Raw genomic sequence first — 127,500 nt, forward strand, 5'->3', positions numbered from 1 at the left:
AAAAATCTAGTAAACATAGCAGAAGATTTGACATTTGCATAAATTATTATTAAATCCAGTCAGTCTTTTTATTTGAACATGAATGTTTACAGAAAGAGATATGTGATTAGGTATATAGTCAAAGACAAAACATCCCATTTTATTGTCTGCAACAAATGAAATTTACAAAAGTGAATTTATATATATGGAAAGCATATAAAATGCAAATAAAGTGTTTAATGTAATGTTACTAATTCTGATGTGAACTTTAAATAGCATATTTTTGCTTCATGTACACTCACTGGCCACTTTATTAGGTACACCTTACTATTACCGGGTTGGACCCTCTTTTAATAACTGCTTTAATCCTTCATGGCATAGATTCAGCAAGGTACTGGAAATATTCCTCGGAGATTTTGGTCCATATTGACATGATAGCATGACACAGTTGCTGCAGATTTGTCAGCTGCACATCCATGATGCGAATCTCCCGTCCCATCACATCACAAATGTGCTCTATTGGATTGAAATCAGGTGACTGTGGAGGCCATTTGAGTACAGTGAACTCATTGTCATGTTCAAGAAACCAGTTTGAGATGATTTGTGCTTCATGACATAGCACGTTATCCTGCTGGAAGTAGCCATCAGAAAATGGGTACACTGGGGTCACAAAGGGATGGACATGGTCATTTATACATGCATATGACATTTTTTATTTTTATCTAGCAGCTTTGCAATATTTAACAAAACATTCAGTGACAAAGAAAACATCTATTAAACCTAGCAGAAGAATTGATTGACAATGCAGAAGTTATTATTATTAAATCCAGTCAATCTTTTAATTTGTACATTTATGTTTTCAGAAAGAGCCCAAATTCTTATGAAGGGCCAAAAACCAAACTTGATTGATATATAACTTGATTATATTTACCGAAGGCAAATATAGCTGCCATGAGTGAATTCCTAATTTATTTAATAATATTTAAAAATAACTAGAAAACATTGCTTTATATAAACTTATATATATATATATATATATATATATATATATATATATATATATATATATATATATATATATATATATATATATATATATATATATATATTTACATTTTATAATGAACTTATTACACTAGTTTTTGCATTGATTTGTCAAGTGACACTATTTACATTTGAAAAACTCAAGATTCAATTACAACATTTAATTGAAACATTTAATTTCAGTTCGCTTTTTTTGTAGCTCGGCAAAAAAACAAACAAACAAACAAGCAAAAGGTTTACATCAAATTAGGAAAGACGATGTTAAAGTAATTCACCCCAACCCTCTCCCTCATTCTCACTCTCTTCTCAGATGGGATGATCAAAGGTTACAATGGGCCAACTTTGGCCCGCAGGCCCTACTTTGGGGATCACTGGACTATGTGATTAGCCATATACAGTATTCAACATTTTAAGTGGTTCAAAATTTTTCATCAAAGTTGTCTTACAATTATTGGAAGCACGCCCTGAGAAACCTTTTTGATTCTCTTCAAATTTTGACGACTGTATGGTCAAAGACAAAACATCCCTTTATGGGGTCTGCATCAAATGAAATGTACAAAAGTTTATTAATTTGTTTTTTACTTTATTTAAATTTATTTTTATTATTAACAAAGCATACAGGCTGAAAAAACAACATAATGAAATATTTTTATTTAATAAATTCAACTACCCCCACCCCCTTCCCCTGCGATCTCTTTTAACTGGGGTATCCAATCAATAGAAGTTAACAGAAAAACAAAAAACAAAGATCATTATCAAGGATCAATTATACAAAGTAAGGCATTATTGTTTTGTGCAATAAACATGGAGATTTTGTCAGCAGCTGAAGTGCAGATATTTAATGTGCACATTTGTACCAAGTTCACAGAAAAGTTAATTTATATAGGTACACTGCAAGCATATAAAAGGCAAATAAAGTGTTTAATGTAATGTTGCAAATTTTTATGTGATCTAAATTTAAATCAGCATTACACTGGTCTTTTTGCTCCATGTATCTGTGATCAGGGTTTGATCCTCCTGTTGTTCTTCTGTGCTCCAGCAGATGGCGGTCTGTGTACAGATTTATTTTTGTCAGCTGGAATTTTAATATCAGTATTTTGATATGAAATAGCGGCTCATGTGATTCCTCGCTCGGTCCGTGAGCTTAAAAGACATGATAATAAAAACCCAAATCCTAAAACAACACAGTCCGTGTTCAGAATTCAACATTACGAGGACTCAATTAATTCCAGAATAAATGCCTCCAATTTAAATAATCCCCGTCTGTGAATGGCATTTTGCGTTCTCGTATTTCGGTTCCTTGGATTCAGATTAGTTTTTTCTATTTATTAAATATAATTATTATTATTTTACATTTCTGGAGGGCTAAATGTAAACTAAACGTGTAGTTATTTGCCTGCAAAGCAATACATTTAGACATGTCTGCCTAAAATTAACACAATGCCTTTCTTTTATTATTTTTCCTTTGTTTTTTCCTCTTTATTTTCTTAAGTAATCAATTTATTTGCTGGCAAAAATCTTTTAATTTATTCCTATTTCTTTTCTTTTCGATATTATTTTTATTATTTTGAGCATGCATGTCTTTTTAGATTTGACAGGAACACACACAGGAACATAACAATATTTAACAACAAACAAAAATGTGCTTTTAAATATGCTTCACGAAAACAATATTACCAATATTAAAACTGTGCATGTGACATTTGTGTGCATGTGTAACAATAAATTATGCATGATTTTATGCTTAACGTTGACGTGTTATTCTGTATAAAATCTGTGTGTGCGTGCGTGCGTGCGTGCGTGCGTCCGTGTGTGTGTGTGTGTGCGTGTGTGTGTGTGTGTGTGTGTGTGTACGTGTGATGGGCAGATAAACACACTGGGCTGCACTGGGCTTTTGTCCCGAGGTCATGCACTTGACCTTCCGTCTGAACCGGAGAACAGCTGCTGCATCACGGGCTCTTCAGCGTCTGCGCGAGAAATCACGGCCATTTACACAAATCACTGACCACAGCCTCTCGCATGGCTAAAGTTCACACACCGTACACTTCATTACAAACTCGTTCAGATTAAATCGAATGGCAGAGACACACTTTAATATACATTTGACTCATTAGATGTTTTAAGGCTCCGTTTAATAATCAAATATTGCCAGATTTATTTGAATTTAGATTTTCTTTATTTCGTTGTGACGAAATTATTTTTGTATTGATTATTACATAACTAATTATTCGAATTAGAAATATAATTAGCCTACTGTATTAGTACTATTGCGAGGACGCGGTGGACTCATTTTAGACGATGAAAGTGTGAATTAATAAATGATTTCTCAGTTTAACTTGATTCGTTTGCACAGAAACGAATAATTAAAATGCATTTATTTAATCTAAATGGACATTGGCAGATTGTATTTCATTGTAGAGAATATGATGGCAAAAATAGTTTAAAATCAAGCTACTAAAATATTGTTTAGCCTTTTTTTCTAAAACTGGATTTCCGACATGATCTCACATTTTTGGCTACTTGCTGTCAATTTCTTCATTTATTTGACAAATATTAAACTCAAAAGCAATCCAATGACACCTCTGAGGTTTAAGTTTGTTACCTTTTCTAGTTTTGATTGTATGTTTTGTGACTAAGATGTTGTTTTATGTTTCCTATACTGTCCTATGTATGTCTACAGTACGAGCCAATGTTTCTTTTTGTTTTGTGTATATAATCTATATATATATATATATATATATATATATATATATATATATATATATATATATATATATATATATATATATATATATACATATAATGATAATTTATTATGATAATATATAATAGCTTAAATATAATAATAACTTTGATAAGATATAATAGATTATATATATATAAAATGACAACTTAAAATTAAGTAATGAAAAAGACAATGTTTAGCAGAAATCTTGTGCAAAATGTAAGTGTTCGGTTCTAATAATTTCTTATATATTTACATTTTGATTACATTATTGTAATTAATTTTTTAGGTTAAATTATCTTAATTATTTGTAAAAGAGAATGAAGTTTCAAGTGTTTTAACAACGAATAGGTTTGGTAAACACAATAGGCTATTTACATTAAGGCGTATTTTTTTCTGCTATATTTGTAGCTGTTATAATATTAATATGATAACGCAACTTTTATAGTTATAACCAATAATAAATGTTGATAATATAATTAATATTCGAAGCAAGAACAGCATCACGTGTGAAATATTTACTCAGGCATTTGCCTATTTGAATGCTAAAATGTTAATTGCTGAATCAAAGGCCCGATATCAAATTATAATATGGTATGAATCGTAATTATTCGCTCTATTTTAATTCAGAAGGGTCTATATTATATTTCAGCTCGTGGCACAGAGGTTAAACAGCACGAACGTTTTTAAAGGATGAAATTTTCCAGGTAGTAAAAGATAAATCCCAGAGCCTGACATTCAGGCTTTACCTCATTCAGCGGTGTTTCCCGTTAATTAGAAATTAAAAAGCCAAGCAATTTTCTGAATGCTGATTTTCTAATTTATAATGAATGTGTACTATAATTCGATTTTATATTTAAACAAACCAACAAAATGAACGCATTGTAGATGTATCTGTCGTCATTTTTTTAACACTGACAGGTAAACCAAACAAAAATCCGACATTTTGAATTAAAATATCGCGATAGGTGTATGACATGATTATCTATCTATCTATCTATCTATCTATCTATCTATCTATCTATCTATCTATCTATCTATCTATCTATCTATCTATCTATCTATCTATCTATCTATCTATCTATCTATCTATCTATCTATCTATCTATCTATCTATCTATCTATCTATCTATCTATCTATCATGTCTGAAGATTATATTAAAGCTCCGCGATTGACCTTCCTGATCTTCTCAGATCAATACAACGCGATTTTAGGCCGGTGATTTCCAGTCAAGTTCATGTTCATTGTATCTTAGCGTCTCATATACATTTTACAGGCAAAAACATAACAAATTACCCACAAAATAGACACAAAATATAGTATACTGTCATTAAAATGTAGAATTTGACAGACACGTTATAGCCTACCATGTATATTTCAATCTACATTTTCAAATTAATACAGGCCAGTAAATCCACTAAAGCAAGACATATAAAGCCTTGACAAAAAATATGAATTAATATAAAAATGATGCCTAATCAGTAGTCTACAACACAAAACATATTAAGAAACAACAACACAGAGTCAAAGTATATTTATAGCTGTGCACGGTAAGCAACAAATACACATGTTAATAGAACAGAAGTATATAATTGTGATGTGAACTCACCTACAGAAAGGCAGTGGAGAAAGCAGGGCTTGTGTTGGTGTTGTGTGCTGATTTTGGTGAGGTTTGAGCAGCAGACGCTGTGTATGAGACGGGTGTGTGTGTGTGTGTGTGGAGCTGCTGGAGGTGAAGGTCACAGGTCAGCAGACAGACAGCAGTCACAGGCTTTAAACCGCACAGCACATTGGATGTCATATGGAGGGCAGAAATTGGGTGGGTTAAATAAGGATTTACAATTCCATGAATAGCATCAAGATGCCCCAATCTCGATTTGACATTTTGCACAGAAGTCGTGAAGAGATTTTCATTCTATTACTTTAAGATGTATTTTATGTTTAATTGTGTCCATCTGGCAGCATTTCTGTCTGTCTTTTTCTAATATTTCTTAGTTTTTTCTACCTGCACTTATTTGCAAAGATCAATTAAAGTGTTTTGATTTTTGCCCATGCTTTTAATAATGCGGCCTACTAATGCTACTAGTCGAGAGCAAATAATGGGTGGTTTCAAAATCTGTGACGGATATTCATCCCTTACAAGACTGTTAAGCCTTTCAGTGCAGTATACTGGACTCAAGTACACTGAAAAATAAATGATTCATTGGATTTAACTAATGTTTAACTATTAGTGTATTGGCTAATAGCATATTGTCTTTTTCACGCTATAAATACTATTAACGTTAGTGAACACAAACAGTCAAAATATGCACTGGAGAAAAAATTATTCATTGGATTTACTCCATTTTTTTAAGGTAAGTGGTTGCAAACAATGTAAATGGGCTGAATATAAACAAACAAATATAATTTAGTAATGTTCAACTTAATTAATTTGTTTGTTTAAATTCACCTCAAATACATTTTTTGCAAACACCTTAAAAAATGCAGTAAATTCACAGAATAATTTTCTTGTGTACAGAGTCCTAAGGCAGACACAGGACTGTGATGCTTGTGTCCACGTAGACAAATGATGATGGCAGATTTAGTTTTTTCTACCTGCACGTATTTGCGAAGATCAATTAAAGTGTTTTGATTTTTGCCCTTGCTTTTAATAATGCGGCCTACTAATGCTACTTGTCAAGAGCAAAGGCTGATAACAGATGGTTTCAATATTTGTGATGGATATTCATTCCTTACAAGACTGTTAAGCCTTTCAGTGCACTTTACTGGACTCAAGTACACTGAAAAATAAATGATTAATTGGATTTACTCAAATTTTGTCAAGGTAAGTGGTTGCAAACAATGTAAATGGGCTGAATATAAACAAACAAATTTAATGTAGTAATGTTCAACTTAATTAATTTGTTTAAATTCACCTTATGTAAATTCTTTGCAACCACTTACCTTAAAAAATGCAGTAAATTCACTGAATAATTTTCTTTCAGAGTGCAGCGAGTCTACAAAAAACACCACAATACCAATAATTTACTTTTTTTGTTTGTTTTTTAGTTTTTTACAATAACTAAAGGGTAAACAAGAACATTCAAAAAACCCCAGTCCCCCATCCCACCCCCAAGGAAGAGAATAAAAAAATAAAAAAAAACGCACACAACAACATTAGCACCTACATGAATTATCAAAGCAGCTAAATAAATATACATAAAATATAAATGACACGCGTACACACAAATAAAAAGGGCAGAAAAAAGGGCAAAAAACCCCAATTATAAATCATCGAAGAGATGTGTTGTAGTCTTGACTAAATTAATTAGAGGATCCCAGTTTTATCAAATGTTTCAGTGGAACCTCTTAATGTAAACTTGATTTTTTCAATATATAGAAAAGACATCAAATCTTCTAACCATGAGACAGTGTGTGCAGCATCTTAAGACAAACAGAGGACTGTGACGCTTGAGTCCACGTAGACAAATGATGGCAGATTTAGTTTTTTCTACCTGCAATTATTTGCAAACATTAATTTAAGTGTTTTATTTTTTGCCCATGCTTTTCGTGATCTTCTTTATCATGATCTTTGGAATGCTTTTTAAAGATTATAGAAAATAAATATATCAATGTATTTTAATGCATGCAAGTGAAACATTGATTTTCAATGCATGCATGTAAAAAAAAGTCTAAAACCTGCCAAAAATCATCAGTTGATTAACAAAAAAACCCTGATAATTTCAATAGATAGATTTGTATGATGTAGAATTTTCAGTAAGAAATTGCTAGTAAATTTTATGTGCAGTCACAAGTAACTGCAAGTCATTTATTAAAGTAAAATGTGAAATAAATAAATTAAAAACTGAAAACATATGCACACACATGGCTCTACCAAATGTAACCTTTTTTTAATGAATAATATTTGGGTTAAATAAAAATTCATATCCATAACCAATTCGCAAACAGTAAATAAAAAAAAAGAAATCTTCATTTGCATTTACATACTTGTGAAAATTCCCAGTTTCTCTGCATTTATTTGTTTGAATAAAGCATAATTTTATTATTCAAATTGTAGTTATTGCTATTTGTTTAACTTCAGAAGAGATAAGAAATTAGTTTTTGGTGCAATAACGTTCATTTTAGATTACAACAAATTTAAATCACAAAAACATTCTGGTCAATTGTCATTTATAAAAAAATCCTTTATGTATTATATAGGTATAACACACACAATCATAAACTATATAACTATATTGGCATGCTTGATTATCAATCAAAGGATTCTAATATGAATCATTTCCTCATGCATATGACAGTTTTGAACATTTTTTTTCTTTTTGGTTATCTTTTCATATTCAGTCAGACCCCAGTCATCCTCTCCCAAAACTCAAATAGAGGAGCATGGTTGCCATATCAACCGGCCACCTGACGTGTTACTGTGGCAACAGCAGTATTAGACAGAAAGCTCTTATTAGCGTCCCGTCTGAGGGTGAAGGTGGAGGGTGGAGGGACATCTAGATTAAAAAAGATGAAAACAAGGAATAATGCGGCCTACTAGTCACGAGCAAAGGCTGATAACGGATGGTTTCCAAATATGTGGTGGATATTCATCCCTTACAAGACTGTTAACCCTTTCACTGCAGTATACCGGACTCAGGAAAAAAAATATTAATTAGATTTACATTTTTTTTTTTAAGGTAAGTGGTTGTAAACAGTTTATATGGGCTGAATTTCATTCATTTTCTTTTCGGTTTAGTCCCTTTAATAATCAGGGGTCGCCACAGCGGAATGAACCGCCAACTTATCCAGCATATGTTTTACACAGTGGATGCTCTTCCAGCTGCAACCCATCACTATGAAACACCCATACACTCTTGCATTCACACACATACACTATACAGCCAATTTAGTTTATTCAGTTCACCTATAGCACATGTCTTTGAACTGTGGGGGAAACCAGAGCACCCGGAGGAAACCCACACCAACACGGGGAGAACATGCAAACTCCACACAGAAATGCCAACTGATCCAGCGACCTTCTTGCTGTGCCACTGATGCCCTGGGCTGAATTTAAACAAACAAATTAAATTTAGTAATGTTCAACTTAATATGTTTAAATTCAGCCCATATAAATCGTTTGCAGCCACTTGATTTATCTGAAATATTTAGCTGGACATGTTCACTGTTCCAAAATATTAAAAATAAAATATTGTGTTCAATGTGGGAACTGTTTTTTTTTTTTTGTTTGTTTTTTACCCAGACATTTAAAATGTAATTGAATATATTAATCACAAAACCGTAATACTGTAGTATTTATTTTTTTATCCAAGGTTATCACACCGTCAGAAACTTATACCGCCCTATGCCTAGACGTGGAGAGGGTGATGCTTATTTCCATTTAGGCGAATGATGATGACAGGTGTGGCTCAAACAAAGACCTGTGTATTGGCTAATAGCATATTGTCTTTCTCACACTAACAAATACTTATAATTATTAATATTAGTGAACGCAAACAGTCACAATATGCACAGGAGAACAGTATTATGCACTGAAAAAAAAGGATTAATTGGATTTACTAAAATATTTTAGGGTAAGTGTTTGCAAACGCTGAGTTTAAACAAACAAATTAAATTTATTAATGTTCAACTTAAGTTGTTTAAATTCAGCCCAAATAAATTGTTTGCAACCCCTTGCCTTAGATAAATGCGTAAATCCAACGATTTTTCTTTCAGTGTACAGTGTCTTAAGACAGACAGAGGACTGTGACGTGGATAGGGTGATGCTTATATCCATATAGACAAATAATGATGGCAGATGACAGATGTGGCTCAAACAAAGACCTGTGTATTGGCTAATAGCCTATTGTCTTTCTCACACTAACAAATGCTTATAATTATTAATATTAGTGAACACAAACAGTCAAAATTATGCACAGGAGAACAGTATTATTACATTGTTTAACAGTACATTGTATAAGCGCTACAAATAAAGGTGAATATTATGCACTGAAAAAAAAGATTCATTGGATTTACTACATTTTTTAAGATAAGTGGTTGCAAACAATTTATATGAGCTGAATTTAAACAAATTAAGTTGAACATAACTACATTTAATTTGTTTATATTCAGCCCATAAAAATTGTTTGCAACCACTTGCCTTAAAAAAACTGAGTAAATCCAATGATTCATTTGTTTTAGGCTGTTAGTTGTATTGCTCAGACATTGAGATGAATGATCATCCTCTCTGATCGTCAGTGCAAATGATTTAATTATTAAAATCTGATTTAACTTTGCTAAAATATATTGACAATAATGATAACTCATCCTAAAACAGTATTTTGACAGCCATTATTGTGTGCATTGTCAATGCCTTTTTTAATACGATGACTCAATTATTTTTGACTGACAGACCGCCACAGATGTCGTTTTTGCATATGAATTTATGTATCGTTCTCTGTGATTGGTCAGTATTTAAAAAAAAAGGTTGTAGATTCATTCATTCATTCATTTACCATTGGCTTATTCCTCTAATTCATCAGGGGTTGCCACAGCGGAATGAACCACCAACTTATCCAGCATATGTTTTACACAGCAGATGACCTTCCAGCTGCAACCCAGTACTGGGAATGGTTATAGATTGTAATATGATTAAAAAAAAAGACTAGATTTAGAAAGAAAATGAATAAAATATATAATAATACATATGAAAAAAGTCTGTACAGAGAAAAATGCTATTTAGTTTTTAGAAAAGCAAACTAATTGTTAATGGGAAGTAGAAAAAAACACAATAATTTTATTAATTAATTAAATTAATTAAGGTAATAAATGCATTAATATCTACACTGTAAAAAATCCAGGCTTCCACATAATTGAGTCATGTTGACCCAACACAAATCGATTAAGTTAACTTAACACTTTTAACAAATTTATGTGGATTGAACATAAAGAAATTAAGTTGTCCCAATGAAATCTCAAGAATTGTGTTGTTTCAGCTAATTTTAATTAAGTAATTTGAACAAGCAAAAAAAAATTTGAGTGTAGGATGGGTAGAAAGTATAATCCTATATGTCTATGAATATATAAAATAATAAATGAATAATCTATCTGTCTGTATGTCTATCTCTCTTTCTGTTCACATTAAAAAATGCAGGGTTCCACACAATCAATTTGTATTGAGACAACAGGAAGAAATTAAGTTACTTATTAGTTTTTGTACAAATTTAAGTGGATTGAACATAAAACAATTAAGTTGTCCCGAAAAAAACCTTAAGAATTTAGTTGTTTCAGCTCATGTTAAGCTAGTAGTTTGAACAAACAGCAAACGTCATTTTTGAGTGTATCTATCTGGGATTGGTCTGCTTATGAAACAAATTACAACACTGATAAAACAATGCATTAGAAAATAAAATAAGCTGTAAGCAGAATGATACTCAAAAATATAATTTTAATAAACCCATAAAGGCAAGATATTTTTTGAAAGTTTTAAAAATAGCTCTTGTTGTCTATCTGATATAACCAATCAGACATTTTTATAAATATACATGCAGTTTCTGTCATTCATTAAATATGCATTGTGAAATCAAATGTAAATAGACTAATGCACATAAATAATGCTGCTAAAAAGGCAAGTAAAGAATTAACATCCAGCGCCCTGTGTGTGTGTGTGTGTGTGTTTAGCATGTTGGGGTAATTAACCCACATTAGATTAATCTATGAGGGTGGCATTTGTATCACAATGAAAACAGTGACCCCCAGCACTGCCGAGGGGCACACAGACATATAGAGGTCTGGCAGCGAGCCAGAAACACACACGCGCGCGCATAAACAAACACACACACACACGTTGACACAAGCACACCAGATCCATGCGCTCATGCATTCTGATCCATCCATTACTGAAGCGCAGTCAGAGCAGTGTGATTTCACCTCAAAATGTATGATTTTATTCATACAGTGCTCAGCATATATGCGTACTCCCCTCACAAATCTAGCTTTTAAATTCTTATGTTTAATAGGAAGTTATACAGTATTAAATATGTGCATATACATTAAATTAGTCAGTACTGAAGCCAAATCTGGAGCTTATCTAAATAACTTATCTAAATAACTAAATAACTTACGATAACGGTCAAAAAACTATAGTACACGCAAATTTATATGTTATAGAAAAATATTAAATACACATTTTAAAAAGAGGAAAAATCTAAATAAGCAAAAAAATTGAACAATTTTGTTGAAATTTTGTATGTAATTTATTTAGCAATATTTTGCTTGAATTTAATTGTATTATCTTTCAATTTCTAAATATGTTTGGTGGCTAAAATATTATTTTAATAAATATATCTTTAATTTGGTTTGTTTAAATGCACCAAAATACATTGCCTATATTCACTGAGAAATGGATAAAAATATTCATTTTCGAAATGGGGTGTACTCAATTATGCTGAGCACTGTATTTATGAGCTGGTGTATAGTGTGCATCTTATATATGCAAATATTTATCACCATTCATTCATTCATTCATTCTTTCATTCAATTTCCTTCGGCTTAGTCCCTTTATTCATCAGGAGTCGCCACAGTGGAATGAATCGCCAACTTATCCAGCATATGTTTTACACAGCAGATGCTCTTCCAGCCGCAACCCAGTACTGGGAAACACCCATACACTCTCACTCACACACTCGTACAATAAGGCCAATTTAGTTTATTCAATTCACCTATAGCGCATGTCTTTGGTCTGTGGGGGAAACCGGAGCACCCGGAGGAAACCCACGCCAACATGGAACATGCAAACTCAAAACAGAAATGCCAACTGACCCAGCTGGGACTTGAACCAGCAACCCTCTTGCTGTGAGGTGACAGTGCTAACCACAGAGACACCGTGCTGCCCACTATTTATCACCACATTTACATTAAATGAAATTGTATTACAGTACTGTAAAAATGCTGGGTTCCACACAATCGATTTGTGTTGGGGCAACATGAAGAATTTAAGTTAGCTTTTTACAAATTTAAGTGTATTGAACATAAAAGTCCCCCCACCCCCCACAAAAAAAAACAAGAATTGTGTTGTTTCAGCTCATTTTAAATAAGTTGTTTAAACAAACAGTAAACATAATTTATTAACTATTTATTTAAATATGAACTAATTTATGGCACAACAAAAAAAGCAATGGATAAAAAATGTTTCAAAATTAATTTTCATTTCTTTTTTTTTTTTAGATATTAGTCAAAGATTTTGACATATTTCCATTATTCAGAAAGCACTGCAAAAATCTAAATGTAAAAAAAATAAATAAATAATTGGTGCAATAACATTTTAATAAAATGAATGAAAAATGCTAATTGTGTATAAACAAATCTCTCTATATAAACCTTCAGAATATAGAAATACGTAAAACCTTCACGTCTGGTGTATGTTAGAGATGCTGAAGGGAAATCTGTGGCTCGTGCAGGAGGAAAAAAGGCAGACTTTAAAAATACATTGTAATTGTAAGTATTGTAATTGAAATATACAAACACAAATTGATAAAGTGCACTAAAAGAAACTCTTAAAAGTTTATTTCCTTTACACTGAAACAAACACTTTGACCACATCTTTTTTTCCCAGCAGTGTCTGAAATAATCAAAAACCCTTTAACTCCCCCACCAAGAACATTTTTTAGATAGCATTTTTTAACTCCTTATGTCGCTAGTTAACACACTCAATGCATTTTTTCCCCAAAACATCCCATAATTTCTAAAAACGATAAATAACAATAAAACTAAAATCACGTGTAGTAGTGCAACATAATTATGTTTGTTTGTTTGTTTTTTTTTGTTTGTTTTTTTTTGTAAACAAACAATGCTGTGTGTGTGAACCCTTATTTAAAACAGTCATTCTTTACATTACTTTAACAGTCATTATATAAAACAGTCAAAATATGGTCAACCATTTGGTAGAGCAGGCAGTTAAAGGGATAAAGATGCACCACTCGATGTTGTAGTGATTCCCAGGGTATCGTTCTGTTATACAGAATCTGGCAAATCTGGGGTAAAGATCCCCAGTTTCCCACTTGAATTATCCTAATAATTTCCTTGCAAAAGATTCAAATGCACAGAAGGATTTAGCAGCTGTTGAAACTTTGCCCTGGATCAATAGCGACTGGATTTAGGGCTCTCGTGCTCTGTTATCCTCCTCTGAAGATCCTCCACACAGGTATCACATAAATAGGATTTCCCAGCAGACTGTGTATTATTCCAATTCCTCCTTTTCTCCAGCTGAGAAATGTGTGTTTATGCAAAGTGACTCTCTCCACGTTGCTGAAAAATGCCTCCAAGAAATGCTGGATTGTTTTGCAAATAAACAAATATGTGTGTATACGTACGTGTGTATACATATATATATATATATATATATATATATATATATATATATATATATATATATATATATATATATATATATATATATATATATATATACATATATATACATATACATATATATACATATACATATATATATACATACATACATACATACATACATACATACATACATACATACATACATACATACATACATACATACATACATACATATATATATATATATATATATATATATATATATATATATATATATATATATATATATATATATATATATATATATATATATATATATACATACATGCATGCATGCATGCATACATACATACATACATATACTGCTGTGAATTGTGAGTTTACACACTACACTATTCAACCACCCACGTTTATGGAAACCACCTTTGGCTTAACCATATAAATTTACACATCTCACAGACTAGCCGGTATGAATAATTTAGCAGAATTTTTGATTTACCTGTTCCATATAAAAGATTTACGCTAAGATGATTATTATACGACAGATCTCAGCATGTTGAACTCTAGTCTAGGAGATCAATGATAAATAATAATTACATATGCTTAAATTATGCTTCTTTTGCAGGTACATTTATATAATAATAAATAAGCTGAACATACATTGTTTTAATATGCATTAAAATATTGCATTATTTAAGAATCTGTGATATGTAATATTTTAACAATGCTTCGTTTGTCATATACAGAAGGACTATATAATAATAAACGGGCTAAATGTGCATTATTTGAATTTGCATTGTCATTCTAACATATCTCTAACAGATTTTTTTAGTATATATTAATAATGCTTTATTTTGCAAGTACATTTAAATCATAATAAATAAGCTGAACATACATTCTTTTAATATGCATTAAAATATTGCATTATTTAACAATCTGTGGTATGCAATATTTTAATAAAGCTTCCTTTGACATGTACAGTAGAACGATAAACAGACTAAATGTGCATTATTTGTATTTGCATTGTCATTCTAACAGATCTCTTGCATAGTTTTGTATATATTTTAATAATGCTTTTTTGCAAGTACATTTCTATAATAATAAATAAGCTGAACATACATTGTTTGAATATTCATTAAAATATTGCATTATTATTATATATTAACAATCTGTGTATTAAATATCTTGATAATGCTGCTTCGGCATATAGGACTATATCAGTATAATGATAAACAGACTAATTGAGCATAAATCTAATTTGCATTGTGATTCTAACACATCTCTTACATATTTTTCATCATTCATTCATTCATGTAGTTTTTTTTATTTATAATAATAATAAACAGGCTAAATGGGCATTATCTGATTTTCTATGGCATTCTAACATATCTCTTACATATTTTTCATCATTCATTCATTCATTTTCCTTTCGGCTTGGTCCCTTTATTAATCAGGAGTCACCACAGCGGAATGAACCACCACATATTTGTTTGCATATATTTTAATAATGCTTATTTTTGCTATATATATATATATATATATATATATATATATATATATATATATATATATATATATATATATATATATATATATATATATATATATATATATATATATATATATATATATTATTATTATTATTATTATTATTATTATTATTATTATTATTATTTATTTATTTTTTTTAATAATGGCATCCGCTGTGTAAAACATATGCTGAATAAGTTGGCGGTTCATTCTGCTGTAGCGACCCCTTATTAATAATAGGACTAAGCCGAATGAATGAATTATTTAAATAATGATTCTATTTTGCAGGACACGTTTATTTGGCTTAAATCGTCTGTATATATTGTTATATCATCTGTATATTGTACATTTCTAACGTTATAAGTCAATTAAACACTGTAAGAATAGGAAAATCACATAAATTGATCATACATTGTTCTGTTCATATGATTAATTATGATTCATTAATATGTTTGTTGTTTATTTTTAGGTTTATGTTTGAATTTTGGTCTCTAACAAGCTAATAATGTAATTACTTTGATATTTATGTATTTATAGAAGACCTATTTTAATACTTTTATTAATTGGGCTTTGTTTAAAACTCTTAGATCACAACGCTGGTTTCGTGATTGACATTAAACGCATTGTTTTATGAAAGATAATAGATGATACGTATTCAATATTTTAATAATACTCCCTTTCGGTATATACAGTAGGACTATATCAATATAATGATAAACAGGCTAAATGTGCATAAATTTAATTTGCATTGTCATTCTAACATAGCTCACTTGCTTATTTTTGCAAGGACGTTCATATAATACTAAATAAGCTGAACTTACATTGTTTTAATATGCATTTAAATATTATTTAACAATTTGTGATAATATTTTAATAATGCTTTCTTCGACATATACAGTAGGACTATATAATAATAAACAGGCTATATGTGCATTATCTGAATTTGCATTGGCATTCTAACATATCTTACATATTTTTCATCATTCATTCATTCAGTTTCTTTTCAGCTTGATTCCTTTATTAATCAGGGGTCGCCACAGCGCAATGAACCACCACATATTTGTTTGCATATATTTTAATAATGCTTATTTTTGCAAGTAGGACTATATAATGATAAACAGACTAAATGTGCATTATTTGAGTTTGCATTAAATTTGCATCGTCATTCTAAAATCTTTAACATATTTATATATATATATATTTATTTATATATATATATATATATATATATATATATATATATATATATATATATATATATATATATATATATATATATATATTACTATTATTATTTATTTTATTATTATTATTATTTTATTATTATTATTATTTTAATAATGGCATCCACTGTGCAAAACATGTGCAGGATAAGTTGGCGGTTCATTCCTTTGTGGCGACCCCTGATTAATGAAGGGACAAAGCCGAAAAGTGAATGAATGAATATTTAAATAATGCTTCTATCTTGCAGGACACGTTTATTTGGCTTAAATCGTCTGTATATATTGTTATATCATCTGTATATTGTACATTTCTAACGTTATAAGTCAATAAAACACTGTAAGAATAGGAGAATCACATAGATTGATCATACACTATTCTGTTCATATGATTAATTATGATTCATTATTATGTTTGTTGTTTATTTTTAGACTAAATGTTTGAATGTTGGTCTCTAACAAGCCATTAATGCTATTACTTTGATATTTATGCGTTTATAGAAGACTTTTTATTAATCAGGCTTTGTTTTAAACTCTTTAGATTACAACGCTGGTTTTGCGATTGACATTAAATGCGTTGCTTTATTAAGAGAAGAATAATTCAACTCAAGTCAGGTCATGTTTATTTATATAGCGCTTTTTGCAATGTAGATTGTGTCAAATCAGGTTAAAATAGAAGTTCTAGTAAAGTCCAGATTTCAGAGCTGAAATTCTCTTGAAATAAACAGATGAAAAATAAAAATAAGACATGATACGTTTTATATGTGCGCCTAAAAAATGAAAGCAGCCATAAGGAGGCGCTGCAGAAACACCTGTCTCTGTCATCACTTCACACACCGCTCATCTGGCCATGCGTCCAGCACGTTTGATTTAGATAAAGTGCTTGTAAAAAGTTACGTTTGGAATGCATGACAATATTTTTAAAAGGGCAACCATTTTAATTATATTTAGTATCGGCGAGCACAATGCAAAAACATTTGGTTGTTTTTTTATGTCGAGTTGTTAAGACAACGTTTCTTTTTGGTATTTTTGCTTAATATACAAAATGCATTAGCTTATTTAAATAAGAAGCATGCGTATTTGTTTTACATTATGTATCTACGTTTGCATGTTGATATTATTAATTTTAAAGAAATCAAATTGCGAATAATCAAACAAAAAATGCACAAACCTAGAATCTGTGAGTGTGTTTCTGCAGATGGGTGCATAAATCAGAAGTTGTATTCAGCTGTTGGTCCATCTGTGGCTGATGAATTCTGCTCTTTTGTTCCTAAAGGCTTTTCAAAGAAACGCCATTATATATGGGCTTGAAAATGACCATGATTCTGCAGCCCTGTTGACGCACGCGTTTAAATAATCTCTTTTTTTAAGACTCATAAATTGCAGATATTTTGTGATGCACAAACACACAGCCTATGTTGCATACAGATGTTTTTTGTCATGCAAATATAATGTTCACGCATTTGTGGCTATTTAAATGACCATAACAAACTTAGCATTTGTCGAAGTGTGTGACCGATATCCTTTTGGGGATCTTTATGAAAAACAATGCTAATAAAAATATTCATTATCTTAATAAAATTGTTTACATATGTATATAAATATGCATGTATGTATTTTCCTGATTGCACAAGTTTTAAGAAGATTTTGCACGTTTCATAAAATCCCACACACTATTTTTCGTGCACATGCATCGAGGTTGGATCAATTCTTCGGTTTTATGACAAAACGGAAACGTTGACCATAACAGCTCAACAACCATTCAAGCACGCGCTTGCACGGACACACACACATTTGCACACACACATTCACGAAGAACACAAAAGAATTATCATGACAAAAGGCACAAGTAGAGTGAAAAACACTTCAACACTCGCTCCTTTTCATGTAGAAGTTTTAATGGAAACAATTTTCTTCCAGCTCGTGCACAGATGAAACATATGCCATGTGCTACTGGTAAAATATTGATGCGATTATTATAGAGATGTCGTTGTGTGTTTGCTTTTCTCCTTTAACTCTGCCTTAAAGAAGTAAAAAAATTTATATATATATAAAAAAATTATATATACATATAAATATAATTTAATATTTTATGTTATGTTGCATTTAAAACGCTTGGTCGGTTATTTACTTTTTTAAATGTCGTCAACAATTTATATTGTCATTATTATTATTATTACTATTATTATTATTATTATTATTATGATTAATTGTAATAGTAATATTTGCTTTCATTTCATAAATCTCGAATTAGCTACACTTTAAAACAGGATTAGATGTTTTTAATATTTAATTTTTTAACGCAATGGTTTGATAGAGATACGTAAAATAAACAATAGCCTATATATTCATTATAGCGTTTTAACATAAAAATATGATATTTCATAAATGTAGGCCTGTTTATTTATCTATTTTATTATTTATTAACAATTTATTTATCTTTCTCCGAACAGCGAGGAGTGGTGGAAAAGCCTAAACCGCTCGGTTGTGATGCTCAAAAATGTCATATTATTTATTATTTTGAATATCGCATCCAGCTGCAACATTATCCAATATTCAACCAATAAATGGATGTATTTTAAGCATAAATGCACTTATTAACTAGCGTTTCAAACTTTCCATCAGCCTCTATTGATTGACAACATTTGTAAATATGATTTTTAGAGCCTGCGTTGACTAGATTATAACAAAACAATGCGATCCTCATTGGTGCGTGCTCAACATTGGAGTAGCTTTTAAATATTTCCATAAATATGATACACACACATACATACAAACAATCAACTGCCTTCTAATTTCATGCCAACTTTGTTGCCCCCCTCCCCCTCCTGTTTATTGTTTGTTGTTTATGTGCAAATGTAAAATTGTCCTATAGTCTAATTCCATCACTTCCCCCCTTCTCTCCTCCCTGAATCTCCCTCCTCTCTCTCTCTCCCATCCTGGAATCTTATTGATCCAGGAGGAGCTAATTATCTCTTCCCCTCGTGACTGTGTAATCAGCACATGCGCAGTGTGTTAATTCCAGCCATTTTTTGCACGAAAGTAATTAGCAGGAATAAAGACCGGACTGATTTTTTTTCACTCTCTCCTCCTTCCTCGAACCGAAGCCAGGGCGCGTCTGTCGTCTGCAGTACAACCAAAAAACAACCCCTTTTAAATGCTTTAAGAAACACTGAAATACCTCGTTTAACTTCAGCGGCATGATGTGTGAACGCATGCATCTGCGCGAATGGGATCTATAAACGTGTTTACTGGAATACAAAGCGACGCGTCCAAATGTAAGTTTGTATCCGATGACTGTTCTTCTCCTTTTAAAGCTCATTGTCTCCTCACGGTTTAAGTACGCGGCGTATTTACGTAGGTGTAAACAATGTGAAGTACATAACGCGTGCTTATGTGGCAATCGTCGCTTGTTTTTGTTGTGTTCCTTACTATTAAATCCTGTCGTGACATGTTTATGACACATTCGCGAATGTGTAGCGCATCCTATTCACTTTCTTTGGTGTCTTTCTCGAGTTCGGGTTGAAGTTAGAAAAGCTCTTCTGTTCTCCTACCTGTTTTTTTTCTCCAAGAGTTGTCGGTCCTTGATAGTTGCGTAAGGATAAGAGAGAAAACCGTAAAGAAACGTCCTTTGTGCGCGTGCTTTTGCTTTGACGAGTGTTCATGTTGCTGTTGTTCATGTCAACACTAGTGCATCAGGCTCATTTTCAGCGAATGCATCTGTTTTTACTCGCAGATCCGTCCGTACAAACGATACGTTATAAAGTATCCAAATCCTCAGCGCGTCCTCCGCGTCGCGGCACGCGCGCGCGCATTGGCTTAGTTTATTTATAAAGCTAAGCTTTCTTCTGTGTGCAACTTCTGCGTTTGCTTCTTAAGTGAACCGTGGATGGCATAAGAAGAAGAATTAGGGTGGCCCTGATGTCCTGGGCATGCTTGGTCAAGCTTGGACTTATTCCTGTGTGTGTGTGTGTGTGTGTGTGTGTGTGTGTGTGTGTGTGTATGAGCGTGGGTGTGCTGTTACCTAGAAGTGACTATAAATGTTTAATCTCCTTCTAAAATGCAACCATATTATACTTTAATTTAATATCGTGTATTAAGTGAGTATTTACAAACTAATATTGTTGATAAACCAAAATGTGTTGGTAAATTATTTTAAAATACAGCTGTATTGCTTAATATGTAGCCATTTTACTTGCTATTATATATAAAATACAATGCAACGTCCTCCTTTTGATGGATAAAGGTGTTATTTGAGTGTGTGCGTGTATGTAGATGTGCTTGTGTGTGACCGACTGACCGTGTGTTTGGGTATTGTTTTTCGGTCCTTTTGTGAATCTGTCACGCTGTGACAAATAGTTTCTTTTTTTATACTTTGTACAATAGTTTTCCACTCAATAGTTTGTTTTTGACCAGCTGGCCTCACAAAAGAAAGGACGGATTTCATACTTGATTAAAAAAAATAACTTAATCTATTTATTTAGCCCACTTACTGTTAAAATATGTAGGTTTCTACATAAAATGCACACAACACCACAGTTCTAGAAATAAATTCAATGTTTAACCTTAAATGTAGCAGTGCTTACACTAGAGTAGCCAGTTCTGCTGTGAAAAAATAAACACGGTGTACTTGAGGAGCAGATACACATGAAGCAAACACTCTTTTGCGAATCCACACACACACACACACATGAGCACACAGGAGACGATGGTGTGGGGTGAAAGAGGATCGGCTCACAGGTCAGAGTTCACGGAGTTAGAGAACAGGGTGAAAGGAAGAAGATGGGATGAAAGGGCACAGCGAGAGAGGAGAAAAGTGGACTCTGCGGGCTAGCGGTGTCAAACAGATAGTGCTGAGCCAATGAGAGAGTCTGAGGGGAATTGTTCGCCACTGGGTTTCGTTGAGGCATCCATTTCTTTCAGTGCAATACATACATTTGTACATGCGCTTTAAGTAAATGTGGAAAATGTTGCTTTTTTGTCAGCCATACTATGAGAATATTAAACAAATGTAGAGATTGTATGTCTATATAGGTCATTTTGTTTATTGCATGTGTTATTTTATTATTATAGTCCCAAAACCTTGCAGGACAGAATTGTGCAGATGTTGTTTGATTTAGAAGTAGTGTGATAAATGTTATCAGATTATTATTATTAGACAAATAGCTCAGTTTATAGTGTGTGTGCAGATCTGTTTGTTTTAATTTTAGGGTTAGCATATTCTCTAAGCCTTTAGGACTTAGTAAGGACGGTGTAGACATTGTTGTGTAGTGTAATTAAGTCTTAAGTGTGAAGTAGTGTAATTAATGTTGCTTTTTGTCATTCATATACAAAGAAAATATTAGATACATTTACAAATAGCTTATTTTTGGGTGTGTATGTTGGTATTTTAATTTATTTTAGTGTTAATGTAGTCTCAGAGATTGCAAGGAAGGGTGAAATTATAGTAATTGTTGATGTTGTTGATATAATTAGTTGCATAATAATACAATATTAATTAATTGCTTAATAAAAATAGATTTTTGTTACTGATATGCAATGAAAGAATGAGAAAAATACACAACAGTCTCATTCGTGGTGTGTGTTTGCTTGTTTTTGTAAATGTATTGAGGTAAAGGTTGTGTAGACGTAGTTGTGTTTGTAAATAAGGTGTTGCAACATCTGAATAATGAATTGTGTGCGTTGGTTTGTGAGTCTGTGTGCACACACTGCCTTCAGGGTTTGACTTTTTCTGTTTATCATAATAATAGCTGGGGTTGTGGAGAAGTGAGGCACATCGGCAGATCAGTCACTAAGGCCTCTTGAACACACACACATGGACACACACACACACACTCAGCCAGAGAACAATGCATGGGGGCCCAGCCTGTCAGTTCAAATTCTGCTCTCCATCCACGCCTTAAACAGACTGTGTGTGTGTGTTTGTGTGTGTGTGTGTGCACGCAGAACGAGCGTGATCTGTGATTCTGCCTCACCTCCGCGTTACTGTCAACTCTCACCAGAATTCACTGCAAATATTGAACTATATTACACCGGCTGCTGTAGCCCGGGCAGAATGTGAGGTGTGTGTGTGTGTGCTGTTTGCCGTGGCCGTTGAATATATAGAATGAAGCTGTAGTTTATAAAAGGTGCATAAACCGCAGTCATGCAAAGGTCAGTGGGATTGTTGAACACCTTGGCTTGGAAATGGAGTGGGAATGGAGACGGACAGCGCCTGTAGTGAGCAGCTGTGATTTCGCCGAGTGTTTTGAAATATTGTGAAATGTATTTCTGTAGGGGTCGGTGTTTGATTAGCATTTTTCTTACATTCATGGAAGAAGGATGGTATTTAATGAAAGAGACGAGGAAAACAGCTCTGCATGACAATTTTGGTACCTTTACACACTTTCTTAAATGGTAAAAGCTTGAGTGTTGTTACTGTAGTATTGTGTTTTCTGTAGTAATTTTATTTAATAGGCACAATATACAGTGCCTATATATGAGTACACCCCATTTTGAAAATGAATATTTTTATCAATTTCTCAGTGAATATGGGTGATATATTTTGGTGCATTTAAACAAAACGGATTTATTAAACCGATATATTTATTAAAATATTATTTTAGTCAGAGAACATCTTTAGAAATGGAAAGATAATATATTAAAATTCATTTAAAATACTGCAAAAAAATTACAAGCTACAACATTTCAAGTAAATTGTATATATGTTTTGTTATTCTTGATTTTTACTATATTTGAACATTTTATTTAATATTTTTCCCTCTCATATACATTTGGGCTACTAATTTTTTAGCTATTATTGTAAGTTGTTTTGTTAGATAAGCTCCAGATTTGGCTTCATTACTTACTAATCTAATGTATATGCACAAATATAATATTGTAAAGCATCCTATATAAAATATTAATCTAAATGAGATATTTGTGAGAGGTGTACTCGTATATGCTGAGCACTGTATACAGTACATAGTATATTTAGTTCACCCCTTACAGTCTAAAAGTGAGTACACCAAATTAATATGTTGGGGAAAATAGTAAATCAATTTTTAATAAACAGAAAAAATTAAGAGAAACAAAAAAATATATATAAGATTTAGTTGAAATTTTTTTTTGTTTTCCTATCATTTTAATGGGTATATGTCATGGGATGGATGCTGACAACAGAGTGCGGATTCAAATGCAGGTTTTATTTTAAGAATGGTCAGGCAGGCAATGGTCAACACAGGGGCAAACAGATGTATACAGGCAGATCCAGAGTCGTGGTCATAAACAGGCGGATGGTCAAAGGCAGGCAGCAGACAGAAATAAACAATAAAACAAAGCGAGGGTCAAACACGGCAAGACAAGGCAAAGGAAACATGTTGTAATGTTCACAGTACAGTTTATAAGACTCAGCACTGAAGTGTGTGCGGTTTATAAAGTGTATGTAATCAGTTCATGAGCGGCTCATGTGAGTGTGTAATCAACAGAATCCGGAACAGGTGCGTGTGAGCTGTGCATGACTGGATCTGTAGTCCATATAATGCCGGATATGTAGTCCTTTAGTGATCTGCGTGTTTACCAGTGATCTGCCAGGATTAGATCACTGGTGATTGTGACAGTATAAATGTTAAAAGTGTTATACATACATACATACATACATACATACATACATACATACATACATACATACATACATACATACATACATACATACATGTATTTGTATTGTGTATATACACACACACATGTATGTATATATATATATAACTTTATATATTTATATATATATATATAACTACTATATATATAATATATATATAACACAAATACATACATATACACACACACACACACATACACACACACATATATATATATATATATATATATATATATATATATATATATATATATATATATATATTAGATTTTTTCTTAGCAAACATACAATTCAGCCGTCAATTCGACTCCAGATAGATAAACTAATGTTATTTATCAACTACCCCTTTCATTCATTCATTCATTTTTTTCGGCTTCGTCTCTTTATTCATCAGGGGTCACTGCAGTGGACTGAAATGGCAACTTATGCAACAAATGTTATTCACACCTATACCTCGTGTCTTTGAACTGTGGGGAAAACTAGAGCACTCGGAGGAAACCCACGCGAACACGGGGAGAACATGCAAATTCCACACAGAAATACCAACTGGCCCAGCTGGGACTCGAACCAGCGACCGTCTTGCAGTGAGGCGACAGTGCTAACCACTGAGCCACCATGTCACCTTAACTACCCCTTTTTCAGTTCATAATTATCCTCCAGCAGAATATAATCTCTTGTCAGTTTTGTAAGGTTGAATAAATCATTTATTAATACCAATAATTTAAAACAACCTAGCAGTACCACTGCTTTCCCAGTTAATCAATAAAATTTTTTTGTTTTGCATGTAGGATTATAGATTTTGGATTATGATCTAGCTGTTAAAAGGTGTTAATCTTGCACAAATGTTTTCTTAGGGTTTTTATTTCACACGTACTTGGGTAATGAATGCATAATGTGTACATATATAACTTTATATATATATTTATATATATATATATATTTATTTATATATATATATATATATATATATACATACACACAAATACATACATATACACACACACACACACATACACACACACACACACACACACACACACACACACACACACACACACACACACACATATATATATATATATATATATATATATATATATATATATATATATATATATATATATATATATATATATATATATATATATATTAGATTTTTTCTTAGCAAACATACAATTCAGCCGTCAATTCGACTCCAGATAGATAAACTAATGTTATTTATCAACTACCCCTTTCATTCATTCATTCATTTTTTTCGGCTTCGTCTCTTTATTCATCAGGGGTCACTGCAGTGGACTGAAAGGGCAACTTATGCAACAAATGTTATTCACACCTATACCTCGTGTCTTTGAACTGAGGGGAAAACTGGAGCACTCGGAGGAAACCCACGCAAACACGGGGAGAACATGCAAATTCCACACAGAAATGCCAACTGGCCCAGCTGGGACTCGAACCAGTGACCTTCTTGCAGTGAGGCAACAGTGCCAACCACTGAGCCACCATGTCACCTCAACTACCCCTTTTTCAGTTCATAATTATCCTCCAGCAGAATATAATCTCTTGTCAGTTTTGTAAGTTTGAATAAATCAGTTATTAATACCAATAATTTAAAACAACCTTGCAGTACCACTGCTTTCCCAGTTAATCAATTAAATTTTTGGTTTTGCATGTAGAATTATAGATTTTGGATTATGATCTAGCTGTTAAAAGGTGTTAATCTTGCACAAATGTTTTCTTTGGGTTTTTATTTCACACGTACTTGGGTAATGAATGCATAATGTGTACATGAATAACCCTTACAGAAATATGCTTCAGCACTGTATGTGTGTAACAAGTGCTGCAATTCGACTGTGGCAGAGCAGTGTGTGCAAGCGTTTCCCATGCCTTGTCAGAGGCATAAGATCAAGTCAAATGAATAAGAACTCTTTCAGTGTTGCATTGATTTCATAATCCCGCCGGATCTTGCTGCAGTTTAGATCAATACGTTTACATCACACTCAGACTTTCGCACTAGAAACTGAAGCATGTGTGACTTACTGTAAGCACGCTGACAGAATGCATCACAGTTAGGGCTTCACGATACTGGGAAAATATGCGATATTGTTGCGGAGTATTGCGAAATTTCTATAACATTTCCCTAGAAAAATGCAGTTTTTATTAGCTTTGTTTTTAAATCATTTATTTATTTGATGATATTAAAATAAACATGTCTAATTAATTAATTCAGTCTAAAAACTGTCAAGCTGCAGATGTTTAGCCTTTATAACACTATGAATGAGTGAAAACCGCAGCAGGTGTTCTGACTCTGATTGGCTGTTGTCATTTTTTTCTCTGCTCTTGACTCCAGCCGTCAGTATTTATTTTCGGGCCTTTGGTTTGAGCCAGCCAATAGCAGAACAGCAACTACCGGGGAGGTGGAGATTGAGATTGTAAGGCCCCATCTGATTGGGCAAATGTTGATAAACAACCAATGCATAAAATAAATGTCATTTAAAATGTAATTGCATGTACTATTATCGCAATAATATATAATATATCGCAATATATTGTGCATCCCTAGTTGCGATAATGATAATTCTTAGCATCTAACTAACGTGCACAATGCTATTTTATTAGCATTTGTTAGTATATTATATATCTTACAATCATGCTAAAATAAACAGGTAACAGATATTCTCTAACTTGCAAACTAATATTTTTATTAGCATTTATTAGCATATTATTTATTTATCATACAATCATGCTAAAATAAACCGGTAATAAATATTTTTCTGAGCTAATTAAATCTAAAAAACAATGTCAAGGTATAAATATTTACACTTTAAAACACCACGGATGACTGAAAATCAAAGCAGGTATTCAGATTCTTATGCTGTCATTAGTATTTATTTTCAGCTGTAGCTTCACCTACTGTAGAGGTACGGATAAAGATAGTAAGACCTCATCTGATTGGTCAGATTTGGATAAACAACCCATGCATGTAGCCTAGCACTTAAAATGAGTTTAATTTATTGCACTTCTCTGTGATTATGGATATTGCATATACTAATATCGCGATAACGATAATATACTGATATATTGTGCAGCCCTAATTGAGATAATGATAATTCTTACCATCTAACTAACGTGCAAAATGCTAATTTATTAGCATTTATTAGCATATTATTTATTTATCTTACAGTCATGCTAAAATAAACAGGTAATAGATATTTACCAACTTACACAATACTATTTTATTAGCATATTATTTATGCTGTTGTTATTATTATTAACACATTATTTATTTATTAGCATGTTAATTGGAGGTTTAAAGCCCCCTTTATATAAACAACCAATGCATAAAATAAATAACATTTAAATATAATTGCATATACTATTATTGCAATTCTGGTAATTTCACAATATCGTGCATCCCTAGTTGCGATAACGATATTTCTTACGATCTAACTAACTGGCAAAATGATATTTTACTAGCATTTATTGCCATATTATTTATTTATCTTACAATCATAAATAAACCGTTAATAGATATTCACTAGCTTGCAAAATGCTATTTTAATAGCCTTTATTAGCATATTATTTATGCTATTATTATTAACATATGATTTATTTATTAGCATATTATTTGGAGGTTGTAAAGCCCCATCTGAATGGTCAAATTTAAATAAACAACCAATGCATAAAATAAATGTCATTAAAAATGTAATTGCATATACTATTATTGCAATACTGGTAATTTCACAATATCGTGCATCCCTAGCTGCGATAACGATATTTCTTACGATCTAACTAACTGGCAAAATGCTATTTTACTAGCATTTATTGGCATATTATTTATTTATCTTGCAATCATGCTAAAATAAACAAGTAATATATGTTCACTAGCTTGCAAAATGCTATTTTAATAGCCTTTATTAGCATATTATTTATGCTATTATTGTTATTATTAACATATTATTTATTTATTAGCATATTATTTGGATGTTGTAAGGCCCCATCTGAATGGTCAAATTTAAATAAACAACCAATGCATAAAATAAATGTCATTTAAAATGTAATTGCGTATACTACTATCGAAATACCGGTATAGTGGTAATTTCACAATATCGTGCATCCCTAGTTGCGATAGCAATATTTCTTACAATCTAACGAACTTGCAAAATGCTATTTTATTAGCATTTATTAGCATATTATTTATTTATCTCACAATCATGCTAAAATAAACAGCTAATAGATATTTTTCTAAGCTAATTAAATAAAAAAAAAACAATGTCAACGTACAAACATTTACACTTTAAAACACCATGGATGACTGAAAATCAAAGCAGGTATTCAGATTCTTATTGACTGTTGTCATTTTCTCCTGTCATTAGTATTTATTTTTAGCTGTAGCTTCACCTACAAGAGAGCTGCGGATAAAGATAGTAAGACCTCATCTGATTGGTCAGATTGGGATAAACAACCTATGCATGTAGCCTAGCACTTAACATGAGTTTAATTTATTGCACTTCTCTGCGATATGGATATTGCATACATTATTATCGCGATATTTTTCCGATATAATGTGCAGCCATAATCACAGTGCATGTGTGAAACATATTTTCCTGCCTGCTGGAAACTGATCAAAGTGTGTGCGCATGTATGTGATATAAAGCTAATTTCAAAGAGGCAGCTGTCAAAACACTACCGTATCCCTGTCATAACATCAGCATTACCTTTTAACCTTTGACCCCTTCATTTTAGCTCTGTCACTTCCTTTTTGCATGTCATACAGGAAACTCATCAGCATTTCACTTCCTGCGAATGTATTTTGTTCTAACTGACTAAACTAAAGCAAACCTCGCTTTTCTAAATGATATAAGTCATGCATTTCCCCCCGGCGCTCTCTTTCGTCCACTCTTTCTTTTGCTCCGTCTTTTGAAGTTTGGCTCCTGAATGGACCAGTGTCTCTAATGGAAATGGGGCATTAAATCAAAGATCAAAGACAAGCACACAGCAGAGAGGACAGCTGTCTAAATACAGTGGGAGAAAATGTGTATGTGTTTGCGTGCCTGTGAAGAGGGAATGGGAGAGGCTGCGGGGTTACCAGGTTTAACTTTGGTTTGATACTGTCGTTATTCTGTTCAGCCCTTGCAACAGTTTTCATTTTTGTGTGCTCGTGCATTCATGCATGTAGCAAGAGCTTAAAAGGAGAAAAATCAGGCAAACGTTGGATCTGCACAGGTGTTTTTAAGGATAACTCGACTACTCTGAAGTTTGTGTCATGTTGTGGGCTTGTTGTGGAGGGTCACATCTGTGCAATAATATATTTGATACCGATGTTAGATGTTAGATAGGCGTTAAAACAGGAAGCCGAGTCCCTGAATCAGCGATCTGTGCTGTGAATGTGAAATCACGCCTTCCAACAAAACAGTGGGGCTTCCCACATAATTTAGCATTTTTTTGCCAGGTTAAGCACTTTCTTTGAGTGGTCAGAAAATGTTGATTAGTCTAAGTAGATCAGGGGTCTCAAACTGGATTTACCTGGGGGCCGCTGGAGGCAGAGTCTGGGTGGGGCTGGGCCGCATCAGGTTTTCCACAAGAAATGAATTATATTATTAATTATTAATTTGTTTATTTTTTTATCTTATTTTGTTAAAAATACAAATAAAGAGATTTGAGAAGATTGGAATTTTTTTAACACAAAATAAGATGAAAAAATAAACAAATAAAAAAATCAATAAAAAAAATCAATCAATTCGTAATTAATAATAATAATAGTAGTAATAATAATAATAATAATAATAATAATAGTACTAATAATAATAATAGTAATAATAATAATTAGATTTATTGTTATCCACCATGCTGTTGTTACAGGAAAAAGAAGCAACACTGTGTTGTTGTCATTTGTTTTGACTACTTTTACATCAAATAGAAATATATGTAATGTTTATTGTGTGAGGCGATGCAAATACAATGCAGGTAGAGCGATGCAAATGACCCACAAATAACGGTGCGACCCTGTAATTGTTAGAATTCTTATAATTGGTTACCAGGGACTCTTATTGCCGATGGACAGGTGTTGATGTGTGACTGCGGACGTCTAGTTGCTTGCTTTTCTTTTATCCCGCTGCGTACGCATCACTTTGATTCCCTTTCTGCTCACTGCTTGCAAAACAATAACCATCAACCAATTAGAGTGATTGGAAACGCAAGAAAGATGATTGGTTGAAAATATAGTTCAGGACCAATAGTTAAACCTGAATTTTACTTTAACTAGCTCTTGCACAAAATTCACACAGCATTCGCTGCGCTCATTCTCTCTCTCTCTCTCTCTCTCTCTCTCTCTCTCTCTCTCTCTCAATTCAATTCAATTCAATAGTTGCTTTATTGGCTTGACAAATGTTACAAATGTATTGCCAAAGCAGTTCTAAAGTTTACATAAAAAGTAAAATAAAAGTATACATATATAATAAAAACCACAGTAAACACCGTAAATAGTAGTCTCTCTCTCTCTCTCTCTCTCTCTCTCTCTCTCTCTCTCTCTCTCTCTCTCTCTCTCTCTCTCTCTCTCTCTCTGTTTGGCACACAAGCAGGTATTCACTGCGCTCAAGTTAATGCTGAATCAATTAAAATAAATACTGGAAAGAAAAACACAAATATCTGACATTTCCAATAACAAGATCAAGCTCAATTTAAGCACTGATTCATATATATTTATAGTGTTCCGCTGGGCAGCAACTTAAAAAACTTTTTTTTGAAGTGTTGTGAAATGAAGCGCGCTGGGACGAATGTCCTTGTGTGCCCAATAGAAACGAGGCAGCCAGCAGGCAAGGAGGAAAACACTCCAACGCTGCTGTTACTTTCCCTCATTGGCAAATGTTTCTCTGCCTTTGTCAAGCCTAACCAATGTCCCGCCCCCGAGAGCCATATACCTCACCGTGATTGGTCGGTTCGTTCAGCTCCACACACAAAACTGTAATGTGCAATACATTATCAAATTCGTGGGCCGCACTAACATTCAACTTTCAAACTAAGGCGGGGGCCACAAACTATTGTTCGTGACTTTGAGACCACTGAAGTAGATTGCACTTAAAGCTAAAGCTGGTAAGGATATAATTGAGCAATTTATGTAATAGGAATTGTTTACAACACATTTGTTAGTTTTTATGTTAGAAAATAATTAATAAGATGTTCCAGTAAAAGTAAACAGTTTTCCTTGTGTATATATAGTTTTTATTTATTTAGTTAAATAAATATAATATTTATTTAGGGCTGCACGATTAATCGGAAAAAGATTGCAATCTCGATTCGACCCCTGACACGATCTAAATCCAGTATCTCTACGATTCAGTCAATTATATTTTCAAGTTCAGGAAAAGCGTAAAGGGAGTCGTACAAGTCTTCACATCGTTTTATATACGTTGCTCAGCAACATAAACACCACCAAGTAGTGTTAAAAGTGCCACATACTGTATTTATAAGGTATAATTCAACCAAAAATGTATTTTCTGTCTTAATGTAATGATGTATTCGCAGCCGCAAGATCACATGTGAGCTGACGCACTGTTTGTTTACTACCAAGAGGATGCGCGCACATGAATGATGTTTACTTTAGTGAACAGAACCTGCATAGGCCGTGAATATCAGGTAATAAAGTTGTAAATAATGTTCAGTTTGTTGCAGAGTGATCGTTTGGGAGCCCCCCCGGAAGTATGATTTGCGTGTAGGTTTTTTTCTTTCTCAAAGTGACAGTAGCCATGACGTGAGCACACTCGGCTTTGAAAATGAAACCAAAACCGCACATGTTTACATGTTCATATCGCATCGAGTTATGATTACGATAAGCATTTGTTGTGCATGAAAATAAATGTTTACAGTGTCAGTATAACTACTCTACCCTATAAAATGTTCAATATAATGCAAGAGGGAATCTGATAATGACAAATCTTTAATTTTACCGGTGAAAAAAATTATCTAATAATGTTGTCAATGACAGATTGCAGGCATATGTCTCAAACATTATAATTCAACTTCAGAATTATGAATAGTTGCATTCTGATGTTATCACTTTATTGGCATTAACGACCAGGATAAAGTTAAAGTCTCTTCAAGTCCACCATTCCAAGTCTATACAAAATTAATCATTTTAACCAACAGTAGACCTACATATAGACCTAATATTAAGATTTTTTCTACCATATGTTTGAGAAATAACAATAATAATAGTCTACTCATATTAACCTTTATTTTACATCTACAAAATTTAAGCAGAAAAATGGGATTGTCATTTTAGCTATAATTGTGCAGCCCTATAATGTTGCCAGCATTACTGTATGGGTTAATATTAGGGTTTGTGCTATTTTGTGTAATTTTCATTCAACATCTTGATCTTAATCCACACACACACTTGCATAGAGTAATTGGTTTAAGATGTGTCTTGATTCCAGCTGTGTGCCCCCTATCAGGTATCCCAGAGAGATGGGTAATTAACCTAGCAGCTAATGATATACTTCACTAATTACACCACACACACATGCACACACGAAGCAAATAAGACTGGATATTCATCGATCTGTACAGGAAGTCTAGTTTGTGTCAGCATGGCGGTCCGTTTATGAATATGTATCTCCGGCACTCTATAAGCAGTTGTGTTCATTTAAATAAGTGGACTCCTATGTAGAAGAGCTGTTCATCATTGTTGAAACGTTGCATTTGGCCATTTAAGCCTGTTGTTTTCTGTCAGGTTTGAGCTTAAATCAGTGAACACATCCTTTAGCCTTGTGTGCTAGCATCCTGCTCTTGCTTCCAGTAAGATGCTTAGCATTCATGCTATTGATTTTCCCATTAGCACTTTAGCCCCCTCCAGTAGAGAGGATCAGAGAGAGCTCAATATAACAGCTTGAATCTGAGTTCAAGAATCTGCACTCTTCAACCTAGAAACAGAGCAATTAGCCCCCCAACTGCAATCCACACACCATATACTCCCTTTAGACTCTTTCTGCGCATATACATATTGTTTTTAGAATATTTGGATGGCTTAACTGTAGATAAACCTAGTAATAACTGTAAGTACATTTTAATTATTTAACTATAGCCCACGGTGTAACCACAAGGCAAGCTTAAGTGGCAACATCATTTATTTGCATTTGTAAAATGTGTACTGTAGGTACAATAAAAATGCCTATCCAGATGTTAACCTGCTTCTACTTGGCATTAATGCAAATTGCAATTATTATAGACAGCTAATATAAGGTGAACCCTGTTGTGAAAGGCTGCTTTAATGTAATTCAATTTAATTCACTTCAGCTGCTTTACTGATCAAGGCCTGTGGGGGCCGAGTCTCTGGAGAAACCTGGGACTAGAGTCAATAGGGAACTTATTCCGGAGGCTCTGTCGTGGGGCAATCCCCCGTAGACACGGCCCTATGTTCTGCTCAGTTGCCTAAAGGGAAATATAATGCAGATGGAGGGGGATGGGGGAGGCCGAGACAGACAGAGACATTTAATTGAGCAGATCTTGGTGATTCCTGGAATTGTCTCTCATGTAATATTCAGCTCTCAGTGATACAGCTTGGCAAAGAGCTATTGATCACAGTCTAGACCTCTCTCTGCGATGCTTGAACGTTGTTTCTCTATGAATAGAGTCAAATCTTGTCAGGTTGCTTAATTTTAAAATGTTGCTGTTAATATGTATGTATGTATGGTGCAAAGTTATTTAGAAATTTGTTAAGTTTGTTGTAAAGTTCAAGTGGTTTGGATTGACAATTTCACCCATTTTCTCTCTTTTTCATTCTTTTTCTAGGCCAGGGTGGGATGAATGTGCTCAGTAGCTCAGAGGATGGAGTGTTGTGACTCTGTCTCCAACAATGGAGCCTCTGGCCCCCACACACAACAGCCTCCTGGGCTCTGCAGACCACTGGCCCCCAGTGCACTCCTACTGGCCAGAGATCAAGCCATTCATCGGAGCACAGCAACGCTGTCCAAGCAGGGTGGACAAGCAGGGGTGGCTGAGGTGGAGGGATTTGCAGGGAGGTACGAAGAAAAATTAAGGAAAAAACAGGTCAATGAATGTTCAACCAGAGAAATGTTAAAAGATGCAGTGGAGAGGGAGAAGACTGATGAAGAGGAAGAAGGTGAGGATGTGGAGAGGCCTATTGGAGAGATATTGTACCAGCCTGATGGGTCCGCCTATGTGATGGAGAGTAAACTTACAAGTGGTGCACCCTCCTCCTCAGTAGGTGCCCCTTCCTCCATTGTAAGAACCTGTTTCATTTCCTTGTCTCAAAGCCCTACTCCACAGAGTTTTCGTGTCTTCCAATTGCATAACCTTGGTGACAGTGATAGTCTAGCTCTGATGACCCGCCAATCCAAAGATAGTGCTCCTGACGTGGCTGGATCATCAGAGACAGGGGTGATGTGGTCTGGTCTAACCAAACCCATCCTGATGTGCTTTTTGTGTCGGCTGTCTTTTGGCCGTTCACACTCATTTAGGGCTCATGCTTCTGTGCAACACAAAATCACCTTCAGTGATGAAGAACAACATCTGCTCTCGTTTAAGCACGCCTCTGCCATTTTACAGCCTGCCGGCCCAGGCAACCTCCCACTCCTCTGTTTCCTAGAACCAAAAAGGAATTGCGAGTCTGTGGTACCACTTAACCTGGCATCTTCAACCTCTGTGAACAGCACGGAGGACACAGCAAGACGGAAAGAGAACACAGAGCCTCTGACCTTTAAGCCAGGACTCCCTCTCCTGCCCTCTCCACCCAGAACCTCCCCTGCTACCTCAGTACCAAGCCCTGCCAAAGACCCTTCAACCCTGGGAAGAGAGGGCACTCAAAGAGGCAAGGAGGACGAGATAAGGAAGGATGGAGAAAGTAGTGAGGAAGGCGAGAGGAGATTGTGTTTAGAGGTAGGCAGCACTGTAGATTGTAACAGTGCTCACAGTATTAGCAGCAGTAGCGGACAAGAGCACATTACTAAAGCTGCTCTGTCAAACCAAAGCATTTCAAAACCTCCAAACTCTGTAACAATAGCAACCAGCTTTATGAACAACACCAAAACCCTTACAGACTCTGAGTCAGAGTGTGGAACAAGCTTTAACTGCCACGACCCTGCACCTGCTTCCCTTGTTGTGGTAAACCCGTCCACTGTCACTACTACAGAACAACTTGCCAACCAAGAGAGTGCCACAGCAACCAAACCAAATGACCAGTTAGAGAATGGTAGCGCCATAGCAATTGAACCAACTGCTAGTTTGTCTGAAGATGACAGACGTGCTGTCACTCATTCTGACCTGCCCAATAATCATAGCCATTCCATGTCCCCTACACTCAGTCCTACCTTACCCCAGCCTAGTCAGCCTATTCTTGAAGAAGGACACTTGGACACAGCATCCAGAGGAAGGTTGGTGGTGGCTAGTGATGGAGGCTTCGTTGCAGCTGGAGAAGATGCCCAAGGATCGTCTTACTCTTTTAGTATTCAGGCCTCTTTGGCACACACCAGAAACTCCTGCAAGACATTGAAGTGTCCAAAATGCAACTGGCACTACAAGTACCAGCAAACTCTTGAGGCCCATATGAAGGAGAAGCACCCGGAGTCAGAGACTGAGCAGTGCCCATACTGCAGCAGTGGGCAGAGTCACCCACGCCTAGCAAGGGGTGAGACTTATTCCTGTGGATACAAGCCGTTCCGCTGCCAGGTCTGCCAATATTCCACCACTACTAAGGGCAACTTGAGCATCCACATGCAGTCTGACAAACACCTCAACAACATGCAGAGCCTGCAGTCACAGCCACAGTCCCATGCCCACAGCCCAGCACCCCAGCCCAGTCCTTTAACTCATTCCCTTCCTACTCTCACTCACCCGACTCGAGCCAACTCCCCATCTCCATCTAAGCTCCGGGGACGTGCTTCGTGGCGGTGTGAAGTCTGCGACTATGAAACCAATGTGGCACGCAACCTCCGAATCCACATGACCAGTGAAAAGCACACACACAATGTGCTTCTACTGCAGCAGAACCTGGCACACATGCAACGTCAACGAAAGCACAATGCCTCCGAGCTTTTCCGCCACTGCCAACCTCAATCCCAAATCTCCGACACCATCACTTCTCTGTCTTGCCATGAAACATCTTCACAGAAAATCTTTGAATGCATACTATGTGGCCGCTTTTCCTGTGACACCCTGGAGGAACTTAGTCAACACCTGACCATGCAGCGGTCATTACCCAGTTCCTATTGGAGGAGTACAACCGGAGACACCCATCACTGTCGGCTTTGTCATTACGCCACGCCATTGCGAGCTAATTTCCAACTGCACTGCCAGACAGACAAACATGTTCAGCGTTACCAGCTAGCTGCACATCTTCGAGAGGCCAGCAGTCAACATGGAAACATCGAGGAGGAAGAAGAAGAGTGGCGCCTCCGGTGTGTTGCTGCTGGAAGCCAGGTGCAGCTCAGGTGCAATGCTTGTGACTACAAGGCCAGCAGTTTGGAGAAGCTGAAGTTACACACCATGAACACCAGACATGAGACCAGCCTGAGACTATACAAGGTAAATCTTACAAAACCATAAACTCAATGTACACAAAGTCTGGCGCCTAGTCTTCCTGTCAGTAAAATCCACAAAAGCCCAAGATGCCCTGACTGACGCCATTATTCCCAAGGCCTGTAAGGCCTCTTTGGTAATTGAGATGGATTGTATGTTATTTTTTCCCTTCTGCTAATGTGGTCCATTAACTCAGCACATCTCTAATCAGTTTAGAGTTCTGTAAAACAAGTGGACTGTTTTTTCTCACTGCGGTTGTGAGTGTGTGTTTTTTGTCTCTGGGTGTGTTTTGTCAGATTAATTTACTTTAAATCTGTCAGCTCAGCTTTCACCAGACCACAGACAGATGGAGAGATTTAGTGTTTATTTAAGCAAACCATGATAAGTAACATCTACACAGTTGTTTTTACAGGGTTGTATTGATCCTGCATTGATCTATATTGTGCTGTCCACATTAGAGGAAGCCACATATTGATCATTTATGACTATATGGTCAATATAGGGCTTCCGCTAAACTACTTAAGTATGTTATTTACTGGTGTTGAAATGTAAGCTGGATGAGTGTTTTATTCATTTATTTAACTTTCCACATGTATTTAAGATTCATGTATCTCCACTTTCTCCCAGTATTTGCAGCAGCTGGATGGACTGGAGTCTGAAGATGTCTGGCTGCACTGCGTGCTGTGTGATTTCTCCACTCAGAGCAGCCTTTCTTTAGTGCAGCACTCCCATTCATTGAGCCACCAGCGAGGGGAGGGGCTCCTCAGACTACAGCGAATCCAGAAGGGTCTGCAGGATGAGGAGGAGCTTGGTGCCATCTTTACAATCCGAAAAAGCCCTGCTCAAGAAAATGGTATGAGGCACACATACATGGTCTGTTCATAAATTGCAGATGACTTTCTATGTGTAAAACGGAGGTTTTGCAATGCACCAAATTTGTGTTTTCAAAGCAGTTAAAAGTCCGATTTCAGGAATAAGAGGATGCTCACGAGCAGAAAACCAGCGTTTGATGCCAGATTAACCTTAGAGAGAACGTCAGGGAGGATTCCTTAAAACCCAAATCAAAAGACTAACTGTCCCTTGTGTGTTGTGCTCATGACGCTGAAGGCTCTATAACACACAACAGAACAACAGAGGGGGAGGGGCTGACAGACATCCCGAAAAACCGAGAGAAAAGAGAAGGGAAGAGGGCAGATATTTACACTGGGGTAATTGAGAAAAACCAGGTGGTGGAGGCAATTAGCATTGAGTTCTAACGCAGAATAAGCTCAGCTAATGAGTTGAACAATAGCCGACCTTGGCACCCAGCCTGTTTTTATGTGCATGTGCATCTACATATGCATTTGTGAGGAAGAATGAAGAAGAAAGAAAAAAGGAAAGAGACTGAGAGTGTGCTTTCTGTACAGAATGGTAGGGATTGATTTTGTTAATTGACTTGCCAATAATCACATTTGTAACATCTTCACCAGCCAGAAAGGGGCTAAACTGGAGGGTTAGCCAGTCAATGCAGCCAATAAAGGCGTAACCCACTAATGAGGCATGAGTTAATTAACATGCTCAAATTAACATTTTAAAGCAAAGGCTTCTGAAAGAGATTCCTAAAGACTGACAGGTGTTTGTTAATGTTTAGTGTTATTTTTAGTGTTGAGAAATGTTATATATTAAAGGGATAGTTCACCCAAAACCCATTTACTCGCCCAAAATACAATACAATACAATATATTTATTTATAAAGCACATTTAAAATTGGGTGACACGGTGGCACAGTGGGTAGCATGATCGCCTTACAGCAAGAAGGTCGCTGGTTCAAGCCTCGGCTGGGTCAGTTGACATTTCTATGTGGAGTTTGCATGTTCTCTCCGTGTTCTCTCCGTGCGCTGTAGGTGAATTGGGTAGGCTAAATTGTCCGTAGTGTATGTGTGTGAATGAGTGTGTATGGATGTTTTCCGGTGATGGGTTGTTTCCCTGGATAAGTTGGCGGTTCATTCCGCTGTGGCGACCCCAGATTAATAAAGGGACTAAGCCGAAAAATAAAATAAATGAATGACATTTTACCCGCGCTGCAGTTGTTCAAGTTTAGTTCAGTCACAGCAGGCTGTCATGTACTGTTTGTGTTCACTGAATCACACATGCACAATATTATGAGTTCACCCTCGAATCCGATCTCCGTGTACTGTTCTATTAACTAAATAACTCAGTATATATTGGTATATTTTAAGTCAGAGGTGGGCATCAGGCATGTTAAAAAGTAAGTCTTTGTGGACAGGTGCTTAACGTTACTGGAGACGCGGATCATTTCAAACGATTCAGTTTGATTTGGTGAACTAGTTCAACCGGTTCACTTAGAAGATCCGTTTAAAAAGAATGATTCGTTCCCGATCACTAATACAGAAATAAAACCCATTATTGGACACAAATGTGTTAAATTGATAATTTTAAGTGTCCGCTCGGGTCGTATTTAATGCTGTCACCGTGCTGCTATCATGTCCAGCTGTTGGTTTTGTTGCGGGAGCTTGATCTGGCGAATGGCAGCAGGATTACCAGGGTATCTGCGGGGTCTCCAAAAAGTATTAAAAATTTTAAAATAAAAAGTGTTTAAAAAGTCTTAAACGCTATTTTACAAGGTATTACATTTGGTATCAGTATGTTAAAGTTTACCTGAATTTAATCTTTGAATATTTGGAATGAAATAAAAAATCCTGCTAGATTTCACATCATGCTGCTTTGTTTACTGCAGTAACCAGCGAAACACTGTTATTCCTGCTGTTGTAAAGGCACCACCTGCTAGATTACCGTTTTAATTCAGTATATACACACAGTTTTAGTTTAGGATTCGTTTCTTGCAATCAGTATTTAGTAAATATACTGCAAGTTAAAATGTCAGCAATGTTACTGGTAGAAACCTGAAGTGGCGATGAGGTCTTAAAATGTATGCAAAGAGTCTTAAAAAAAGGTCTGCTTCCTGTACATACCCTGATTACAGACTCCGATGTGCCGTACAGGTCAAACACCAGGCGTAAAACTGGCAGCGCGAAGTAAATAGATTTACTTCTGAAAGGCTTATGTATTAAATATATATACTAAGACGTAAACAAAGGGTGTTTTTTGCTATAATTTTAGCTTGTTTCAGTTAGTTTTGTATACACAATAAAGTTTCAGTTCAATTTTTTTTTTAAACTCTCGTTTTAATTTTATTTCAGTAAATGAAAATGTCTTTTCAATTCGTTTTCATTAACTATAATAACCTTAGTTGTAAGCCATTTACATATGTTTGTTTTAAAGTAAAATAGATCTGAGTGTCGTCTGCATATAGATGGAAGTAAACTTTATATTTATTGAAAATGGAAGCCAGGGGCAGTATATACAGGGTGAACAAAACAAGATATTTTGAAAAATGCTGGTAGCTGTGACTCATTGATTTCAAAAGAATTTTGAATTCTTTTTTTCATGCTATGATTGTCAATGGGTGCCAGCTATTAGCATTTTTAGAAATATCTTCTGTGTTCAATGGAAGAAAGTCAAATAGGTGTTTAACAAGTGAAGGGTGAGTGGCAGAATATTCATGAATTATCCCTTTAATGTTTTTTTTTTTTTTTGTAACTTTAATTATCATTTATTAATTTAAATGAATAAAAATAAGGTAGCAAAATCGCCTCACAGCAAGAAGTTTGCTGGTTCGAGCCCCGGCTGGGTCAGTTTGTATTTCTGTGTGTATATTCTCCCCTTGTTCGCATAGGTTTCCTCCGAGTGCTACACTTTGCCCCACAAGTCCAAAGACATAGTCCGTAGTGTGAACGAGTGTATGGGTGTTTCCCAGTGTTGGGTTGCAGCTGGAAGAGGATCCGCTGCATAAAACAAATGCTGGATAAGTTGGCGGTTCATTCCACTGTGGTGACCCCAGATTAATAAAGGGACAAAGCCGAAAATAAAATGAATGAATGAATAAAAATAAAAATAGCTGCACTTCCAATTCATGTTACATTACCTAAATGGAGATGAGATGAGCAGAAGTGGTGAACAAGTAGCTCTAAAAACAGGTTGGAATCCAGCATGTCATGTCCAATCAATGCTAAAGTCAGCGAGTGAGAGTGAGTAGCTATTTTAGTGTGAATTCGAACCTGTAGGAACATCGGATCAGCGCTGCTTCTGACCTGCTGGAGCGCCGCAGCTGAATGGCTGGTTATTGATCTCTTTAGGAACACCAGGGCATTGCCTAATTTATAATCAATATTGGATCAATGCTGCTGAGCATTTGTATATTGATCCCCGGGACGAGGAGGAAGTGCTGATGAAGTGTGTGTTGAGTGTGCGCCTGGAGTGTGTTAGCATGTGTGGGTGCATCTGATCACTTCATTACTGGCCGAAATGACCTCACCACGCTGAACCACGGCCATCTGTTTTGCTCAAGACGTGCATTGAGAGCGAAGTGCAGACTGAAGCGTCATGCCCATTCAGAGTGAATGCACGTGGTTTATTCCATTTTTAAACAGGATTTTGAATGAGCTTTTGATAATTAGGATTATTGTAGATAGAAGAGTCCTATATGAGTCTTAAATTTGACTTATTACATAAAAAATGAACGGTGCATTAGGTAAATCATTCCCCATTGTCAAAGTTTGAACATGCATCACATTATGGTTTCATTGCCTTTGATAATTGATGTTATTGTAGGTAAAAAGTGTCTAAAGTGGTTAATTTTAGCTTATTTTGCTTTTATTAATTTTTTTAGATCTACTAATTTAGAGTAGGTCATATAAACAGTGCTTTAAATATTTGCGTAAAGTAAATCTGCCGTTTTGTCACAATTTGAACATGTTTTTTCCCTTTGATTATATACATTATTGTATCTAAAATGGTGAAATTTGCTTTAAAAATTAAACAGTACATTAACATTTGCATTAAATCATTCACCATTGTCACAGTTTGAACATGCATCACTTCTTGATTTCATTGCCTTTGATAATTTAGGTTATTGTAGGTAAAAGTATCTAAAATGGTTGCATTTAGCTTATTTTGCATTTTAAAAAATGTAGAGCTGAAAACAGTGAGAAGTACAGTTAAACAGTAAATATTTGCATAAAGTAAATCTGCCATTTTGTCACAATTTGAACATGTAACATTCTTTTTGATAATATACATGATTGTATGTAAAAGTGTCTAAAATGGTGAAATTTGGCTTGTTTTGCTTTAAAAATGAAACATTGCATTAAGTAAATCATTCCCCATTGTCACAGTTTGAGCATGCATCACATTATGATTTCATAGCCTTTATTAATTTAGGTTATTGTTGGTAAAAGCGTCTAAAATGGTTAGTTTTAGCCTTTTTTGCATTTCATTTTTTTAGATCTACTCATTTAGAGTACACTGAAAAAAGTGTTGCATGCAAAACTGTTGCAAACAATTTATTTGTGTTGAATTTAAACAAACAAATTAAATTGAGCAACGTTCTACTTAATTTGTTTGTTTAAATTCAGCCCAAATAAATTATTTACAACCACTTAACGTAAAAAAAAAATGAGTAAATCCAAGGAATCATCTTTGAATAAATTTTTTCAGTGTAGTGCAATTGAAGTGCATTAAAATTTTACGTAAAGTAAATCGTCTGCCATTTTGTCATAATTTGAACATGTAACATGCTTTTTACCTTTGATAATATACATTATTGTATGTAAAAATGTCTAAAATGGTGAAATTTGGCTTGTTTTGCTTTAAAAATGAAAGTACATTAATATTTGCATTAAAACATTCGCCATCGTCACAGTTTGAAAATACATCACATTATGATTTTATTGCTATTATTGCATGTAAACGTGTCTAAAATATTTACATTTGACTAATTTTGCTTTAAATATTCTAACAATTGAAAACGGTGAGAAATAAAATGAAACCATACATTAACATTTACATGAAGTAAATCATCTGCCATTGTCACAGTTTGAGCATGCAACACATGACTTTCTTTCCTTTGATAAACGTGTCTAAAACGGTTAAATTTAGCGTTTATTTTGCTTTCAAAAAATGTATAATTGAAAAAAGTTAATGTATTGATAATGCATTAAATATTTGCATAAAATAAATCTGCCATTTTGTCATAATTGGAACATGTAACATTTTGCCTTTGATAAAATACATTATTGTATGTAAAAGTGTCAAAAATTGTGAAATTTGGCTTACTTTGCTTTAAACAGTGTATTAACTTTGTATAAGGTAAATCATCTGCCATTGTCACAGTTTAAACATGCATCACATTGTTTTTATTGCCATTATTGTATGTAAAGTGTCTATAATGTTTACATTTGACTTCTTTTGCTTTAAAGATTCTTAGAATTGAATACAGTGAGTAATAAAATTAAACCATACATTAACATTTACATAAAGTAAATGTGCCAGTCCCAATTTGAGAATGGAATGCATTATGATTTTTTTTCATTGATAATTTGTATTATTGTAGGTAAATGTGTCTAAAATAGTTAAATGTAGCTTTATTTTGCTTTCAAAAAATGTATAATTATAATTGCATAAAGTAAATCTGCCATTTTGTCATAATTTGAACATGTAACATGCTTTTTGCCTTTGATAATATACATTATATCATGTAAAAGTGTCAAAAATGGTGAAATTTGACTTATTTAGCTTTAAAGATTAAACAGTACATTAACTTTGTGTAAGGTAAATCATCTGCCATTGTCACAGTTTGAACATGCATCACATTAAGATTTTATTGCCTTTGATAATTTGGATTTTTGTGTGTAAAAGTGTCTAAGATTGTTACGTTTGGCTTATTTTGCTTAAAGTAGTCAAATTAAACCATACAGTAACATTTGCATCAAGTAAATCACCAGCCAATGTTACAATTTGAGCATGCGTTATGAGCACATAACATTGAGCATAACCCGTTATGATTTTTTTCCTTTGATAATTTGAATTATTGTAGGTAAACGTGTCTAAAATAGTTCAATTTAGCATTTTTTAAAATACATTTTAGCTTTTATTTTGCTTTTTAAAAAAATATATAATCGAAAACAGTTAGTAGTACATTTAAACAGTGCATTAATAGTTGCATGAAGTAAATCATCTACCATTTTTTTCACAATTCATACATACAACACATTATTTTTGCTATTGATAATTAAAATAATTGTGTGTAAAGTGTCTAAAATTGTCCAAAAATTAGCTTTAAAAATGATTATAGTTAAAAAAGTTAGCAGTGAAACTCAACAGTGCATAAAGTAGATTATCTGCCATTTTGTAACAGTTTGAACGTGCTTTTTCCCAATTAATTATAGTTTTTAATTGCTGTTGGGCAGTTTATTTGTATTCCTCCAAGCTGTGAATTTTTTTTTTTCCCCCGTGAGAGCTGCTCAACAATAGACTCAGGTTTTCGGTCAGGTTTAGTGCGGTGTGTGTGACTTTGAGAGAATGACTGAGCGAGAGGGCTCAATGGGGCGGTCGTAACTAGAGCGGATTTGACAGTTTCAGGTTATGTGTTCTGTGTTTATGGGTGTGTTGGTTTGATAGGAAATCAATAGCGTGTCTGTCAGGATAATTGGTGTTCAGATGGCCTTTCTCGCTCTCTCTCTCACCCTCTGTCATAATCACCTTCTCAAAGAACCACCAGAAGATACCTCGGCCTGCCTTTGATTGGTCTGTTATGACAAGCCTCATGCATTTCTTTTTTTTGTTTCCACTTGCCCCCCTCTAATACCCCAACCACCCCCCTTCCCAAAACCCACCCAAATCAACTCTGTTCTTCTTTCCCTTCCCCCAACGTAGCAGAACAATTACTCTGCTAAGAAAGCAGAAAGGCAGAAAGCAAGAGAGAAGAGGATGAGGAGAGGGAGGGTGTTGAATGGGGGGGGATATCTGGTTTAGTGTGTCCCGAGGCTGTGTGTTTTGTACCTACGGAGCTCAGCCGAAGCTTACAGACGCTGCAAAAGAACAACAGTGCATCATTGCGCTTTTTTGAATCAGTGCACGCTCTCTCTTTTTGATTTCAGAGTGTCTTCGCTCATCAGAAAGATTAAAAAACACATGTCAAAATATTGTCAGCCCACATGTTTTGGATTTGCACAGTCAGGGAGTGAGTGCACTTAAAAAATGTCTCTTTTAGCCAAAAAAACAAGTACAACATGCTCAAAGCGAGCACAATACGCAGAGCTATTGTATAAAGATAATTTTTAAAGGCTGTCATGGCGGCATTATTCCCCAATTTGTGCTTTGAAATGGACTCTTTGTGCGCGACCCTCCTGACCTCTGCTGCATTATCTTCCTCCTGTGACTTTTCAAATCCCCACAGGTCAAATGAAGCTCTGCTGACGCCGCTTGCTGATTTTCTTCCCTCATACCTCTCTTTGTATGTTTAACTATAGAGGATCAATATATATTTCACTTCTGCGTGAATGTGTACATTACGAGCTACTGTTTTGTGTGGGTTTGTCTTTGTGTTTGGTATTTGAGCAGGTTAGATGGGTCTAGTGTAGGAGCTAGTGTAGACTGACCCCTATAGGTTTGAATGTGATCCTGCATTCAGGATTGTTTTGCAAACGTACATCTATCTATCTATTCTGCGGTCAAATAACTGGAGTGCTGATTGAAATATCAATACGTATGGGAAACAAGTCACATTCAGTGTCATACATGAAAATTGAAATTGTTGTTGTTGTTTTTTTCTCTTCAAGGAGATATGAATGGGATGGACTCTCCGACTGAGGTTTCGGCTAACCAAGAAGATGGAAGCAAACATGGAGAATTAATGGGGAAAAAATCAGGTCTTGTATTAAATCTGTTTTACATTTAGTTTTATTACTAAATTAACCTTTTAACTGCCTCATCAAGATTTTCTTTTATTTAACATTAACATTTGCATAAAGTAATTCATTTGCTATTGTCAAAATTTGAGCATGCAACGCATTATGATTTTTTTTTTCTATGATAATTTTAAATATTGTATGTAAACATGTCTAAAATTGTTCAATTTAGCATTTTTAAATCAATTTTAGTTTTATTTTGCTTTCAAATGTATAATTGAAAACAGTGCAACAATGCATTAATATTTGCATTAAAGTAAATCATACACTGGACTCTCCCACTGAGGTTTCAGCTAACCAAGAAGATAGAAACAAACATGGAGAATCAATGAGGAAAAATCAGGTCTTGTATTAAATCTATTTTACAAAAAACTGTTGCTATATTAACATTTTAACTGCGCCACCAAGGAAAAAAATCATTGGACTGCATTTCTTAACTGCTAATGTCACTAGTACACACACTCAATGCATTTTTTTTTCTGCACATACCATCATTTCTAAAATACCAACCTCTACCAAATGGTAGATATGTCAGTTTATGGTAAAAGTACCAGAAATAATACATATACTATAAATATGAAAACATGAAATGAACATGAATATGAAAACAATTTATTTTTTAAAATAATGAAAATAAAACATTTTTAATTCTAAATCATGTTTATTTTTTGAAGTAGGCCATAAAATATTTCAGATTCTCATTTTTTCTCAACATGTTTTCCTGTTTGTTTGTTTTACTATAAAACTAAAATTAGGTGTATTAGTGCAATGATTTTGTAGGTGTAGTAGTGCAATGATAATGCAATGGTTATGTTTTTTTGTTTTGTTTTTTGTAAGCCAACAATGCTTACATTATTTAAAACAGTCAAAATATGGTCAACCATATGGTAGAGCAGGCAGTTAAAGGGTTAAGAAAACGAAGGTATTATCATATCATTACTTATATTAATCTAATTGCATTGTCGTTTTCCATGCTGTCCAATTGGGAACCATTTTGGGCTGCACGATATATCGTTTCAGCATTGATATCACAATGTGTGCATTTGCAATAGTCACATCGCAAGGATATGCAATGTCCAGTCTTAATTATAGCTGAGCTGGAGCTACAGAATTGTATTTAATCACTGTATTTATATGGAATTTATGCAAAAAAACATGTCTGTCTTAGAATTTGTGTCTTGTTTTTTAGTCCAAATATCTACATTACATTATCACTCACACCACAGGCAGATCATTTCCTTAAAACAAACAAAAGAGCTCTTAATTTCCACTTATTTCTTCTGACGGTGAAAACTAAACAGTATTTTTACTTGATCTGAGAATTTATTTAGATATTTGGACTAGAAACAAAGTAAGAAAAGCATATTTTGCATTGTGATTATTCAGTTTCTGTACCCAAATCCTGTTAGACTCCCCAGAAAACCGTCAAATAGAGCTATTCAAACACTCTTCTATTGAAACTACTTCTGTATTCATATCTCTATTTATCGCAGAAAAATAAAATATTGCAACATCAAATTTTTCTAATAATCTTTTTTTTTTCATATTTTGCTTGTAGAAGGAATTATTGAAACGGAGGTGGAGCAAAATGATTCATCTTCAAGTCCTAAACGTCCCTCATCAGGATCTGAGGAATCAGATGAAGCTTCTCCCTGCAAACAGCCACGACTGCAAGAAGAGGTCTGTTATCAATGTATTTTTTACACACACGCACACACACACGCACACACACACACACACACAAACGCGCACACACACAATTGCAATGTTAGGGCTAACTCATAAAGTAAACAATAGCAATAGCAAAATTTTGCAATACTATTGTGTACCTGAGATAAACAACATTGTCCTGTAATAATATTATTGTGTATATCTGGCAGAAAAAACACAATGGATTGTTGATAGAATCTTTAACAAATGTGAAAGTTGTATGATGATGATGTCAAATATGCAATGGTATTAAATTATTACCATTCATGCACTCTTAAAAATAAAGGTTCTTTATTTGTATTGATGTTTCCACAAAGAAACTTTAACACCCACTGCACAGAAAGGTTCTCTACAGTGAAAAAACTTCCAAAAGAGGCTTTCACAGCATGCCTTCAGAAAAAGCATTTTGGGATCCTCAAAGACAATCAGACGATTCAGTGAAAAGCTCTAAAAGAACCATATTTTTCTTAATATGAAGAACATTTGTAAAGGTCTAAAGATCCCTTTTCAATGTAGAGAACCTGTCTGTGCAGTGGGTGTTAGTTTCTTCATGATCATCAATACCAATACATTCATTCAATCATTTTCTTTTTGGCTTAGTCCCTTTATTAATCTGGGGTCGCCACAGCAGAATGAACCGCCAATTCATTCAGCATGTTTTACGTAGCGGATGCCCTTCCAGCTGCAACCCATCACTGGGAAACACCCATACACTTCCATTCACACACATATACTATGGACAATTAAGCTTAATGCAATTCACCTACACTGCATGTCTTTGTACTTGGGGGAAACCGGAGCACTCGGAGGAAAACTACACGAACATGGGGAGAACATGCAAACTCCACACAGAAATGCCAACTGACACAGCCGAGGCTTGAATCAGTGACCTTCTTACTGTGAAGCTAGAGCGCTACCCACTGCACCCCCGTGCTGCTGTCAATACCAATAAAGAACCTTTATTTTTAAGAGTGCATGGATGGTAATAATTTAATACCATTGCATATCTGATATCATCATCATTCCACTTACACAATAAGAATCAAAACAAAGCCTGAAAATGCATAACTACAGTGTTCACCCCTATAGGATGCTTGTCAATAATTTATTTGTGCACATACATTAGATTAGTCAGGACCAAAGCCAAAACTGGAACTAATCTAACAAAAAACTTAAGATCACAGTCCAACAATTAGTACACCTAAATTAATATGTTGGGGAAAGATATAAAATAAAATGTTAATAAATAGGAAAAATCAAGAGAAACTATCAGAATATCAAATTTAGTCAACAAAATGTGGATGCAGCCTTTATGATTCAAGCAGACACAATGTCAGACACAATGCACTCAAATGGAGCGAGTGACGTCACTGTGAGGGATAGGGTTGGGGGTGGGGTTAGGTGAGCCCATTGAAAAGCAATGGATGCAGCTCGGATTGCACTGCACCGAGTCTGCAGCCAGACCCCTCTCAATTTAGTTAAAATTTTGTAGTGTCATTTTATTTAAAAAAAATTTAATCTATCGATTTCCAAAGATGTTACTCTTATTTTAATGGATATAACATATCCATTATCCATATAATAACATGTCCAATCACATATCCATTTAATAATTTTGTTCAACCATCTAAACTCTGGGACTTTCTTTTTATTTTAAAGGTCCGTACTGGCCCAATACCCCCATAAATGGTTCCCTTCTCTCATCAGTTGGAATAGAATAACTTTTGTATAGATTATGATAGAGACATTTTTCTTTTTTCTTATGATTACTGACCTCTGCAGGAACCACCTAAATTAATTGCAGCAACCTAGACCACTTTTGAGTTTACAAAAAAAAAGCACCTCTTCTTTGGAGGGGTTTATTATAACACAGACCAAATATAAAATTATTTTAATCACTTTCAACAGTGTTTTATGAAAATTCAAAGGGTTTTCTTCTTCATACCAAACTTTTGCATTTACACTTCTTCATTTGGATTTGGGAAGCTTATTAATTTGGGTAGGCAAAATCCAGGCGGAAACCCAATAGCACTTGACTTAATATATTGTCTATATTCACTGAGAAATGAATACAAATATTCATTTTCAAAAGGGGTTTTTTCATTTATGCTGAGCATTGTATTTCTGTCTGTTTCTTCTCATTCAGATGCGGCAGTGCCCGTTCTGCAGGTTTCGTCATAATGATATTGAACGTCTAAGGAGTCATGTGATGAACCAGCATGCTGTTCAGCCTTCTCTGCGCTGCCCACTGTGCCAGGACACACTGCACAGTATTGCCCTCTTGCGTACCCACCTCACACACCTGCACAGTGTCACTGCAGACTGCACTCAGAAGCTCATCAACACGGTGAGCAGAGAAAAGACAGAGGATGTGTGTATGGCGCAGATGTAGCGTTCGTGTTGATGTAGTTTAGTGCTTTTAAATAATAACATACAGTTGAAGTCTGTTGTTTTCTTTTTCAAAGAAAAAAAATTCCCGAATGATGCTTAACAGAGCAAGGAATTTTTCACAGTATTCCCTCTAATTTCTTTCTTCTGCAGAAAGTCTTATTTGTTTCATTTCGTCAACAATAAAAACAGTTTTTAATTTTTTAAACCATTTTAGGGTCAATATTATTACCCCTCCTAAGCTATATATTTTTTGGATTGTCTACAGAACAAACCATTAGTACACATTTATTTGCACAGTTAACCTAACTAACCTAGTTAAATGTCACTTTAAGCTGAATACTAGTATCTTGAAAAATATCTAGTCAAATATAATTTACTATCATCATGGCAAAAATAAAATAAATCAGTTTTTAGAAATGAGTTATTAAAACTATTATGTTTAGAAATGTGTTGAAAAAAAATCTTCTCTCTGTTAAACAAAATTTTAGGGAAAAAATATACAGGGGGCTAATAATACGTCACGACTTAACTGCAAGTTCATTCCAGCCTAAATTCACACTGCAAAGTTACTTGATGTAGAAAAAGACCTGAAAATCAGCTTTAAAATAAGATTTAAAATTTACTTGAAGGGATAGTTCACCCAAAACTGAAAGTTTGATCATCTTTTACTCAGCCTTTACTTGTTCAAAATGGAGATATATATATATATATATTACTGGTCAGATGTTTGGGGTCAGTTTTGTTTTTAGTTATTAATTTTATTTATTAATTTAAAGAAAATGATTCCGTTAATCAAGGTGGCGTTTATTAAATGTAAAAAAAAAGTTAAATTATTCAATACTTATTTATTAAATATTTATTTATTTCTTATTGTATGTAGTTTCAAATGAAATTATTACTCCAGTCATTATTGCTTTTATTACTATTACAATTATTAGTATTAATAATAATAATAATAATAATTAATATTAGAGTGATTTCTGAAGGATCATGCGACTCTGAAGACACCGAAGCTGTAATGAAGCTGAAAATTCATCTTTAAAATCACTGGAATAAATGATTTAAATTAAATTATGAACTAGTTTTGAACAGTTATTTTATAGTGCAATAACATTTCACAATTTTACAATTTGTGCTGTATTTTTGATTAAATAAGGACAAAGACAAGGATACCAGTAGACACAAATATAGCAGCAAAAGTCATATAAATAATAACATAAAAAATAAATAAAATACAAAACTTATGATAAACGGATAAAGTTCTGCTGTGATTGAGTAAAGTCACACTTATGAAAATGCATCTGAGGTGGTCAGCGAGTCAGAGGTTCATTAAAGGCATGCACATTTTTTAGACTTCCCCTTTGTTTCTTAAGTAGTAGTTGTATGCACAGTTCAAATGTTGAAGGCCTTCGTTCATTCCAGTTGAGCAAAATGCATTTTTTGCTATATAGGAAATGATGCCAAGTCTCTTTGTAGAAGTACTGTAGGATCAAGTGTCTTGTTCAGTTGTGTACCAAAGAGGTATAGTGTTGGTGTGTTGTTCAATGGAGTTTGCAAAGCTATAAAGTCCTGTACTGCTGTCCAGAAAAATCTTAGCTTTTTGCATTCCCTTCCAAAACAACATGCATGATTGATCCTGAATTGGTTTTATATTTGTTACACCTGGATGATACATTGGGGTACATTTTGCTCAAACGAAGTGGGGTCAGATACAGTTGAAGTCAGAATTATTAGCCCCCCAGTTTATTTTTTTCCCCAATTTCTCTTTAGCGGAGAGAAGATTTTTTTCAACACATTTCTAAACATAATAGTTTTAATAACTCATTTCTAATAACTGATTTCTTTTATCTTTGCCATGATGACAGTAAATAATACTTTACTTGATATTTTTCAATTAATAACTCATCTCTAATAACTGATTTACAGTATTTTATCTTTGCCATGATGACCGTAAATAATACTTTACTTGATATTTTTCAAGACACTTCTATGCAGCTTAAAGTTACATTTAAAGGCTTAACAAGGCTAATTAGGTTAACTAGGCAGGATAGGGTAATTAGGCAAGTTATTGTATAACGATGGTTTGTTTTGTAGACAATCAAAAAAATTAGCTTAAGGGGGCTAATAATTTTGACCTTAAAATGGTTCATAAAAAATTAAAAACTGCTTTTATTCTAGCTGAAATAAAACAAAAAAGACTTTCTCCAGAAGAAAAAATATTATCAGACATACTGTGAAAATGTCCTTGCTCTGTTAAACATCATTTTGGGAAATATTTAAAAAAGAAAAACAATCATAGGGGTCTAATAATTCTAACTTCAACTGTATGTTGTTTTAAGGATTTTCATAATTGCAAGTAAAATATTTTGCTAGAAAGTATTGCACTGTGCTCATTTAAATTCTGCCATTTCTGCGTAGCAACATCTTAATTTCTGCAATTACTTTTGCCATTTTGACTGTCAGTCTTGCTTTTATTCTAGATATAATTAAAAAGATCAATCCATGGGTATATATATGTGTGGTGTAAAATTGTATTTATGCAATGTGCATGTGTGGAGGGGTGTTTAGACCCTCGGTGACTCCAGCACGAGCGAGCGGAGACAAGTAACGACATTGAGTGGGGGGAGGGGAGAGGTAGCTGCCTCAGATCCAATGAATATTAAAATGAGCTTTTTTATCTGCAGAATATAAATTGATACTAATGCACCCAGAGCTTGTCTGAACCCCAAGCAGACATGCCTCAGTGTTTCTGAAAGGTTGGACATTTTTTGCCAATTCAGTCAGCTAGTGCTTTTTCTTGCGTAAAAGGCTTTTCTTTCCATTCATGTGTTCTCTCCTCTGCTATCTTTCTCGGTCTTCCTTGCCCTCTGTTCTCTCATCTCTCTTGATTTCTCTCCTCGGCACTTTGCGTCGCTCGTCTCCCCCCTTTTTCTCCCCCAGCCGAACTGAAATACAGTAATGAAAATAATTGTGCTTCATTAGTTCTGAGCCAGTGCTAGGTGATTTTCGTTATGAACCGTGCCTGGTAATTATGTTCTAAATTAAATGTGACCTTGAAGAGGACTTGTGTGCCTGCCTCGTGTCCCTTTAATACAGCACTTTCCTGAAATGATGTTCTTTGTGATGGAAATAGCAGCCATTTTGTTTGGTTGCTCTCCCTCCCTCTCCCCCCTTTAAAGTTGCATTGATTTACACATTTTAAACTTGAGTGGGTACAGAAGGAGAGAAGATAAATAAAGTGGCTTTTTTACATCCAAAGTTGGCTAATTGTGTTGTCATGGACCAAAGAGGGCTTCCATTCAAACTTAACCTTTGAACTGCTTTAAGTGTTGGCTCATGACTGCGATTCCATTTTGCCATCTGAAGTTAAGGGTCTATTCTCTCGCACAATGCGTCGTTAATGCATGCATGTAGCAGGAGCACAGCATAATGACCAATCATTTTCAGAGATACAATCAAATGACTTAATAATGAGATTTGGTGGATTAATTAATCCAGAAAATGGATTTATCAAACCTATTATGATTTCTTTTCTCCCTTGTGATCAGGTGATTGCTTCAGACGTGCTGCCGGAGAAGATGTTTCTGCCAGTGCTTAACTCGGATACCCAGCCAATAAATGCTAATGAAGCAAAAAGACTGGATGATGGTTAGTATGAATATCATGCTTTTTATATTTATTTTGAGCCTAAGTTGAGTAATTGTCATAGTTTTAAATAAGGAGACATCTCTCTCAATTAGTTTGAAGGTGATTTATGAATATTTGTGCTAGATTTAATTACCAAATTAATTATTTAATTAATAGCTTCATTATATATTCACAACAACCATGTGGAACCATTGGCGTCTTAGTCTGTATGTAAATATGTGGAATTATTCATTTTGTTTTGTCTTTTTATTGTTTGTGTGTGTTTTTGGACTGTGTGTGTAATTAAAACACTGCTTTTTTTGTTGATTCTTTAGAAATTACAGCTGATGCTGAACCTGAAAGAGGGACCACACCTCACTTGGATGCAGCGAACATTATAAGCAACCATCAGAAGATGCAGAATCCACAAAGGAGAACAATGCAGCTTTTCCATGTTGGCATAAAGGCTGTAACAAAGTCTTTACATCCTCAAGTGCACTCCAGACACACTTCAACCAGATCCACAGCCAGAAATCTCAAACCGCAATATCTGATCGCCACATTTACAAGTACCGCTGCAATCAGTGCAGTCTGGCATTCAAAACCCCCGAGAAGTTACAGCTCCATTCTCAGTACCACGCTATAAGAGCGGCGACCATGTGCTGCCTCTGTCAACGCAGTTTTCGTACAATGCAGGCCCTTCGCAAACATCTAGAGACAAGCCACCTGGAGCTAAGTGAAGCCCAGATACAACAGCTTTATGGTGGTTTAATGATGAATGGTGACACCTTGATCTCTGGAGATCAAACTTTTGGTGAAGAGGAGGGATCTTCAGAAGAAGGCGGGTTGAAAGATGAAGAAGAATGTGATTTAGAGGAAAAAATGAGTCCTAAAGACAATGATTCAATTGTGGTTAAAGATAACGTTGAATGTGACTCCAAACAGCCTGTTTTGCCACCTAGAAAAGGCCCAAATATAACCATGGAGAAATTTCTGGACCCATCCAGGCCTTTCAAATGCACCGTTTGCAAGGAATCTTTCACACAGAAGAATATTCTCTTGGTTCACTATAACTCAGTATCACACTTGCATAAACTTAAACGGTCTCTGCAGGACACGCCAACTGGCTTGCAAGAGCCTGTAACCAATACAGACAACAAACCGTTTAAATGTAGCATTTGCAACGTAGCATATAGTCAAAGTTCAACCTTAGAGATTCACATGCGCTCTGTCTTGCACCAGACAAAAGCCCGGGCATCCAAGGTTGATTCATCCACTTCTAGCTCTGAATCTGTTGGCCCTCCCCCAGGCAAAGCATTGTCCAGCACCCCTGCGTCCATGAAGCCTGCTACTCCCATGAACAATGCTGGTCTAAGCCACCAACAAAACACAGATCTCAATGGCACACCTGCAAACCCAGACACAAGCCATCCTTCGACATCTGATGTGAGAAAGAAGTTAGTAACCATGATTGATTCAGCTAGCAAGCAGCAACAGGTGTCATTACAACAACAACAACAACAATTACAACAGCAACAGCAGCAGTTAGCCCAGGCTCAAGCCCATCTCCAGCAAGAGCTCCAAAAGAAAGCTGCTCTTCTTCAGTCTCATTTATTCAATCCTGCACTCCTACACCCTTTTCCTATGGCAACAGAAGCCCTTCTTCCAGTCCAACAGCAGCAGCAATTGCTTCTTCCTTTTCTTATTCCAGGAGGAGAGTTCCGCATGAATCCAGAGGTAAGCCTTAAAGGCTCAGGGCTAAACTTAAGCACATTAATGCCTACTGTTAATCAGGATATGTCTGAGGCTTCCAAAAACGATGGCGCAAAATATACTTCTAAACAGAAACAAAATGAAGATCTTGCAATTCATCCTGACATTACTGAACAGAAACTGAGAAGTGATTCCCAGTGTGAGAATGACAAGGATGGACAAAACAGTAATGAAGGATCAACAGAAATTGATAATGTGGGCACAAATGAAAAGTCCCATCCCAAAACTGATGAAAATGAAGACCTAAATAAAAACAAGTCAACCAATTCTGATGAGTTTCTTCCACCCAGAATATCTCATGATGCACCTGGCAATGCTTCGAAGGCTTTGCTTGAAAATTTTGGTTTTGAATTAGTCATGCAGTTCAATGAAAATAGGCAGCGATATCAGAAGAATCTTACTGAGCCAATACCAAATGGTGGGGATGTGCCCGACACCAAAGAAGTGGATCATTCAGAAGACGTGGAGAAGCTAGAGTGTAAATCTTGCAGGAAGCTTTTCTCAAATGCACTGATATTAAAGAGTCATAAAGAGCAGATCCATCATTCAATATTCCCTATTAAGTCATTGGAGAAATTTGCCAAAGACTACAGGGAGCAATATGACAAACTCTTTCCACTGGGACCCACAACTCCAGAGGATTCTCCCGTCACGTCTCCTTCCCCTTCCCCTCCTGTGATTCCTAACCCTTTAGTACAGCAGCCACAGCAACCAGTGCAACCAATTATTGCTCCCTCTACACTCAGTGCTACTCCAACTACTGTCTCCATTCCTCAAGTTAAAGCACCATTAGCTCAAATTTCCATACCCATGGAACTGCCCCTCTTCCCCCCACTGCTAATGCCTCCCATACCTTTGCAAGCTTTAACTCCTCCGGTACCTGTGCATTTGCCCCAAGTGGATGCTGGTTTAACTCCTGATCTGACACAGCTTTATCAACAACAGTTAACTCCAGCCATGTTACAGCAACAAAGTAAGAGACCTCGAACCAGAATCACAGATGACCAACTGAGAGTCCTCCGTCAATATTTTGATATCAACAACTCTCCAAATGAGGACCAAATTCATGAGATGGCCAACAAATCTGGTTTGCCACATAAGGTCATTAAGCACTGGTTTCGGAACACTCTATTCAAAGAACGCCAGCGCAACAAGGATTCTCCGTATAACTTTAGTAATCCTCCCATCACAACACTGGAGGATGTGAAGGTGGATTCTAGACCACCCTCTCCTGAACTACCAAGACAAGAGTTTTATGGTGGTAAAAGATCCTCAAGAACCAGGTTTAATGACTACCAGTTAAGAGTGCTGCAGGATTTTTTTGATGCCAATGCATACCCCAAAGATGATGAGTTTGAGCAACTGTCCAACCTCCTTAATCTTTCTACTCGTGTGATTGTGGTATGGTTTCAAAATGCTCGGCAAAAAGCTCGAAAAAACTATGAGAACCAAGGAGAGGGAGGGAAGGAAAGTGAACGCAGAGACCTTTCCAATGATCGCTACTTTCGTACTTCCAACAACAATTTCCAGTGCAAGAAATGTAACATTGTCTTTCAACGCATTTTTGATCTCATAAATCACCAGAAAAAGCAGTGTTACAAAGATGATGACGAGGAGTTGCAAAATAGCCTGAATGAAACTGCAGGGGAATATCAGACTGAGTGTTATAGTCCAATATCTGGACCCTCTTGTTTAACACAAGTGGCTTCTTGCTTGAGCCCCTCCAGCTCATCTGTGTCTAGTACTAACGTGAAGGCCACTGATTCTGAGCATAAGAACACAAGTCTCACCGGAGAGCTTAAACAAACAAATGAACCATCTTCTGAACCTAATCAGGCTGTTAGTATCAATTGTGAGTTTGAGGACATAGAAAACCGAATGCAGCAGCCAAAGCCTTTCTGTGAGGAGAACCAAAGTATAAGCACAGAGATTCAATCTCGCTCATCTCCTAAACAACAAAAGATTTCCTGCACAGCATCTGAAACAAACCCAGCTCCATCACAGAGCTCACAAAAGATTTTTAGCCCTTTAGAGACTCCTGTATCTGAGCAACAACAACAGAAACTATCCCAGGATATAAGCCCTTACAACTGTATTCAGTGTAAACTGAGCTTTCCCTCTTTTGAACACTGGCAGGAGCACCAGCAAATGCACTTCCTTACCCAAAGTTACTTTCCCACCCCACCATTCCTAGATCGTGCTGTAGACATGCCTCTTATGCTGTTTGATCCAGCTAACCCCCTACTTGCAAGGCATCTACTTTCAGGATCACTTTCCCAGATGGTAGCCAATCCTCCTGCTGTAACCTCTATCACTGATTCAACCATAAACTCTCTGAAAAGGAAACTTGAAGAGAAAGCGGGATCTAGTTCAATGGAAAATGATTGGGAAAATAATGGGGACGAACCCCAGCGAGACAAACGTATGAGGACCACCATAACACCAGAGCAGTTAGAGGTATTATATCAGAAATATCTGTTGGACTCTAATCCTACACGCAAGATGCTTGACCACATCTCCAATGAGGTTGGTCTGAAGAAAAGAGTGGTTCAAGTCTGGTTCCAGAACACCCGAGCTCGTGAGAGGAAAGGACAGTTTCGGGCATTGGGACCATCTCAAATCCATCGTCGCTGCCCATTCTGTCGAGCTCTCTTTAAAGCACAGACAGCTCTTGCAGCTCACATACGCTCACGTCACTGGCATGAAGCAAGGAATGCAGGCTACAGTATGGCAGTATCTAGTATGGGTCATGAGCAGGAAGGTTCTCCAGTCAAATCCGATCTCTTTGATTTTGCCACTTATTCTCAGTATTTGAACTCTAATGATGATGCAGATTCTCTAGCATGCAAGAGCATTGACCTGTCTTCACATCAGCAGCGCTTGAGTCCAAAACCTACCAAGGGTGAATGTATGGAGGAATTTGAGATGCCTTCCATGTCAGTTTATCAGACTTTTGAACAGAGCAAGCTCAATAGCCGTGAAGCTAACACAAATTCAACCCATGACCATACAAATGATGAAGGAAATGACTCTCTTGAAGCTCAACATGGCAGTATTGACCACATGTCTCCCAGCACCGAAAGAGAGGCTTCTTCGGAAAGTGATGAAAAAATGTCTTCTGGACTGGTTAGCCCTGCAATGAGTTATAATGCTAAAGATTTTGATAATGAGTTATTCTTGGATTACAGTGAAAATTCCAGCCTAGCTGATCCAGCTTCACCATGCCCTGGTAGCTCCAACAGTCAGAGCTTTGATTATGACAGACATAACCAAAAGCGCTACCGTACTCAAATGAGCAATCTGCAGGTAAAAGTGCTTAAAGCCTGCTTCAGTGACTATAAAACCCCAACAATGCTTGAGTGTGAAGCCTTGGGCAATGACATCGGACTTGCCAAAAGGGTGGTTCAGGTGTGGTTTCAGAATGCTCGTGCAAAGGAGAAAAAGGCCAAGCTTAGTCTCGCAAAGCAATTTGGTACAGACAGTACTTCAATTGACAGACCTAAGAAAGAGTGTACTTTGTGCTCTGTTAAATACAGCAGCTCCTTGTCTATTCGTGACCATGTCTTCTCCCAGCAACATCTTGCTAAAGTTAAAGAAGCCCTGGGTGGCCAGATGGAGAGGGACAGGGAATATTTGAGTTCAGTATCTACCCGTCAGCTGATGGCTCAGCAAGAGTTGGAGCAACTGAAAAAGACAAGTGATGTTTTGGGACATGTCCAACCACAAGCTATACTGGGCCTTAACCAAACTGCCCTTCATTGTCTGAGCCAGTCTTCAGTGTACTCAGGTCTGCAGGCCCAGTGCATTGCAAACATACCAAGTGGTAGCAGCACAATGACTGAGGGTGTTTCTTCCATAAAAACAGGTATGTGGCTACTCTTTGTTTTTAAATGAGTTTACTTAATATTCTAATCTTTAATAATCCATGCGTTTTACATATTTATGCATATTTTTTGTTATTATAGAAGGTGCCAGTGACCCTCCTGTAAAAGAATGACCCACAAGCCAACCACAGCCACCTCTTCTGCCATATCAGCTTTGGATGACAAAGATGTAGTGAGCACAACCAACCCTGTCTTGACCCCAAAGACCACGGAACAAGAACTCCAGTTACCCAAAGAAAATGACACAGAGAGTAACAGGATTCCCACAAACAAGACTGATAGTACTCCATTGGGAAATGCTACCCATGCAAGTAAAGAGAAGTCAGACTCTTCCAGGCCAACAGTATCTACTCCTAATGCTGGAAGGGAATATGCCATGGACCCAGCTCAGCTACAAGCTCTTCATGCAGCAATGAAAACTGAACAAGCTTCTTTACTAACTAGTCCCCTCCTGCCTTGTCTGATGCCTGGCTTCCCTCCACTTTTCTCCCCCCATATTCCTACGCCTATGCCTGGAGGCCTCCTGCAGCCCATGTTTGGCATGGATAGCATGTTCCCATATGGTCCAGTCTTGCCACAGGCTCTTATGGGTCTGTCCCCAAGCACCATTCTCCAGCAATATCAACAAAATCTGCAGGGTGCACTGATGCAACAAAGACTGCAGCTGCAGCAGAAACAGATAGTGCAGCTACCAGAGAAACCAAACCTAGCCAAATCTCTGCTCGACCCCATGCAGAGGACACAGTTTCATCCAAACGTGACAAAAAGCAAGGTACATCCAATGGCACAGACTCCCTCTTCATGAACTCGGTCATCTCCAAGCAGGAGGATTTGGATAATAACATTCTTCTAAGCCACTGTATCGTCTCCAAAACAGAGTGTAGAACAGAAGGCAAGGATGCTCATCTTTATGACTGTCTCGCCTGTGAGGTGTCTCTCACTGGGAATGCAGAGCTCATCAAACATCTTGAGTTCCCTCAGCATCGACAAAGAGTGGCAGAGAGACTGAATGCCAAAGAGCATGCTTCTCCTCGATTACCTCACATCAGTCCCTCATCTACCTCTCAGTCAAACCCATCCAGTAAACAGAGATCCTCTTTAACCGCCCAGTCTTCTTTAGCAACTCCCCCTGAAACCTCCATGCCTATCCCGACCAGTTCTGACCAAACCGTTAGACATCTCCAAAGCTCGCCCCTGACTTCAGCTTTACCTGAGGCTTCCCAAAGCTCCCCTGCTCATGTTGTTTCGCCTTCAAATGTTACCTCAAGCCTGACGAGCCTCGCAAAGACTTGTCATATGAAACCAATAGACTCTGTGGATGGGCATTGTGATGGCAACGAGTCAGAGAAGGGACAAGACTTGACATAATTTATTGGAGCAAGAGGTTTAATGCTTTCCGTAAAAGTTGTTTTTATGGATTGAACAGCCGCAGAATTGACTCCATGAAATAAAAAATGAGAGACTTGAGGAAAGTAATACGAAACGTCTCCACTGTAGATTACACTGGGGAAAGGATATGACCCAGAGCTAGTTTGGCAGACTGTTTTAAAAGGACTGAATCCTGTAGGATCTACTTTGCATTACCAGTGCTTGTAACCAAAAACAAGTGTCAGTAGAATGTTTTTTCCATTTCAATATGCTGGTTTCTAACTAAAACTTGAGTATATGTAAACTGTTTGAAAACTAAAGGGTGCACAGCTAAAGACTGGTGAAGAACCTAAGATGGTTTCATGATTATCTAACTAACCAAAAGTCTGTTGATAACGTGTATGTTTTAACAGACACTCATAAAACACCCACACTATTTTTTGCCCTGTCAAGTGTTAAGATATTATATTATTGGCTTAATGAAGTGATGTAATGTATTTTGATGTTGTCTTCTCTCAGGTCAACAGCTCTCAATTTTGTTCTGTTACAAGACATACCAATAGAAAATATATGAAGCCCAAAAGAAACGTGTAATGAATGAAAACCAAGCCAATTCTGATTTGAAATTGCAATTAAGCTAGTAGATGTTCCTTTTTTTCTCGTGGACATGAATTTGTCCAGACACAAAGCGTATTGCAGACCGTTGTAAATTGTGGAAAACTATTATTTAGCTTCTTTCTTTTCGAAAACGACAAAAAAACCGTCTGTGTTAATGATAGATACATGTATGAACATTTTGGTGTTGCGTAGATTGTTGAATTCAAATGACTTAATTGTATGGTAGGTTTAAAACAAATTACTTGTATATTTAACTTTTGTATTGTCCCAGTCAAAGACACTTGAGGCTGTTCAGCCATGCTCATGTTAAAACATAGCATTGAACTTCGAATGCTGTTGAAAATTGTCACTGTACAACCAACTTCCTCTCCTGCACTGAGCCAAGTTGAAAGACCCTATCTGTGTATGAATTAGATTGATGCACATCCATGAGATATTTTCTATTTTTGTTGTCTTTTAAACAGAACATTTCGATTGTGCACTTATTTTGATTTGCGCCTTCAATACTTAAGGCGATTTTTGATTTCTCCTTCACTTTGCGGCATTTAATTTCGTAACGTTTCTGCACTTGCCATGACTAACAATAACAATGACGATATTATGAAACAATAATAACTTACAGTATTGCTTTAATGGAAAATCCAAAGATAACGTAGTCTTACCATTGGTGCATACAAAGGATGGAAAAAAAAACTTTATACTTTAGAAAATATTACTGTTTTTAAATGGAATGGAAATCTTTTTAGATGATGGAGCCAGCTATGAGAATACTGTTTTAGCTAACTTATTAGAACATTTGTGACCTCATATATGAAACAACCAGAGAACCAAAAATAAAAACAAAACACACAAAAAAAAAGCTTACTCTGAGGATATGGGACAGCACTTCCGTGCAGCCATTGTAGTTTGTATTATAGAGGCGGAGTTCACACAGTTTGCTTCTCTGTGTCTGGCCTTTCTTTCTTTTTTTGTCTGGTTATTATCCCTTGATTTCGTTACTTCTCGTTTGTTTGTTCTACTAAATGTACTGGGTCTAATTGTTGAGGAAATAGAGTGTGCTGCTAATGTAGGTTTGTACTAAGATGCATGCTTGATTTTGCTTTTTGCTGAAGCTTTAATGACGACTGTCAGTAGCCACAAACCCCATCCCCGTTCCACTGCAGTTCTGTCCACACATGACTGTGAAGACTGTGACTCTCCATGAACTACATCACGTTCTCCTCTTAGCCAACCAATGTTGAAAACCAATGATGTTATATTTATACAAAGTTTGCATTCCAAATATCACATTTGTCATTTCAATTGATTTCTTTAGTTTTTTTTTTGTTCTTGTATTCTGCTTCTAAGGGGACTGTAAGGTATGCTCTCACTCCTGAGTCTGGACCTGCTGTGAGAGACTGTTTACTCTGCGTGTTCCTGGAAATGTTATTACTGTAGCGATCGCCAAATAATCTATGTTCATGATGCACTTGTGTTTATTCATGTGACTCACTGGGCTAATGTCTCCTGTCCTCTTATATACAAGCATTCAAAGTGAATAAAATCTGTTTCCTTTTAATAATTCGCCATGTCTCTGTGGTCTTCAGAGTGAGGCTATCTGTCCTTTACGCATTTTTTTTTGACTCGCTTGTCTGACAGATTGAAGGTTGCAAGTAACATATTTTCGCCGAAAATACACACCAAATTTGTAGTGATCGAAGTTCTGTGATTTGATCAAGTGCGTTTCTGCTATGTCCTTAATCTGATTGTATGCACCCTACTCTGCTGAGGCAGTGTAAAGGAGACGGGCAATCAGCCAAAGCACTAGAAATCAATGGAGGTTAAACGAGACAAAATCAATGCAGCTAAAGTTCAAACTGAGATTCAAGTTCATGTGTATTAGCTAGAGACGGCATTAATATCATTGTTGGCTTGTCCTCAATATATTTATAGGGGCTGGGTAATGCGTTATTTACTGTCAGTTTTAGGATCTGATATTCTCGGCATTGACATTAAAATGTCTATATGTGTATGTAATATTTCACATATTGGGTAAGGGATATTTCCGAGATCATAAACAGAAACCTGATCATTATCATTATAAATGTCAACACAGGGCTGGGATCATCAACCTTAGGTTAATTTGGCTATATTGACCACTGGGTGACCGTATGTTTACTCTATGAAATTAATGTTAAAAAAAATTGGTATGAATGAAATTGTTCTATTAGTTTTTTACAGAAACTACGAAAGTTTGGTGTCCTGTTCCGAAACGTTTGACTCGCAATTTGCTGACCAATCAGGATCAAGGTGTTCAGTAGTCTATGGGTGAGTAAAAGCAGTCTTTGGATAAGTTTACATGACAATGATGCACAAAAAATGGGCACAAAATAGGTGACAACGTTGTCTTAACTATTTACGGATCTGCGAAAACAACTATAAACTCGTTATGTCTGTTTGGCAAGGTCACTTTATGGGATAAAAACATTGAGGTTAATTTATAGTCACTCTTGTTTGACAAACCCAATTTGCTTACTCGAGTAGTGCTATCTCTCTTCTTTCTTCTTGTTTTGTTTAATGCTGAGTTACATTCCTAACGCATTTCACCGTCTAATTGGTAGCTTCATTTTTAATATAGTCGTTTAATATAAAATCTCTGTTAAGTTTTGTTATATAGATGTGAAGAAGAATTGACCTTACATTGTTTGCTTGATGTTACTTAGAAATGAGAATGAAACTTAAAATTTTTTAAACTAAAATAGCCTTGCAAGATAATTTAACCTGGTTATTTTAAAATGTTTTATTCAAGGTTGGACGTGTTGTGCTTTCAGAGATGCTCTTCTGCAGACCTCGGTTGTAACGAGTGGTTATTTGAGTTACTGTTGCCTTTCTATCAGCTGGAATAAGTCTGGCCATCATCTTACCTCTGACATCAACAAGGCATTTGCGCCCACAGAACTGCCACTCACTGGATATTTTCTCTTTTTCTGACCACACTCTGTAAACCCTAGAGATGGTTGTGTGTGAAAATCCCAGTAGATCAGCAGTTTCTGAAATACTCAGATCAGCCCATCAGGCACCAACAACCATGCCATGTTCAAAGTCACTTAAATCTCCTTTCTTCACCATTCTGATGCTCGGTTTCAACTGCAGCAGATCATCTTGACCATGTCTACATGCCTAAATTCATTGAGTTGCTCCTATGTGATTGGCTGATTAGAAATCTGCGTTAACGACCAGTTGGACAGGTGTACTTAATAAAGTGGCCGGTGTGTGTGTGTATATCTGCAGCCTAATTTGGTCAAGATCTGTCTAGCGCTAGCCTACTTTCCCTGAAATTAACTGCACACCTTGAATGCTCATTGGCCACCCAACTGAAAAAGCTGGTCAGGCTGGAAAATGACCAGCTAAAACCAGCTTGACCAGCCTAGCCAGGCTGGGAGCCCAGCCAAAACCAGCTATGTCCAGCTTAATCCAGGCGGGTCAAGATGGTTTTAGCTGGTCATTTTCCAGCCTGACCAGCTAAGACCAGGCTGGAAAAGGCTAGAGACCAGGCTGGAAACGGCCAAAACCCCTCTAAAACCAGGCTGGTCAACCAGCTAAAACCAGCCAACCAGCCTAGGCTGGTTTAAGCTGGATTTTTCAGCAGGGCAATCAGAATCATTCATCAGCTTCTGTCATTTTCCATAAGCATTCTTGTGTGTGTGTGTGTGTGTGTGTGTGTGTGTGTGTGTGTGGTGTGTGTGTGTGTGTGTGTGTGTGTGTGTGTGTAGGCCTATGTCATGTTAATGAAAGTCTATACCCGTCAATTTGTGCCAAGTAAATTTAACTTAGGCTAAAGACAAACACACCGCAACTCTCCCGTCACAACCAGCAAACCTTTCCACAGTGCACGGACCCATGTTGATTCGTTGATTATAACCGGGCCTTAGTTATATAGTCGCATCACGTTATTCAGTCGCAGTCAGGAGAGTCCGAGCGCCTCTGTGATTGTATGTCATGCTGGAGATGAGGACTAAATTACATCACGTCCTGAATGATTTCGGTACATCTCATTAAAAGAGATACAGGAGGGGGATGGGCACAACTATAAGCCGTATATCTAGAAAACCATGTTTCAAATGGTTCATTTTAGACCATTATGTCCACCCTTTTTTGTTAATTAGGATTTGTTGAATATTTAAAGCTATAAAAAGGAACCAGTTTCCTCCAGAGGTATTTCAAACCTCTTACTCAAAGAACTTGCACAGCCATATAGCACTTACCCACACCGTGCATCATAATCCTGTCTGAGCTGAGGTAAATCACGGCATAAACGAATCAATACGCACTAATTGTTTTTTATTGTACAATTAGTCCGTGGCTTTGCGGAAAACAGAAACCATTTCCCACTAATGAGTCATGCATCTGCGTATCCCTTCATCAGGGCGGCGCGCTCCCGACGATTCTGTAGAATGACGCCGGGTCGCACGTCATTGGCTGCTGAGGAAGGTTAATTGACTTTGCGTTTAACATGCTAAATTATTCCAGTTTGCCTGCATGGCATTAGGGGCCGCAAGACCCCCCTCCCCACCCCTTCTCAGCCGAGGTCAGCCCGGACCAGTCATTAATTAAACTTGTGACATTTAGCCAGATGAGTTTCCTCTGAGTGAGGATGATATTATTAATATTAACGGCCCTGTGTGAATAGAAGCTGTAACCGACCGTGTTTTTTATGGCATCAGAGAGATTAAATCTTTCTCGAGCAGCAGATTTTAAAATGAAAAAAGCAGGATGGGATATGGAGATCCTGGCTCGTGCATGTTGGTGTCAAAGCTAAATGTGATGCGTCAGGCGTTTTGTGCTTGCTTTTTGCTTTAAAGTGTTTTTTTTTTATGCTTTGGGAAACTACTTTCCTGTCTTGTGTGTTTTTAACTCATTTAATCCCAAATTCCATTATTTACTGTAGCTCGGTGTCACTGTGAGTATGTGTATAGCTGTATAAGTGCCTTACTAACCCACCATCACCATTTTTGTGAATATTTATACACATTCTATGACCTTACTTTAAAAACAGAACAATTCTCAATTGAATATATTTTATATTAAACTACACACCTCAAAGATAATAGCCCAAATGTAGGCTACCACAATCTTTATCATAGCTTTGTGTTAACATCCTTTGCTAACCTTTTGTTTTGATGACGCCATCATCTTCTCATGACCCTATCAGAAAATTTAAATCGAGATATGCAAACAAAGTCTTTAGCACACCTTACAATTTTTATGAGGAAACCATCATCTTCTCATATAAACTTGACACCTTAAAGATAATAGTCTATAGACCAAAAGTCTACATACCTTTAGCATACTTTGCTAACCTTTTGTTTTGATGAAGCCATTATCTTCTCATGGCACTATCAGAAAACATTCATGCTAAAACTAGACCTCTCAAAAATAATATGGACCAAAAGTCTTTAGCATACCTTGCTAACCCTTTGTTTTGATGAAGCCATCATCTTCTCATGACCCTATCAGAAAATTTAAATCTATGCACAAAAAGTCTTTAGCACACCTTACAATTTTTTATGATTAACCATCATCTTAAACCAAGTCTACATACCTTTAGCATACTTTGCTAACCTTTTGTTTTGATGAAGCCATCATCTTCTCATGGTGCTATCAGAAAATGTTTATATTTTAACACCTTACAGAGAATATGCACCAAAAGTCTTTATCATACATTTAGCATACTTTGCTAACTTTTTGTTATGATGAAGCCATCATCTTTCATGGTACAATCAGAAAATATTCACATGTTAAAACTAGACACCTTAAAGATGATATCCGCTAAAAGTCTTCATCATACCTTTAGGATACTTTGTTAACCTTTTGTTTTGATAAAGAAATCACCTTTTTTTTATTTCCCTGGTTATGCAGGTTCCAATGTCCCGAATTTTGGTTGCCAATCTTAAGCCAATTGTAATCCAGTGTATTGGTTAAATTTAGAATTTCTCCAACCAGCGGAGAGCCCGGGGGACTAGAGTGAGTGCTTTGACTTGCCTCCCCCCCCCCCCCCCCCCCCCCCCCCCCCCCCACCCCTCGGTCCTGAAGAAATCATCTTCTTATGCTGCTATCAGAAAATGTATTTATATTTTAAATCAAGACACCTTAAAGATAATATGGACCAAAAATCTTTAGCATACTTTGCTAACCTTTTGTTTTGATGAAGACATCCTCTTCTCATAGTGCAGAAAAACGTATTCATATTTTAAAACTACACCTGAAAGATAATATGTTCCAAAAATCTTTATCATAGCTTTATGTTAGCATACTTTGCTAACCTTTTGTTTTGATGAAGCCATCATCTTCTTATGGCATTATCAAAAAATATTCCTATGTTAAAACTAGACAACTTAAAGATACTATGCTCCAAAATCTTTATCATACCTTTAGCATGCTTTGCTAACCTTTTGTTTTGATGAAGCCATCATCTTCTCATCAGAAATTAGATTGCTCTGGTCATGTGACACTGCACATATTAATTGAGACTCCAAATGCACTAAAACACCAGTTAGTAACATTTTTTAACTTCTTTACGGTCACTGTTGAGAATGGTGGGATTAAGCGGGTTAAATTCCATAATGCAGCATACAATGTGTCTGCGTGCTTAATAGCGAATCATTTCAGTAATTGCATGGACTTAATAAATGGAAAATGCAATAGCATCATTGGTTTTGCATGTCAACATATTAACATGGAGATCATTTATAAAAAAATTGCATTAAACGCCAAGCCCACCCGTTGCTATTTCGAAACAAAGTGGATTGTGGTATCTTCAGCGAGCCCCTTCCCCCATCTCATTGGTTTTAATACGGGCAGCGCAGGGCCGTTATGAGCATTTCAGCTCCTCTTGTGTTCTGATAGATGGGCCCTGCTGATACATGATCTATGATGTATGCGGAGAAAGGCCAGCTCATCTTTATTCATGAGCTCGGAGCTGTGATTTCCTCTTAAAGAGACAGCGCGCCGCATTGGCTCCAGTTGCAGCTGCATTGTAGCTAAAGTGCTACCAGTGTTGTTGTTGTGATTTTAAAATATCACCAAAGCTCTTTCAGTGAGCAGACGATAATGAAATTTCATCCAAACAGATATTGTTTGCTTCAGATTTCATGAATGTTTTTCACAGAAGATTAGCCTGTAGCGGCATTATCATTATTTTTCAGTTGAGTCATTAAGAGATTCACGGACTGTGTGTCATGTTGTCCCTCTCCACTGAAGCAGGTCCAGGCTGCTATAATGATCTCCCAGAATCAGAGAAAGCACCGGCCAGCTCTCGCTCTTTTCCACTCATTAAAAACACTATACGCCGTTTCTTAAGACAATTTGCTTCCTTAGCATGCGAGCGCTGAGAGATTGGAGCAGCGGATACATGCCATCTTCTATCTGTATTCATTTAAGAACCCCATTAGATGCAAAAACCGCAGGACGTCACCTGTTATCTTTCTATTTCTGGAAATAGGCTATATGTTTCTGTTTTCTCTGGCGCGCATTAGAGTATGCTTCCCGCAGTAGACATTTAGAGGGGGACCTGCTAGCTATCTGTCTCTGAAATGACTTTTTAATGGCCGACTAGATTTGCTCATCTATCACAGGTCCGCGGCGCTCTTGATTCTCCGATAAACTCAAATAGATTCGGTTACTAATGTTCATGCAGACGCCATCGCACTGTTCCATATGCAGTCCTTTACATGCTGTGGCAGAGAAATTCATCTGAGTGGTTTTTCTCTTACTGAATCGTTCGCTCATGGAGTCGGGTTGCGGGGATAGGTAACAATAAATCGCTGTAAAAACCAGGGCAGGCTCATGGGGAAAGTGGCGAGTAGCAGGTTTTATTAAAAAAATATGCTTTGGTGACGTTCTGTCAAAGCTTCAGCAGTATTATTACTAAAATGATTCAAAAATATTTGTATTTATGGATATACAGTTCAGATTTGGCTGTTGTAGAGTTATCTTCATGCCCATTTATAAAATACATTATTACTAATCCACTATATCAATAGCACTGGTTATTGATAGGCCTACTGGTTTTTGAATTGGATCTTGTTGTCCAATTCATTATTTTTCCATTCAAAGTGTTTGTTAAAGCTTATGAGCAATGAAATAAACCAACCAGACACAAGGTAAAGCACGAAAACTGTAATCTGACGTAAGAATATGAAAATAGGACAAAAATATAAGACAAGAGGGAAAGAAATACAATCCCTTAAAGCACTGAGCTTGACACCATCAATTGAAAAACAACAGAGAATCATAACATTTCATTTAAAGTTGCTGATGTTTCCAAAACCAATGTAGTTTAGGAAAGAAATTATTACTAGTGTTTGTTGAGAGAATACGGAGTCAGTTTGTGGTAATTAACTTGTGGAGCTGCACATCGATGATTTGCTCTGTAGTGTTTGGACTTTCAGCAGTGAAAAATTAAACCCACTGAACTTCAACTTTACAATTTTAATCTACTAGATCTTCTATGTTAAGCTGCTTTGACTCAATCTACATTGTAATAGCGCAATAGAAATAAAGATGAATTGAATTCATAATGGTAGTGGGTGGAGCTAAAGATCACTTTTGATTGGTGGATTCTCCTTGCAGCATGATGGGTAGTGTAGTTTATTTGTAACACAATTGTTTTTCATTTGAATCAATGCAAACAGGTTCAACAAAGCACATTCAACCAATTAGCAACCACAGAGCTTACTAAAGGGTTTTTACTACCACAATTTGATTTTTGCACTCTATTGTAAAAAAATAAGAAATAAAATGGCATCGTCTTGCATCTTCAGATGTTCGGGATCATTGAGACTTTTATTAACCATGCTTTAAATTGATCTACAAAGAGAGTGATAAAATAATAATAATAAATTATTATACATACACACACTGATTTAATTTAATATAAATATATAGTAATAAGTTAGTAATATCCATCCATCCATCCATCCATCCATCCATTCATTCTCTTTTCGGCTTAGTGCCTTTATTAAACAAGGGTCGCCACAGCGGAGTGAATCGCCAACTTATCCAGTATATGTTTTAAGCAGGGGATGCCCTTCCAGCTGCAACCCATCACTGGGAGACACCCATACACACTCATTCACACACATATACTACGGACAATTTAGCTTTACCCGATTCACCTGTAACGCATGTCTTTGGACTTTGGGGGGTGAAACCGGAGCACCCGGAGGAAACCCACGCGGGGAGAACATGCAAACTCCACACAGAAATGCCAACTGACCCAGCCGAGGCTTGAACCAGTGACCTTGTTGCTGTGAGGCGATGGCGCTACCCACTGCGCCACCGTGACGCCATATATATCATTTATTTATTTAATAAAATTATTTAAAAATACGATTAAAAATTCTGGATTATTTATTTTTAAATATATTAGAAATATATAAGTGATTCAAGTTGTTTGTTCTGTGGTGACCAGTGGTGTAGTACTAAAAAAAAAAGGTGGTGTACTATTACACCCAACCCAAATTTTAAATAAAAGTAGGCAAAGCAACGACGAAACTCAATTTTTCTTTGATTCATTAGCTATATATATATATATATATATATATATATATATATATATATATATATATATATATATATATATATATAAAGCTAGCCTTGGCAATTGGCTGTATGTATACAGTATGTATCTTATATAATCATTTTAATACTGAAAAAAAGAGTCAATCAAGATAGTTACAATTTAGTAAACTTTTATTTAAGTTAACTCAATAGGGTCTATGCATAAAGACAGATTTTTTACTTACTTTCTTTACTGGCTTATTACTTTACATTTAATAGGCTCCTTTAAACATCAATTAGCCATTATTTTTGATTGTCACATTCGTGCATGCTTGTTTTAAACCAAACTATTAGGAGTCTGTCTTCTGTTGTCGCTATTATATACTAGTAGTTACCCTTTTAAACTGCATATTGTTACGCGATTTATGAGTAGTCTTTGCCTCATCGTTTTAGTGTTTTATATATATATATATATATAGTGTCGTTCCCTCTAGCAGTAGGGCACGATTAAGACAAATGTGAAATACTGTTGTACAGGGGGCAATTTTAGGATTTTCATTTTAGGGTGAATCAGGAACAGATCATTTTGGGGTAAACAAAGAAAAATGTATATACATTTACACACATATACATTTTAAGTGAGAATTTAAAATAATACACTAAAATTAGGGAAGTTTAACCAGAAAAATAAGTGAGTATACCGAGGGTATATGCAATTATTGATCCTCAGAGGTGGTAATACCAAAACAGCTCATGGAAAAAAGTAAGCATACTGAGTATACTTGCGTATAGCAAGGACTACACCACTGGTGGTGACCCTTAATAAAGTAGTGAAACAGGCTGAAAGAAGTGAGTGAGTGAGTGAAATTGATTAAAATACTTAAATAATTAACTAATTACAAAATAACACAAGATTTTAATTTTAAAAATAATGATAAAACTAAAAAAATTTATAAAATAAAATACTAAATACAGTTTTAAAAAAAGAAACAATTAAAGTAAGATTGAAATGAAATCTAATTATATCTAAAGTGAAAAGTAAGTGGAAAATAATAAATACAGTAATATACTGAGTAGGGAAAAAGTCATAATGTAACTTAGACCCCAAATCTTGTCCAAATATTATTTAGTTTTATAATATGAGTTAAGATTCCAAATTGGTTGAATAATATCAAATTCAGCTTTATGCATCTTGAGCCCCAGTCACACCTCAGTAGACACAATTGTATTGATAATCAATACTTAAAATACACATCAATTTGGTTGCATTTATAATCTAAAAGGTTTTTTAAACACCCCAACCTGAACCAACAACACACCATTCACTGAAAAAATGATTCATTGGATTTATGGTTGCAGACAATTATATGGGCTGAATTTAAACAAAGTTCAACATTGCTTGTTTAAATGGAGCCCATATCAATTGTTTGCAACAACATACTTTAAAAAAAATTGAGGAATCCAATGAATCATTTTTAGTAGCATTTTAGTTTAGCATTGGAGTAGCAAGTAGCATTTCTTGTAACATCGTAGCATGCATCTCAAACGCAATCCAAACATTTGCTGACTAAGACACGTAGTCCCCCCCCCCCTCTTTTGTGCTCTGCGCTGTCAGTTTGACACGGTCGCCGTATAATATTTCGGTCGAGCATCTGTTTCTACAGGGCAGGAACTGAGCCATCATGTTAGTAGAGGGGGGCTTTTTAAAAATCAAGCCTGTGAAATGAGATGCTAATCAGAGGCAGCAGGAGCATGAACAGGCTACGCGTGGCTGCCGTAATATCTCGCACTGATATGATAAATTATGCTAAATCTCTGACCCTTTGACCTGGGGGGAGTCTGGCGTATGAAGGTTGGTTATACGGTTTTGAGACTCGACACCCTGCGTAAAAAGTGAAGATGCTTATTGTAAGAGTGAGTTATAAAGTGGCACAGGTGGGCATGATGCAGGAAAAGGTGGGCAGGACGGAAAGGAGGAGGGATTTATCCGAGTCATTAGCATGAGAAAAGTGCGCAGTGTAGTGGTTTGAGCTGTGCGTACTTGATAACGGCATGAAGCGTGCCAGACAAACACACACTTAATCGTACATGACATCTCACCAGGTGGTGGCCAACACCACATGTCTTTCCCTCTTTCTATTTTGCCCCCTTTTCTTTTGGTTTCTTAAAGGAGAATAAATCCTTGAAGCACAGTTTGGCCCTCAGCAATGCTTTGTGACTCAGACCCTATACAAAAGCATTGGATTAGGGCTTATTCTGGCGTCTTTTGTTTACCATGTCATCTAAAAATGAAAAAGAAAACAAAAAGCACCGGCCTGAGCCATGGCAGAGCTAATATGAGAATATTTTTTTTTACAATTTTATATTAGAGCCCCCTGCATACACACTGTGTCACTTCTTCATTATATATGATGGATAGCCCAATTTAAAAAGCTGCTGAGGGAGTCTAATTTAGGCATGAGATTTTTAACGAGATTAAACATTTCACATTCATAGCGGGTAATCGATGCAGACATTTCTATCATACGTGGACCTGGCTGCTCCAGTGTTTACATACAGATTTAAATATATCCGTCAGAGAGTAATTACATTAAAGTCACAGCGGAGAGCGGCCTTTCTTGGGTCTGAAGGTTTTTGCACTTTATTTACAGGATATGTAAGCGATGAACACGAATTTGAAGAGCAAACTGCTCCCCGTTTACTTTCATGTTCTCGTCCTCCGCTTTCCATTCAGCTGTGTTTGTCATTATATTTCAGTAATGGGAAATTTTCTAATTTTCCTAATCTCTCCTCAACTCGGCGTGCAGTCTTCTCTTTTCTTTTATGGAAAATATTGCGGAGGTCCTCTGGTGGCCCGTTGGTTGGGGCATGATTTATTTGAGTTATGTGTGGATGTCCAGTGCAGAATAGGCCATTGTGCGAAACACAAAAGAGAAAGGCCAGTCTCTGCAGCCGGGCAGATGGCACATCCTGAAATCAGAGACAATAGTCTTCACCCGGACTTCTATTTAAGAACGCAAAGAGCCGCATACTAATCATGCATACATTAAACTGGTGGCCGGTGCTGGACTTTACACACTGTGGATACTTTGTTTTAGCACTCAGAATCATAAAATCTCAGTGTTAAGAATTTCATTTTACAGAGCATTGACATGAGTTTGTTAGTGCATTGTGTTTCTGTATAAGAGAGAGAATAATAGAATGTATCTTCAAACATTGCAACAATGTACATTGTTCTGTTAAAAACAGATAAATGCAACCTAAAATGAAACAATGCTTAACCCTTTATCAGACATCACCTGGTGACCTATTAACCATAGGCTATCATTATTATTTGAATTGCTTATAGGGCCAGATGGAATCTGTGGACGTTTTTTGCTATTTCTGCTGAGAATTTTGGTAAAAATCTGCGGATTATGCAGAATTATTTTGGGAGTATCAGAACTAAAACCTTAATATGTGAAATAAAAAATAACACCCTTTTAACTTTTATTCAATGTTTAAAATGCAAATCCTTTGATTCACTTTGGTAACAAAGCAAGTCCTCATATAATATCTCTAGTAAGACAGAAAATATTACTGTACAAACTGCATTGTACATAAATCAGATGAACATTTCATATTAGTCTATAATATTACTGAAATTACTTAAAAAACTGAATAAATTTAGATTTACAACATTAACTCAAGTAAATAAACAGAATTAATTATGGGCTAAAAATCTGCGGAATTCTGCAGAAAATCTGTGGAAAATCTGCTGAATTCTGCGCGCAGATTCCATGTGGGCCTACTTATTATATATCAGAGTTGTGCCAGCATATTATTCAATATTATTCAACACAATATGTGGGCCAAAAAATTTACTTGCAAGGAGTGTGCCTTAAAGGTTTAAGAAACAATATCATTTTATAAAAAATAATAATGTAAAATAGTGCTATTAAATAGTAAAGAAAATGAAATGCATATTCAAAATTAGAACCCTGTGAACAGCCATTTTAAGGTTCAGTGTAGTTATATATATTTTAATTATGTAATTTAAAGAAAACCGACTTATGAAGTGACAGCCTAAGAAAAATGCATATTTTTAAACATTCAAATTAAGTATTAATATTAAATACAGTAGCATATTGAAATGCATCATAATTAGAATACTGCACAGCGTTTAGAATTTTTTTTCTAAAGATCAACATGAATTTAAGTTACTGCTTAAGAAACTATTTGCATTTGGAAACAACACCCTCATTTCTCGTTATGCCGTCTCTGCCCCTCTCCCCTCTCTCTGCAGGTGCACCAGCAATTTAATGAGATGCAAATGAGATATGCATACAGCCAATCTCATGTGCCATGATTAAGCGCAGGATATTAACCATTCTCTCTCTCTCTAGCAAATCCCATCTTCGGTTCTGTCACTCCATTGCAAATCTGCTACAGCAGAAATATCTAAAAGAATGAATAAAATCGCTGGAAATGCAGTGCATTTGTCCTTCATCTTGGTGCATCGATGAGAAATATCCTTTCAGATTTCTCTGCAGTTTCTTGCCTTTTGGTGCGGTGAGGAGCGCTTCCTCCATTTTCTGTCACTCCCCCCCACTGTTTTGCCTTCCTTTGACGCACCCCTTTTGTGTATGTGTGTGTGCATTTTTGGCATAATCCATTTACATAATAAAGATGAGGTAAAATTAAGATCCCCACAGGAGTAAAGACGAGAATCCCAGCGATACAAACCTCATTAATACAGTGCGATTAGCATATCCGTACATAATTGTCCGCAATCGGTACAAAGAAAGACGTAAAGGCAATGAAAAACAACAGGAACCGCAAATTAAGTGGCCCATTTCGCGAGGTTGTTAACGTCTAATTTAAACTAGTTTATTGAAGGTCACGCTAAAAAACAATGCCCAAATCCTCCGTCACATAACGAGAGCGATGCCACTGAAACATTCAAAGCACAATTTAAATAATAACATACAGTTGAAGTCTGTTGTTTTCTTTTTCAAAGAAAAAAAATTCCCGAATGATGCTTAACAGAGCAAGGAATTTTTCACAGTATTCCCTCTAATTTCTTTCTTCTGCAGAAAGTCTTATTTGTTTCATTTCGTCAACAATAAAAACAGTTTTTAATTTTTTAAACCATTTTAGGGTCAATATTATTACCCCTCCTAAGCTATATATTTTTTGGATTGTCTACAGAACAAACCATTAGTACACATTTATTTGCACAGTTAACCTAACTAACCTAGTTAAATGTCACTTTAAGCTGAATACTAGTATCTTGAAAAATATCTAGTCAAATATAATTTACTATCATCATGGCAAAAATAAAATAAATCAGTTTTTAGAAATGAGTTATTAAAACTATTATGTTTAGAAATGTGTTGAAAAAAAATCTTCTCTCTGTTAAACAAAATTTTAGGGAAAAAAATACAGGGGGCTAATAATACGTCACGACTTAACTGCAAGTTCATTCCAGCCTAAATTCACACTGCAAAGTTACTTGATGTAGAAAAAGACCTGAAAATCAGCTTTAAAATAAGATTTAAAATTTACTTGAAGGGATAGTTCACCCAAAACTGAAAGTTTGATCATCTTTTACTCAGCCTTTACTTGTTCAAAATGGAGATATATATATATATATTACTGGTCAGATGTTTGGGGTCAGTTTTGTTTTTAGTTATTAATTTTATTTATTAATTTAAAGAAAATGATTCCGTTAATCAAGGTGGCGTTTATTAAATGTAAAAAAAAGTTAAATTATTCAATACTTATTTATTAAATATTTATTTATTTCTTATTGTATGTAGTTTCAAATGAAATTATTACTCCAGTCATTATTGCTTTTATTACTATTACAATTATTAGTATTAATAATAATAATAATAATAATATTAGAGTGATTTCTGAAGGATCATGCGACTCTGAAGACACCGAAGCTGTAATGAAGCTGAAAATTCATCTTTAAAATCACTGGAATAAATGATTTAAATTAAATTATGAACTAGTTTTGAACAGTTATTTTATAGTGCAATAACATTTCACAATTTTACAATTTGTGCTGTATTTTTGATTAAATAAGGACAAAGACAAGGATACCAGTAGACACAATATAGCAGCAAAAGTCATATAAATAATAACATAAAAAATAAATAAAATACAAAACTTATGATAAACGGATAAAGTTCTGCTGTGATTGAGTAAAGTCACACTTATGAAAATGCATCTGAGGTGGTCAGCGAGTCAGAGGTTCATTAAAGGCATGCACATTTTTTAGACTTCCCCTTTGTTTCTTAAGTAGTAGTTGTATGCACAGTTCAAATGTTGAAGGCCTTCGTTCATTCCAGTTGAGCAAAATGCATTTTTTGCTATATAGGAAATGATGCCAAGTCTCTTTGTAGAAGTACTGTAGGATCAAGTGTCTTGTTCAGTTGTGTACCAAAGAGGTATAGTGTTGGTGTGTTGTTCAATGGAGTTTGCAAAGCTATAAAGTCCTGTACTGCTGTCCAGAAAAATCTTAGCTTTTTGCATTCCCTTCCAAAAAACATGCATGATTGATCCTGAATTGGTTTTATATTTGTTACACCTGGATGATACATTGGGGTACATTTTGCTCAAACGAAGTGGGGTCAGATACAGTTGAAGTCAGAATTTTAGCCCCCCAGTTTATTTTTTTCCCCAATTTCTTTAGCGGAGAGAAGATTTTTTTCAACACATTTCTAAACATAATAGTTTTAATAACTCATTTCTAATAACTGATTTCTTTTATCTTTGCCATGATGACAGTAAATAATACTTTACTTGATATTTTTCAATTAATAACTCATCTCTAATAACTGATTTACAGTATTTTCTTTGCCATGATGACCGTAAATAATACTTTACTTGATATTTTTCAAGACACTTCTATGCAGCTTAAAGTTACATTTAAAGGCTTAACAAGGCTAATTAGGTTAACTAGGCAGGATAGGGTAATTAGGCAAGTTATTGTATAACGATGGTTTGTTTTGTAGACAATCAAAAAATTAGCTTAAGGGGGCTAATAATTTTGACCTTAAAATGGTTCATAAAAAATTAAAAACTGCTTTTATTCTAGCTGAAATAAAACAAAAAAGACTTTCTCCAGAAGAAAAAATATTAGACATACTGTGAAAATGTCCTTGCTCTGTTAAACATCATTTTGGGAAATATTTAAAAAAAAAACAATCATAGGGGTCTAATAATTCTAACTTCAACTGTATGTTGTTTTAAGGATTTTCATAATTGCAAGTAAAATATTTTGCTAGAAAGTATTGCACTGTGCTCATTTAAATTCTGCCATTTCTGCGTAGCAACATCTTAATTTCTGCAATTACTTTTGCCATTTTGACTGTCAGTCTTGCTTTTATTCTAGATATAATTAAAAAGATCAATCCATGGGTATATATATGTGTGGTGTAAAATTGTATTTATGCAATGTGCATGTGTGGAGGGGTGTTTAGACCCTCGGTGACTCCAGCACGAGCGAGCGGAGACAAGTAACGACATTGAGTGGGGGGAGGGGAGAGGTAGCTGCCTCAGATCCAATGAATATTAAAATGAGCTTTTTTATCTGCAGAATATAAATTGATACTAATGCACCCAGAGCTTGTCTGAACCCCAAGCAGACATGCCTCAGTGTTTCTGAAAGGTTGGACATTTTTGCCAATTCAGTCAGCTAGTGCTTTTTCTTCGTAAAAGGCTTTTCTTTCCATTCATGTGTTCTCTCCTCTGCTATCTTTCTCGGTCTTCCTTGCCCTCTGTTCTCTCATCTCTCTTGATTTCTCTCCTCGGCACTTTGCGTCGCTCGTCTCCCCCTTTTTCTCCCCCAGCCGAACTGAAATACAGTAATGAAAATAATTGTGCTTCATTAGTTCTGAGCCAGTGCTAGGTGATTTTCGTTATGAACCGTGCCTGGTAATTATGTTCTAAATTAAATGTGACCTTGAAGAGGACTTGGTGCCTGCCTCGTGTCCCTTTAATACAGCACTTTCCTGAAATGATGTTCTTTGTGATGGAAATAGCAGCCATTTTGTTTGGTTGCTCTCCCTCCCTCTCCCCCCTTTAAAGTTGCATTGATTTACACATTTTAAACTTGAGTGGGTACAGAAGGAGAGAAGATAAATAAAGTGGCTTTTTTACATCCAAAGTTGGCTAATTGTGTTGTCATGGACCAAAGAGGGCTTCCATTCAAACTTAACCTTTGAACTGCTTTAAGTGTTGGCTCATGACTGCGATTCCATTTTGCCATCTGAAGTTAAGGGTCTATTCTCTCGCACAATGCGTCGTTAATGCATGCATGTAGCAGGAGCACAGCATAATGACCAATCATTTTCAGAGATAACAATCAAATGACTTAATAATGAGATTTGGTGGATTAATTAATCCAGAAAATGGATTTATCAAACCTATTATGATTTCTTTTCTCCCTTGTGATCAGGTGATTGCTTCAGACGTGCTGCCGGAGAAGATGTTTCTGCCAGTGCTTAACTCGGATACCCAGCCAATAAATGCTAATGAAGCAAAAAGACTGGATGATGGTTAGTATGAATATCATGCTTTTTATATTTATTTTGAGCCTAAGTTGAGTAATTGTCATAGTTTTAAATAAGGAGACATCTCTCTCAATTAGTTTGAAGGTGATTTATGAATATTTGTGCTAGATTTAATTACCAAATTAATTATTTAATTAATAGCTTCATTATATATTCACAACAACCATGTGGAACCATTGGCGTCTTAGTCTGTATGTAAATATGTGGAATTATTCATTTTGTTTTGTCTTTTTATTGTTTGTGTGTGTTTTTGGACTGTGTGTAATTAAAACACTGCTTTTTTTGTTGATTCTTTAGAAATTACAGCTGATGCTGAACCTGAAAGAGGGACCACACCTCACTTGGATGCAGCGAACATTTATAAGCAACCATCAGAAGATGCAGAATCCACAAAGGAGAACAATGCAGCTTTTCCATGTTGGCATAAAGGCTGTAACAAAGTCTTTACATCCTCAAGTGCACTCCAGACACACTTCAACCAGATCCACAGCCAGAAATCTCAAACCGCAATATCTGATCGCCACATTTACAAGTACCGCTGCAATCAGTGCAGTCTGGCATTCAAAACCCCCGAGAAGTTACAGCTCCATTCTCAGTACCACGCTATAAGAGCGGCGACCATGTGCTGCCTCTGTCAACGCAGTTTTCGTACAATGCAGGCCCTTCGCAAACATCTAGAGACAAGCCACCTGGAGCTAAGTGAAGCCCAGATACAACAGCTTTATGGTGGTTTAATGATGAATGGTGACACCTTGATCTCTGGAGATCAAACTTTTGGTGAAGAGGAGGGATCTTCAGAAGAAGGCGGGTTGAAAGATGAAGAAGAATGTGATTTAGAGGAAAAAAGAGTCCTAAAGACAATGATTCAATTGTGGTTAAAGATAACGTTGAATGTGACTCCAAACAGCCTGTTTTGCCACCTAGAAAAGGCCCAAATATAACCATGGAGAAATTTCTGGACCCATCCAGGCCTTTCAAAATGCACCGTTTGCAAGGAATCTTTCACACAGAAGAATATTCTCTTGGTTCACTATAACTCAGTATCACACTTGCATAAACTTAAACGGTCTCTGCAGGACACGCCAACTGGCTTGCAAGAGCCTGTAACCAATACAGACAACAAACCGTTTAAAATGTAGCATTGCAACGTAGCATATAGTCAAAGTTCAACCTTAGAGATTCACATGCGCTCTGTCTTGCACCAGACAAAAGCCCGGCATCAAGGTTGATTCATCCACTTCTAGCTCTGAATCTGTTGGCCCTCCCCCAGGCAAAGCATTGTCCAGCACCCCTGCGTCCATGAAAGCCTGCTACTCCCATGAACAATGCGGTCTAAGCCACCAACAAAACACAGATCTCAATGGCAACACCTGCAAACCCAGACACAAGCCATCCTTCGACATCTGATGTGAGAAAGAAGTTAGTAACCATGATTGATTCAGCTAGCAAGCAGCAACAGGTGTCATTACAACAACAACAACAACAATTACAACAGCAACAGCAGCAGTTAGCCCAGGCTCAAGCCCATCTCCAGCAAGAGCTCCAAAAGAAAGCTCTCTTCTTCAGTCTCATTTATTCAATCCTGCACTCCTACACCCTTTCCTATGGCAACAGAAGCCCTTCTTCCAGTCCAACAGCAGCAGCAATTGCTTCTTCCTTTTCTTATTCCAGGAGGAGAGTTCCGCATGAATCCAGAGGTAAGCCTTAAAGGCTCAGGGCTAAACTTAAGCACATTAATGCCTACTGTTAATCAGGATATGTCTGAGGCTTCCAAAAAACGATGGCGCAAATATACTTCTAAACAGAAACAAAATGAGATCTTGCAATTCATCCTGACATTACTGAACAGAAACTGAGAAGTGATTCCCAGTGTGAGAATGACAAGGATGGACAAAACAGTAATGAAGGATCAACAGAAATTGATAATGTGGGCACAAATGAAAAGTCCCATCCCAAAACTGATGAAAATGAAGACCTAAATAAAACAAGTCAACCAATTCTGATGAGTTTCTTCCACCCAGAATATCTCATGATGCACCTGGCAATGCTTCGAAGGCTTTGCTTGAAAATTTTGGTTTTGAATTAGTCATGCAGTTCAATGAAAATAGGCAGCGATATCAGAAGAATCTTACTGAGCCAATACCAAATGGGGGGGATGTGCCCGACACCAAAGAAGTGGATCATTCAGAAGACGTGGAGAAGCTAGAGTGTAAATCTTGCAGGAAGCTTTTCTCAAATGCACTGATATTAAAGAGTCATAAAGAGCAGATCCATCATTCAATATTCCCTATTAAGTCATTGGAGAAATTTGCCAAAGACTACAGGGAGCAATATGACAAACTCTTTCCACTGGGACCCACAACTCCAGAGGATTCTCCCGTCACGTCTCCTTCCCCTTCCCCTCCTGTGATTCCTAACCCTTTAGTACAGCAGCCACAGCAACCAGTGCAACCAATTATTGCTCCCTCTACACTCAGTGCTACTCCAACTACTGTCTCCATTCCTCAAGTTAAAGCACCATTAGCTCAAATTTCCATACCCATGGAACTGCCCCTCTTCCCCCCACTGCTAATGCCTCCCATACCTTGCAAGCTTTAACTCCTCCGGTACCTGTGCATTGCCCCAAGTGGATGCTGGTTTAACTCCTGATCTGACACAGCTTTATCAACAACAGTTAACTCCAGCCATGTTACAGCAACAAAGTAAGAGACCTCGAACCAGAATCACAGATGACCAACTGAGAGTCCTCCGTCAATATTTTGATATCAACAACTCTCCAAATGAGGACCAAATTCATGAGATGGCCAACAATCTGGTTTGCCACATAAGGTCATTAAGCACTGGTTTCGGAACACTCTATTCAAAGAACGCCAGCGCAACAAGGATTCTCCGTATAACTTTAGTAATCCTCCCATCACAACACTGGAGGATGTGAAGGTGGATTCTAGACCACCCTCTCCTGAACTACCAAGACAAGAGTTTATGGTGGTAAAAGATCCTCAAGAACCAGGTTTAATGACTACCAGTTAAGAGTGCTGCAGGATTTTTTTGATGCCAATGCATACCCCAAAGATGATGAGTTTGAGCAACTGTCCAACCCTCCTTAATCTTTCTACTCGTGTGATTGTGGTATGGTTTCAAAATGCTCGGCAAAAAGCTCGAAAAAAACTATGAGAACCAAGGAGAGGGAGGGAAGGAAAGTGAACGCAGAGACCTTTCCAATGATCGCTACTTTCGTACTTCCAACAACAATTTCCAGTGCAAGAAATGTAACATTGTCTTTCAACGCATTTTTGATCTCATAAATCACCAGAAAAAGCAGTGTTACAAAGAATGATGACGAGGAGTTGCAAAATAGCCTGAATGAAACTGCAGGGGAATATCAGACTGAGTGTTATAGTCCAATATCTGGACCCTCTTGTTTAACACAAGTGGCTTCTTGCTTGAGCCCCTCCAGCTCATCTGTGTCTAGTACTAACGTGAAGGCCACTGATTCTGAGCATAAGAACACAAGTCTCACCGAGAGCTTAAACAAACAAATGAACCATCTTCTGAACCTAATCAGGCTGTTAGTATCAATTGTGAGTTTGAGGACATAGAAAAACCGAATGCAGCAGCCAAAAGCCTTTCTGTGAGGAGAACCAAAGTATAAGCACAGAGATTCAATCTCGCTCATCTCCTAAACAACAAAAGATTTCCTGCACAGCATCTGAAACAAACCCAGCTCCATCACAGAGCTCACAAAGATTTTTAGCCCTTTAGAGACTCCTGTATCTGAGCAACAACAACAGAAACTATCCAGGATATAAGCCCTTACAACTGTATTCAGTGTAAACTGAGCTTTCCCTCTTTTGAACACTGGCAGGAGCACCAGCAAATGCACTTCCTTACCCAAAGTTACTTTCCCACCCACCATTCCTAGATCGTGCTGTAGACATGCCTCTTATGCTGTTTGATCCAGCTAACCCCCTACTTGCAAGGCATCTACTTCAGGATCACTTTCCCAGATGGTAGCCATCCTCCTGCTGTAACCTCTATCACTGATTCAACCATAAACTCTCTGAAAAGGAAACTTGAAGAGAAAGCGGGATCTAGTTCAATGGAAAATGATTGGGAAAATAATGGGGACGAACCCCAGCGAGACAAACGTATGAGGACCACCATAACAACCAGAGCAGTTAGAGGTATTATATCAGAAATATCTGTTGGACTCTAATCCTACACGCAAGATGCTTGACCACATCTCCAATGAGGTTGGTCTGAAGAAAAGAGTGGTTCAAGTCTGGTTCCAGAACACCCGAGCTCGTGAGAGGAAAGGACAGTTTCGGGCATTGGGACCATCTCAAATCCATCGTCGCTGCCCATTCTGTCGAGCTCTCTTTAAAGCACAGACAGCTCTTGCAGCTCACATACGCTCACGTCACTGGCATGAAGCAAGGAATGCAGGCTACAGTATGGCAGTATCTAGTATGGGTCATGAGCAGGAAGGTTCTCCAGTCAAATCCGATCTCTTTGATTTGCCACTTATTCTCAGTATTTGAACTCTAATGATGATGCAGATTCTCTAGCATGCAAGAGCATTGACCTGTCTTCACATCAGCAGCGCTTGAGTCCAAAACCTACCAAGGGTGAATGTATGGAGGAATTTGAGATGCCTTCCATGTCAGTTTATCAGACTTTTGAACAGAGCAAGCTCAATAGCCGTGAAGCTAACACAAATTCAACCCATGACCATACAAATGATGAAGGAAATGACTCTCTTGAAGCTCAACATGGCAGTATTGACCACATGTCTCCCAGCACCGAAAGAGAGGCTTCTTCGGAAAGTGATGAAAAAATGTCTTCTGGACGGGTTAGCCCTGCAATGAGTTATAATGCTAAGATTTTGATAATGAGTTATTCTTGGATTACAGTGAAAATTCCAGCCTAGCTGATCCAGCTTCACCATGCCCTGGTAGCTCCAACAGTCAGAGCTTTGATTATGACAGACATAACCAAAAGCGCTACCGTACTCAAATGAGCAATCTGCAGGTAAAAGTGCTTAAAGCCTGCTTCAGTGACTATAAAACCCCAACAATGCTTGAGTGTGAAGCCTTGGGCAATGACATCGGACTGCCCAAAAGGGTGGTTCAGGTGTGGTTTCAGAATGCTCGTGCAAAGGAGAAAAAGGCCAAGCTTAGTCTCGCAAAGCAATTTGGTACAGACAGTACTTCAATTGACAGACCTAAGAAAGAGTGTACTTTGTGCTCTGTTAAATACAGCAGCTCCTTGTCTATTCGTGACCATGTCTTCTCCCAGCAACATCTTGCTAAAGTTAAAGAAGCCCTGGGTGGCCAGATGGAGAGGGACAGGGAATATTTGAGTTCAGTATCTACCCGTCAGCTGATGGCTCAGCAAGAGTTGGAGCAACTGAAAAAGACAAGTGATGTTTTGGGACATGTCCAACCACAAGCTATACTGGGCCTTAACCAAACTGCCCTTCATTGTCTGAGCCAGTCTTCAGTGTACTCAGGTCTGCAGGCCCAGTGCATTGCAAACATACCAAGTGTAGCAGCACAATGACTGAGGGTGTTTCTTCCATAAAAACAGGTATGTGGCTACTCTTTGTTTTTAAATGAGTTTACTTAATATTCTAATCTTTAATAATCCATGCGTTTTACATATTTATGCATATTTTTTGTTATTATAGAAGGTGCCAGTGACCCTCCTGTAAAAGAATTGACCCACAAGCCAACCACAGCCACCTCTTCTGCCATATCAGCTTTGGATGACAAAGATGTAGTGAGCACAACCAACCCTGTCTTGACCCCAAAGACCACGGAACAAGAACTCCAGTTACCCAAAGAAAATGACACAGAGAGTAACAGGATTCCCACAAACAAGACTGATAGTACTCCATTGGGAAATGCTACCCATGCAAGTAAAGAGAAGTCAGACTCTTCCAGGCCAACAGTATCTACTCCTAATGCTGGAAGGGAATATGCCATGGACCCAGCTCAGCTACAAGCTCTTCATGCAGCAATGAAAACTGAACAAGCTTCTTTACTAACTAGTCCCCTCCTGCCTTGTCTGATGCCTGGCTTCCCTCCACTTTTCTCCCCCCATATTCCTACGCCTATGCCTGGAGGCCTCCTGCAGCCCATGTTTGGCATGGATAGCATGTTCCCATATGGTCCAGTCTTGCCACAGGCTCTTATGGGTCTGTCCCCAAGCACCATTCTCCAGCAATATCAACAAAATCTGCAGGGTGCACTGATGCAACAAAGACTGCAGCTGCAGCAGAAACAGATAGTGCAGCTACCAGAGAAACCAAAACCTAGCCAAATCTCTGCTCGACCCCATGCAGAGGACACAGTTTCATCCAAACGTGACAAAAAGCAAGGTACATCCAATGGCACAGACTCCCTCTTCATGAACTCGGTCATCTCCAAGCAGGAGGATTTGGATAATAACATTCTTCTAAGCCACTGTATCGTCTCCAAAACAGAGTGTAGAACAGAAGGCAAGGATGCTCATCTTTATGACTGTCTCGCCTGTGAGGTTGTCTCTCACTGGGAATGCGAGCTCATCAAACATCTTGAGTTCCCTCAGCATCGACAAAAGAGTGGCAGAGAGACCTGAATGCCAAAGAGCATGCTTCTCCTCGATTACCTCACATCAGTCCCTCATCTACCTCTCAGTCAAACCCATCCAGTAAACAGAGATCCTCTTTAACCCGCCCAGTCTTCTTTAGCAACTCCCCCTGAAACCTCCATGCCTATCCCGACCAGTTCTGACCAAACCGTTAGACATCTCCAAGCTCGCCCCTGACTTCAGCTTTACCTGAGGCTTCCCAAAGCTCCCCTGCTCATGTTTTTCGCCTTCAAATGTTACCTCAAGCCTGACGAGCCTCGCAAAGACTTGTCATATGAAACCAATAGACTCTGTGGATGGGCATTGTGATGGCAACGAGTCAGAGAAGGACAAGACTTGACATAATTTATTGGAGCAAGAGGTTTACTGCTTTCCGTAAAAGTTGTTTTTATGGATTGAACAGCCGCAGAATTGACTCCATGAAATAAAAAATGAGAGACTTGAGGAAGTATACGAAACGTCTCCACTGTAGATTACACTGGGGAAAGGATATGACCCAGAGCTAGTTTGGCAGACTGTTTTAAAAGGACTGAATCCTGTAGGATCTACTTTGCATTACCAGTGCTTGTAACCAAAAAACAAGTGTCAGTAGAATGTTTTTTCCATTTCAATATGCTGGTTTCTAACTAAAACTTGAGTATATGTAAACTGTTTGAAAACTAAAGGGTGCCAGCTAAAGACTGGTGAAGAACCTAAGATGGTTTCATGATTATCTAACTAACCAAAAGTCTGTTGATAACGTGTATGTTTTAACAGACACTCATAAAACACCCACACTATTTTTGCCCTGTCAAGTGTTAAGATATTATATTATTGGCTTAATGAAGTGATGTAATGTATTTTGATGTTGTCTTCCTCTCAGGTCAACAGCTCTCAATTTGTTCTGTTACAAGACATACCAATAGAAAATATATGAAGCCCAAAAGAAACGTGTAATGAATGAAAACCAAGCCAATTCTGATTTGAAATTGCAATTAAGCTAGTAGATGTTCCTTTTTTTCTCGTGGACATGAATTTGTCCAGACACAAAGCGTATTGCAGACCGTTGTAAATTGTGGAAAACTATTATTTAGCTTCTTTCTTTTCGAAAACGACAAAAAAAACCGTCTGTGTTAATGATAGATACATGTATGAACATTTTTGGTGTTGCGTAGATTGTTGAATTCAAATGACTTAATTGTATGGTAGGTTTAAAACAAATTACTTGTATATTTACTTTTGTATTGTCCCAGTCAAAGACACTTGAGGCTGTTCAGCCATGCTCATGTTAAAACATAGCATTGAACTTCGAATGCTGTTGAAAATTGTCACTGTACAACCAACTTCCTCTCCTGCACTGAGCCAAGTTGAAAGACCCTATCTGTGTATGAATTAGATTGATGCACATCCATGAGATATTTTCTATTTTTGTTGTCTTTTAAACAGAACATTTCGATTGTGCACTTATTTTGATTTGCGCCTTCAATACTTAAGGCGATTTTTGATTTCTCCTTCACTTTGCGGCATTTAATTTCGTAACGTTTCTGCACTTGCCATGACTAACAATAACAATGACGATATTATGAACAATAATAACTTACAGTATTGCTTTAATGGAAAATCCAAAGATAACGTAGTCTTACCATTGGTGCATACAAGGATGGAAAAAAAAACTTTATACTTTAGAAAATATTACTGTTTTTAAATGGAATGGAAATCTTTTTAGATGATGGAGCCAGCTATGAGAATACTGTTTTAGCTAACTTATTAGAACATTTGTGACCTCATATATGAAACAACCAGAGAACCAAAAATAAAAACAAAACACACAAAAAAAAAGCTACTCTGAGGATATGGGACAGCACTTCCGTGCAGCCATTGTAGTTTGTATTATAGAGGCGGAGTTCACACAGTTTGCTTCTCTGTGTCTGGCCTTTCTTTCTTTTTTGTCTGGTTATTATCCCTTGATTTCGTTACTTCTCGTTTGTTTGTTCTACTAAATGTACTGGGTCTAATTGTTGAGGAAATAGAGTGTGCTGCTAATGTAGGTTTGTACTAAGATGCATGCTTGATTTTGCTTTTGCTGAAGCTTTAATGACGACTGTCAGTAGCCACAAACCCCATCCCCGTTCCACTGCAGTTCTGTCCACACATGACTGTGAAGACTGTGACTCTCCATGAACTACATCACGTTCTCCTCTTAGCCAACCAATGTTGAAAACCAATGATGTTATATTTATACAAAGTTTGCATTCCAAATATCACATTTGTCATTTCAATTGATTTCTTTAGTTTTTTTTTTTGTTCTTGTATTCTGCTTCTAAGGGGACTGTAAGGTATGCTCTCACTCCTGAGTCTGGACCTGCTGTGAGAGACTGTTTACTCTGCGTGTTCCTGGAAATGTTATTACTGTAGCGATCGCCAAATAATCTATGTTCATGATGCACTTGTGTTTATTCATGTGACTCACTGGGCTAATGTCTCCTGTCCTCTATATACAAGCATTCAAAGTGAATAAAATCTGTTTCCTTTTAATAATTCGCCATGTCTCTGTGGTCTTCAGAGTGAGGCTATCTGTCCTTTACGCATTTTTTTTTGACTCGCTTGTCTGACAGATTGAAGGTTGCAAGTAACATATTTTCGCCGAAAATACACACCAAATTTGTAGTGATCGAAGTTCTGTGATTTGATCAAGTGCGTTTCTGCTATGTCCTTAATCTGATTGTATGCACCCTACTCTGCTGAGGCAGTGTAAAGGAGACGGGCAATCAGCCAAAGCACTAGAAATCAATGGAGGTTTAAACGAGACAAAATCAATGCAGCTAAAGTTCAAACTGAGATTCAAGTTCATGTGTATTAGATAGAGACGGCATTAATATCATTGTTGGCTTGTCCTCAATATATTATAGGGGCTGGTATGTAATGCGTTTATTTACTGTCAGTTTTAGGATCTGATAATTCTCGGCATTGACATTAAAAATGTCTATATGTTGTATGTAATATTTCACATATTGGGTAAGGGATATTTCCGAGATCATAAACAGAAACCTGATCATTATCATTATAACTGTCAACACAGGGCTGGGATCATCAACCTTAGGTTAATTTGGCTATATTGACCACTGGGTGATCCGTATGTTTACTCTATGAAATTAATGTTAAAAAAAATTGGTATGAATGAAATTGTTCTATTAGTTTTTTACCAGAAACTACGAAAGTTTGGTGTCCTGTTCCGAAACGTTTGACTCGCAATTTGCTGACCATCAGGATCAAGGTGTTCAGTAGTCTATGGGTGAGAAAAGCAGTCTTTGGATAAGTTTAACCCGGGACAATGATGCACAAAAATTGGGCACAAAATAGGTGACAACGTGTGTCTTAAACTATTTACGGATCTGCGAAAAACAAACTATAAGCTCCGTGTATGTTCTGTTTGGCAAGGTCACTTTATGGGATAAAACATTGAGGTTAATTTATAGGCCACTCTTGTTTGACAAACCCAATTTGCTTACTCGAGTAGTGGCTATCTCTCTTCTTTCTTCGTGTTTGTTTACTGCTGAGTTACATTTCCTAACGCATTTCACCGTCTAATTGGTAGCTTCATTTTTAATATAGTCGTTTTAATATAAAATCTCTGTTAAGTTTTGTTATATAGATGTGAAGAAGAATTGACCTTACATTGTTTGCTTGATGTTACTTAGAAATGAGAATGAAACTTAAAATTTTTTAAACTAAAATAGCCTTGCAAGATAATTTAACCTGGTTATTTTAAAATGTTTTATTCAAGGTTGGACGTGTTGTGCTTTCAGAGATGCTCTTCTGCAGACCTCGGTTGTAACGAGTGGTTATTTGAGTTACTGTTGCCTTTCTATCAGCTGGAATAAGTCTGGCCATCATCTTACCTCTGACATCAACAAGGCATTTGCGCCCACAGAACTGCCACTCACTGGATATTTTCTCTTTTTCTGACCACACTCTGTAAACCCTAGAGATGGTTGTGTGTGAAAATCCCAGTAGATCAGCAGTTTCTGAAATACTCAGATCAGCCCATCAGGCACCAACAACCATGCCATGTTCAAAGTCACTTAAATCTCCTTTCTTCACCATCTGATGCTCGGTTTCAACTGCAGCAGATCATCTTGACCATGTCTACATGCCTAAATTCATGAGTTGCTCCTATGTGATTGGCTGATTAGAAATCTGCGTTAACGACCAGTTGGACAGGTGTACTTAATTAAAGTGGGCCGGTGTGTGTGTGTATATCTGCAGCCTAATTTGGTCAAGATCTGTCTAGCGCTAGCCTACTTTCCCTGAAATTAACTGCACACCTTGAATGCTCATTGGCCACCCCAACTGAAAAAGCTGGTCAGGCTGGAAATGACCAGCTAAAACCAGCTTGACCAGCCTAGCCAGGCTGGGAGCCCAGCCAAAACCAGCTATGTCCAGCTTAATCCAGGCGGGTCAAGATGGTTTTAGCTGGTCATTTTCCAGCCTGACCAGCTAAGACCAGGCTGGAAAAGGCTAGAGACCAGGCTGGAAACGGCCAAAACCCCTCTAAAACCAGGCTGGTCAACCAGCTAAACCAGCCAACCAGCCTAGGCTGGTTTTAAGCTGGATTTTTCAGCAGGGCAATCAGAATCATTCATCAGCTTCTGTCATTTTCCATAAGCATTCTTGTGTGTGTGTGTGTGTGTGTGGTGTGTGTGTGTGTGTGTGTGTGTGTGTGTGTGTGTGTGTGTGTGTGGTGTAGGCCTATGTCATTGTTAATGAAAGTCTATACCCGTCAATTTGTGCCAAGTAAAATTTAACTTAGGCTAAAGACAAACACACCGCAACTCTCCCGTCACAACCAGCAACCTTTCCACAGTGCACGGACCCATGTTGATTCGTTTGATTATAACCGGGGCCTTAGTTATATAGTCGCATCACGTTATTCAGTCGCAGTCAGGAGAGTCGAGCGCCTCTGTGATTGTATGTCATGCTGGGAGATGAGGACTAAATTACATCACGTCCTGAATGATTTCGGTACATCTCATTAAAAGAGATACAGGAGGGGGATGGGCACAACTATAAGCCGTATATCTAGAAAACCATGTTTCAAATGGTTCATTTTAGACCATTATGTCCACCCTTTTTTGTTAATTAGGATTTGTTGAATATTTAAAGCTATAAAAAGGAACCAGTTTCCTCCAGAGGTATTTCAAACCTCTTACTCAAAGAACTTGCACAGCCATATAGCACTTACCCACACCGTGCATCATAATCCTGTCTGAGCTGAGGTAAATCACGGCATATAAACGAATCAATACGCACTAATGTTTTTATTTGTACAATTAGTCCGTGGCTTTGCGGAAAACAGAAACCATTTCCCACTAATGAGTCATGCATCTGCGTATCCCTTCATCAGGGCGGCGCGCTCCCGACGATTCTGTAGAATGACGCCGGGGTCGCACGTCATTGGCTGCTGAGGAAGGTTAATTGACTTTGCGTTTAACATGCTAAATTATTCCAGTTTGCCTGCATGGCATTAGGGGCCGCAAGACCCCCCCTCCCCACCCCTTCTCAGCCGAGGTCAGCCCGGACCAGTCATTAATTAAACTTGTGACATTTAGCCAGATGAGTTTCCTCTGAGTGAGGATGATATATTAATATAACGGCCCTGTGTGAATAGAAGCTGTAACCGACCGTGTTTTTATGGCATCAGAGAGATTAAATCTTTCTCGAGCAGCAGATTTTTTAAATGAAAAAAAAGCAGGATGGGATATGGAGATCCTGGCTCGTGCATGTTGTGTCAAAGCTAAATGTGATGCGTCAGGCGTTTTGTGCTTGCTTTTTGCTTTAAAGTGTTTTTTTTTTATGCTTTGGGAAACTACTTTCCTGTCTTGTGTGTTTTTAAACTCATTTAATCCCAAATTCCATTATTTACTGTAGCTCGGTGTCACTGTGAGTATGTGTATAGCTGTATAAGTGCCTTAACTAACCCACCATCACCACTTTTTGTGAATATTTATACACATTCTATGACCTTACTTTAAAAACAGAACAATTCTCAATGAATATATTTTATATTAAACTACACACCTCAAAGATAATAGCCCAAATGTAGGCTACCACAATCTTTATCATAGCTTTGTGTTAACATCCTTTGCTAACCTTTTGTTTTGATGACGCCATCATCTTCTCATGACCCTATCAGAAATTTAAATCGAGATATGCAAACAAAGTCTTTAGACACCTTACAATTTTTATGAGGAAACCATCATCTTCTCATATAAACTTGACACCTTAAAGATAATAGTCTATAGACCAAAAGTCTACATACCTTAGCATACTTTGCTAACCCTTTTGTTTTGATGAAGCCATTATCTTCTCATGGCACTATCAGAAAACATTCATGCTAAAACTAGACCTCTCAAAATAATATGGACCAAAAGTCTTTAGCATACCTTGCTAACCCTTTGTTTTGATGAAGCCATCATCTTCTCATGACCCTATCAGAAAATTTAAATCTATGCACAAAAAGTCTTTAGCACACCTTACAATTTTTATGATTAAACCATCATCTTAAACCAAGTCTACATACCTTTAGCATACTTTGCTAACCTTTTGTTTTGATGAAGCCATCATCTTCTCATGGTGCTATCAGAAAATGTTTATATTTAACACCTTACAGAGAATATGCACCAAAAGTCTTATCATACATTTAGCATACTTTGCTAACTTTTTGTTATGATGAAGCCATCATCTTTTCATGGTACAATCAGAAAATATTCACATGTTAAAACTAGACACCTTAAAGATGATATCCGCTAAAAGTCTTCATCATACCTTTAGGATACTTTGTTAACCTTTTGTTTTGATAAAGAAATCACCTTTTTTTTATTTCCCTGGTTATGCAGGTTCCAATGTCCCGAATTTTGGTTGCCAATCTTAAGCCAATTGTAATCCAGTGTATTGGTTAAATTTAGAATTTCTCCAACCAGCGGAGAGCCCGGGGGACTAGAGTGAGTGCTTTGACTTGCCTCCCCCCACCCCCCCCCCCCCCACCCCCCCACCCCTCGGTCCTGAAGAAATCATCTTCTTATGCTGCTATCAGAAAATGTATTATATTTTAAATCAAGACACCTTAAAGATAATATGGACCAAAAATCTTTAGCATACTTTGCTAACCTTTTGTTTTGATGAAGACATCCTCTTCTCATAGTGCAGAAAAACGTATTCATATTTTAAAACTACACCTGAAAGATAATATGTTCCAAAAATCTTTATCATAGCTTTATGTTAGCATACTTTGCTAACCTTTTGTTTTGATGAAGCCATCATCTTCTTATGGCATTATCAAAAAATATTCCTATGTTAAAACTAGACAACTTAAAGATACTATGCTCCAAAAATCTTTATCATACCTTTAGCATGCTTTGCTAACCTTTTGTTTTGATGAAGCCATCATCTTCTCATCAGAAATTAGATTGCTCTGGTCATGTGACACTGCACATATTTAATTGAGACTCCAAATGCACTAAAACACCAGTTAGTAACATTTTTAACTTCTTTACGGTCACTGTTGAGAATGGTGGGATTAAGCGGGTTAAATTCCATAATGCAGCATACAATGTGTCTGCGTGCTTAATAGCGAATCATTTCAGTAATTGCATGGACTTAATAAATGGAAAATGCAATAGCATCATTGGTTTTGCATGTCAACATATTAACATGGAGATCATTTATAAAAAAATTGCATTAAACGCCAAGCCCACCCGTGCTATTTCGAAACAAAGTGGATTGTGGTATCTTCAGCGAGCCCCTTCCCCCATCTCATTGGTTTTAATACTGGGCAGCGCAGGGCCGTTATGAGCATTTCAGCTCCTCTTGTGTTCTGATAGATGGGCCCTGCTGATACATGATCTATGATGTATGCGGAGAAAGGCCAGCTCATCTTTATTCATGAGCTCGGAGCTGTGATTTCCTCTTAAAGAGACAGCGCGCCGCATTGGCTCCAGTTGCAGCTGCATTGTAGCTAAAGTGCTACCAGTGTTGTTGTTGTGATTTTAAAATATCACCAAAGCTCTTTCAGTGAGCAGACGATAATGAAATTTCATCCAAACAGATATTGTTTGCTTCAGATTTCATGAATGTTTTTTCACAGAAGATTAGCCTGTAGCGGCATTATCATTATTTTTCAGTTGAGTCATTAAGAGATTCACGGACTGTGTGTCATGTTGTCCCTCTCCACTGAAGCAGGTCCAGGCTGCTATAATGATCTCCCAGAATCAGAGAAAGCACCGGCCAGCTCTCGCTCTTTTCCACTCATTAAAAACACTATACGCCGTTTCTTAAGACAATTTGCTTCCTTAGCATGCGAGCGCTGAGAGATTGGAGCAGCGGATACATGCCATCTTCTATCTGTATTTCATTTAAGAACCCCATTAGATGCAAAAACCGCAGGACGTCACCTGTTATCTTTCTATTTCTGGAAATAGGCTATATTGTTTCTGTTTTCTCTGGCGCGCCATTAGAGTATGCTTCCCGCAGTAGACATTTAGAGGGGGACCTGCTAGCTATCTGTCTCTGAAATGACTTTTTAATGGCCGACTAGATTTGCTCATCTATCACAGGTCCGCGGCGCTCTTGATTCTCCGATAAACTCAAATAGATTCGGTTACTAATGTTCATGCAGACGCCATCGCACTGTTCCATATGCAGTCCTTTACATGCTGTGGCAGAGAAATTCATCTGAGTGGGTTTTTCTCTTACTGAATCGTTCGCTCATGGAGTCGGGTTGCGGAGGTAACAATAAATCGCTGTAAAACCAGGGCAGGCTCATGGGGAAATGTGGCAGTAGCAGGTTTTATTAAAAAAATATGCTTTGGTGACGTTCTGTCAAAGCTTCAGCAGTATTATTACTAAAATGATTCAAAATATTTGTATTTATGGATATACAGTTCAGATTTGGCTGTTGTAGAGTTATCTTCATGCCCATTTATAAAATACATTATTACTAATCCACTATATCAATAGCACTGGTTATTGATAGGCCTACTGGTTTTTGAATTGGATCTTGTTGTCCAATTCATTATTTTTCCATTCAAAGTGTTTGTTAAAGCTTATGAGCAATGAAATAAACCAACCAGACACAAGGTAAAGCACGAAAACTGTAATCTGACGTAAAGAATATGAAAATAGGACAAAAATATAAGACAAGAGGGAAAGAAATACAATCCCTTAAAGCACTGAGCTTGACACCATCAATTGAAAAACAACAGAGAATCATAACATTTCATTTAAAGTTGCTGATTTTCCAAAACCAATGTAGTTTAGGAAAGAAATTATTACTAGTGTTTGTTGAGAGAATACGGAGTCAGTTTGTGGTAATTAACTTGTGGAGCTGCACATCGATGGATTTGCTCTTTAGTGTTTGGACTTTCAGCAGTGAAAAATTAAACCACACTGAACTTCAACTTTACAATTTTAATCTACTAGATCTTCTATGTTAAGCTGCTTTGACTCAATCTACATTGTAATAGCGCAATAGAAATAAAGATGAATTGAATTCATAATGGTAGTGGGTGGAGCTAAAGATCACTTTTGATTGGTGGATTCTCCTTGCAGCATGATGGGTAGTGTAGTTTATTTGTAACACAATTGTTTTCATTTGAATCAATGCAAACAGGTTCAACAAAAGCACATTCAACCAATTAGCAACCACAGAGCTTACTAAAGGGTTTTTACTACCACAATTTGATTTTTGCACTCTATTGTAAAAAAATAAGAAATAAAATGGCATCGTCTTGCATCTTCAGATGTTCGGGATCATTGAGACTTTTATTAACCATGCTTTAAATTGATCTACAAAGAGAGTGATAAAATAATAATAATAAATTATTATACATACACACACTGATTTAATTTAATATAAATATATAGTAATAAGTTAGTAATATCCATCCATCCATCCATCCATCCATCCATTCATTCTCTTTTCGGCTTAGTGCCTTTATTAAACAAGGGTCGCCACAGCGGAGTGAATCGCCAACTTATCCAGTATATGTTTTAAGCAGGGGATGCCCTTCCAGCTGCAACCCATCACTGGGAGACACCCATACACACTCATTCACACACATATACTACGGACAATTTAGCTTTACCCGATTCACCTGTAACGCATGTCTTTGGACTTTGGGGGGTGAAACCGGAGCACCCGGAGGAAACCCACGCGGGGAGAACATGCAAACTCCACACAGAAATGCCAACTGACCCAGCCGAGGCTTGAACCAGTGACCTTGTTGCTGTGAGGCGATGGCGCTACCCACTGCGCCACCGTGACGCCATATATATCATTTATTTATTTAATAAAATTATTTAAAAATACGATTAAAAATTCTGGATTATTTATTTTTAAATATATTAGAAATATATAAGTGATTCAAGTTGGTTTGTTCTGTGGTGACCAGTGGTGTAGTACTAAAAAAAAAGGTGGTGTACTATTACACCCAACCCAAATTTTAAATAAAAGTAGGCAAAGCAACGACGAAACTCAATTTTTCTTTGATTCATTAGCTATATATATATATATATATATATATATATATATATATATATATATATATATATATATATATATATAAAGCTAGCCTTGGCAATTGGCTGTATGTATACAGTATGTATCTTATATAATCATTTTAATACTGAAAAAAAGAGTCAATCAAGATAGTTACAATTTAGTAAACTTTTATTTAAGTTAACTCAATAGGGTCTATGCATAAAGACAGATTTTTTACTTACTTTCTTTACTGGCTTATTACTTTACATTTAATAGGCTCCTTTAAACATCAATTAGCCATTATTTTTGATTGTCACATTCGTGCATGCTTGTTTAAACCAAACTATTAGGAGTCTGTCTTCTGTTGTCGCTATTATATACTAGTAGTTACCCTTTTAAACTGCATATTGTTACGCGATTTATGAGTAGTCTTTGCCTCATCGTTTTAGTGTTTTATATATATATATATATAGTGTCGTTCCCTCTAGCAGTAGGGCACGATTAAGACAAATGTGAAATACTGTTGTACAGGGGCAATTTTAGGATTTTCATTTTAGGGTGAATCAGGAACAGATCATTTTGGGGTAAACAAAGAAAATGTATATACATTTACACACATATACATTTTAAGTGAGAATTTAAAATAATACACTAAAATTAGGGAAGTTTAACCAGAAAAATAAGTGAGTATACCGAGGGTATATGCAATTATTGATCCTCAGAGGTGGTAATACCAAAACAGCTCATGGAAAAAAGTAAGCATACTGAGTATACTTGCGTATAGCAAGGACTACACCACTGGTGGTGACCCTTAATAAAGTAGTGAACAGGCTGAAAGAAAGTGAGTGAGTGAGTGAAATTGATTAAAATACTTAAATAATTAACTAATTACAAAATAACACAAGATTTTAATTTTAAAAATAATGATAAAAACTAAAAAAATTTATAAAATAAAATACTAAATACAGTTTTAAAAAAAGAAACAATTAAAGTAAGATTGAAATGAAATCTAATTATATCTAAAGTGAAAAGTAAGTGGAAAATAATAAATACAGTAATATACTGAGTAGGGAAAAAGTCATAATGTAACTTAGACCCCAAATCTTGTCCAAATATTATTTAGTTTTATAATATGAGTTAAGATTTCCAAATTGGTTGAATAATATCAAATTCAGCTTTATGCATCTTGAGCCCCAGTCACACCTCAGTAGACACAATTGTATTGATAATCAATACTTAAAATACACATCAAATTTGGTTGCATTTATAATCTAAAAGGTTTTTTAAACACCCCAACCTGAACCAAAACACACCATTCACTGAAAAAATGATTCATTGGATTTACTGGTTGCAGACAATTTATATGGGCTGAATTTAAACAAAGTTCAACATTGCTTGTTTAAATGGAGCCCATATCAATTGTTTGCAACAACATACTTTAAAAAAAATTGAGGAAATCCAATGAATCATTTTTAGTAGCATTTTAGTTTAGCATTTGAGTAGCAAGTAGCATTTCTGTAACATCGTAGCATGCATCTCAAACGCAATCCAAACATTTGCTGACTAAGACACGTAGTCCCCCCCCCCCCTCTTTTGTGCTCTGCGCTGTCAGTTTGACACGGTCGCCGTATAATATTTCGGTCGAGCATCTGTTTCTACAGGGCAGGAACTGAGCCATCATGTTAGTAGAGGGGGGCTTTTTAAAAATCAAGCCTGTGAAATGAGATGCTAATCAGAGGCAGCAGGAGCATGAACAGGCTACGCGTGGCTGCCGTGAATATCTCGCACTGATATGATAAATTATGCTAAATCTCTGACCCTTTGACCTGGGGGGAGTCTGGCGTATGAAGGTTGGTTATACGGTTTTGAGACTCGACACCCTGCGTAAAAAGTGAAGATGCTTATTGTAAGAGTGAGTTATAAAGTGGCACAGGTGGGCATGATGCAGGAAAAGGTGGGCAGGACGGAAAGGAGGAGGGATTTATCCGAGTCATTAGCATGAGAAAAGTGCGCAGTGTAGTGGTTTGAGCTGTGCGTACTTGATAACGGCATGAAGCGTGCCAGACAAACACACACTTAATCGTACATGACATCTCACCAGGTGGTGGCCAACACCACATGTCTTTCCCTCTTTCTATTTTGCCCCCTTTTCTTTTGGTTTCTTAAAGGAGAATAAATCCTTGAAGCACAGTTTGGCCCTCAGCAATGCTTTGTGACTCAGACCCTATACAAAAGCATTGGATTAGGGCTTATTCTGGCGTCTTTTGTTTACCATGTCATCTAAAAATGAAAAAAGAAAACAAAAAGCACCGGCCTGAGCCATGGCAGAGCTAATATGAGAATTTTTTTTTTACAATTTTTATATTAGAGCCCCCTGCATACACACTGTGTCACTTCTTCATTATATATGATGGATAGCCCAATTTAAAAGGCTGCTGAGGGAGTCTAATTTAGGCATGAGATTTTTAACGAGATTAAACATTTCACATTCATAGCGGGTAATCGATGCAGACATTTCTATCATACGTGGACCTGGCTGCTCCAGTGTTTACATACAGATTTAAATATATCCGTCAGAGAGTAATTACATTAAAGTCACAGCGGAGAGCGGCCTTTCTTGGGTCTGAAGGTTTTTGCACTTTATTTACAGGATATGTAAGCGATGAACACGAATTTGAAGAGCAAACTGCTCCCCGTTTACTTTCATGTTCTCGTCCTCCGCTTTCCATTCAGCTGTGTTTGTCATTATATTTCAGTAATGGGAAATTTTCTAATTTTCCTAATCTCTCCTCAACTCGGCGTGCAGTCTTCTCTTTTCTTTTATGGAAAATATTGCGGAGGTCCTCTGGTGGCCCGTTGGTTGGGGCATGATTTATTTGAGTTATGTGTGGATGTCCAGTGCAGAATAGGCCATTGTGCGAAACACAAAAGAGAAAGGCCAGTCTCTGCAGCCGGGCAGATGGCACATCCTGAAATCAGAGACAATAGTCTTCACCCGGACTTCTATTTAAGAACGCAAAGAGCCGCATACTAATCATGCATACATTAAACTGGTGGCCGGTGCTGGACTTTACACACTGTGGATACTTTGTTTTTGCACTCAGAATCATAAAACCTCAGTGTTAAGAATTTCATTTTACAGAGCATTGACATGAGTTTGTTAGTGCATTATGTTTCTGTATAAGAGAGATAATAATTGAATGTATCTTCAAACATTGTAACAATTGTACATTGTTCTGTTAAAAAACAGATAAATGCAACATAAAATAAAACAATGCTTAACCCTTTATCAGACATCACCTGGCTGACCTATTAACCATAGGCTATCATTATTATTTGAATTGCTTATAGGGCCAGACGGAATCTGTAGACGTTTTTTGCTATTTCTGCAGAGAATTTTGGTAAAAATCTGTGGATTTATGCAGAATTATTTTGGGAGTATCATAACTAAAACCTTAATATGTGAAATAAAAAAATAACACCTTTTAAACTTTTATTTAATGTTTAAAATGCAAATCCAATTTGATTCACGTGTGTCTCATATAATATATCTACTAAAAGACAGAAAATATTACTGTACAAACTGCATTGTACATAAATCAGATGAACATTTTCATATTAGTCAATAATATTACTGTAATTACTTGAAAAACTGAATAAATTTAGATTTACACACATTTACTCAAGTAAATAAACAGAATTAATTATGGGCTAAAATCTGCGGAATTCTGCGGAAAATCTGTGGAAAATCTGCTGAATTCTGCGCGCGCAGATTCCATGTGGGCCTACTTATTACTATATATCAGAGTTGTGCCAGCATAATATTCAATATTATTCAACACAATATGTGGGCCAAAAAATTTACTTGCAAGGAGTGTGCCTTAAAGGTTTAAGAAACAATATCATTTTATAAAAAATAATAATGTAAAATAGTGCTATTAAATAGTAAAGAAAATGAAATGCATATTCAAAATTAAAACTCTGTGAACAGCCATTTTAAGGTTCAGTGTAGTTATATATATATTTTAATTATGTAATTTAAAGAAAACCGACTTATGAAGTGACAGCCTAAGAAAAAATGCATATTTTTAAACATTCAAATTAAATATTAATATTAAATACAGTAGCATATTGAAATGCATCATAATTCTGAGAATACTGCACAGCGTTTAGAATTTTTTTTTTCTAAAGATCAACATGAATTTAAGTTACTGCTTAAGAAACTATTTGCATTTGGAAACAACACCCTCATTTCTCGTTATGCCGTCTCCTGCCCCTCTCCCCTCTCTCTGCAGGTGCACCAGCAATTTAATGAGATGCAAATGAGATATGCATACAGCCAATCTCATGTGCCATGATTAAGCGCAGGATATTAACCATTCTCTCTCTCTCTAGCAAATCCCATCTTCGGTTCTGTCACTCCATTGCAAATCTGCTACAGCAGAAATATCTAAAAGAATGAATAAAATCGCTGGAAATGCAGTGCATTTGTCCTTCATCTTGGTGCATCGATGAGAAATATCCTTTCAGATTTCTCTGCAGTTTCTTGCCTTTTGGTGCGGTGAGGAAGCGCTTCCTCCATTTTCTGTCACTCCCCCCCACTGTTTTGCCTTCCTTTGACGCACCCCTTTTGTGTATGTGTGTGTGCATTTTTGGCATAATCCATTTACATAATAAAGATGAGGTAAAATTAAGATCCCCACAGGAGTAAAGACGAGAATCCCAGCGATACAAACCTCATTAATACAGCGCGATTAGCATATCCGTACATAATTGTCCGCAATCGGTACAAAGAAAGACGTAAAGGCAATGAAAAAACAACAGGAACCGCAAATTAAGTGGCCCATTTCGCGAGGTTGTTAACGTCTAATTTAAACTAGTTTATTGAAGGTCACGCTAAAAAACAATGCCCAAATCCTCCGTCACATAACGAGAGCGATGCCACTGAAACATTCAAAGCACAAAGCTGGTTAAATCTATTCCTTCGAAAAGCAGGAGAAGGAAGAGGAGGAGAGAAAATCTGCATTATTTATACTCCTCCACAATGTCAAATGCATCCAGTGAGGGACCGATTTCTCTCACTCACTTTCAGAGCTCCATCATCTTCTGACTCAACAAGACATTTTGAAGACCAGTTTACCATAGGCACAAAGTTACTTGAAACCGCTTGTATGAAGATTTCAGGTGCTCTCCTTGCACTTGGAAAACAGGTTGGTTCATTTCTCTGGTTAACTTTGTTTCGGTAATATCCATCATTTGTGCTTTTGGTGACCCCGACGTACCACGTTCACTCTTAGACCTGTGTTTCTGTAAACCATTGCTCAGCAGATGAAAGTCATATTCCGTAATGATAGTTTTGAATTATCATTATGTAATGATAGTTGTGATTTGTTGAGTCACTGTGTAAGTCAAGGCCTCTGGTTTTCCATTAGCTCCTCCCTGTTTGCTTGTATCCTCAGTTGTTCTTGCATCCTGTCCACCATTTTCAAGATCTCTGATGTCCAACAAGACAAACTTCTTCAATATCCTTCTATTTCCCTCTGTTCGTCCCTTATAACACCCTGTTAAAGATCCGATTGCGTTGGCACTGCTGGCATGCAGATCGCTGGCATCCGCTGACATTCCTTCAGTCTGGGTTGCCCATCACTTTTGTTCTCACAAGTGTTCGTCCTCACCAAATCTGTCACACTAATTAACCCAACAAACTCTGTGAGTGTTAATTAAGCTGTCGGATCATTGTGTTTTTCAATCTTGTTTTGTATTTCGTCCCTAGGGCTCTTTGTCTTTGCCAAGTGGCACGCGTCTGGTTACCGCAGGAGCATGTTGGCACTCTGCCATTCCCGAGCCACCGCCAACTTCCCAGCGGCATACGGTGGCGCAGAGATCCTGGCACCCTGCCGAAGGTTTGTGCATGCCAGCGAGAATAACAAGACAAGTTGCATATCTCCATTATGGCAAAGCAGATGCCGACGAACCCGCGTCGAGTGGCACCGACTTCAGGGCATGTGCTGGCAACTCTCGGGGGATCGAGCCTGGCACAGTCGCAGGAATCATTTGCGGCGAAGAGATCCGCGCTTTTCTGAAACAATACGAAGATAAAAGGTTCGTTAAAAAGACACCACTACAGTTTATTGCAAGGCATTGTTAAAATACTCACACAGTTGCCATGCTGACAGGCTGGCGGGCGAATCTTCAAAGAGCTACAACTTTTGAAAGCATCTCATTTGGAGAATTGGCAGCAGGATGATGCCTCTCTTTCTCTGGTTATCTGTCTCTCCTCCTCTCTCCTCTGTAATGCCACCCTGCCTACACGCCCTCTTTGGCACCGGCGCTGAGTGGATGGCACAGTGCCAACCTCGCAAAACCACCGTGTTCATTCGCCACTCTGCATCGTGCCCTTCCCCCCCGCACACCCTCCCAACTCTTCACCCTTTTCCTCCTTCAATCCCTCACTCTGTCGCTGTACTTTGAATCCCTGCACTCTCTTTGATGACTGGGTAGATTTCTGACGTGTTTACTTCGCCATACGGCGTGCCACACTAACTTTCTATAGCGTTTTTCTTGTCGCTGCTCTTCAGCTCTGATGTGCCTTTTATTTCGTGCCATTCAAAGATCACAAGTGTGCTTTTCTGATACTCCACTTCCAGGGACACCCAAGCCTGTTCGCTGGGCCCCAACAAGTTGTTCTCCCTTCTGTTCTGCTTTTTATTCTTTCATTCGGCGAATCTAAGCATGAAGCGCTTCGCAACAGGAGGTCACTGCGATGCAAATCAAGCGGATTAGCATATCATTTAGTGGCATGCATATGCAAATGCGCTTTGGAGTTTGTGAGTTTTCAGCTTTGAATGATGCATAAGTTTCTTGTGTGCGTCTTGATGCCTCTTGCCTTTTACATTCTCTAATCTCTTCTGTCTCATTGCTTTTTCTCATTTACTCTTCACCTTTCGGTCTCGGAGGGTTTGTATAGGGGAAATGCTATTTCTTCAGGATTATCAAGGGGTATTGAAAGTATATGAGGGTAAAATATAGTCTGCCCTGTGGGCATGTCTACCCAGCTGGGCATCAACTCCCAGTACACAGAAGAAAAATCAGGGATGCGTGGCAACTTACTGGTGGAGGAAACACTCATGATTTCTTTTTGGATACAGAATAAACTTTTATATTTAGGATTTAGCAAATGATTTAATGAGACATAATTGCTCTGCAATTCCTAGTAAGGGGTTTAAAATTACTGACAGCTGCAACAACAACGAACCAACCAATTTTTGGTTGCAACATTTGTTTAGAGAAGCATGATTTTCTCACTCTTTTTTTTTGTCTAGAAATATTTATTTATTATTTACAGTGGTGGAAAGAGTACTGAAAAAATCATACTCGAGTAAAAATACCATTACTTGCCTAAAAATGTAGTGCAAGTAGAGTAAAAGTATCTGTTGTAAATATTACTCAAAGTATGAGTAAAAAGTAGCCCTTTCAAAAGTACTCGAGTAGTGAGTTTTACGCTGTGAAAAGCTGATGCGTTTACATGTAATTTGTGGATGTGTGTAAACGTAACATTCTGTAGTGCATTTAGTTATTGCCCAGCAGACACACAATGTCATAAAACGCTAATATTAGGTTAGATTTAGGATGTGATGGCAGGTGACCAAAATTTAATGTCTAGCTAGCATCTAAGGACAATGTTATTTTGATGTCCAATAATGACGTCAAATGACATTGATATTTAGTTGATTTTAGGTTGTTATAAAGTGACCAAAATCCAACATCTTAAACCAGCATCATATTAACGTCAAATACTGACATTTATTCATCAGGTATGACAACCAAAATCCAACATTTGATAGACGTCGCAGTGGTAACGTCCACACAACGTCAAGCTGTAATATCAACAGACGTTGGACATTGACGTCAGCCTGACGTTGAGTTGTGATGTCAACCCAATTTTCATTAAAAAAAATTTTTATGTCCATGTCGTTAGGGTACAACGCCTATCTGACGTCATGTTGACATCTTGTGCCTGCTGGGTGTTTAAAACCATTTCGGTCATCATACAGTAAACATCCATCATCTTCTCATCAGTGACATGCATCTATACAGTCTCTGGGTCAATGCGTGTAAAGATTTTTGGGCATCTTCTTGGACACTTTTAATACTTCTAAATAGTTTGCTGCAATTATAAATCGCCCTTATCTTGAGGTACAGTAGTTCATTTTGATGCGATTTACCTTCTGTGTGCGATTTCATTGGACATGAATCACAGGATTGATTTTTTTTTTTTTTTTTTTAATCCCCATAGACAGGAAAAAATAAAGTAGTGGCTGCAGGTTGAAGGAAAGTAGTGGAGTAAAAGTACTGATACAGCACCAAAAAATGTACTCAAGGGAAAGTAAAAGTACACATTTTTAAAAATACTTAGTAAATTACAATTCCTGAGAAAAACTACTCACAGTAGTTTGAGTATTTGTAATTAGTTACTTTACACCCCTGATTATTTATTTTCTCCCTGTGATTTTTTTATTTATTTTTTTGTTATAAATATTTTTTTTATTTTATCATTTTATTTAAAAATATATATATTTTATCAATATTTATCAATCAACCTTTATTTATATAGCACCTTACCAAGGTTGACCAAAGTGCTTTACACTAGTAAAAACGAATTATATAACACTACTAAAAGCAGACAATACAAAAAAAAAAGAAAAATCAATAAAATACAACAAATATTTAAACAGAAAAAAGTTTCAGTGCTGTGCATTAAAAGCCAATTTGAACAAGTAGGTCTTAAGCTTGCCTCAAAACTGGCAGGTCCTTGATTGTGTGAAGGGTATTCCAAAGTTTAGGACCTGAAAAGAGCAATCGCCCACTGCTTGTATCTTGACAGTGTGACTTCAAGCAGAAGCTGGCCAGCAGATCGCAGAGCTTTGCTGAGTTTGTGAATGTGCAAAATTTAGTATAAATAAGGTGCAAGGCCAATGACAGCATTAAAAACAAACATTAAAAGTTTCAAATCAATTCTAAACTTAACAGGGAGCCAATGGAGGCAATAGAGAATCGGTGTAATGTGTTCTGACTGTTTGTTAACATGTTTAAGTGATTTTCTCAGTATTTTTTTCACAGTACAAATGAATAAAATATTTGGAATAAAAGTATTTAAAAATACATTTTAAGGTCAATGTTATTAACCCCCTTAAGAATCTTTTTTTTAATTAGTTACAGAACAACCCACTGTTGTCCAATGACTTGCCTAATTAACTAACCTTGCCTAGTTAAGCTTTCAAATGTTACTTTAAGCTGAATGCTAGTATCTTGAACAAATAACTAGATAAATATTATGCAGTGTCATCATGGCAAAGACAAAAGAAAGTAGTTATCAAAAATTAGTAATTAAAACTATTCTGTTTAAAATTGTGTTAAAAAACTCTGTTAAACAACACTTGGCAAATATTTAAAAAAAAATGAAAACTTTAGAGGAGGGCTAATTTCAACTGTATATAAGCTAATAAAAATGGCAAAAACAAAATTACTCTATAATTTTCATTGAAAATCAAAAACTAAATCCTACTATTGTACAATACAGTTTCTTTATGTCTGTTTTTATTAAAGCTAATATATATATATATATATATATATATATATATATATATATATATATATATATATATATATATATATATATATATATATAACCCAGCTCTTGTGTTATCTGTCTTCCATATATCACGAAAACAAGAATCTGGTATAAGAGCCGCTGAAGAGGAGATTTATAGAGAAAACGCAGGTGAAAAACACACAAAAAAGCAGGCTACCCACTTTTTTTTTTATGCACCTGTCAAGTTTCACCCAAAAAATATTTTTTGTTGCTTGTTCAAATTACTTTTTTTTTTTAATAAGCTGAAACAACACATGGCGACACAGTGGCTCAGTGGTTAGCACTGTCATCTCACAGCAAGAAGGTCGCTGGTTTGAGCCCAGGCTGGGTCAGTTGGCATTTCTGTGTGGAGTTTGCATGTTCTCCCCATGTTGGCGTGGGTTTCCTCCAGGTGCTCCGATTTCCCACACAGTCCCCACACATGCACTATAGGTGAATTGAATAGACTAAATTGGCTGTAAGTGTGAATGAGTGTGCTTGGATGTTTCCCAGTACTGGGTTGCAGCTTGAAGGGCATCCGCTGTGTAAAACATATGCTGGATAAATTGGTGGTTCATTCTGCTGTGGCGACCCCTGCTGAATAAGCCGAAGGGAAATGAATGAATAAATGAATGACTGAAAAAAACAACACAATTCTTGAGATTTCGTTGGGACAACTTAATTGTTTTATGTTCAATCCACTTGAGTTTGTAAAAACTAATACGTTAACTTAATTCCTTTATGTTGTCCTAACACAGTGTTTTTTACAGTGTTGGGCTTGTTATAAAATATTACTTGTTTCAGTTTGGTAGAAAGAAATCTTTTAGAATACACCTTTAAATCTTTCTTTTATCGAACTTTATCAATTTGTGTCTGTAGACTTCAATTACAATACATTTTTAAAAGACTCTTTTATTTAAGTTGCAATTTTTCTCTTGTATTTTCTCCATAAATCTCTACCTCAGCAGCTCTTACATACACCGCACTTATGAAGTGATACAAAAAAGATCCCCAAAATCCCCTCTGTAAAATCCTTTTACTCTCAGTATGTCAAAAAATGAAGCAATTTTGAACCAGGCTTCATCCAGCGTTCAGATTCTTGTACCAGGTTCTTGTTTTTTTGATATATGGAAGACAAATAACACTAGAGCTGGGTTATTTATCACTTTGATGCAAATCGGCTTGCCTTAATCCTCACTTTTACTATCATAATAGACACTGAAATGAAAAAAATATATTTTGACACAATTAGAAAAATGAGGGCCATCCAAAAACGTGAATATGAATGAACCGATGAAAGTATTAAGCACAATTTACAATTCCAGGCATGATTTATAGTGCCAGTTTAATTGCTTCAAATTGATGATTTATACCCAGTGATTGAGGACGCAATATCTTTTAAAATGCCTAATGAGGTCATTACATTACATGCTCATTTCTGAAATATTTTGGGTAATATGATAATGCACAATGTAGTATTCTCAGTCCCGTTTCACACACTTGGGAATAATTACAATCAACACCGACAATGCAATAATACACACATGATGATGATAATAATAAATACATTTGTAATGTTTAATATGAAAACAGTGTGCTTTTGTTATACACGTAACACATTATTCATTTCCCCCAAAAATGTACATGAAAGCAATGATATACTGATGATTGCGTAGTGTTAAATATGAAAACAACGTGCTTATGTTATACATTATGCTAAAAAACCCTCTGTGTTTATTTTAACAACTTCCTGTCAAGTTTATACTTAATTTCTGTGGCTTTTTTAGTGCCCTTCAGACTGAGCGGATGCATTTCCTGTGATTTTGGCTGGAAATGAGGTGTTTGCTTTGACAGGACACTGTTTAGAGAATGGAGCATATCCAAATTTTGTGTAAGTCCCATAATGCCACACTCACACTAATGTTTTGTTCAAAAGATACACTATGCAGTTCTACACAACGTAATTGTATTTTTTTTTTCAGTATAAACACACTGCTATTTATTCTATTTTATACTTAAAAATGTGACAGCAAAGTGCTTGAAATGGGAAAAAATGCAGGTAAAACCCATTTTTATGCACCTGTCAATTTAGAAATTTTGAGCTTGTCAGAAAATGCTTATTTTTTTCAGTTTGGTAGAAAGAAAACCTTGATAATACACTTTTAAATGTTGTTTTTATCTATCTTATCAATTTGTGTCTGTAAATTTCAATTACAATACATTTTTTTAAAGGCTTTTTTCGTAAATTGTTTTTTTTTTTTCTGCACTGAGCCATAAATCTCCACTTCAGCAGCTCTTATATAAAACCCCAAATCCCCTCGGTAAAATACTTTTACTCTAATATGGCTAAAAATGAAACCATTTTGAATCAGGCTTCATCCAGTCTTGTACCAGAGATGTATGAAAATTAGCCTCATTTGCATATTCAAACATGCATTAGAAAACTGAATAAAATGTAAAAAAAAAATATATATATATATAATAAATTCACAGTTTGTTTTGTAATCAATCAACCGAGGAAGTACGGTGATAACTATTTTTCAACCCTATTCACCTGCAGTGTTTTACCTTAAATATACAAATTGGGAGGTTTTGTTGTATTAAAAAATGTGAGATATGAGTTATAAATATATAGTTACCAAACTAGGCAGATCCATCACACTTGCTCAATGCACAACTGCCAAAACCTTCTTGGCCACCTTGGAATATAAATGCTTTATAAAATTATACACAAATGCTGATTTGCTAACGGAACTGAAAAATCATTTAATATAAGCAGATGATCTAAAATAATAATAGAATGGAATAAGGAAATAGACCTGAATAAAATTCACTCATTCATTTTTCTTCTGCTAAGTCCCTTTAATCATCAGGGGTTGCCACAGTGGAATGAACCACCTATTTATCCAGCATATGTTTTACACAGAAGATGCCCTTCCAGCTGCAACTGGGAAAATTATTAGATTAGAAAAGAACAGAATAAATTAATAGACCTGAATAAAATACTTTTACCCAAAGTAATGTTTGAAAATAACAGAAGATTATTAGATTAGAATAGAAAAGACTAGAATAAAGAAATAAACCTGAATATAATGTATGCGATAGCAGAATAGAATAGAATAGAATAAAGAAATAAGCCTAAATATAATGTATGAAATAGTAGAATATAATAGAATAGAATAGAATAGAATAGAATAGAATAGAATAGAATAGAATTGAGTAGAATATCATAGAATATACTTGAATAGAATAGACCTGAATAAAATACTTTTACACTATGTAATGTAGGAAATAACAGAATATTATTAGAATAGAATAGAGTAGAATAGAATAAAGAAATAAACCCAAATATATATCATGCAATAGTAGAATAGACCAGAATAGAATAGAATGGAGGAATAGACCTGAATAAAATACTTTTACACTATGTAATGTAGGAAATAACAGAATATTATTAGATTACAATAGAAAAGAATAGAATAAAGAAATAAACCTGAATATAATGTATGCGGTAGAGTAGAGTAGAGTAGAGTAGAGTAGAATAGAATAGAATGGGGGAATAGACCTGAATAAAATACTTTTACACAAAGTAATGTATGAAATAACAGAATATTATTAGATTAGAATAGAAAAGAATAGAATAAAGAAATAAACCGAAATATAATGTATGAAATAGTAGAATATAATAGAATAGAATAGAATAGAATAGAATAGAATAGAATAGAATAGAATAGAATAGAATAGAATGGGGGAATGGGCCTGAATGCAATTTTTTTCACACAAAGTAATGGATGAAATAACAGAATATTATAAGATTTGAATAGAAAAGAATAGAATAAAGAAATAAACCTGAATATAATGTATGCAATAGCAGAATAGAATAGAAAAGAATGGGGGAATAGACCTGAATAACATTTTTTTACACAAAGTAATGTATGAAATGACAGAATATTATTAGATTAAAAATAGAATAGAATAGAATAGAATAGAATAGAATAGAATAGAATAGAATAGAGAAACAAACCTAAATGTAATGTATGCTATAGAAGAATAGAGCAGAGCAGAATAGAATAGAATAGAGAAACAAACCTAAATGTAATGTATGCTATAGAAGAATAGAGCAGAGCAGAATAGAATAGAATAGAGAAACAAACCTAAATGTAATGTATGCTATAGAAGAATAGAATAGAATAGAATAGAATAGAATAGAATAGAATAGAGTTGTAAAAGGAGAAACCTGAATAAAATACTTCACATTAAGTGATGTATGAAATAATAGAATAGAGTAGAATCAAACAGAATAAAGAAATGGAACTGAATAAAATACTTTACAATAAGTAAATATAATATATTCAATAGTAAAATAAAGCATAAGAGAATAAAGTAATAAAACTGAATAAAATATTTTATAGCAAATAAATAATAATGTAATGCAATGCAATAGTATCATAGAGCAGAATATAGGGAATAATAGAATAGAATAGAATAGAATAGAATAGAATAGAATAGAATAAATCAGAATAAAATAGAAATGTAACAAAATATATGTATTTTCACATTTTGGAGTTGTGCTGAAGTAAGACATTTTTCTGTACCTTAAGTTGCAATGAATAAAATGTGTTTTAAATATGACTAGAGTCTCAAACTCCTCTGCATTCTCTCAGTGCATGCACATTTTAGTGAGTAACAGTAATGGGGAGGCCGCTTGGCTACCTCAGAATATAAATCACATTTCCCATCAGCCTCTGCTCTGACCTCCGACCTCCGCTCTGATATGGTGTTCAAGAAAACGTATATGTGTGAGTGTGTGTGCGTGCGAGTGTCTCCTGGTCGATAGCTGCAGGATCTCTGCTCTTCTACACTACATTATTCTCACATCTGTCCATTAGCAGGGCCACGGAGAGTAAATCTCCTCACCTACACACACACACACACACACACACACACACACACACACACACACACACACACACACACACACACACACACACACACACACACACGGATGCGAGAGAGAGAGAGAGATGGAGAGGTGTGATATTACTGTAAGATCACCATGAAATGAAACTTACCATGCTTGTCACGTGGCTGTCAGGTGGAGAAGCAGCGGGCGTCTTTATTATGAGGCGCCATCATGTTTGTCAGGCTCTTGCATGCGTGTGTTGCATGTTCACACTCTCGTGCACAAATAGGCATCTGAGATTCTATTTTAAGCACATTTTTTTAAAATTAATTCATTAATTTTTTTATTTAGAATCAAGTGTATTAATTTGGAGTAATTTATGCAATTATAAAATTGAATAGAGTAGAATAGAACACCAAGGAAATAAAATTATTGTAATTGAAGAATTGGATAGGATACAATAAAATACACCAATAAAATAAAATAAAAATGAAATAAAGTCCACTAAGGAAATATAATAATGCAATTACAGAATAGAATTTATACAATAGAGTTTCTCATTTTAATTTATTCTCTTTCCTTAAAAAATATACAAAGAAATATGTATGTAATAAAAAGAATTATGCAAGCTGAGGAAATGTCATTTATGCATTATTAATAGAATAGAATAGAATAGAATAGAATAGAATAGAATAGAATAGAATAGAATAGAATAGAATAGAGGGATATAGTACACTAAGAAAATATATTGAATGTAATTGTAGAATTGGATAGAATACTAAGGAAATAGAATAAAATGTAATAAAGTATGGGAAGGAAATTTTACATTTTAATTCATGCAATTGTAGATTCTGTACAGTAGATGAGAAAATAGAGATAGAGTACACTAAAGAAATATGAATGTAATTGTAGAATTGGATAGGATACAATAAAATACACCAATAAAATAAAATAAAAATGAAATAAAGTACACTAAGGAAATATAATAATGCAATTACAGAATAGAATTTATACAATAGAGTTTCTCATTTTAATTTATTCTCTTTCCTTATAAAACACACAAATAAAAATCTATTTAATAAAATAGGAATGATGTAAGCTGAGGAAATGTGATTTATGCATTATGAATAGAATAGAATAGAATAGAATAGAATAGAATAGAATAGAATAGAATAGAATAGAGGGATATAGTACACTAAGGAAATATATTGAATGTAATTGTAGAATTGGATAGAATACTAAGGGAATAGAATAAAATGTAATAAAGTATGGGAAGGAAATTTTACATTTTAATTCATGCAATTATAGAATTGAATAGAATTCTGTACAGTAGATGAGAATATAGAGATAGAGTACACTAAAGAAATATGAATGTAATTGTAGAATTGGATAGGATACAATAAAATACACCAATAAAATAAAATGAAAATGAAATAAAGTACACTAAGGAAATATAATAATGCAATTACAGAATAGAATTTATACAATAGAGTTTCTCATTTTAATTTATTCTCTTTCCTTATACAACACACAAATAAATATCTATTTAATGAAATAAGAATGATGTAAGCGGAGGAAATGTCATTTATGCATTATTAATAGAATGGAATATAATAGAATAGAATAGAATAGAATAGAATAGAATAGAGGGATATAGTACACTAAGGAAATATATTGAATGTAATTGTAGAATTGGATAGAATACTAAGGAAATAAAGTAAAATTGAATAAAGTATGGTAAGGAAATTTTACATTTTAATTCATGCAATAATAGAATTGAATAGAATTCTAAACCGTAGACGAGAATATAGAGATAGAGTACACTAAAGAAATGTGAATGTAATTGTAGAATTGGATAGGATACAATAAAATACACCAATAAAATAAAATAAAAATGAAATAAAGTACACTAAGGAAATATAATAATGCAATTACAGAATAGAATTTATACAATAGAGTTTCTCATTTTAATTTATTCTCTTTCCTTATAAAACACACAAATAAAAATCTATTTAATAAAAAAAGAATGATGTAAGCTGAGGAAATGTCATTAATGCATTATTAATAGAATAGAATAGAATAGAATAGAATAGAATAGAATAGAATAGAATAGAATAGAGGGATATAGTACACTAAGGAAATATATTGAATGTAATTGCAGAATTGGATAGAATACTAAGGAAATAAAATAAAATTGAATAAAGTATGGTAAGGAAATTTTACATTTTAATTCATGCAATTATAGAATTGAATAGAATTCTAAACCGTAGACGAGAATATAGAGATAGAGTACACTAAAGAAATGTGAATGTAATTGTAGAATTGGATAGGATACAATAAAATACACCAGTAAAATAAAATAAAAATGAAATAAAGTACACTAAGGAAATATAATAATGCAATTACAGAATAGAATTTATACAATAGAGTTTCTCATTTTAATTTATTATCCTTCCTTATAAAACACACAAATGAAATTTAATGTAATAAAACAGACTGATGTGTGCTGAGGAAATGTTTGTTATGCATTATTAATAGAATAGAATAGAATAGAATAGAATAGAATAGAATAGAATAGAATAGAATAGAGGGATTTAGTTCACTAAGGAAATAAATTGAATGTAATTGTAGAATTGGATAGAATACTAAGGAAATAGAGGGCAGCACTGTGGCGCAGTGGGTAGCACAATCGCCTCACAGCAAGAAGGTCGCTGGGTCAGTTGGCAGTTCTGTGTGGAGATTGCATGTTCTCCCCGTGTTCGCGTTGGTTTCCTCCGGGTGCTCCGGTTTACCCCACAGTCCAAAGACATGCGCTATAAGTGAATTGGATCAACAACAATTGGCCGTAGTGTGTGAATGTGAGAGTGTATGGGTGTTTCCCAGTACTGTCTCTCAGCTGGAAGGGCGTCCACTGCGTAAAACATATGCTGGAATAGTTGGAGGTTCATTCCACTTTGGCGACCCCTGATAAATAAGTGACTAGACCCAAGGAAAATGAATGAAGTATGCTAAGGGAAAGATTAGATTAAAGTACACTAAGGAAATATAATGAATGTTGTATAATAGAATAAGATAGGGAAATAGAATAGGATAAAGACAGCAGGTGTGTTTATTATGTTTGTCAAGCTCTTGCATGCATGTGTGTTACATGTTCACTCATTCATGCACAAGTAGGCATCTGAGATTCTATTTTGAACACGGTACAAAAAAACCTCTCGCATTTATTTATTTATTATTTCATATTCCTTCAGAAACAAATGTATAATTTTGAAGCCGTCTTGCCGTTTTATTTCATTCTCCTTCTATTTGTGGTGGGAATACTTCAGGGCACTTTTGTTTATTGAAGCTAATGGCTGAATATTAGGAGCTTCCTTCTTTCAAAATGCATTGCGCTCCAAGCTATAGAGTGTGTGAAGTCAAGCTAAACTCAAATGAATATCATTAAATCGGTCTTAGCACTGTGAAACAACACCAACAAAAAACACACTCTGAGAAAAATGAAATAGCATTGCTTATTCATCAGCCATTATCTATCATGCTGATGTTTGCTGATGGTGAAGTCGAGAGGAAGCATGCAATATTAATACATAATCTAAAGAGCCAAAATATTATAAATCCACCTGGCCCAAATAGAATACATTAAGGAAATGCAATGTAATTGTATGCAAATACCTAATAAGTGCAGAATTCCATCAGTCATTTCTCGATTGTACTGATGATTTTTTATGGTGGAGTAGAGAAATGTTAATTAATGCAATATTAATACATGATATTAAACACCAGAATCAATATCCACCTGGTCCAGAGTAGAATAGAATAGAATAGAATAGAATAGAATAGAATAGAATAGAATAGAATAGAATAGAATAGAATAGAACATTAGAGGTAATTTAAAATAACAAAATATCACAAATCAACTTCCAAATAGAATAGAATAAAGTAGAATACAACAGAATAGAATGAAATAGAATAGAATAGAGTATTAGAGGTAATCTAAAAATAATAAAATATCACAAATCCACTTCCAAATACAATAGAATAGAATAAAGTAGAATACAATAGAGTAGAATAGAATAAAATAGAATAGATTAGCATAGAATATAATAAAGTAGAATAGAATATTAGAGGTAATCTAAAATAGCAAAATATCACAAAGACACTTCCAAATAGAGGACAATAGAATAGAGTAGAATAGAATAACATAGAATAGATTAGCATAGAATTAAATAGAATAGAATATTAGAGGTAATCTATAATGACAAAATATCACAAATACACTTCCAAATAAAATAAAGTAGAATACAATAGAGCAGAATAGAATAAAATAGATTAGATTAGAATAAAATAAGGTAGAATAGAATAGAATATTAGAGGTAATCTAAAATAACAAAATATCACAAATCAACTTACAAATACAATAGAATAGAATAAAGTAGAATACAATAGAGTAGAATAGAATACAATAGAATAGATTTGCATAGAATATAATAAAGTAGAATAGAATATTATAGGTAATCTAAAAATAACAAAATATCACAAATCCACTTCCAAATACAATAGAATAGAATAAAGTAGAATACAATAGAATAGAATAGAATAAAGTAGAATAGATTAGCATAGAATAGAATAAAGTAGAATAGAATATTAGAGGTAATCTAGAATAACAAAGTATCACAAAGACACTTCCAAATAGAGTACAATAAAATAGAATAAAGTAGAATAGAATAACATAAAATAGATTAGAATAGAATTTAATAAAGTAGAATAGAATAATAGAGGTAATCTAAAATGTCAAAATATCACAAATACACTTCCAAATAGAATAAAGTAGGATACAATAGAGTAGAATAAAATAGAATATATTAGAATAAAATAGAATTAAGTAGAATAGAATATAATATTAGAGGTAATCTAAAATAACAAAATATCACAAATACAATTGCAATTTGTTCAATTGATGAATAGAATGGAATAAAATGGAATATGAACATAGTAAATAATAGAATAAAATACTTTACCCAATGAGAATGCAAGGTTTGTTTTCAATCAACTAGTCATAGATTAGAATGAAATTAATTAATTAAAATAATAGAATAAAAACATTTTTAGGAAACATGTTAAGAAAATATAATATATGCAGTTGTAAAATTAAACATTATTAGAATTATATAGAACAAGGCATGCTAAAAATTCACTGAGGAAATGTAATAATGTAATTGTGGAAAAGAATTGTGTGTATAGAATAGAATACACTAAGGAAATAGAATAAAATTCAAATTAAATACTCTAAGGAAAAATAATTTGTGCAATTATAGAAAAGAATTGTAATAGAAAATATGCTAAGGAAATAAAGTATGCTAAGGAATTATAATTTATGCAAATATATAATAGATCTTTTACAAAAGAGTATGCTAAGGAAATAGAGTAGATTAAAGTGCAATAAGGAAATATAATGACTGTAAATGTGGAAAAAGAATAGAATTATTCTCACACAAGAGAGTATGCTAAGGAAATATAATGACTGTAATTAGTAGAATAGAACAACACATAATAGAATACACCAAGGAAATAGAATAAAATACAGTGCACCTAAGAAATATAATAGATGCTGCTATAGAATAGAATACAATAGAATTGAGTTTAGTAAAGGAATGCTATGACTGTAACTACAATAGGATATGATAGAGTGCATTAAGCAAACCGAATAGAATAGAAAAAGAAAAAAAATATTTGATAAAATAAGAGATAGCATTTTAGAGCACAATAGAGAATGGAATAGAATAGAATAGAATAAAATAGAATAAGGAAACAATAGAACACAATAGAAATTAACAGAATAAGCTAAGGAAATATAATGTATGCAACTGTAAAAAGAATATAATTAATAGGATATAATAGATACTAATACACCAAAGGCATAGAACAGAATAGAATAGAATAGAATAGAATAGAATAGAATAGAATAGGCAAAACAATAGAACGTTGTAGAAAAGAACAGAATACACTAAGAAAATATATTGTGTGCAACTGTAAAGAGAATATGAATAATAGGATACAATAAACACTAATCCTCCAAAGGAATAGAATAGAATAGAATAGAATAGAATAAGGAAACAATAGACAATAATAGAAAAGAACAGAACACACTCAGGTAATATAATGTATGTAATTGTTAAAAGAATATGAATGATAGGATACAATAGACACTAATATGCCAAAGATATAGAATAGCATAGAATAGAATAGAATAGAACAGAATAGAATAGAATAGAATAGAATAAGGAAACAATAGACAATAATAGAAAAGAACAGAACACACTCAGGTAATATAATGTATGTAATTGTTAAAAGAATATGAATGATAGGATACAATAGACACTAATATGCCAAAGATATAGAATAGCATAGAATAGAATAGAATAGAACAGAATAGAATAGAATAGAATAAGGAAACAATAGACAATAATAGAAAAGAACAAAACACACTCAGGTAATATAATGTATGTAATTGTTAAAAGAATATGAATGATAGGATACAATAGACACTAATTTGCCAAAGATATAGAATAGAATAGAATAGAATAGAATAGAATAGAATAGAATAGAATAAGGAAACAATAGAACATAATCGAAAAGCATGGAATACACTTAGGAAATATAATGTATGCAACTATAAAGATGATATGAATTATAGGATGCAATAGACACAGTAGTACACCAAAGGCATAGAATAGAATAGAATAGAATAGAATAGAATAGAATAGAATAGAATAGAAATAGTGCAGAATTTTATCAGTCATTGTTTAGAGGTTACTAGTTTTTGTGAGTAAAACTAAGAGGAAACATGGAATAATAATGACAATCCAAGTCACCAAAATATAAATCCATGCGCTCTGAATAGAATTGTATGAAAATATTCTTCATGTAGTTGTGCTCATGCCTAACAAACTGCAGATTGTTTGTAAAGTAAATGTATTCAGAAACAAACACGCACATATATAGAAAGTTGTCCTGCCTTGTAACAGGATCTGTTTCAAAGCGTTTTGAGCAGTGTTTTGCTAATTCTTTTTTAATCGTCACGCATGCAGCGTTTATGTCCTCATGTTAATTGAGAACCCACATGAAGTATTTGTACTTTAAAAAATTAATTTGTCACACCACAGGATTATTTAAATGTAGCTGGTGGAGGCAGAGAGGTGATTTAAATTAGTGAGACAAATAGTAAATATTTACAGCACCTAAAAATTAAACAAATTATCAATGTTGCACCAAATACAGTTTATCTGAGAAAGAAGTTTCCATCAATGTTACATTTAATCTTATACAATTCTATTTCATTTATACTTACAGTATTTATATAATTCATTTAAAGCAACTTGCAATGTACACAACCTTGCATTTTTTTTACTTTCCCTACAGGCCTTTAGCCAGAGGCGGTTCAGGTGGTTCGGAAGACCCACCCCTTACTGACAAAGGTCCAGAATTTGTTCCATACATGAGCTCATTTGTCCTATTGTGACTGCTTTGCCATCATAAATAGTGAAAATAACCCATTGAAAAAGGCTTTAAGACCAAGTGGAATCCTTTGTTTACTGTCGGTTTGGTGTGACTTCAGCTAATAAGTTTCGGCCAATGCAAACAAATATTTTCATTTTACAATCTGACGTAAGAGAAGTCTTCTTTTGCTACTGCATTGTTTTTAAACAGAAACAACATTTTACAGGTAACTTATTCTAAATCGTAGACCTTATTCCTGAAACAAAAAAAAATGAGCAATAAAAAGATGTGAAGCACCAAAAGTGGCCCATATTGAAATTGATTTGAATACTATTTTAACTTTTGTTGTTATCCATGAATTCTCAATGGATGGATGTACTTTTTTTACAAGAGAGAAAAAAATGTCAAGCTCTACATTTTTATTATTATTATTATTATTATTATTATTATTACTAGTAGTAGTAGTGGTAGTGGTGGTAGTAGTGGTGGTAGTAGTAGTAGTAGTAGCAGTAGCAGTAGTATGTTGGGGCTGCACAGTTGCGCAGTGGGAAGCATGATCGCCTCACAGCAAGAAGGTCGCTGGTTCGAGGCTCGGCTGGCTCAGTTGGCATTTCTGTGTGGAGTTTGCATGTTCTCCCTGTGTTGGCGTGGGTTTCCTCCAGGTGCTCTGGGTTCCCCAACAAGTCCAAAGACATGCAGTACAGGTGAATTGGGTAAGCTAAATTGTCTGTAGTGTATGTGAAGGAGTGTGTATGGATGTTTCCCAGTGATGGGTTGCAGCTGGAAGGGCATCTGCTGCATAAAACATATGCTGGATAAGTTGGCGGTTCATTCCACTGTGGCGACCCCTGATTAATAAAGGGGCTAAGTCGAAAAGAAAATGAACGGATTAACTACTTTATTTGAATTATTTTTTAATTATTTATTTTCCTAATAAATGACAATAGGCTACAGTTTTTAAATTAAAACTTGATTCCTGAGTGATTGCCATTTTTTCTAAAGATAAATGATGTAATAAATATGTATTTTAAAAATAAGTATTATTTCACATTTCTTGTAAAAGTCAAATATTTTATTATTAAGAAATAGTTTTAGTATATCATGGTTATGATGACCATCCAACGGCTAATGCAGCTAAAAATAATGCTTAAATATCACAAAAATACAGTTTTAAATCTCATAATTAAATAGAAAATGAGAAAAAATCCTGGTTCTTTTTTGAGAAAAAAAACAGCCCTTTCACCAGGCTGGCTACGGGCCTGCCCTATAAAGATCAAATGCATTAATTTGGCTTTCTTTCCATACTTTGAGATATATAAGAATAAATCATGCCAACATTTGTACAATAGAAATCTTAATACAGGACATTGGACATGCTACACCAAAAAATGCTCTTCTTACTTAGATTTTTTTTTGGTCTCATTTCTAGTCCAAACATCGAAAAATCCTTAAATGAAGAAGTATTTTCTATCTAGACAAACAAAAAATCGTTATGTTGTAATACATAATATGCCATAATTAAGTGAGTTTTTCCTTAAAACAAGCTAAATAATCTGCCAATGGAGTAGGCAAAATAATCTTGTTTTTCATTTTGATTTAAGATTATCTTACTGACCCCATTGGCAGATTATTTTGCTTGTTTTAAGGAAAAACTCATTTAATTTTAGCATATTATTTCTTAAAGCGGGCGAGGCAGTGACGCAGCAGGTAGTGCTGTCGCCTCACAGCAAGAAGGTCGCTAGTTCGAGCCTCGGCTGGGTCGGTTGCCGTTTCTGTGTGGAGTTAGCATGTTCTCCCTGCGTTCACATGGGTTTCCTCCGGGTGCTCCGGTTTCCCCCACAGTCCTAATTACATTACAGATCCACATTACAAATGCTATTATTATATTATATATGTTCATGATTACATATCATGCCTTTCCTAATGTTCATTTTTAATTCTTGAGCTATCCATGTCCATTATTCAGCTGTGTAGAATTAAGCTTCAATCTTTTATTCTGGCTTCAGATTCTGACTTAAATCCATACAGAAATAAATGCAATGCATGTCTAATTCTGATCTTTATAATATCAATATAAGTATCAATGAATTCTAGTGTCGAACATTATTCATGCTGGCATGCGTAAAAAGGAAAGAAAGGAAAACAATATTATACAAGGAAAGCCCCCGAAAATAAACTTAAGAGGGTCTTGCGCTTGCACACTTCATCTGAAAAACACAGGCAGAAAGACACAAAAATGATAGTGTCCCTGGAGGGCAAATTACATGGTGTGTGTGTGTGTGTGTGTGTGTGTGTGTGTGCGTGCTTGTGCGTGTGCGTGCGTGTGTGTGTGTGTGTGAGGGATGCTGCAAAATGAAATTCTGCCTATAGGGATTCAGACACGCGCTCCTGGTGAATAGAGGAGAACAAAGGATTGCGCTTTCCCTGATTCGTCTTGTTCTGTCTACTGTTCTTACTCTGTTCATATGAGGATTTTGGTTGTTATTGTTGCTTTTTCTGTTTATTATCCATTTGTCCTGCATTTCTGCCATTCTTTTCCTCTTGCAAACAAAAAACACTGAGAAATGAGCACATAAACACATATTGCTAAAGCAGAAAGTCACAAATAATGTCTGACATTTTGTGTGTGTGTGTGCAGTAGTCTGTGGGCTTGCGTGATTCAGACGCTATTCTGCGGGCGCCGCTCTCTCTGTCAAACAGTGACCTCCAGAGGACACTTGAGGAACTGCAGTCTGCGCTTCTGCTACAAACTCATTATTTGAGGTATTGTAGGCGTTAAACTAATGCTCTGTGAGGATAAATGTGCAGAATGATTTGTGTGTGTGTCATAAAAGACAACGTGAAGATGTTTTTTTTCTTCCCATCTGCCCTGTAGAAAGGCTGTATTTGGACTTATGACTAGCTCCAGAATGAGACTGATGATTGAAAAGAGAATAAATCTTAAACAACAAAAATCTGGATTACACAAAAACAAATAAAGGAATAAACAATGAGATATTTATGTATTTACAATTATATTTAATCATAATTGGCATTAAATTAGGGTCTTTTTGGAATAAACATGAGAGCAGTTTTCTATGTTGAATATAATTCAACATATTTTTAGACACAGCAGTACAGTAATATTATTATGTTTGCACACTCATACACTACTGGCTATATTTAAAATGTATGATAAAAATGTTATAATCATCAAATAACGACTACAGTAATGATCAAATGACTAAAAGTGTTATAAAAGCATGAGTAGCCTACTATTTTAGTACTACAAGTTAGTTTATTAGTATAATTATATAGTATATATAATGAATATAGTTTATTATTATTATTATTATTATTATTATTATTATTATTTGCAGTTTACTAAGCAGTTCTGGTTTTATTTGAAAAATTATTAATGGCTTTTAAAGTTTTTTAATGGCTATTAAAATCTTTCATTACAGTTAATTACAACTAAATCTAATAAAATATTTTAAATAAGAACCATAATATGTATTTGAATACTAATAATTCATTCATTCATTTTCTTGTCGGCTTAGTCCCTTTATTAATCTGTGATCGGCACAGCGGAATGAACTGCCAACTTATCCAGCGTTTGTTTTATGCAGCGGATGCCCTTCCGGTCGCAACCCATCTCTGGGAAACATCCACACACACACACACACACACTCATTCACACTCATACACTACGGACAATTTTAGCTCATCCAATTCCCCTGTACCACATGTCTTTGGACTGTGGGGGAAACCTGAGCAATCAGAGGAAACCCACGCGAACACAGGGAGAACATGTAAACTCCACACAGAAACGCCAACTGACCCAGCTGAGGCTCGAACCAGCAACCTTCTTGCTGTGAGGCAACAGCACTACCTACTGCACCACTGCGTCACCCTAATAATAATAATAATAATAATAATAAATATTATTATTATTATTATTATATAGTATATATAAATATAGATTTTATTATTATTATTATCATTATATAGTATATATAAATATAGTTTTTTAAAATTATTATTATTATTATTATTATTATTATTATTATTATTATTATTATTATTATTATTATTATTATTATTATTATTTGCCGTCTACTAAGCAGTTCTGGTTTTATTTGAAAAATTATTAATATTTAGAAGTCTTTCATTGCAATTAACTACAACTAAATCTAATAATATAATGACTCAAATATTTAAATAAAATAAAAACAATAATTTGTATTTAAATGCTACTACTACTACTACTGATAATAATAATACATTATATGTTTTGTTATTCTTTGCATTTCAAAAAACTTAATTTTTTATTATGATTGCATATGCAGACTGCAACACAGCAATATTATTATTATTATTATTATTATTATTATTATTAATATTATATATTATTATTATTATTATTATTATTATTATTATTATTATTATTATTATTATTATATTGCTGTTGTTAGAAGTATTACTATTTTGCTAGATATGTTTATATATACATATATATATATATTCATTCACTTTATTAATCTGGGGTCGCCACAGCGGAATGAACCACCAACTTATCCAGCATATGTTTTATGCAGCAGATGCCCTTCCAGCTGCAACCCATCAATGGGAAACATCCATACACACTCATTCACACTCATACACTACGGCCAATTTAGCTTACCCAATTCACCTGTACCACATGTCTGGAAACTGGAGGAAACTCACGTCAACACAGTGAGAACATGCAAACTCCACACACAAGTGCCTATTGACCCAGCTGAGGCTCGAACCAGCAACCTTCTTGCTGTGAGGCGATTGTGCAACCCACAGCGCCACCGTGACGGCCCAATATAAATTTTAATTACCTATTTATTATTTATATTTATTATATATTATATAACATATAGACCATATATAGTAGTCTGTTGTAGTGTATAGGCTAAGGTCTACTTAAATAGTTTTGTTATTGTTAGCATTATTATTATTATTATTATTATTATTATTATTATTATTATTATTGTTATATTGCAGTCTATGAAAGCGTTTGGATGCAGAATCCTGTTTTCTCTCCTGCAGTTCTATCTCTTTGAAGCCTCATCTAATATAACTCTCTCTCTCTCTCTCTCTCTGTCACCTTCTCTCTCTTTTCCCCTTCGCGCGTCCTTCCTGAAAGGCAGCAGTAATGTGATTTCAGTAATGTAATTTGTGTGTGTGTGTGTGTGTGTCAGTGTGCGGACAGTGAGGAGGAACCTGATCCCGCCTGGATGATTTATGATGTTCGTTCCAGCGTTTTTCTAAAACACGTTTCTCTTCATTTATTTTTAATCTTCAGAGCGATTAGTTCTCGCTGTCACCTGCTGTACGGCGTCTGAGAGCAGCGTTAATGAGAGAGAGAGAGAGGCTTAAGAGAGACTGATGCTCACACATAAACTAACAGCACAACCAAAACATGCACAACTCCAATAAAGAGCAAACGCTGCATGTGCACATTATAGATTCTGTCCTGGATTTTGGGTTTGGGGGATTTGTGACGTCAGGCGGCTGTGAATGAGCAGAAATCAGAGGTCAGATGCACAGAAATCACAAAGGCAACACACACACACACTCCATATAAACAACTCTATTTATACACCTTGATAGCTTGATTTCCGTTACGCATCTTTTTATTCCCTTTGCTTTCTTCCATTTGCTCTGCTTCTGCTGCAAAAACACTCCAAAGCATTTTCATCTGAATAAGTTAATATATTTTTTACATCCCAAATGTGGTGTTTTATTTAACCTCATAGAAAAATGAACTTTATAAATATACAGATTGCGTGAAAGCAGCTTTGTAGTGATACACAGGGAAAGAGTTAATGCTTCTGATATCCATTAATGATTAATTGATTAGATTGCACTGTAATGCAGATGTGCAGGAGACAATAGTGCCATTATTCAGCTCAGTTCATTCAGGGGTTCATATACAGTAGTACCAGTCCGGTCCAATTGATAATTGATAACACACAGGTGAGGCACGCTAAGCAACTTGAAATACAATTCTACATTTTCTTTTAATAAATAAATTAAATCAGTGTGTGTTTGTGTTTGTGTGTGCATGTGCGTGTGCGTGTGCGTGTGCGTGTTTCCAGAACATTTACAAAAATTGTATACACAATTATTATTATTATTATTTTGTTTTACTTTAATTGTATTGGTTAATGCAACACATTAATGAAATTATAACTTGCTGAAGTTTATTAAAGTATTTTTAGCATAAATTATATATTGTACAGTGTATTTTCTTTACAGTAAACATAAACTTCTTTTCATAACCAAAAAATTTCATAAAAATTTCATAACCAACTGATTTTATTGGTTTATTTTTTCAGACCTGAATATTTGTTATAAATTTACTGTGAAGGCAGCACAGTGGCGCAATCGCCTCACATCAAGAAGGTTGCTGGTTTGAGCCCCGGCTGGGCCAGTTGGCATTTCTGTGTGGAGTTTGCATGTTCTCCCTGTGTTCGCGTGGGTTTCCTCTGGGTGCTCCGGTTTCCCCTACAAGTCCAAAAACATGTTGTATAGGTGAATTGGGTAAGCTAAATTGTCCGTAGTGTACGGTATGTGTGTGAATGAGTGTGTATGGATATTTCCCAGTGATGGGTTGCAGCTGCAAAGGCATCCGCTGCGTAAAACATATGCTGGATAAGTTGGCGGTTCGTTCCGCTGTGGCAACCCCTGATTAATAAAGGGACTAAGCTGAAAAGAAAATGAATGAATGAATGAATGAATGAATGAATCAAATTTACTGTGAAAATATTAGTATTTTTGTATGAAATTAATGATAAAGAGTACTGCGGAATTAATACAAAAGTCAATGTTATATGTCTAGCGAAGTTTTTTTTTTTTTCGAAAATTGAAGTTAATTTCATTAAAGCTGAGAATTTTTTGAGATATTGTTTTGAAATAGCAAAAATTTATTATAAATTAATTAATTCAATAATTTATTTATTAATTAAGACCTAAGATTTGTATTTTAAAGATATTTATCACATTTGCTGAAATGTAAAGAAAATCTGTGATTTAAATATTAAAATATAAATATAAAAAATATATATATTTTTAATGATTTTTAACAAGTTAAATTTACAATCGTGTACTGCATTAATAATTAATAATAATAATAATAATAATTTTTTATATTCTGGAATCTAAGTTAACGTTTACTGTGAAGACAATGCACTGTACAAAATATAGTTTATTTTAAATAAAATAAATACAAAATATGGCTCACACTGTTAACACTGTTGCCTCACAGTAAGAAGGTCGCTGGTTGGAGTTCTGGCTGGGACAGTTGGCATTTCTGTGTGGAGTTTCCTCCGGGTGCTCCGGTTTCCCCCACAGTCCAAAGACATGCGTAAATAAACTAATTTGGCCGTAGTGTATGTGTGTGAATAAGTGGGCATAAGTTTGCGCTTTAATTCTGCTCTGGTGACCCCTGATAAATAAGGGACTAAGCTGAAGAAAAATGAATGAATGATAAATATTAATTATTAATATATAAATATATTTTTTAAATACTATGATAAATTTCAACAAGTTATATTAACAATCATGTACTGCATTAATAATCAAAATTAATAAATATGTTATTAATATATTTTTTAAAAGAGTAAAAAAATATTATTCTGGAACCCCAAATTACTGTAAAATCAATGCAATAAACCCAAAATAATTCCCAGGTAACACTCAAATCCATCTCTCTCTTTCTGTCTTTCTTTCCCATGGGATTACACTGGGAATCCTAATTCATGCTAATTAACATTTGACTATCACACGTACATTGAATCAAATCATGGCAGTGTTTTTATATGGTGGATACAGTACGATCAGAAAATGTAAAAAGCTCTGTTATTTATGTTTTTATGTTGCGTTCAGATATACAGTGAACTGTTTAAGCTGATTCAGTGCTCTCTCACTCTCTCTATTTCTCTCAATTCAATTCAGAGGAGCTTTATTGGCATGACTTGTCAAGTATTGTCAAAGCATTGCAGATTACATAAACAATGAATACAATCATAAAGTGACTATATAAAACATACATACACACACCCACTGGCCACTTTATTAGGTACACCTGTCCAACTGTGCAAATTAACACAAATTTCTAATCAGCCAATCAGATGGCAGCAACTCAATGCATTTAGGCATGTAGACATGCTCAAGACGATCTCCTGCAGTTCAGACTGAGCATCAGAATGGGGAAGAAAGGTGATTTAAGTGTCTTTGAACGTGGCATGGTTGTTGGTGCCAGATGGGCTGGTCTGAGTATTTCAGAAACTGCTGATCTACTGGGATTTTCACGCACAACCATCTCTAGGGTTAACAGAGAATGGTCTTAAGAAGAGAAAATATCCAGTGAGCGACAGTTCTGTGGGCGCAAATGCCTTGTTGATGTCAGACGTCAGAGGAGAATGGCCAGACTGGTTCCTGCTGATAGAAAGGCAACAGTAACTCAGATAACCACTCGCTACAACCGAGGTATGCAGCATATCTGCATATCTGAACACACAACACGTCCAACCTTGAGGCAGATGTGCTACAGCAGCAGAAGACCACACCGGGTGCCACTCCTGTCAGCTAAGAACAGGAAACTGATGTTACAATTCACACAGGCTCACCAAAATTGGACAATAGAAGATTAGAAAATGTTGCCTGGTCTGATGAGTCTCGATTTCTACTGCGACATTCGGATGGTAGGGTCAGAATTTGGCGTCAACAACATGAAAGCATGGATCCATCCTGCCTTATATCAACGGTTTAGGCTGGTGGTGGTGTCGGGGATATTTTCTTGGCACACTTTGGGTCCATTAGTACCAATTGAGCATCGTGTCAATGCCACAGCCTACCTGGGTATTGCTGACCATGTTCATCCCTTTATGACCACAGTGTATCCATCTTCTGATGTCTACTTCCAGCAGGATAACACACCATGTCATAAAGCGCGAATCATCTCAGACTGGTTTCTTGAACATGACAATGAGTTCACTGTACTCAAATGGCCTCCACAGTCACC

General features: G+C 35.7%; 1 protein-coding gene and 1 pseudogene across 1 annotated transcript; both read left to right on the plus strand.

The window, feature by feature from the left end:
• Nucleotides 1-19,852: 19,852 nt before the first annotated feature.
• Nucleotides 19,853-62,734, plus strand: LOC130245276 (zinc finger homeobox protein 3-like). Its single transcript, XM_056477915.1, is given in 12 exon segments — nucleotides 19,853-20,109; nucleotides 34,257-37,007; nucleotides 37,629-37,854; nucleotides 45,680-45,769; nucleotides 47,367-47,488; nucleotides 49,665-49,865; nucleotides 53,458-53,557; nucleotides 53,872-53,928; nucleotides 53,931-59,174; nucleotides 59,275-59,301; nucleotides 59,304-59,894; nucleotides 59,897-62,734. Coding segments are annotated over 11 exon segments (10,059 nt in total). The 5' UTR covers nucleotides 19,853-20,109; nucleotides 34,257-34,271; the 3' UTR covers nucleotides 60,562-62,734.
• A 9,884-nt stretch (nucleotides 62,735-72,618) lies between these two features.
• Nucleotides 72,619-86,256, plus strand: LOC130245352 (zinc finger homeobox protein 3-like; annotated as a pseudogene).
• Nucleotides 86,257-127,500: the final 41,244 nt, after the last annotated feature.

The sequence above is a fragment of the Danio aesculapii genome, chromosome 18, assembly GCF_903798145.1.
Source record: "Danio aesculapii chromosome 18, fDanAes4.1, whole genome shotgun sequence".
NCBI classification, from domain to species: domain Eukaryota; kingdom Metazoa; phylum Chordata; class Actinopteri; order Cypriniformes; family Danionidae; genus Danio; species Danio aesculapii.